The 144,179-nt window shown below is 37.2% G+C and overlaps 1 protein-coding gene across 1 annotated transcript; it reads right to left on the bottom strand.

Moving 5' to 3' along the window:
• Window positions 1-55,537: 55,537 nt before the first annotated feature.
• TBC1D32 (TBC1 domain family member 32) lies at window positions 55,538-141,457 on the bottom strand. Its single transcript, XM_086461259.1, has 33 exons — window positions 141,303-141,457; window positions 137,626-137,787; window positions 134,611-134,788; window positions 133,897-133,968; window positions 132,564-132,689; window positions 131,568-131,646; window positions 131,322-131,422; window positions 131,174-131,235; window positions 130,531-130,675; window positions 129,750-129,809; window positions 128,211-128,310; window positions 127,798-127,935; window positions 126,295-126,387; window positions 125,873-126,015; window positions 121,508-121,635; window positions 120,253-120,454; window positions 117,195-117,277; window positions 115,401-115,539; window positions 114,604-114,691; window positions 112,949-113,067; window positions 112,221-112,337; window positions 107,635-107,723; window positions 95,514-95,636; window positions 94,196-94,304; window positions 93,318-93,411; window positions 81,977-82,102; window positions 73,860-73,943; window positions 64,191-64,260; window positions 63,269-63,384; window positions 62,173-62,327; window positions 60,303-60,443; window positions 58,591-58,779; window positions 55,538-55,657 (listed from the first exon to the last, which is right to left on the bottom strand). Exons 1-33 carry the CDS (start codon window positions 141,455-141,457, stop codon window positions 55,538-55,540), a joined length of 3,906 nt encoding a protein of 1,301 aa, XP_086317385.1.
• Between the last annotated feature and the right edge of the window lie 2,722 nt (window positions 141,458-144,179).

Genomic DNA, 144,179 nt, shown 5'->3' with positions numbered 1-144,179 from the left:
GAGGATCATCTCCCTTTTATAGAATTGATTTTAATCATGTTAGCTGCGCATTTCATGCTCTTTGGCCCCCTCCCCTGGGGTTCTGAGTCTCTTCGAAACGGCAAAAGAAGACAGCTGCGTCTTCCATTCAGATTTTATTCTGTTGCTAGTCTATTTCTTTAAAAGTTCTTTTCTTCTTGAGATTTTATGAGGCAGGCATTTCAAAGTCCTTCATGAATGAGTTAGATGAAAAGAAATACAGTATCTATGGAAGAAAATGGATCAAGTAAATACAGAATAATAGTTGGCATGCACAGCTTTCCATGTTAGCTTTTAAGTTTTTCAAAGCACTGCGTGAGGTTGTTGCCACACAGGTTCTGTAAGTAAAGCTCTGCATGACTGATAGAAAATACTGAGCTGCTACTGAATGAGGAAAGGCATACCGCTTAGGTCTAAGTATCACCTTTAATTTTTTTGCCTTGTTTTCTCAAGAGGTCATATTTCATCTAAACATCCAGAAGATGTTGAAAATAGGAACATCTAGTCTGAAGTTTCAAACTTGGCTTCCAAAAACATAACTAGATTTCTGAAAACTGGTCCATGATTTTCAATTCACTAGTGACATTCTATAACTGTAAATATTAACACTGTTGTTTCCTAGAGATATTACATTGCTGTACACCAGATAGTAAGGAAAAATGTTGCCTGTAGCAAGGCATTGTTCAGCATGCTTAGACCCAAATGTCTATCAGACATTTGCATTAATAAACCTGCCTTACAGATGGAATGAATGTGCTCACTCTTACTAGCTCAGTGTAGCCCACTGCATGGTAAGACAATTCTTATTGCAATCTTAAGCGATCTGGTCAAACATAACATAGAAAGCTCATTATTTTTTCTCTCTGATCAGCCAAGACAAAAAAGTGATTCAAGTCTGTGCTGCTCTTTGAGAATCCAAACCCTTTTTTTTCAAAGCCCAAAGGCCTATAATGCCTTTGAACCATTTTAGCGATAAATTGTGTCATCTACCACCCTTCCCGTGACAATAAATGTCACTCCTACTTCATTTGGTGTGAACAAAGTTGATTTAATTGATCTTAATCCTGAACCAACCTGAAAAAAGAAATTAGATTTTCAAGAGGTGTTGGACTGAAGAGAAGACATACCAGAAGTATCATTTTAGAGGCTTCATTGTCATCATCCTGTTATCTTTATCCATGAATTAATTTCAAGTTGGTTTCTGCTTTAAAATAATGGCATACTCCTCCGCAATGTTGGATAAAATAGTTGGCAGTAGGTTCCTTTGACCTAGCTTTAGTCTTTCATCAAAGATCTTGAAGAGGTTTAGTTTCGTAACATGTTCCTCAGTAACTAATGATTTCTTACAATTGTCTTCCAAAATTTCTTAGCTTCAGAACACTACACTTCATTGAAGAAGATCTCCCTGGGCAATAATACATTGTAAATGCAAACAAATGTGTTTTCAGCATCAGAGTATCAAAGCCTATATTGAGAAACAGCTGGTTATGTTTAATGTTAAATGTAGTAAGTTATTCGCTAATGTATTTAGCACACCAGACTACATGTGTTTGGACTGAGGAAACCATAATGAATGACTGTTCTCTGTGAGATTCATGTACTTTGAGGACACTGGTTAACTGCAGAGTCAAGTCCAAGCAAATATGTACACTTGCACTTGTCTACCTGTTCAAACTCTGAAAGATTATTTTGGTTCAGTAGCACAACTTTCTTGATTGTTGTCTCCCCAGCCATAGACTGGACAGCTTTTTTATGTTTACTGTTAATATGTTTTTACATATTTGTTTATATGTTCCATGAATTTTTCAAAGAGTAACACTCAAGGTTCAAAGCAGTTCATTTGGTTATTGCAACCTGAGTGATAATGAACTGCCTCTTCCAAATTGTTCTTGGTTGGAGTAGAATCAGTACTAATTCCTGTAAGTGGTTTGTTGCTGTGACAATGTATAAAATTAGATTTTTGTTGTTAATTGCTTGTTTTCAAACACGTATGAAGATTTTGTTGAGTTTACAATATGGGGGGATGCAATCCTCCGGCCATGAATGCTGCAGTAAGAAGTGGTTTTCAGATAATGTAGTGTAAAGAAAGTGGTGGGCTTTGACTCACAGAAAAAAGGTGGAGCTCATTGCTAGAACTGCAAATTACAGCAACTGCCAAATAGCTTTTGTAAAACTTGACTTCAGGTTAGGTGATAAAACAAAGTTCTAAGGGGTATGGCACCTTGCTTTTTTAACTTTGCTCCTTTAAAATCCCTTATTTACTCCATCATTTGCTATTCATTTGTTTTTACTCCCTAATATATTGTCTTGTCTGGGAGAGAAGTGGTACATTGGTGCTGTGTGGCCAGAACGGAAAAGATGTTTTTTCTAAGAACCTCACTTTTGAGCTTCTTTCAATAGAGAAGACAGATACATTTCTCCTTCAACAATCTCTCCTGCCCTTGGCTTCTTTTTTTTTTCTTTTTTCTTTTTTTTTTTTCATATGTTATTTGAAGAGATCATCTTCTCATGTATCTCCAAGGACTGATATTTTTAAAGGGCACAATTGTTCTCTGAGGATAGGGCTTATAGCTTAAAAATAATGGCCTAGGAGAAATTCCAGAGGCTGTTGGTGTTTTTGTTGTGTAATTTCAGCTAGGCTTGTTGGCATGTGTAAGTATGATTCTGAACACTCAAATTAGTGATCAATGAGCTTGATATATGGATAGCTTGCACAGACAAGCATAATCTTGTGACAGACTAATCGAGCATTAATGTTCTTAATTAAAGCAATTTTTTAGAAGTGGACAAGCCCATTGAGGGTATCCAACAACATGAGATCTGTACTCTTAATTCCTGATCTCAACTGCATTTCTCCCTGTTCTATGACAGATGGACAAGTGAACAGGTGCAGAGAAGCAAAGATAGATTATATGCTCTCTGTTCATAAATGAGTGGATGTGTTTCATCCTTGTTTTGATTGATAGAAGCTTTATTCCAGGAAAGGTTATTCTCAATTGATTATTCATACCTTGTGGATGATCAGAGTAGCCTAGAAAAGACTTTACCAAATGAGCTTACTTTTCTATCAGAGCCTGTGTGAGTGAACTTGTAGGCTTTAAAAGAAGAAAAGGGAAAGTGAGACAATAGTCTAACACAGAGGATGTTCTCAGCAGCATGTATTTAACCAGGAGCCAATGCTTTCTGCATGAACACACCTTCACAGGACACAGATGAACTGCTGTTTTTCTGCCCTATGTTTCAGACCTTGGTTTAAGCTTTGAATCCATTCTTGACTGCAGCCTATACACAGATTCAGAGGTTTACAGCTCCCCATCTGTCAGCTTTGATGAAATGAGAAAGTAAAATACAAAAAAAATAAGTAGATCCATTGTGTATGTTATTGTATAGTAGTAAATTAAAACTTAGGACTCTGAAAATTAGATATTTAACTTTTTCTGAAGTTAAGGAGGTTTTTTTATTGTTATTCATTATTTCTCTTATTGGCTTTTTTGGTTTTTTTTTCTGAATACGGACTAGGTCAATTACTACAGTGAAAACATTCACTTTTGAAACTCAGTAGGACCATATGTTTTTTAAAATGTTTTTGACACTGTAGTAAAATTACATTTTGTGGGCTTTATGAGATGAAACTGCTACTATTTTTATAGACTAAAAATCAAACTTGTTCAAAGTGTTGCCAGTTTATTTTGCAGTCATTTTGAGCTTGCCTGGACAAAACATATCATACCTTTTCAGCTTCAGGCAAAAATTGTCAAAGCTGTGATACAGTTAGATTTCCTCATCAGTCATTTCTGAAGTTTCTTTTCATTTCTGGTTCGTTTGTTTCTTTCTTTTCTGCAGCTTATAGACCACTACATCCAGTATTTTTCAGGCACCAGTGGCCAGGGTGGTCTCCAAGGCCAGACAGATCTGGAAGGATTTGGGGCAGGCTAGAGGGCAGCCAACGGATGGCAACAGCCCACTGTGTGCCGGAACACGGTGCCTTGCTCAAACACACCTGAGGGCAGTAGCCGCTGGGGTAGGAGACACAGGGTGATGCAAACCAAAGGAAATATAGCCAGGGACGTGCTCTTGGAAGGAGATGCTCTGTGCTGGGGAAGGTATGTCTCTGAGAGGCTGCAGCCACAGGCAGCCCTTATCAGGGCAAGGACACTCCTGAGGGACTGCAGCCTGTTACCTGCTTTGCTCCTGACTCTGTAGCACTATTCAATTTGGTTTTGCTTGTAAAGTTTTGAATTCTAGATTACTCCAACAGGTATGAACTCTGAAATATCTTTTCAGTTAACTGCTTTTTAAGCTGCCTTTTAGAGTATAGTCCCCATCTTATTCAGGTCACACTAATTTTAAAAAAAAAAAAGTGAGAACAGCACATTTTCAGACAGTTACACATGGCAAATGACATTCATACAATACGATCAGTCTTTGCAGAATGTTATGAAAGGTTCACAGAATCACAGACTGGTAGGGGTTGGAAGGGACCTCTGGAGATCATCTAGTCCAACTTCCCCGCCAAAGCAGCTTAGCCTAGAGCAGGTCACACAGGAATTTTTTAAGGGTTTTTAAAGTACACTTCTTAACTTTAGCATAAGTAAAGAAAGAAACAGATCCATATAGTCCTGTATCTCCTAATATAAGTCACATTCAAACTTAGCCATTTTTACAGTTGTCAGGATGTCTTAGACCTTCCTAAACCTTCTGCTAAACTGTGGAGCATCTTTCTTCCCCCACTCCGTCTGTGCCAACTCTACATGAGTAGCAAACCTATTATCTAATACCAAAAACAGTCCCTGCAAGTATGAGGCAATAATTGTATACGCTTACTACAGGTAATGAAGGAGGGCATTCAGTAAATTCACTACACTTCCATTGCGGTATTTTAGGGTTTCATCACCTCCCACCCTCCAATGTCACTTTACTGGTCCAATCTTGTGTTAGTTCACACAGTCCTTCTATCATTCACTCTCAAAACTTAAAAGCAGCGAGGAAAATGCTTTTCTCATGAGTGGAAGGAACCAAAGCAAGCCGTCTCTTCTGACAAAGAAGGATGCTCCCTTCTGCATCAGATTTTGAGTGTAATAACTTTTTTCCTCAAGATTTATTTTCAGTCATATGTGTTCAGTGAGTCAGTTCAAAGCATAGCCTCACAAATGATTGTGTAATTAAAGTGAAAGAGGCATCACTGTGTGCAGGGGAAGGAGCTCAGAATTCCTGTTACTGCTGCTGGAGACCCTGAATCATGGAGCTGCCACCTTGCTGTATAATTGCTTTCTTTTAACTGGTGTTTATCTCCATATGGAAAAGCAGAAGGAAGTGGCTGAAGGGGTAAGAAATACAGAAGCCATAGAAAGTAACAGTTCTACTTAGCAGCTTTGTAGTTCAAGTACAATTTGCAAAAACACGAAACCTCAAATGTTTAGTCTCGTACTATATCATATAACATCTCTTGAAGGCTTTTTCTGTGTTTCTCTTTTGCCTTTATCTAACTGTTCAGGCACTCACTTTCAAGTCAGGTGCTCAAGCTGGCATTTTCACTTTCCTGTTTGTCATTTGAACAGCTGAAGTTCATGTTGGGGAGACACTGTTTTTCCAGCAGGAGCACTCTGGCAGTCTGGAATTCCCACTTATGCCTGGCTGGCTGCCTTACCAGCTGCAGTTTGATAGTTACTGCAATTAATTTACGCATAAAATAAGGCTTCACTGTGCACTGCTGGGGCATTTTACACCTAGCTGGCAGAACAGGCACCTTTCTAATTACAATGCCATTCTTGCACTGCTGTGTCTGACCTTGCTGATAAATCTGATTCAGACAAGTGTACAGGAACCTGTAATTCAGAAACTGTCACCATTCCCAAAACACTGGAACCGGAATTGAAACCTTAATTGATTTGAAAGGGAAAATTCTTCTTCTTAATGACTCAAATGTAGCCGTTGTTAAAAAGAAAAGAATAACATGGGGAAAATCAGCACTTAAAGACATCATTTCATGTGGAAGAATGCATTAGTTTGTTGTCTTCTAAGTATTGGTATTGGTTTAGCTAACAATAGGTTTATAAATAATGACTTGATCCTGAATTCAGATGTACATCCCTATAAACTGCGATCTACACAGTCATATTTAAATCAATCTAACTTGCTTTCTTCTGATGTATATCTTCTGGATTTGGAAGAAAAAAAAATGCTGCATACAATCACCTGGCGTCCTAGAATATATTTAGCCCAGATTCAAAAAGAAACTTTTGTGTGATTATATGGACTTGTAGGTGCTTGGCTGATACAAAAGTTCAGCAGCAGTATTATAAGCAGGTTGCCAGAGCATTTGGATAAGTTGTAGACCCATATTTACCAGCATTTGACCACTATGCAAAAATGTGCAAACCTGGAAATGAAAGAAGCAGCAACAGCTGGATGCCTGCCTCTAATCTGTTTGTTAGGACACTTGCTTAAGATATTTTTCCTTTGCTTGTATGCTTCTAGGTTAACTCTCACCCTCCAGCCCCCCAGCCCCCTCCTGCATTCTGCGGCTTTTTAATGGAAAAAGGATTGAGGATATCCTGGAGTTATTCCTCAGCGTATGCCCATTGGATGCCCCTCACAGATCAGGATGCCAAGTTTGTGACTCTCAAATGGCTTAGGTATGGCTTGAGGGCTGTCCCATCTCAGCCTTGGATGAACAGAGGATATGCAGTATTGAACTTCAGGGTGCGTGCCACTGAACTTTTTAGACATTTGGAGATTCCTGAGTCAAGATCTTTAATTGCATCGGGCCACTGCTTTCAAAACTGAAATGATAGGCATCTTGAGAGGGTGGTTTGACCCACATATGATCTGCATTGCTGTCTAGTTCCTATCTCTTACTGATGTGAAAGACCCTGATCTTCTCATTTGCCTAAATCTCTAACTTCTGTGAAATCTCTCAGTGTTATACATTTAATCCTGCATTTGGTTTTCCCCACGATGTGCTGTCAGAAACCTTGGAGGCATAAATTGTTCAAGCATCAATTTGACACTACTGGAAGAGGAGTTAGGTCTGACCAACTAGAACTAGCTTTCAGGTTCTTTTGAGAAAAGGGCATTTTCAGCAGTTGTTTGATTGTTACCTAACAGAAGTCCTGATGTTGGCAGGGGTTTCTAGATCACTTGTAAGAGACCAAATGTTATTGAAACCCGTAAAGACATCACTAACTGGAGATGCATAATTCTATTCTCAGGATCAAAAGTCTGGAAAAGCACTTGTCTGGATTTCACATATTGTGAGATACTGCTTTGCTATGTTGAATCTTTAATAGCTGACTTTAAAACAAAAGATATGAATTGATGTAAACTGCGAATAGAGTATAAAAGCTACCCAAAAATGCATAAAAACCCCACCAAAAAATCTGCATACAAAAAAATGCATTACAATTTAAAATAACATTAAGTATTCAATATGTTTCTGATGAGGGAAATGATCCCAATTTATTCCAATAAATTTCTAAAATAAATTTTATTTTTAAAATGGTAATAATGAGGAGGGAGGCTATTCTTGGTGTAAGAGCAAGATATTCTGAAAATGGTATAAGAGAAAAAGTGTCTGCTTTTAAATTGCAATGCCACTTTTCATTTTAAGTGTCTTATTATAATTATAAAATAGTAAATTTTTTTCACAGCAAAATTGATTGCAATTTCATAAATTTAATTTTCCATCAAAACAATTCAAGTATTTCCCTGTTCTACCAGTAATCTTAAGCCATGACACTATTATTTCACTCATTTGTCTAGTGGATGAATAAATTAACTCTGTAGAAAAATTTTAAGTTTTGAAATATATGCAAGAGAATACCCAAATGACTGAGGTAGGAAGAAATACGATGATGTAAGGAAAGGTTCTGGAAGGCAGGTAACCCAGGAACAGTGATGTTTGAAACAATAAAGATCAAACAGATTCTGTATAACTGAAGAAAGTTTTTCTTTGCAGTCCTGGTCACCATGTCTTCAAATAGGAAGACAAATGTGGCTGCGAAGTTATACAGATTTTTATCCTGAGCATTTGTTCATTTAACATGTTATTTTAGCAGGAGTAGGAGAGGATTTGTTTTAGGATTATTTCTTATACCTAAGGCAGTGAAAAAAAAAAAGTCTGAACAAAAGTGGAACAGAAGTAAATATGGAATAAAAATGTAAAAATACAATAACTTAGTCAGAATTAGTTGGTGGTGAGACTTTTAAATTTTCAGAATGCTTTAGGAGACTTTTTTTCTTTTCAAGTGTATGAATTCTTATGATCTTATTCTGACACAGAATTTAGAAGGGGAAATAATTGGTTCCAGAGGTAAGTTCAGTGTCTTCTATCTGTAAGGACCTCAGGAGCTTCGTGTGGTTCGTTTATAATGTAAGCGTATCTCAATGGACAAAGATCAGTGTGTCCTTCAGTATTCGCAAAGTATATACATGTGTATTCCCTATGTGTGAAAATAACAAGAAGAATATGAAGAAACTATGTAAAATGAACAGGAAAAGAGCCTAGCTAGTGGGACTCACACTGGCTACTGGAATTATAAGGTTCAAAGAGATCCTATCTTACAGTAATTACATACTTACCGATGAGTTATTTTTGAGGTATACCACACTTCATTAATCTCAGGGTTTTTCTTTCCTTTTAATCCCTTTCACTGTGATTTCAGGTACTGAACTTTCCATGTTAAGAGATGGTTTTAAGAAATAATTTTGCTGAAAGTGCTCCACGCAGTTCTAAAATGTTACGAAATCAGCATCTGCGTAGCATATAAGAATGCATAACACCTCGATGCGGCATGATCTTTTTACCAGCATACTGGTAGGCTTTACTGGACACTAAAAAACTGAGCCTCAAAACCAGCCTTGGTATATAATGTGGCCATCTGAAATTCAGGTATGTTGACTGCTTATATATCACAGTAGTGTGCAATTTATTTGGGGAAGAACATCTCTTACATATGAACATAGATGTGTGTGTTGTGTACACATTGGGTATTTCAACCTAACATTGTAGAAGCATAGATCTTCCAATGTTCTTATTTTTAATTTTTTGTCTAATTTTCATTCTCATAATTTTCCTTCTCTGAGACGTGTCAAGGTGATACATCTGAGATTCTTTCTTTTTTTTCTTCAAATTCTTTCTCCTAGGTACCTTGTTCATTTTTCTATGCAATTTTTCTTCTAAGTCATCATTTTGACTTTTCTCCTTCCTTCACCTCTTCTCTCTCTGCTGACTTCTTTCTAGTGCACAAGCTGCTACTGCTGCTGATTGGTGCCATATTGCTTTGCCTCAAGCTATTTGAATAACATGGAAATCACAGAACTGTTAGTTTGTCCTGCTACTAATTTAATTTCATAAAACTGGCTTTTAAAAGAAAACTTCTTGTAAGGTTCAGTAGTCAAGCCCTTAAACATGATAGACAACTTATTCTAATTGTCCCACTGTCACATGAATCTGTGGTCACCAGTAGAATCTAGCATTTGCAAAACAGACCACCATGTAGAAATGTTACAGAGCTCTGAATCCTCAGTAAAATATTATAGGGATATCGTTTTCTATTAACTTCTAGAGGATGACGTCTTTCCCTCACATGCACAGCCTCCTTGACTCGTGTTTTTAGTTAATTATTGAAAATCTTTTTCCAACATTTACTGAAGAAAAACATTTGCTTTTCCTCATGCATCTTATTGTATGGTGTCTGCCATGTCATTTTCCCATGCTGTACAGTAACAATGCACATTGTATTTCTTAGTCTCAGATTGCCAGTTCAACTGAAGCTGTGAGTGTGTGTCAGCCAACAGCTACTTATCTGTCTTTCAAATCACCTGCCTAAGGTCCCATCCAGTAATCACCTCCCTCAACTTGTTTTACAGAAGCTATGGACAAGCTATCAGATACTGAAATGTGGGTTTTGCCTTTTCCTTTGTTTTGACCTGAACTAGTAACGTGAGCTCTGTGTACATGAAAGCACCACATCTATTCTGTCAGAGTATTCAAAGTGCTTCTAATGGAGTAAAGAACTCCCAGACTTCAGTAAGGTATCTACCAAGTATCCACTGGATGGTGAAAATACGTATTTATTAATGAAGAGAGGTTTGTTTCCTGTGTTTTTTCTCTTCAGTGCTTTTGATCTAAATAAAAGCAGTAGGTGATGGCTTTCTGATCAACTTTTGCCGTTAATCCCAAGGCAGGAACCTGTATTGCAACCTGATAAACTTCTCCTGACTACATCTCTAATCTGCAGAGAAAGCATAAATTTCTCCATGCAAATGGTGAGGGAACCCCATCTGACCCACATTATGCTCCTGTACAAGTACTGTTATGAGTTGTACAGAGTCTCAGTGTGATGGTGCTCAGACACACAGTAGTGACACTATAGATATATATAGACTAACATTACAAGATCCTGCACCTAGGTCAGGGCAATGCCTGGTATTAATACAGGTTGGGGGATGAAGGGATTGAGAGCAGCTCTGCAGAGAAGGACTAGGGGGTACTCATGAAAGAAAAGCTGGACATGAACTGGCAACGTGCGCTCACAGCCCAGAAGGCCAACCATACCCTGGGCTGCATCAAAAGAAGCGTGGCCAGCAGGTTGAGGGAGGTGATTGTCCCCCTCTAATCCACTCATGAGATCCCACCTGTAGTGCTGTGTTCAGCTCTGGGGCCCTCAGCACAAGAAAGACACAGACCTGCTCAAGCAGGTCCAGAGGAGGCCATGAAAATGATCACAGGGGTGGAACACCTCTCCTGAGGACAGGCTGAGAGAATTGGGGTTGTTCAGCCTGGAGAAGAGAAGGTGCTGGGGAGACCTTACAGCAGCCTTCCAGTGCTTAAAGGGAGCAAAGATGGGGGGCAAACTTTTTAGCAGGGCTTGTAGCAATAGGACAAGGAGTAATGGGTTTAAACTAAAGGAGGGCAGATTTAGACCAGACACAAGGAAGAAATTTTTTACCATGAGGGTGGTGAAACACTGGCACAGGCTGTTCAGAGAGGTGGTAGAAGCCCCATCCCTGGAAACATTCAAGGTCAGGTTGGACGTGGCTCTGAGAAACCTGATCTCATTGAAGATGTCCCTGCTCACTGCAGGAGGGTTGGACTAGATGTCCTTTAAAGGTCCCTTCAAGTCCAAACTGTTCTATGATTTTCAAACTTGTCTGTTTCAGTTTTCACATTTAAATTCAATATAGTCGTATGATTAATGCATGAATATTGAGCTTTTCTGATGCTACTGGAGAGGATGGAATCCAAGTTTAGTGGTGCATGGATGGCTGCTAAAGTTGTAGATATTCCTTCTATGCACCTCACATCTATTTTTCTCTGGCATTTATGGCTCAAGTTTTTTGATGGAAGTGATATATATTCTCTGCCACAAGTGATGGTTTAAATTCTGGCACAGTTGCCAAATAAGAGTGATTCCACAGAACTCTTCTTCATTATGTTGACTTCAATAGCTTTTTGTCACTTCTGGAAATAAAGCTACTTACAGTAAGAACTTAAGTATGAATTTAAATGTCTGCATGTAAAGAAACTTAATTTTGAATCTAAATGCTTAATTATAGATCCACGTATTTGAAAGCATTAAGGATCACTTCTGCTTTCATCTTTGTTGTTGAACATACAATTGACAGTCTCCAGGAGATAACACAGTTTATGCAACATCAGATGTATCAGAGAGCAGGAGGACCACTTTTCTGATCCTGCACCTGCTTTTTCCCTTGTTTTATACAACTAGAAAAGGTAGAAAGAATAAATTGATCAGTCTTAAGTGCACAGATTTTAATTATGAACATCTTAACTGAATCTCCATTAATTTGTCTGTATCATCACCATCTAATGCTCATAGTTAGAATCTCCTGGCATATGTAAAATTTGCATGGTAAAAAATTTTCTGCAGACATTTGGAGATATATCAGGAGGTAACTCTGCCATAAAGGTTGCATTAAGCTTTTCAATTAAAACAGACATAAATTTCTCTATTTCACACTTTAATGATCAAATGTAATCTTCAAAGTTTCTAATAGCCGTTAAATTTCTCTAGGACGTTTATAAGCTAAAACAAACCAATCCATTAGAAGCAGAACTAATGAAACTTGCTTTCCTATTGTCATCAGTCCTTGCACACCAGCCCACGTTTGTATATTTTGTTATGCAACCATCACAGCAGGCAGTGTAGTTTGTCTGAAGCTGTACACCTTCTTAATGGAAAAAAGATTTTTTCTTTTTTTTTTTTTTTTTCCTGTGTGCTGGCTGCTGCCAGAATTGGACTGAGCAATTTCTGATGTTCCATTACTAAGGGGACAAATAACATCTTTCTCTTCTCCCTAGAAGTAAATTTCTACCAGGGAAGGAAAAAAAAAACAACAAACAAACAAAAAAAAACCAGCACCAAAAAAAAACCTTACTATCCTTAAAACCTTGTCCCCTTTCACACTTTCACATGTGAATGAAATCAAACTGTTGAGGGGACAGTGACAGACAATATAATCACCTGAGTTTTATTTTTTAGGAAAGCTCACTAAATTCTCATATGCTCTAGAAAATAAATTAATTAAGAAGGCACCTGGTTTTGAAATGCAGATTCAAGGGCATCACTTTACTTTAAACATAGGCTAAGAATTCCTAAGGTAAAATCCTAGCAGAATGGAAGTTGGTGTAAGATTTGTGTTCATTATCAAGTGGAGAGAATTGGATGCTTTAGGATGAAGTTCAGTTCAGCTGTTTTTAACGTTGCTGAACATTTGCTTTGGGAATTAACTCTGACTAGCTCTCTTCTGACTCAAAAGGGGGTCTCTGATGAATGATTCAAATACTGACATTTAGTCAAACAAATCCATTCACAGACATCTATCATCTGCTGTTGGTTTTAAAAAAAAATTAAAATCCCACCCACCCTCATCTCCTTAGGCTCAATCCAGAAAGTTTTGTGTAACAAATCTGTTCCGGTTAAGGCCAAAGATGAGTTCTGATTTTAGAATATGTAATTGGGGCATTGTTTGAGAATGGATCTGTGAGTGACGTTTTGTCCCTTTTTAAGCTGATGGTATTTTACCATAGACATTTTCATAAGGAGGAATTCATGTGGAACAGGTAGTGCAGCTGTGAGCTCTTTGACTGAGTTAGGGTTGCGTGATGCTTGGCAGTCCTTTCTAGCTCAGGTTGATGAGGCAGCATTGGAGGTTAGTCTGCCTTACCTGTTTTTAGGTAGAAATTTAAAGATCCTTTTACTGTGTTTGTAATGATCCTTTTACTTCTCTAATTGTCTAATTCAGTTTTCTTTCTTGTGCTTTCAAACACTCTGAAAGGTGAGAAGAGACTTTACAGTATCTGTTGTCCCTTATTTCCTGCTGCTTAGAGAGCCCACGCTGAAATATCAAGATTAAGGAATTGTGTAAGGGATTTCTGCTTGAAAGAGTCCAGCACAGAGCCACAAAGATGGTTAAGGGGGTGGAACATCTCCCTTATGATGAAAGGCTGAGGGACCTGGGTCTCTTTAGCTTGGAGAAGAGGAGGCTGAGGGGTGACCTCATCAATGTTTATAAATACATAAAGGGCGAGTGTCAGGATGATGGAGCTGGGCTCTTCCCAGTGATGGCCAATGACAGGACAAGGGGCAACGGGTGCAAGCTGGAGCACAGGAGATTCCACATTAACATAAGAAAAAACTTTTTCACTGTGAAGGTGACAGAGGACTGGAACAGGCTGCCCAGAGATGCTGTGGAGTCTCCTCTGGAGACATTCAAAACCCACCTGGACATGTTCCTGTGTGACCTGCTCTAGGTGGTCCTGCTCTGGCAGGGAGGTTGGACTAGATGATCTTTCAAGGTCCCTTCCAACCCTTGACATTCTGTGATTCTGTGATTTTGTGTAATTTTGAAATTTCCACTTGACTGTTTAGGTCTGTGTTTTTACAGAATGAAATTATATGATAGAACCAGTTATAAAAAAAGAGACATAAAATCCCATTTTCTGTGACATTTGAAGCAAACTAGAGATGTCTTTGACCTGAAGGGGTTATTTTTAATTCACAGTTCAGTTCTAGTTTCTTGATTCGAAAACGCAGGATTTAAAATTAAATAGGTTGTAAAATTACAGTGATATTTCACTTTTTATGGGGATAATAATCATTCACAGTGATAACATTATTTACAAATTAAAAAGATGCTAACACTCTGCCTTTCTTCTAATCAGTGTGATCTCCCAGAGCGGTAACTTGAGGGGTTTTTTGTTTTTTGGTTTGGTCATGTGTCTGTGTCCTGTCCTGTCCCCTGTCATGTCATGTCCCAATTCCCTCCACCCTGGTTTTACTCATAACTGAACAGAAGTTTATCCCAGTTGCTTGTAGAAGCCACAGGTGAGAGAGCCGTTGCGGTCTGAACCAAAGGATGGGAGGGCAGCTACTGCACCTGGTGTCTGGCAGCACACCCAGAACCAAGCCTCACTGCCTGAAGCAGTAACTCTTCTAATTCAGATAACAGTTTGTGCTGCAGTAGATACTTAAAAGCAACAGTCATTACATGTGAAGTAAACTGATAAGAAAACCAAAGATTCAAAAGCCAGAAGGATGAAAGAATTAGTTTTTCCTGAAGCATCTGCACTGTGAAATATGAGTGCTGGAACAACTGTCTCAGGCTTGTTGCAATTAGCTTCCAACAATTTCTAGATACGCAGTGCTATGTAGGCAGTTGCTATTTTTCCTTTGAGTTTTTGTTCCTTGAAACAATACAGCAATTAACACTGGTATTGCTGGGGGGTTCGCGGTTTTGTTTAACAAAAAAACATCCTGTTTTACTCTGACAGGTGTATGAGCCATTTTGTCAAAAAGATTTCTTTGAATCAGTGCGTTCTGTTGCTTTGCAGAAAACCACCATGATTTGGAAGATAAAAGCAATTACAAACAAAAGGCCTTCATTTACATTCAGGCATCATTGCTCACACAAGTATATGAAAGAAATCCTGGTTTTAATATGTGTTTCAAAACTGAGGGAAGAAAAGCAATCCTACCCATGCATTTAAAATGTGCTCTTGTTAGTGTTGAAGAAAAGAGTACTTTAAAATTATGAGGAAGTTTTAAATTCTCTTAAACCTCGTTTGCTGGTGCAATCTCTCATGACAGTCCTCAGATTGGAAGCTGAGATTTTAAAACTGCAGGGAGACTAGAACACGAAACCTCGTTCTTCTGAAGAACAACTGTCGGTCCCAAGAGATACAACCAAGATTGGAGATCTACAGCTTGAGAGTAATAAAATGCTTGAGCAGAAGACATTCCAGACTCTGGAATGAGATAGAGTTAGGGAGTGATTTTGACTTAGATACCACTCTCAGACAAAAATACACAATGTGATTTTGAGATTTAGGACTGAGTGTGGTTAAAGAACAGGAACAGGATTTTCTTTCAGCACTTGCTAGAAGGCAAAGGTTTTGAAGTTAGATGATGACTGGCTTTTGTTTTGATGTGGTGATAGTGTTCTGAGGTGGTAGTGAATTTTAATAGATTGGTTTTTTCCTTGTCAGAAGGCTTGAGAGGAAAGGAAGGAGCTATGACACAGCTGGTGACTATGATACTACTCCAGTTATTGACATACCAATTTCAAGTGTTTATTTTGAAATAACAGTTTCCTATGCTCATTAATATTCTGCTTGGATGTTTTAATGAACTTCTTTCAGTGTTAGAAACTAATAACAATTGTAATAAAAAAAAAATCCTGTTGTATTTTAAACGTTCTATCATTTTAGCATTGTTCAATTGTTAGCAATGTTTGCATTTTATTAGAATGCCACTTAAGAACACACTGTGAATTTCTGGGCACAGTTGGAAAAGGTGCCTATTTCCTTTTAATTTGTGGAAGGATCTAAGCCTCACTTCTGGTTTTTTCCTTCAGTCGTAGACTTTTAAGATATTGTGGTTTAAGTAGTCTTTTCTACACTGCTATTTTGAAATGAGACGTTAAAAATACCGCAATGACTGGGAAAATACCACATTCTTACAAAAAGAAACAGAATTTCAATCATCTTGATTGCTTCTTAATTCCTGGGCTTTTCAGGTTGAACTAGTTGCTGCCACCTTACAGATCCTTGCTGGATGTTACTGGCCTGTAACTCAAGGATCTGTTTATCCCTCTTTCATTTCCATGCATATATCCAATGTTTCAGTGATAATTCTAATCCAAATTGCAAGATGAGTTATTTTTCAGCTTTTCCTTGACGTCAATGTGAATTTTGATATCTACCTTTGAGGTAATTGTTATCAGGTCATGTGTAAGGAAATCTGCAGTGCTAACCAGATAATATTAACAGGTGGCTGGATCTTTTTAACTTTTCATTTTACACAAGACTAATATATCTATCTTATGCAGGAAGACCTGTATTTATAAAACTAAATTTTTAATCCTCATTTCCTCTTCCTGTTTTTGAGGAGTACAAGGTATCTCATAACAAATCTCTGTGATATCTAAAAAGTTAGTTAATGAAATGAGCTAGTGAATGTACTGGCTTTAAAACGTGTAAGCATTGATATTCAGCACCTTTATTAGTATTCCTTTGCAATTCTTAATCCATTTCTCCTGAAGTCATAGAAAAAGAATATATCTCCCTAGAGGTAATCTAATATCTGTGAGCTCCCATAACTGTTAACTGATGAAGAAGTATCCTACTGGCTAACGTAACACTACTGTATATTTATAAGGCTGTGATTTCAAATTCTACTGTGATTGTCTTAATCTAAAATAAGTAAATGATTATTTTGTCACATATTTTGTAACCAGTTTATATGTGTAAAATACTTTCCATGTAAAAGATCTTAAGCATTGCAATAATTCATCGTGCTACAGAATCAATTTTCTGTATTTTATTTTTGATTGAAAAATTTACTTCCCAGCCACACTAAGTTTCTCCTTTTGAAAAAGGCAGAAGAGGAAATTCTCTGAGGTGACCTCTTCTTCGGCTAGAATGGATCTGTGCTTTTGAGTCTCTTGGTTCATGCTTCTCTTAGTGGAAGGTGTACTGTAGATTCATTAGGTGTGAATTAACATTATTTTTCTGCTTTAAAGAAATTTCAAAAGTGCTTGCGCTGTACATGAATGTGATATTCTTTATTTGTTGTGTTAAAACAAGACAAATAATCTAAACAATTTTAAACTTCTGCATGTTGTAATTAAGGGAACACATTTCCTTTAATTAATAGCCAGACTTTCTCTTGTGGTATCTAATATACTAGATACAAAGAAATTTCAGTTTTCCATCCAATATTTTAAAAAGTTCCATTTTGTAGCTGAAACAGATATGCAATATTTCTGTGTTTTTATTTCTGTACAAAACTGCAGATTATCATGCCCAAATGTGTAATTCTTTTGAGCCTCTGTGTAATAATTCACAAGCCTCTGTATATTCTTGGCCTGTGTTCAAATTGATTAAAAGTTGCATCCTTGAAGAAATTTGATACCTGCAGCCAACGTTTCTCCATTCCAGAAACTCTTAATAGAATAACAAATATGTGTAGAGCTTTCTATCTCAAAAAATACTAACAGAAGGATTTCAGTCTGTGTTTTGTGTTGGGTTGGTGTCTGGCAGGGTTTTGTTGGTGGTGGAGGGGGCTACAGAGGCAGCTCCTGTAAGAGGCTTCTAGAAGCACCTCCCAATTCAGACCTCCAATCCTAGAAACACCCCTCCAATTTTGGACCCGCCTCTGGCCAAAGCCAGGCCATTTGGTGCCTCCACGAATAACTCTATTTAAGAGTGAAAGAACGTGTTGAGAGAGTTCTTTGTTTGTGAGTCTTTGTTGGTGAGTGGAGAAGAGGAGGGGGATGTGAGAGAAACAGCCCTGTGGACATCCAGGTCAGTGAGGAAGGAGAGGGGGAGGTGTGCTGAAGCAGAGATTCCCCTGCAGCCCATGGAGGAATGGCACGCTGAGCCCTTGCAGCCCTTGGAGATCAGCAGTGGAGCACCTGCAGCCTGTAGAGGACCCCAGGCCAGAGCAGGGACCGGGCCCGAAGCAGCCGCAACTCTGAGGCAGCCCGTGCTGGAGCCGCCCATAGCTGGGAGGGTGGCAGCCCTGGGAGAGACCTGCTCTGGGGCAGTTCAGGGGAGCTGCAGCCCCGCAGGAAGGACTCACATTGGAGCAGTTGATGGGGGAATGTCGGCCATGAGAGGGACCCTGCGGTGGGGCAGGGAAGGGCTGTGAGGACCTCTCTCCCTGAGGAGACATCTTGTGATGGACAGACTGTAATCCCCATTCCCTGTCCCCCTACGCTGCTAGAGGGGAGGAGGTAATGGAGCTGAGCCCAGGAAGAAGGCAGGGGTGGAGGAAAGGTTTTTTTAGGACCTGGTTGTATTTCTCATTATCCTTGGTGGTGGTGGTTGTTTATTAAATTGATGTTCTTATCCCCAAGATGAGTCTGTCCTTCGCCTATGACCATAACTGGTGAGTGAGCCCTCCCTGTCCTTGTCTCGATCCTTGACCTTTTGGTTGTATTTTCTCCTCCTCATCCCTCAGGGGACGAGGTAGGAGTAAGCGAATGGCTGCCTGGTGCTTTTGGAGCCAGCTGGATAGGCTCAAACCACGACAGTTTGAAGAATGAACTTTTGAAATTCTTTTCCATCCTTATTTATTGTGATCTTACAGAACACATTGTAGTTGACTAAAATATGTAGTGGGTTCTACCTAAGCACTGTGAATATGTAGTTCTACATAGACTCAAGGTAACAGCATAGGACTATCTTTAGTGAGAAACCGTTGCAACATATAAGAAGGCTGACCACCAGCATCACTAGAGGCTGGGTTTATATGACTGAACCAGGCCTAACATATCACAAATTCCCATTCAAAGACTGACAATCACAACTTACACACCTGGCAAGTTCTTATTACCAAGCATGGTGTTTGTTCATGACCTCACTTCACTGTCACACCTGGAATTTCTGTTAACTTGCTGCAGTATTCATCCCTGGCAAGGGTTTCCAAGATGCAGCCTAAGCTCTGGCACAGCCTAAGCACAGACTTTCCTTGTGGCCTTGTCACACTCTCTGGCCTCATGATGTAGCATAATGAGGAGTATCATCAACAGACCAAGAATAAAGCTGGGTAATCTGTAACTGTCACTGCACCCACTGTTTGCCTGAAGTTCCTCCTCACCCTTCTGTTGCCTTGGGTCACTGCAAACCAGAGGACAACTGGAAGACCAGGGAATGCTGTCCAGGCTTAAACCACCAAGATACTGCTACCAAGTGTCCAAGTTCCTTCCACTGAGCATGGAATACAGCTATTTATTGTATGGGTATGGAACAATAAATGCTGTGCTGCATCACAGGTTGATCAATAGACGCAATTATTTCTTTGGGTGCCAAACCAGCCAAGTTAAATATGACAAGTGGAAACATCTGGAAAAGGAAATGAGCTTGGGAAGTATAAGCTCTTTAAATGGTAGTAATAGACACACACTTATTGCTGAGTTAATCCTCTTTTCTCATGTCTGCTAGGGGTCAGAAATATAAATGTTGGAACTGAGTGGCAGGGAATTTCCCTATACTTGAAAAACATAGTAATCAGTGTGTATATGACCAAGCAAAAAGCAAGTTTTAGTTAAAAGTTATATTAAGATGTAGATATTCTAGGGGAAACCATGGGTTACTGTCCTTACCAGAGGTAAGAAAACCGTTTAATAATTTTTAAATTATTTTTGTCCTGCTGTAATTTTTCTTCTGACTGAATTATACCCCAATAGATACAATTTGCGTATCTTAACATGGTAGCAGTTTTGAGCGTCTTGATGATGCTTAAGATTTTTTTATACCTTTGGAGGAAGAGTAGGATCTAGTTTTATGTTCTCTCCAATCAACCTACAAAAAATCCAAAATCAGTTGAATACTTTCATGACTTCTTTTTTGTGGTCCCTTCCAACCCCTAACATTCTGTGATTCTGTAAGAGAAAGGATCCTTTTTCTGTGTAAACTTAGTTTAGCTGCAATTTCCAAATATATGTCTAAGGGGTTGAAATCTTTCTTAAATCTATAATTTGTCACTGATTCTCTCCAACTCCTCTCACTTTTTGCCCTCCTTACATCTGCAGTATGCAGAGCAGACATCTTTGTTTCAGGACTTATTTAAGGTGCCATCCTATTAGGAAACCACAAATTTTAGAAATTCTTCTCTTCAGTCAAAGGTAAAAAAAGCAAAGGCATTCAACTACAGAAACAGTCAGAAAAGTTATGCAGCGATACATCTTTTTATGCAAGCATGTAACAGCTAGAATATGTGGTTCTGGGTATTTATAGTAATGCAACATTTTTCCAAACATATTTAACTTGTTGACCCGCTCACTGGGTAGCCAAGTAGTAGAAAATGTCAGTTAAATTTAGCCAATATTGCTTCTTTCGTCCATTACCAGTAGAACAGAGTAATCAAGACTATGCTTTTATGTGTCACAGCTGAAAAAACCCACTGCTTCCGAGTGTATTTAACAATAAACAACTATTTCTGAAGCAAACAATAAACTCCTTGATATGCTCATTCTGTTTGTATTGCATGTACATTAATCTTCCTGCTTTTGCAATGTCAGTTCTGAGTGTTACATAACATTGAGAATGTGAACTCAAAAAAATGTGTGAGAAAGGCAATATGGAAATGTATGTAACAGATAAAATAAATAACACACTGTGTTTGGACATTTATAAAGCAAATATTAGTAAGTATGTCATTTTTGTATTCTATTTGTTAACATTACAAATTATTTTTAACATACATAGAAGAGTCCACCTCCAACCTATGAATAACCTATTCTAAGCAGAGCTAGTGTGCTATGACACTTGTCACTACAGTGCTGTTTTGACAAACGTTTATGGAAGTCTTTTAAAATAGCCACAACATAAAATGATGAAGTGACCTTGGTGCACATGTTCCTTTACTGGGAGTCTCTACAGAAGAAGAATGTGGCTTCGCTAGTCTATTGGTTTAGACAACCAGACATCCTCTCTGTGGAGATACAGCCTATTAGCTAAGCAGGTAAATATATTCCATAGCTGTTTTGATTTTGATTTTTTTCTTATTCAGTTCTCAGTATTGACAAAGTATTTTAAGTATCTTGAAGCACATGGCACCCTCCAATTGTTATGAATGTTGCTTGAATGAATGATCTCCAGATTCCTCTTAGGTAGGATGCTTAGTTGCATGAGAGAGACAGCTTTATGTACACCTATATATCTAAAACATGAAGAGACTTTCTTATCTCACAAAGAACCAAATGGCACAGCTGATATTACTGTGCAGACTACATCTCTCTCTCTTCTCTCTCTTTTAAGCATCAACCCCCAAGAGGGTTTGGATAAAGTTGCTGGAATCTTTCCTCTTGTTAAGTGTTTCTCTTAATGTAAACTTAATTTTGTTCAGACTGGAAGCACATGTTTGCTCTTCGAAGACGTGGAAACTAAATCACTTTTCAAAGTGAGTACTACAACTCTAATGTCTGTCAAATGAGTCATGTTCCATTGTCTGAAAGCTGCTGCCACATATTCATGAAGCTCAAGAGCTGTGTCTCTACCTTCCTCAAACAGATTGTAATGTTCAAGAGGTTCTAAAGTTAAGTAAAGTTCAGAAGTGCGGCTGACAGACTCATGGGACAGATGTAAAGCATAGAAGATTTGGAGAACTGCAGAGGCAAAAGTAATTTTCCGTGACCTTTTGAAGCAGTGCGTGGAAACACGACTTCATTAATAACTAGGGAAGGGCTGTACAGAACAAGACAGTGCTTGTAGGTCTGAGATCAGCTCCTTGGCCAGATCTGAAGCCCTTCAGCAGAATGGAACATCTATTATTTTGTTTTCCTTTCTAAACTGTTTTACTAGTCAAGGACAGAACAGTCATATAAATATAAAAATAACAATGTGTACATGTCCCAGAGGACTTTCAGCAATTCTCATAAATTACCAAATATCTTGTAGAAAACTCTGTGTTGCCATTATGATAGATAAAGCTTTGAATGAAACTGAGCCTTTTTAAAATTTATTTTAAGAAATGCAGATTTTTACCACTTTGTCTTAATATTTGGAGTAGATTGAATCGAACACTGTTCTTAAAATAACTTACCAGGACATAGTAACATGTATTGAATTTTACAGACTGGTGTAATCTGACTCTAAACCACTGAATATTAAAACCTTTACTCTCCAAAGTACAATGTGCTTGAACTTTAAGAAGTATACCAAATGGTGCAAAACTGTATTGTTCCTAGAAGACTTTCTCACTGGCTTTAAGACTCTGCTTTTTTCTAAACTTCAGTGCTTCACTGTTAACAATGAAAGGTAAGTCAGACTTTCAGAAAGGATAACTAAATACAGTTTATATTTTTGTGTACACAGAAGAAGATTCAAACATGGACCCTGAAAGTAAGCCTTAAACCCATTTTTTTTGGACATCTAAAGTTAGAACTTCAAACATAAGTGATAATGAGATTCATGGTGTGCAACATCAGACAACAGGATCCTGTTTGTTCATCCATGCATGACAGGTCATTGACTGACAGAAAATCACTAAGCTCAGTAACCAGTGTTTGATAGGCATGTTTGATTAAGAAGGCACAAATTATTGATGTGAAGATGTTAAGAATTCCACATTTACCACTTCTTGTTTCAAGCACTATCTATCTTCTGATTTTAAATATGCTTATTTCTTCATTGGAATACTTTGGTATGTTCTTCCAGACAACATTGAATGCTCAGAGCAAAGGAAATAAAGGATAATCTTTCTCAAAGTCATCACTAGAAAAAAAAAGAGTAGGATTTTTGGATGGAGATGGGAAAATTTGGGTCTGGGACTGCATGGGTGTTAACAAATCTTTACGGCAGAACAGGGCATCAAAACTTGACCCCAAATTCTGGCACTGAAACCATGTGCAAGTACACAATCCTGTTGTTTTCTGAAGGAGTTTATAAATGTTCTTATGCAATGTTTGGAAGATACCACACTGGAAATCCTGTTTCTTTTAATGTAGATACACCTTTTTTTGTGTGGACTAAGAAATATTTTGCCTCTCATTCTAACAGAATATTGCATTAACATTAATAAAATCATTGGAAACGTCTGATCTCCCAAAGAAGTAACCGTTCTATTTGAAAATCTGGCTGAGAGTTTAACCTGGTAAGTTGTTTCTTTTTCTTCTTTTGAGACTTTCATTTTTATTACATTATGGTTTCTGTCTATCTTGTCTTCTAACTGATGCAGAACCTCTGAAACAACAAAAAAAAAAACAGCCCACAACACTGTTCGTATGAAAATATTTTTTTTGTTCAGTTTGATTTTCCTTAGTGGCTTACTGTCCTTTAGTTTTCATGATGATAACACATAACGTAGGAGAGGGAACAACTGATTTCATCTGGTTAAACCTATCTGTATGACACATACAGATATACGCATTTGAAATGGAGGCACAAGTGCGCAACCAATAAAAAAAAAAAAAAAGAAATGTAATTAGTGTGTGTTGGAACCGGGCTTCATTAAAAGTTCTGAGCAGAAAAGGTCTTTTTCTTTTATAGATGCTGTGGAAGTTAGACGGGAGAGGTCTGAATTGTAACACGGATCGGCAGAGGAGATGATCTGTGCTGGAGTGAATCAAAGTTTGAAAGTGTGCAACTAGTGTTACCATTTTTCCCAGCCCATACTTAGCATGTGCTCTGCTATTGTCAGAAAATTCTTACTAGTACTTAATATTTTAGAGATTTGACAAACCATCTATTCATAATCCATGGGAGAAGTCAGATCACCCTTCACAAGAAATGTAAACCCCAATGTTTTACTTGATGAACAGTCAAATACGAAGTGTTACAAGGTGTTTTATTTATAGAACCCATATTTATACCGTGTACTAATATAATTTTGTTGATACAGGAATCACGATCAAGAAAAACATACCATTGCTCATTTTCTATGTTATATACTTCCTGTTCTAGATTTTCTACCTCCTGCATACAAATGGACATATTTGTGTATCGTAAGTATATAGCCTGGAACAAGTTTCATTTGGCGCTGTGTGAGTTTATTGACACACATTTTTGCTCTAATGTTGTGTTGGATTTACAAAAAATTGTGTAACACAATTGACAATGAGCTAATATTATGAGCTAGCAGTGGGGTAACTAGGGAAATACAAGGAGTTAAAAACTTGAAAGTTAGATTTACTTACAGCAGTACTGGAAATGTCCCTTGTTATATTGCCTTATTGTTTAGGCTAGCAAAGAGTACACTGAAGTTTTGCTGTGAAATAACAAGCCAGATGATTAATCCAGAATCAATTCTTCATAGCTAACTTCTTTTTTTTTTTCACTAATATCAAGTTGAATATGTGTGCCTCCAGGACATTTTTTGTATGGTCCCGAAGGACTCTTTTAGTGCAGTGAATCCAAAAATAACCTACCCCCACTTTTAAGAGTCCGAGCATGCAGCAGTTTTGGAGAAGTATCTGCAAATGGTTTTCAAGTAGATCTTCTCCTGTTTCCTAGAAGGCTATGATCCAGAAAAGTTCACAGAAGTTGTGTAAGTCATCATTATAGCTGATACAATAAAGAACAAAGTAAAATAAAAGTGTATATATAAGTAAAAAATGACAGTAAGTAGTAACATTCTACCCTCTGTTAAAACGGAAACATTATTTGGTATTTACATTTTGTTGTATGTGCTTGTGAATGTGTATATGCATCTATATAGCTCCATTTGTTTTACACTTAGTGTTTGAATTGAGGACTAGTTGTTGGCAGGATTCTTGTAGGCCTTGGTCTACTCCCCTATACAGAACCCTAACCTGTCTGTGGCCTGACATACTCAGGGCAATGATGATAAACAAAGTCTGCAGTTCTGCTGCTGTTCATTTGCCAGCTGAACTATATCTCTTGGAAGTCCTTGTGGTGCCATACTCCTGTATTCCCAGCATGTTACTTAAGATTTTCCAAAGGGACAAGGCTGATATAGGAGAGTTAATCCATTATGCTCACACTGGTAAGGCATTTACATTTCTGAAGCCAGCTTTGTAAAGGAAATGTGCCTCACCAACCTGAAAATCAAGGTGCTTGTTTCCACCCAGGTGAGTGGAGTGGTCATTTGAAACAAGACTAGAGCCTTGTGGTTGTGCGTCCGGATCAATACATGAAGCACGCTGCTATCAAGACTTCGTTTTTCACCCAAAATGAAATGTGTTGCTAAGCTCTTGGTGAGTAAAGGAGATTAGGGTAGCTGTTCTGTAAGGTTGAGCTCAGATGTAGTTGTGGCAAAGACCAAGATTCTATCTCAGAATTTCTCCTTGTGTTTTAATAGTCCCTCTTAAAAATGAACAACAGGTATTTGCCACCTATGGGGTCCATGTGAATGAGGGAAGGGATTACACCTGGACCTCAAAATGTAAGCTGTTCCCTACCTAACTGCAGTTCCTAGGCTCGTATTATTTTACTACAATGTTCTGCAAATAAGCAGCTAAACCCTGACTGACAAGTAAAACCGTGTAATTCCTAATAGGTGCAGCTGTAAAGCAAACAGTATTGAGCAGGGCAGCAGGTATTCCTTAGTAACAGCGCCTCTGCCCACTTTGTTTTGTGTGACCCTAGGCTAGTCATTTTACCTTTCTGTCACTGCATCCATGCTCAGAATAAGAATAATATATGACATACTTGCTTTCTTAATATTGTCGCTTGGAGAAGTAATTTTCCAGGGTGTACACAGAGTTCTGAAGATGTAAAATTTTGCATGAATCCGCAGATGGCATTTGATTCTTAATCTAGAGAGACAGCTGTGTTTCTTAGTATGCTACTTTGTTAATTATTATCATCACTTTGACACCACGAGTTCTATATTAGGAAGTGTTTAGGTAATACCAAAGGTACTGTTATAAGAGAAAAAGGCAAAAATGGCTAGATCACTAGTTGGAAAGGACTTGATAAATTACTACAAATAATAGAAAATGTTAATCTACAAATTACAAAAAACCAAGGTACGGACTATTGCTCAGGTGCACTTCATTTTTTAATTTGTTCTAATTTAGTGACAGATTTTTGAGTCTAATGTGTTAGACAACTGCATGTCCTGCCTTCACTTTTTTGAAACAGAATGTTCTTCTCATGCATTCAAGCTATAAAATTGCCCTCTGTATAGCATAGGTTAAGCAGTTTCATGGTTTTAGGGGTTCTATAAATCTTATAAGCTAAGGTGCTGATGAGGTAAGTGTCCTTACACAATTGTTTTAAAGTGACTGCCTGTTGCTAGCTGTAGTTCTTCCATTACACTGGAAGGAAGCTTGTTTAAAGGATTCTTATTGCTGTCTTTTAGCACACAGAGTACTAATTTGCCATTGTAAAAAAGATTAAAAAGCACATTGATTCTTCATCATCTTGGGATCTGCAGTGAAATTAACTCTTGTGAGAAGAGCAAGGGGTTTAAGGACACATCCAGAAGAGATGTAAAAGTATAAGATGGGTCATAAAGCAATCAACAGTGGCAGCTATATACATGAGACTTTCTGAGCACTGTAAAGAGGGATGAGAATAATCTATTATTTTCACATGTAGCATCAGGAGTTATTAATAATGAAATGGTGCCTTAACTCCCCAAAGATGCATCAGTGAAAGAAAATAGCTGGAAAAGAGGCCTGACACATCTTGCTGGCTGAAGGTCAATACTTTTCTAAGGAAATCTGTTTTTTCACAAGCTGAGTAATTTCAGACAAAGTAGCAATGTGTGCCCTCGCACTAGTTTCCCTGGCCGGCTACAGCTTCTTTGCTGAGAGGTTACAGAGGGGCCCTTGTCAGCTTTTTGTCTAGACTTCTTTCCCCGGCTCTGCTCCTTGCCAGAGGCTTAGAGCTGAGAAGATCTCTATTCTCAGGTTCTGTGGTTCTCATATACCACTTCAGGAGGTAGCTTGATGTTTTATATTACTCTTCTGAATAACACAAGTAAAAGCTTCGTTACATTTATGATGATTATAGTTTTCAAAGTTTAAATCAAAGGCAGCAAGCAAGACACCTTTAGAACTATTCTGGAATTTTTAAAATTTAACTCTTGCATTTCCCATCCTTGAACCTTTACTGACAATGTGATCTGGTCTTTCGCCTGCCTTCAGCACAAAAGCTAGTCAAGAATACAGGAAGTTGTTGTGTTACTCAGGTAACTGATTCCTCAGATCAGTGCAGCTGAACTGCAGGAATTTTTGGCTGTATATTTTTTCTACTGGAATTTTCTGGATTTCCTTTGGAATAGCCTAGTTTCTATTAAATTAAACAGAGCTCTAACACTACATTTTGTTTCTAATTTTTTTCTCTCCATATTTGGCATCTGTTGATGATGATGATGAACGTGTTCTTCAGTTTCATCAGAAGGTGTTCTAAGAAACTTTCGCTTCTTTTTAAGGTTTTCTGAATGACTTGCAAATTAATTAGGCAGTGTAATTTCTCCTTGTGTATCGCAACCCCTGATTATTATTTTGACAGCTTTTTACAGAACCTATGTGGTTCTTCAAGTACCTTTGAAGAAAAGCATAGAATAATTTTGGTTAGACATTCAGGGCAGGTTATCTAAACCAGAGGAAATATGGCTTATAGACATCTTGCCCGTCTTTTTCTCCCAGAAGGCTTTTCTTTTTTATTTAGCCCTAAGATGTGATTTAAGTTGGACAGCTGAAATGCTTTAAATCAGCTCCCTCATTTAAATGCCATACTCTGGAAATTCTGACAATATCCAAAAGACAGAGCCTTTTTGGCCTGAAAGTTATCACATAGTATTTTATTTGTTGGCCCAGTAAAAGGTATTGCATTATCTACCTTGACAGTAGAGCCTGACATTTATAGTGCTTGGCCCTTACCTTGGGACACATAAAAATCTCTTGATAAATTACTTATGAAAAGGCTGGGTAGACAACAGGCACTATGACAGCAGCATACCTCTCTTCTCTACCTCAGTCGAACAGGAGAGACAGTTTAGTTTTTCCAGTATGGGATGTTTCAGAACAATTACAGTAATTGAACCTGGTAGTAGACACATAAGTGGCTTTGCAGAACCATAGCAATGTTGGAAAACACCATTCGCTGTTTTTTATTTTTTCTGTCTTCTGTAATGGCCCCCTCCTCTTCCCACCAAGAAGAATACCAAGTGAGGTAATAGCTTTTATATCTGTTAAGGAGTTAGTCCTTAAAATGCCCATCAGATCAGCTTTTTTGTGTGCGTACTGGCTTCCCACAAAATGTCAAGACAAAGTCAGGGATTCAGTATCATCTAGACTGCTTTCAAAGCCATTCCTTGTCACCTGGAGTTTCAAGATGGAAACCTGTAGCTCAAGAGAAACAGGTTTCTACAGGAGAGGGGAGCTTGGTCATAAGGAAGACAGAGATCACTGGCTGCTGGGCCAATGCAGGGCAGGAACATTCTGAACTGGTAATGGGCAGGACTTAATGTTCAGCACCATTCACTACGGAAAACCCAAATCCAGGCCCCACTAAAATAAGACATCGTGCAGCCATTCATCTGGAAAGTGGATGAAAGGGTAGACACTGTTTAAGCAGCTGATGGTCTATAAATTCAGGCACTGTGAAAAATGCTTGGATGCTGCAGTGAACTGTATTTCTACAGATCTATGGAGGAGATGTAGTTTCAGTATAGTCTTAAGAATCTATGCAGATTAGAACTGACATACAGAACTACTCCGTCCTCATCCCTGAAGATTTACACCCTAGCCAGCAAAGTATGATGGTGTAGAATGGTATGAAAAAAAATTCATTAGCTGTTGAGAAACCATGTGTTTCAATAGGTTGCAGAGAATAGATCTCCTAGGGAAAAAAAACCTCTTACCTTTTAAATCGCTCAGGTTTTTAAGCATGGGTATGTATGACAAACTTGCTTTTCGGAAGTCACTAATATTCTAGGTGAAATATTTATGACCTTGTGGGGTTTTTTTTTCTGAAGAGGCTTTTGTTCATATTTTCCCCTCTACATATTTTAATCAAACAAGTGAAAATTATGTAGAACACCTTTAAAACTATTCTTGTGTCCACAGAGATTAGCTGAATAGGAATGTTGTGGGCTTTCTTGGAAATGCAAAAAAGATATTATTCTTTTAGTATCCAAATGTTCATCTAAATTACATGATTCAGCCTATAAAATAAGGCAAGAGCTGTATAAACAATTCGTACATGCTGAAGTTCTGGAGTATTGAGCTTTAAGAAGAAGTTTTTATAAGGGATCTTGGGGTTGAAAGAAATGGGAATTAATGAAAAGTGGTACTCAGACAACACGACAGAGTGTATTCATATAACTATGATGTGAAATACTTTGACCTTTCAAAGAATCTCTGGTCTAATTCAGCTTTGTAGGTTGGAAAGTGATGCTCCATAAAAAGGGTACCTGTAATCTACGAGGGAAACAATTTGAGTGCAAAGTGAATGCTGTATTCAGATTGTGACTTTCCTTTCATCTTCTCTTTCTGGTCTTTCAGGCCTTGCCCAATAACTATGCAAGGATACAGAATGAGTTAGAACACAGTAATTTATATTTCATTTGAACACAGGTAGCATGTTCTGTACTAGAGCCTCGAACTTACCTCTTACAATGGAAGATGACTTTGGGACTACTGCACAGATAGTCCAAGCTTGTAGTAAGTAAAGGTTACAAAATACTCTTCTGCTTGCCTCTTATTTCTTCAGCCCAACTGGCTGTCTATCTGCTCTCCACTTCTTGCAAATGGAGAGGAAGGTCTCATCTGACCTCTAAGAGAGAAGTAAATTATTAACTATTACTCCTGTTTCCTTGGTACAAGAAATGTTCTAGGGAGAATTCCTATATGTTTTTTTAATAGACTAAAATGTTAAGGAGGAATGTTTTCCAAGGAAAATAGCTTTTCCCATTAATCATCAATTTACCTATGTCTAGGTTTGTTCAGAGCATTTATGTTGTCCTTTTTGGAATGCTCCCAGTCGAGCATTTACATCTTAATTCCCTCAAAATTATCTGTCCATCTCATTAGCACATTTGAAGGCAGGAGTGTATTCTATTTCTCTCTAGATGGATTTGGGACGGATTTGGAATGGAATTGCATGGCTCTTTGACTATGAAGCAGTTTGTTTTTTGGGGCAGAGAGGAGGCAAAGCCCCCACAGAGCTGTAAAGAGACAAGTAAACAGTTGCCTGAATGTCCAGAACCAGTGTATCTTCCCTGATCAGATGTTTGCTGTCAGGGTATTTGATGTCACATCTACTGCTTTGATCTTGGGTAAAAGTAAGCAGACCTTTTCTTACTGTACATATTAACTTTTGTGGCCAGACGTCAAAGCAAATGTATCATACTCCAGCTCTTTTCTATCACCATGGAATAGAATGGGAACATTGTGGATGGTGGGACTGTGTAATCACTATGTAGAGCATATGGACTTACAAGTGATGCTAACACAGGAGCTGCTGTCCTCTTATTCCACATTTTGTCTGTAGAGATACAGATACAGATACAGATACAGATACAGATAGAAATGTTGATACATGTCTGTCAGTGACTAAACAGGACAAGACCATACCCTTTGACTGATGTATTTATTATTCAACTGCAACAATACAAATGGAGGCCAGGTGGCTGCCGACAGAAAGTTTTCTGTTCAAGTAGGTTTGTGTCATACCCAGTACCTAGGGTTTCATCTTAGCAAGGACATTGCCACATTTCTGTACACAAACCAGTATGTGTCTGTCTGTCAATGGAGTCAGCAGGGGCCTGGCAGCTCACAGATTAAGTGACAGCTAAAAGACATGGTCTCTATCATCATTTAATTTAGCTCCTGATTGATGAGATTTGGCTAGTTTTCCTTTCATTCCAAGATGAAAATCTTTTAACAGCACTTCAAATAGAAGAAAGCTACTCACTTTGTTTCTGACAGAAAACCCAGCAGGGAAGAATAATTTTTGAAGTGGTAAGAGCATAACAGCCTGTGCCGTGTTTGCTCACCCTTGTAAGATTAATTTCTTGCAGACCTATGCATTACACATCCAGAGGCTGAGTATCAGTTCCAAAGGAAACCAGAAGCAACGAGAAAGTCGGCTTCACTTCTTTACAGTGCTAGCAACATTTGGGTTTATAGTGCCCTTGTTAGCTAAATCAGAAATGTCACATAAGTCTAAAGTTATGACATCTAGTCCCCTAAAAACAGGCAGAAATCACTTGCTTTTATAATGAAATATCATTTGCCACATGGGCTGTGCTTTCTAGATATGGCCTGAAACAATTTTCATAGTGGTTAAAATCTCCTATATTTATTGAGTGTAAGGGAACTAGAGGCCAAATGCACTACATCTTTTCAGCTGAATTTAGTTTGTTATTCTAGAATGGAGACTAGGTTTTTATTAATAAAGCTTGTAGTGAGGCTAAGAGTAGAAAAGATAAGCCCTTTGCTCTTTTTGCTACTCATTTCTGGGACTGAAATGTAAAGTCTGAACTTTTGCAAAGGTGCAGAATAGCACTTTAGGATTCCTTGAATAGGCTATTCCTCTTAATGGGCTTTTAAAAATCCTGTTCGGAGTGTTTTTCAAATTGTAGCCTATTTCAGCTTTTATCTAGCACTTCCAGCTTCACTCTGCACTACCTCTCATTGTGATAGCCAGAGACTGTTTGCATTATACTTTTCAGGGGAAGGCAGATGGAATTTTTGTTTTGCTTTATTATTTACCTAAGGCTTCACATCTTTTATTAGAATACCAAGGAATTTAATTGCTTATGTATGTTTACATTGCTTATTGCTAAAAACAGCGTTCAAGTTTAATCCTCATTGCAGTCCTAGGAGCAGATCCTTGTATGGGTTAATTTTTGTAGTTGTCAGAAATTTTGATGAAACACTGACCACTTTACGTCAACAGAGCATTGTCTCTGCTCAGATTTAATGTTCCATCCATCTTGCTGGGAGTTTTCTCATCTCTTCTTGAAGGAAAAATGGAGTTATAGGAAAGAGACAATATCTTTCGTAACTGTAAATCATTGTAGGATTGATTTTGGAGGGAGGAGGAGATGGGGAGACAAAGGTATAATGGTTTATAAGAGTCGAGATATTTGGCCATAATAGGCAGACGAAATAGGGTTTCATTGCAGTGCAGTACCATATATTCCTTCTTTCAAGAAGAACTTTCTCACCCAAAGGTGGCATCTATATGAGTTTGTAATGTGTCCAGCCTGCATGCACTGCAGTGGGTGAGGAAACCGTGGGGAGGAATTGCACTTATCCCTACATGCCGTCTGTATTCTGCCCACAAATTTGGCCCCATGAGGACAGTGGGAGCTCAATGCACTAGAAAACAGGAATGAGCTGAATTAAAGTCAGGAAAAGGCAGTTTCCTCATCAAAGTGCGCTAGCCTGAACAAAAAGGCATCAGTATTCAGTATGAGCTGATAACAGGTTTAAAAGATGTAGTATAACCACTACTGCCAGGAGACAGCATAGACGAATCATTCCTTGTCTGCTGCTGTAGATGGAAACTATGTTTTCCCAAAAGGCTGTATGGAAATAGAACTTTGTATCTGTGCTTTGTGCTTTACAAAAAGTTGTGATACTTGGAGATTGCTGAACCAAAAGTTTCTTTTAGTTTCTTTCTTTTTTATTCATATTTATCTGAGGAAGTGAGAGAAATTTTAGTATTGTGATATTTGCTAACAGGAGTTGTTGAAGGTGTCAGCATACTGTAATGTCTAGAACAGGAAGCAACAACTTGAACAGCCTCAGGGAAGGCTTTTAAATGGGCTCCAGGATACCCAGCAGGCTCTGTTTTGATGGTTGCTCTTGATTTTACTGAACTTAAAGAAAGAAAAGAATGAAAGGAAATATTTTGCCAGTAAAGGTCTTTCTGAGTTGACCTTATAAATGTTTTACTCTCCAGTCTCTGCTGAATGAATAACGAGGGGACCAACGCTGTCAGCTGTGATGCATGCAGAAATAAATAACAAAACGTGACAGAGAAACAGTTTTCTGTAGTTTAGTTGAGAATCATGAAAGTTACAGCATTACGTGAGGCATGTAGAAATCTTTCTTGGAAGGAGAAGAATGGGCTGGGAGCCTATTTCATTAGGTCCATTTTTACCTCTGACTAGGTTTTAAGAGTACAGCAGGCTAGCATTTGAAACCCACAGTCACCTCATAATGGTGTGCTGCTGTGAAATACCACTTTTGCATAGGTGATATAGACTGAGGTGAGCATTGCTCACAGGCAAAAGTCAGGAAAGGTCTCAGCTGTGAAATTTGGATCCTGAAATAGTGATTCATAAAGATTTTTAAAGGTCTGGGAGTCTTTCTAGTTTTGCATGGAATTAGCTCTTATATATAAAGAGATAAACATAGAGCCATAATTTAACTTCATTGTTATTAAAAAAAATAAATTAATCAGAATTTACTTAACAATAATGGAAAAAGGCATGATTTCTTATTCTTCCTAAGATGCTAAAAATGTATAGAAATTTTCACTTTTAACTTCTATTAGAATTGAGGAGGGGAAATTTTTAGATTTTTGAGACTTTTGTCCATGTATTGTAAAGGTTTCTGCATGCACTGATGATGTTCAGAATCTTAACTTTTATTTACAGAAATGTAATTTTTCTATATATTTGGTAAAGACCAGTTTGATTTTAAGTGAGGATAAGGAGGGCTCATCTCATGAGAGTCAGTTGTGTTCACAGCCAGACAACTTGTAAATGAAAGCTTCCTGGAGGGTGACATCAGTTCTTACGTGGACTGGGAAAGCAATGTGAACAGTTCCTTATTTTCCTCATCTGCCTTTTTAGCTGTCTGTGTTGGTTTTGCAATACGAAATCAATTCATCAGCAGTGGCATTCTGTGCGAAAAGTCTCACTGACAATCAGCCATGCACAAAAACTTTATTGTTCCAAGACCACAGTGTCAGGCACAATGGACATATTCTATTTAACTCCTATCTCAAAGGCTGAGCTTCTGATGATGACTCTTAAAAGGGATTATGTTTCAGATATTTCTGAGAGCACATCTCAGAGAGGCTAAGGCACCAAGTCACTCTCTATCAGTTCAAGAATGATCAATTCTTGTAATCAACAGGAACCAAATGTCAATTTTCCCTGACACACTTCACATCCAACATTGATTTATTTCTCATGAAGTCCTTCTTTTTCACTGCTGCTATTAGATCACCAGGCATCCTCACAGAAAAGTAGGCCATTTTATTCCACATCATGGTGTGTAGTAAACTCAGGTGGGATGACATTAAAAAGTGGGGACAAACTAACTATCTGGGACCTTCAAAAATCCAACCCTTGGCAGAGCTGACCTTGGTTTGGGTGCAGGTACGGCATGCTAGTGTCTGCTTCAGAGTTTAGGACAGAAGTAGAGCTAATTGTTGCAGGCAGCTTTACAAGGCAGAGAGGACAGTGACATTCAAATAAAGCAAAAGAAATCTGTGCTAAATAAGGAAGGATTGAATGAGTGGCTCTTTTTTTGTTATTTTCTAATGAAAAAATTGGTTTTGTGACTGACCTATTGCTAAACCCAGTAGCATTAAAGTGGAAGTAGAATGTTAATAAACTAAGTATTTCTTTTTGGTGATTCAGGCTTAATGCGCCTTTAATTAAATTTATTGGAATAAGCGCTTTGCTTTTCTTGGAACGGTGAAAAAATATTTATAATGATCCACTGCTACTTTAGGGATTGCATTTTTGTAGTAATCAATACAATTAGTGAAAGTTGCTTGATAGTTTGAAGCAAAATGTAATGTTAGAGCTTTGAAATGTTTCCTGTAATGTTTTTTACATGTGTAACTCTTAGCAGGATGCTAAAATAGGATAGTGATAATGGTAAGATGATTATTGCTTTTTGTTAATTTTCTCAGTGCTTTCCCTGAAGCAAGTACTGTCAGGAGTATTTAAAAAAAAAAAAAAAAAAAAAAAGAAAGAAAAAAAAAACCTGTTCACAAAGGGAAACCAAAAGCATCTTTATTCTTTCCACTTTATTGCTGAGCATGTGAATGAGGTGCCACGAAATCTTACCTTTTACATACAAATAAAGGTGGAAAAACAAAAAGTGAATTATCGATGCTGTTGAAGTTGATGGGAAAACTACCCTGACTTTATCAGAGGCCAGTGTGAACTCAGAATGAACCCTAAATGTCTGAAAGTTCAGTTCTGGCAGTAGATACTGAAAGCATGGCTGGCTGGCTGATACACCTCAGCATCTCACTAGTGCCTGTTCACTTGCCTGTAACTTGCAGTCACTGCTTAGATAACACTGGTGGCAGGGTAATGAGCTTACGTAGGATCTGCTCCAGAGGAGGTCTATCCCCCTCATTTGCTGTTTGTGTGGGGACAGTAGAGAAGGGAAAGTAGAAGAAAAAAGGGAGGACTTGAAAACTTCTTCTGAATTATCTTTTTCTAAGGGGGAAGTAGGTATTCAGTGCTTAATGGGCAATGGTGGACTCCTTATGGGGTCTAATGGAAGAGCCTGTCTGTTTCTATTCAAGAACACAACTGGGGAAGTTTTTCCACTGCTCTGATAGCTGTGGGAAAAGAGAAAAAATTGCTAGGAATATTGCTAATGCAAAAGAGCTTCTGTTCTCATTAAAGTCCCCCCCATGCTGGCATATAGCGTCATTTGCTGCTACTCGGTGTTATTTCAATACCTGACACTATGCATCAACAGGGAAAGAATCCTCCTGAACCGTAATCACTGGGCTATGGCAACGGATGGTGGTAATGACTCCCCTGGAGCTGTGTTTGTAGACAGCATTAAGGTCTGCTGTGGTGTACTCAGTATTGCTTTCCTTAAGACAGAACAGTTTGTACCAGTAAGACACCTTTAAAACAGAAGAATTGATATCCAATAAGACACTATTTTTAAGACACTTCTGTTTTTTCCAAACCAGTGTGGTGGGTTGACCGTGGCTGGATGCCAGGTGTCCACCAAAGCCGCTCTGCCACTTCCCTCCTCAGCTGCACAGGGGAGAGAAAATATAATGAAAGGCTCGTGGGTCAGGATAAGAACAGGGAGAGATCACACCCCAACTGCTGTCACAGGCAAAACAGACTCGACTTGGGGAAATCAGTTTAATTAATCAGAGTAGGAAAATAAAGTCTTAAAACACCTTCCCCTCACCCCTCCCTTCTTCCTGGTCTTAACTTTATTCACAGTTTTCTCTACCTCCTCCCCCGAGTGGTGCAGGGGGACAGGGAATGGGGGTTGTGGTCAGTTCATCACACATCTCTGCCACTTCTTCCTCCTCAGAAGGAGGACTCCTCACACTCTTCCCCTGCTCCAGTGAGGGGTCCCTCCCATGGGCGACAATCCTCCATGAGTCCTTCCCACAGGCTACAGTCCTTCACAAACTGCTCCAGCGTGGGTCCCCCTCAGGGTCACAGCCTCATTCAGGTACCCACCTGCTCCGACGTGGGGTCCTCCATGGGGTTCAGGCAGATATCTGCTCCACCATGGACCTGCAGGGGCTACAGGGGGACAGCCTGCCCCGCTATGGTCTTCACCAGGGGCTGCCGGGGAATCTCTGCTCTGGTGACTGGAGCACCTCCTTTCCCCTCTTCTTCACTGTCCTTGATGTCTGCAGAAATGTTTCTCTCGCATATTCTCACTCCTTTCTCCCAGACGCGGTTCTGCAGGTTTTCTGTGCCCCTCCTCTTCTTAAATATGTTATCCCAGAGGCACTACCACCATCACTGATGGGTTTGGCCTTGGCCAGTGGAGGGTCCATCTTAGAGTTGTCTGGCGTTGGCTCCATTGGACATAGGGGAAGTTTCCAGAAGCTTCTCAGAGAAGCCACCTCTGTGCCCCCCTACTACCAAAACCTTGCTGCACAAACCCAACACAATCAGGTATTAGTGCCAACCCACCTCAGTGGGAGGGCGCACCCACCTCTCAGATTAAACTTTGTTACTTGGTGGGTGTTTTGTGAAACAGAAATATCAATGGCACCTCTGCTTTCCAGGTACTCTTTGGTCAGGGACATCAAACGTTGCTAAATGTCCTTAACTGCTCATAGGCTGGGAAAGTTTGTAGTTTGGAAATCTACATTCTTCCATGAAAATGTAAATGGTAATAAATACATGGTTAGTACTGATAGATGTTATAGTGAACTATTTATCTGTTTTTAAAGATGCATAAAGGAAAGCAACCTCCAGAATGTGTGAATAAACCCTGTAACTTCCTATTTACAGCCATGCATGGTCAGAAGGAGAGGACTTGGGCTGGAGGCAAAAGTACACTGAAGTGTACTCTGTTGATGTAGCAACAAACATTGCTAACCTAGTTATACCTGTCCAAACGGTAGAGTACACATGTATGGACAGGCATTTCAGGAAGAGAGGAATGTTATAACCAGAAAAGAACCAAATCCTAACACATGCTAATAAAGTTGACATGGATATTTTTAATGAGTAGTTGAGGAAATATTACATATACAGATTCTTTTAATGAATCACAGCTGTACAGAATTAATTGTCAGCTGCCCTGTAACAAGCATGTGTACCAGTCATCAACGTGTGCTGAAGTTGTCAGAAACCATCTCAGAGGAAACGTAATTTAGAATCACTAAGGACGTCAAATTACAATCCTGGGATGATAACACAAGCCTTGAAAGTACAGGCATAGGACCACAGAGAGGTCCTCAGACTGTAAACATAGATGACTACTTATTGATCAGTCTGGATACAACCTGGAGAGAAACTGGTTTTACAGCATAATAAAAACCATATTGTTTGGCTTACCTGTGCTGATTGAAGGCACTAGTGAGGCTGAGGTGTGTATCCTGAAGTGTTGAAAACAGGAATCTCCTGCTGGAAGAAACTGTATTGAGAAAAATGGTAAGGCAAACAGCAGATTTTTGTTAAATCTTTTTCCAAGCACCATATGCAGGGTTCGGGTAGCTTAATCACAAATAGAACTGTGTATCAGCCCGTGAAAATTGACTATAACTCATTATATAGGTAGAGGTGTGTTTAGATTGGTTTTGGAAGTCTGCAAGACGTATCGCTGTGTTCGCTGTTATCATACTTCAGCAATGAACATGCAGAATTGATCAGTCAGATATCCTCTACTGTACTAATATACATGCAAGTATCATCTTATCAGTAAAAAAAATTCTGTCTGGGTATGCGGTTAAGGTTTCATTGATTATGTTTTGGTCAATTAGTTTCGTTACATGTCTTTGAGGACTGGATATTAAATCTGAACTTGACAGGGCTTTGGGAAGCACTTCAGGGTTCAAAATTTCAGTCTGTATACACTGTTACAGACTCTTTTTTCTCTCTAGGTTTGGAAGTAATGCTTTCTTAATATAGCCACTGTGGCAAATCCTGACAGTTATCTGTTTAGCTGTATCACAATTTGGTTTATCCTTTCAAGTGTGATAGAACAAATGAGATTTTCCACTAAATTTCCATTTTAAATTCTTGTAAACTGAACATGGCTATAGTTTGTCCATCAACCATGCCTTAAAAATGGTGAAAGTTCCATCCCACTGTCAATCAGTATGCCAGGAAAGTAACCCTCTGAAAGTATGGGAATGAGGTAAATGTTACTTGTTTTTAAAAACCAGTGACATTATTTACTCAGTGTTATAAAAACGGGGAAAATAGCAGAAATGGTTGTTCATTTTCCTGGGTGGAAGAAAAGCAAAGCTCTAACAGTTAAAGACAAAGTTAGTATCTTTTTTCCTCCTAATGCATGGGGAAAGGGTGATTAGCAATATCAGAAAAAAACACATTGTGGTGGGTTGACGCTGGCCAATGGCAACCCCCACCCAACCAATCTCCCACTCCCCCTCCTCAACAGGACAGGGAGAGAAAATATGATGAAAAAGCTTGTGGGTGAAGATAAAGGCAGGGAGATCACTCACCAATTATTGTCACAAGCAAAACAGACTTGACTTAAGGAAAATTAATTTAATTTATTAACAGTTAAAAATAGAGTAGGATGGTGAGAAACAAAGACAAAACTAAAACACACCCCCCCCCCTCCCCGCCCCTTCTTCCCTGGCTCAACTTCACTTCTTTGTTCCTGACTCCTCTACCTCCTCACACCACGAGTGATGAGTTTTCCCTCACTCATTGCTCCTGGGCAGTGTTTTGCCCTTCCTTACACAGGCTTTCCCCAAGGCACCACCATTGTGGCTGAGGGCTCGGCCATGCCCTGTGGTGGCTCAGTCGGAGGCAGCTGGAACCATCAGTGTCCAGCACGGGGCAGCCCCAGCCACCCCTCACAGAGGCCACCCCGCAGCTCTCACCAGTGCCTGGGTGCCCACACCCGTATACACATGTTGGGATATTGAAAGGAACAAAAAAAAAAAATGAAAACAAGAACTTTTAGCATATGCTGTAGAAGAGGGGAGGAAAAAGTGGGCAGAAAGAAAATATAGTATTCATTTATACAGACATCTGGAAGGGACGGCAAAATATTCTCACTGCTTTATTCTTGATGTGGTTTCCACGGCAGGCTGCTGAAGCGCCTTCTGTGCTGCTTTCCAATTTTTAAAATATTAGCTTTGAATGCAAAATGCCAAGTTCAGTTTTGGCAAAGGTTCAGAAAGACATTTTATTAAAAAAAAAACTAAGGACTTTTATGTTTCAAATGATCTGCTGGAAACTTAGCAGGGTTGAACCCATGTTGGAAGCAGCACATGCAGTCATGGAGCCCTGTGCAAAATGGGGCCTCACACAGCCTGCAGCCCTGCACACTCCTGCTGACTCCTGGAGATTAAGCAGGAAAAGAATGAGTAGAAATGCTACTCAAATAAGTGTTTATCTAAGTGCTAATATAATTTGGGGTGGGTCATTAGTTATAAAGCTTATGTCAGAGAACTCTGGCCTGTAATGACTTAACCTCTACTGCTTTAACCTGCAGGCATTCATGAGCCTACTGCAGCCCTGGTGTTATGAGCAAACTGAGCTTGAGGAAAACTGAAGCAATACAAACAAGGATCAGTGTCATGTACACAAACAGCATGGAAAAAAGGTAAAGTTGAAAAAATAATCAGGAAGAGTGTTATCAGTGGCCTTGGGTATGCGTTCTTAGAGTTTTTTTAGAAATGTTATATATGTAGGGGTAGTAGCTGGTATAAATTTGTTTTACTGACCCCTTTTGTGCACAGGCAGGCGGACTGAGATTACACCCAAGAGATTCTTTTAGTATTGTGGGAAATGGCCTGTATTATAATATCAGCACAATCTTTAAGTTTAAATACCTTTCTCCTTTTGGCATTAGACTAAAGTGCAGAACAGAAACTTAAAGTCATACCAGAAGAGAATAGGAAAAAATCACTATCTATCCCCATTTTTATTTATTCTTGGTGGTTTGAGGCCTTTTTTGCTTGGTTGGTTTGGTTTTTTTTCTTTCACTCCTTCGCTCTCCAATAAACTTTTGGTGTTCACGGGGAAATTTGAGAAACCAAGGTAATTTGTAATTAATTCCTCTGTAATTCCTCTTTTCCAAACATCTTCTGTATATCAGGTTCTAAGACTGGCGATTTGCTTTCAGTATAACATATAGCAAGGAAAATGTTCCTATCAAATTGGTCATGGGCTCAATCCCTACTTTTTTGTGGGTGAAGGGGGTTGATTTTTTTTTCCAGTCTGAATTCCTTCTCTTTGGTGAATGGCCTATGCTACTTAAGAGCTTTTGTACCTTTAATCTTTAGACCAGGTGGAGTGCTGCATTGCTGCATTTCAGAACAGATTTTCTCTAACAGTGTTTCCTATTCTCAATGAAATAAATGGCTCTTGCAGACTCACAGCAAAGCAGGGTGGGGAGACGGGGTTAGTCACAGTTTGAAAACAGTCAGAAAGAAAGCAGTCTCCTGAAATAAAGCTTTCCTACTGTATGTGGCTAATTAAAATCCATTACTGCTTTCTGCTTTGCAAAAAGGAGTTGAGATAGATTGATTATTGGTGCATTGTGGGTAAAGCCTGACAAAGATCAAACTGAAAAGCAGTGAACTATTTGCAGCTAGATATTTGACAGTGATGTATCAGTGATGTATCAGTGATGTATATCTGAGACCGACTGTGAATAATCAAAATATTTAAAAGAAACTGAGCAAATTCTTAGGACACACATCCATAGTTGGCTGTGGAACATCCGAACACCGGTTTTAAAGCTTAGAACCTTCTAAAGATGTGAAAAACATCTTTAGAAGAATCTAAGTTCATACGGCAATTTGAATGCCTATACGGAGAACTGTATGTCAAGTACTAAGTGCCCCAAACTTTGAAACAAGTATGTTTCTTTAAGCTAGTTTCCAGGCATTGTTATCTGTTGTAGTGCTGCTGGAACACCTTTACCTAAACAAATGTGTAGAGCTGGGACTCCCAGTGGATATTTTTTAGTTGCTTTTTGATTCAAAAACCTGGAACTATTTAAGCACTTCCATATAATAGGAAGGTACTTAGAGCTTGCAGTTTCTCAGTGAGATTAGAATTGACTAGGCTGACGTGGAGATGTGCAGTTGTGCGCTAACTCAAAGCTGATCACTCTTGCCTGGAAGTTGTATGGACATAGCACGGGCACATGTGCATTCGTGTCTCTAAAAGGCTTCCCAACCTGGACTGGGCTGTGCCTTGTTAGCTTACAGCCTGGGCAACTTGTCTGGTCCACAAGACGAGTCCTTTCTTGTTTGCTTCTGACGAGGTTGTCAGCAGTCTCAGAGCAGCCAGGTTGGGAGGGTGGGAAGAGCTTGATCTCAGTTAAGCCAAAGAGGGTTTTTAAACTACCTGCCGTGGGTTTATGGAAAACTCTTCACTGTAAGATATTTCAAAAGAGCTGCCTGAGGCCAATGCACTGGCAGTTTTAACAAAATGGTTCTGACCAGAAACTGTCGGCTGTGTAAACACAGGACAGCATGGCACAGAAGACACCATTCTACAGTAGGGTGAGAGCTCTGTTAATTTCATATACCCCTTGGGGCTGATTTTTGTTGCAAGCGGATGATACTTTCACATCCATTGGAACTGCAATTTTAAATTCAGATGGTCTCTGTGTGCTCTGATTATTTTATGAAGGGTCTTGCTTTCCAACTCCATGCTGGCATACTAATTTGATAGTTATTTCTTTTCTAATTTCTTAGTCTCAGACCTAATGTTTACACTCCTTCTAATTGGTTTTTATTATTACATTTACTGTTTTAAATTCTGGTTTCTCTCTGTACCTTAGGTGGCTTGCTGCCAGTGCAGCATCTTTGCTACACCACTGTGCACCCAGTATTCACTGTCTGCATTTGCATAATGAGCTAATCTTTGTTGGCTGATTACTTTGTGGAAAGAATTGAACATTTAACTGATAATAATTGCAATCTATCAAACTGCAGAGTCACCTCACAAATGATCACAGTATGTTTGCTAAAACTTCTGCTGAATTTTACGAGCTCTCACTCTCCATTTTGATACCTGAGTAGAAACTACCTAACATTTAGCTCTATCAGAAGAAAGCCTGGGATCTTATCACATCAGTTGCTCTGGAACTGATGAAAGCAAGAGATTTCTCAAAAAAAACCCTCTTCTTTTTTAAAGGTAATGATGTATCTTAATATAATGTTATTTTGAGGCCGACAGAAAAGTGTGTACTTTTCCAAGATACTGTTTTAAAACGACCGCCCTTCCTTGTTGTTCACTGAGTTTATAATTCTAACATTTTCTTTGCAAGCAGAACACCTAAAGCTTTGATTTCTTTGGCCAGATTATATAACTCTAAAGTTACATATTAACTTGACCATCACATCTAGCCTAAACTCCTCAATATACCTTTTCACAGAAAAGATGTAGTAAGTGTTAGCATGGCTTTCTGTATCCACAGGTGAAACTTTCGAAGTTGAATTTACAAATAGCCTAATGTAATCTCAATGAAATTACCAGCGGGATTAAATAAAACAAAGATATGTCAACATAGGCCTCTACTACATGGCAGAGTGGCACGTTTTTCTAAAGTGATAAAGTGCAGCTAGGTCCCTTGGCCCTTGTGAGCAGCACATTCTTTTTGTGACTTTGACTTTTTCATAAACAGGAGCCATGAGACTGCTACTGTAATTCAGGGAATTCTTCATACTGTCCTGTCCCATGTCCTGAAATGTTTTGAAATTGCAATAGAAACTGGTAGTACAAATACTAAGGAGGAGGCTCTTTCCTGAAGATCTCACAGGAGCTGAGGTGGAGAGGGACAAAGTATTAATCTCCTTGTTGTACAGTTGTGGGTGTGCAGCATGGGGAACCTGTGATTTGCATACCATTGCCCATGAGAAAGGATGTGGAGCCAAGAACTAAGCATAACTCTGTCTCAAGTGTCTGCTGACAAGAGACCTTTGAAGACGTGTATGTGGAATTTCCCATATTGCTCATACTTTTAAGTAACACTCAATTAGAGACTATATTGAGAGCATTCACTTTGGGAGGAGCTTCCAGACAGTTTTCTGTTAGGAGCTGCGACAACTTTTAAGCAAAGGCTGAGTAAAGAGTTGTGCAAGGAGCCTATGGCTGCAGTCAGGAAAGCTGGAGAAAGGCTAAACCTGGATGATCCACAATACAAGTTGTGAGACCCCAAAACCATCATGAGCTGACTGTTTTGTCATCAAATTTGGAATTTGCAAATAATGGTTCAAGTACCCTTTTACAGTTACTGGTCTGGGTGCACCATTCTGCTTGAAGATCACAAATCCTTTAAAATTAATTCCTTATCTCATACTATTGCAGTCATTGTAAAACTTTGTGAAGTAAGTAGTGGGTGTACAAGGGCCTTAGTGATAGACACTGGCAACTGTGGTGGATAGTGGAGGAAAAGGACAGTTCAATTAGCAAACTGAAGTAAAAACTGTATGCTGAAGAAAACTCACTGTGGGTCTCAGCTGGGATTTTCCAAAAGGAAAACATTTGCTGCGTTGTAGGTGCCACTTTTTTTTTTTCTTGGTTAGAATAGGAAAGAACATTTGGCTTTTTCTAGTTTATTGCCCATTTATATCTTCTGAAAGGCTCATTTGAAAGATCAGATTTTGACACTTACCTCCTCTGCTCTTTAAAGTCGAGTCAAACTGGCTGCTTACAATCCAGACCATGATATATGTATTTCTTTAATGTAATTTAGTTATGTTTTAGTAGTTTAGTATTTTAGTATTATATAAACATATATATAAATGAAATTTCGTAATTTAGTTAATGTATTGCTTTAAATCTTTCAAACTTCTTCAGTAGCTGAAACTTATAGTAGGAATACGTTTGTGTGGGGGGAAAACAAACTATTCTTACATTGGAGTTTTGACAATTTCATCTTCTCTGCTGTAACAAATGACAGTTTAACTGGGCATGACACAAGTGGAGGAGACATTATTTTATGTGTGCACTATTACTTATGTTACAGGTTCAGCTTGCAACCCTGATGGGGCTCCCACTCCCCATCCAAGCACCTAGAAAACAACTCCCACAAAATAAGAAGATGCCTTTCTGATGTTTTAATGATATAAACGAGCTAGTGGAAGTATCTGGTGAGAATCAGAGTGGTGCAAGCAGTGGGTGTATTTAACATAGGAGCAGGGATTATCATAGAATCATAGAATAATAGAATAGTTTGGACTTGAAGGGATCTTTAAAGGTCATCTAGTCCAACCCCTCTGCAGTGAGCAGGGACATCTTTAGCGGGATCAGCTTGCTCAGAGCCTCGTCCAACCTGGCCTTGAATATTTCCAGGGGGAAATAGTTGAGGCTTCTACCTTCAGAGGTGGGGCTTCTACAACCTCTCTGGGCAGCCTGTTCCAGTGTTTCACCACCCCTATTGTAAAAAATTGCTTCCTTCTATCTAGTCAAAATCTGCCCTCTTTTAGATTAAAACCATTACCCCTTGTCCTATCACAACAGGCCCTGCTAGAAAGATTGCACCCACCTTTCCTGCAGGCCCCCTTTAAGCACTGGAAGTCCGCTATAAGGAGCCTTCTCTTCTGCCCGGAGCCTTCTCTTCTCCAGGCTGAACAACTCCAACTCTCCCAGCCTGTCCTCACAGGAGAGACGCTCCACCCCTGTGACCATCTTTGTGACCCTCCTCTGGACTCTCTCGAGCAGGTCTGTGTGTTTCTTGTGCTGGGGGCCCCAGAGCTGGATGCAGCACTGCAGGTGGGGTCTGACCAGAGTGGAGTAGAGGGGGACAATCACCTCCCTCGACCTGCTGGCCACGCTTCTTTTGATGCAGCCCAGGGTACGGTTGGCCTTCTAGGCTGTGTGTGCACATTGCCAGCTCATGTCCAGCTTTTCATCCACCCACACCCCCCCAAGTCCTTCTGTGCAGGGCTGCTCTCAATCCCTTCATCCCCCAGCCTGTATTGATACTGAAGATTGCCCAGATCCAGGTGCAGGACCTTGCACGTGGCCCTGTTGAACCTCATGATGTTCACACAGGCCTGCTTCTCAAGATTTCCAGATACTTCTGGATGGCAAACTGTAGCAGGTAGCACGATGTTAGATTGTTTTAGCTGCATGTAAGAGCATGTCCTGGGAGTTCTTTATTACTCTCTCCGAGGAGTATTATGTTTTAAATAACTCCTTGATATTTTGGGGGCCAGTGATGATGGAGATGGGGCTATTTTTATGGGAGACATTTAAGAGGGTTTCCCTCTCTGAAAAGAATCACTGTTCTTTTGGAAGATATTTGATGATATCTGATGTAAAAATTTAGTTGCAGCAAACAATTCCATTATTATTCACAACAGAGAATGAGCTAGCAGCTTGCAGGTGGAAGATAATACTGTTTTGCTCAGCATAGCATGTTAGTGTTGCATGATGTTGTCAATTGGTGTTTGAAACTCTAGCCTCACAGATGAAAAGCAGCTGGCACTAAGAATACCCATAGTAGTAGTCTGCAGCAGCATTGCAGAATAAATCCAGAACAGTGCTTGTTAAGCGCTACCCTGAGATTCTGCCACTCCTGTAGTTCAGGATGTTTTGGAAGCTTCAAGTCTACTGCATGTTAAAGGTGAAGGCAATTATTCAGGGTATAAAGTTAGTTTCCCTAAATGAGAAAGCTGTCTAGCTCCCAGTGACTTGGGAGTCTGAAAGGGTTGGGGTAACTAGAGGCTGTGGTTTCCCCTCACCTCCAGGATCTGTATAAAATTAATTTCCTATGAGTATCTGAATAACTCCAAAGTGATTTAGACAGATGGTCTAACTGGCTTCATGGGTCTATAATTTCCCTCAGAAGGAATTCCTTGCCAAAATCATATTTGCTCCAAACCTCGGTTTCATATTTTATAGCAGGAGGCTTTTCTTTGTTGATTTAGAGGTGGAGAAAAATAACATTATAACTAAACACCATCCTGAATCAAAATTGGTAATAAGTACTTTTGGACCTGAAAGCTTTACCTAGAAGGTCCATGACACAAATTGTGATGGTATACCGCATTGTTCACAACAGTAGGTTTTACAAACCAAGAAAAGGTTGATCTGAAAAAAATACTTGTAATTTGCCTTTTAAGTGAAAATTGTGTTGCAGGAGGTAATCTTGATAACTCCAGAAGATGTACCTTACTTAAACCATCAAGAATCTGGAGGAGAGGGAATTTCAAATAGATGAACGCAAATATGATGATGTAAAATGGGCATCACTGTTACTGCTTTGCTTGAAATTTCATCTTCTGCTCTAGAGAACAGCTGATAAATGGATTTTGTTATGAGTCTTCTTCCCCTTTCAATTAATGTTCATTTTATCTACATGATGAGACCCTCAGCCTCCTGGTTTGATTAAGAATATTGCTTTCTTTCAGCAGTGACCTTACCTGCAGCCATGGTGCAAAGGAATGCTGCAGTTTAAATGGATGGTTCTGTTGGCTTATGAATTTCTGTATTAATTTAATGCATCATTTTAAAAGTTTAGTCCATTTTAAAAGCAGCTAATTCCCACATCATGGATAAATCTGATACCAAGATAGGCTTTGAGTTAGAGCACAGGAAATACCAAAGGCAGATTAAATCTTTTGCGAGAGTAAACATTGATTTCTTTCAAATGGTTAATTTCCCTTGGAGTTTTTATTTTTGTTGTGTATTTTTCTTTAAAAACCCACCACAAAAAGCCTGCTTTGCTATTCATCATTCTAAGGGAATTTCTTGTATTCTCCTTGTCTCATTCTATTTCTGAGCAGGAAACTGACCTGAAGAAATATTAGTCAAGCGTCAGTTACCAGTTTAACCCCATCTAAACCAATTTTTCAAACCACGTTGACATCTCCCTATGCATCACTGCGTTTGTATGTTAAGTTTTAAGAGTCTTTTTTTTTTTTTGTGATGAAATAGAATCAAACAACATTATGCTCTGGAGCTGTGGGGCTTTTTTAATTTACTGGTGGCTTGGTATCAGAGGAATAGGGAAGGTGGTTTTTTTCCCTGATACTCTGCTGAGTATATAAAACTTTTTGAATCAGTTCTTATTAGGTGAAGTAATAAAACTGGTACCTCATTCACTATCTGAAATTAAAAGATTTGTTTTGCTTTAGCTTAGATGTTGAAAAAAAGTGAAATCTGAAAGGACATGGTCTGTGTATCTGGAAATAGCATTTTTAATGATTGGAAACTACGTTGAATAATCTAGCTTTGAAGTAAGAGTCATACTTCTGTCTCCTTATGTGTGATCAATTAATAAACAAAATGCCAGAAGAGGTGTCATGAATATACTCCACTGATTTGCAGAAACGGGACAAACATTGTAGCTCTCCAAATGACTTCCTTACAGGAAATAAATGCTAGTTACTTCCTCTGACACAAATATAATGTTGTGTTTCAAACAAGTTTTGTTTTCCATATCTGCTCAAACTAGTTACAATTGTATCTTCAGTTCTAGTCCAATGTGGTATATACATATATACTGTAATTTGAAAGGGAAAATATGTGCTATCGTTACCATCTATTCTTAAATTCATTATATAACTTTTTTGCAGTTCTACCTCAGATTTGTTCATCTCTTAACTCCTTGTGTTTGTTTTGTTTGGGATTTTTTTGGTTACGATTTGCCTAAAATGCATGAAAGCGAACTAGAAGAGATCACACGTCATTAATATTAACTGATTTTTTTTTTTTTTAAATATATTTTAGGGACAGAAAAGTCAGATATCACAGAGTTAGCTCACTGGAATAAATTATCTATTTTAGAATGGCATGTGTTCTAGAATAGCGTTTATCTCAAAAAATCAAATCATGACTTAAAATAATGATCTAATGATTTATTACCTTAAAAGTAACTTTATGCTACTCTTCCTGTCTGTTTCCATAGCTCCTCGTCCCTAGATCTCACATGTTCTTGTTTGTGATGTGCTTTTCTTATTTGTGGGGTCGGACGTGGAGGGAAGATGTTTGGCTAAATTAAAAAGAGGTTACCAGAAATCTCCTCATAGGCAATCACAGACAGTAAGCAAATCATCTTCTAACAATCTAACCTCACATCTTCTCTTGAATGGACTGATTAGACTATGCTCATAGGTCCTCAACTGTACAACAGCTATTTAGTATGACATTTATTGTAGCTCTTTTCTTAGACTTCTAATTTTTACACATGCTTCCTGGAAGTGTTTGGAATGGAATAGAACATTATTTCTTCAGGAATCCCTGATGTTATAGAGGAAAATAGTCTCTTCATGTACAAATCAGGATTTCTTTCTTAGCCACAACTCATCCAGTTCTGTATTGCCACAGTATGGGATGCTTTTGGATAGCAAACTTGTCTTTGTCACTATCCTTTCATAACAAAGTCCTTCATATAAAGATGATGTTTGGCCACTCTTGGGACCTGGCAGCTGGCTGTGTTAAATGCATGCATTCTGATTAGCCTGCTTCACCAACTGACACAGATCAATCATCTCCTTCACTTACTTATTTCAGTCTTTATTTACCTCTCCATCAGTTTTGCTGTCATCTGGAAATGTTCTGACAGAGGGTGTTAGAACTTCTCCCACATCACTGGTTTTGTTGCAGTTTCTGCTGGTGCCAGTCCTGTTAGATGTCCTTGCCCTGGTGTGTGGATAAGCCTGATGAACCTGCCTGTTTCCTTAGGAAATGCAGTGGTTGGTTTTCAGTAACGATGGCCAATAATGTAGCTTTTCTCTCAAACATTGACAGACTCCCAGTTTCCTTCCCTGGGAAGCTGGTGCTGTAACTCACCAGTGAGCAAGGGACCTGCTGTAATCTGAGCATTTACTCTTAGCAGGGACAGAGAACACATGTATCCTGAAACTCTACCGCTGCTAACTCCACTCTTCTTGCCAAATTTCTTGCCATCCTTGAAGATCATCCCTGCATCAAAAATGCGATGATTGAACCAAGTCCATTTTCACCACTACTACCTGGGCAAGGAATGAAGGATTATTCTTATGCTAGAGGTGATGAAATGCAAAGAGATTGGCACTAAAGCTCTGTGTCACTACTATGCATTAGACGACATCACAGTTTTGCTTGTAGCCTGGCATTTTCTAACTCCTTTCTGAATGTCAACTCAGCAGTGCTTCCGTTTTTATTCTGCATTGTGATCTCTTGTCATTAATGACGACATATTATACTGAAATTCAGCCTATTTACTGGGATCCTTTAATGCTACTCAAACTTAGCTGCTTCTGAAACCTATGGAATATTGCTGTGGATTAGTTAGAAGTTACTTTAAGACCTCACAAAATGGTTTAGAGAAACTGAAACTGTATCTGTTGACCTAGTGATTGTTTGAGTTGGACATCTTAAAACAGTGGGAAACAGTTTAGAGCGTAACTATTTAACTTGGATCGAATTTTTTCCTACCAGATCTAAAGGATTTTTTTTAACCTTCATGTTGCTTCCACTGCCAGTATTTCTCTTGTTGCATGAACACTATATATGGTAATGGGGAAACTCTTTCCACCTGTAGAACTGTCATTTTTACAAAAGCAAGTGAGCATTACTTGTAATTTTTTTTTTGATAGGTACTCACAAGTTTTCAGAAGTAAAATAACTTGGCAAAAGGCAACATGGCAGATATGAAAAGGTGAAAAATGTTTTCATAGATTACTGATTTTGTCCCAAAAGGCTGAGTCATGCTGCAGAGGCTGCTGAAGGAGGTAGCCTGGAAACTGCATTTGTTTTAGGGATAACACAGACGTTTCTATTCAGCATGGCATCTGGGTGATGGTTAGAGGGATGTGACAGACAAGCTGAGCCGGCAGTGCTTAGCTCCCTCCCGTAGGAGACTGGATCAGGCCTGCTCACAGCTTACCGGGGGCGTCCTGTCTTCCTAAAACTGCCTTCTCAATTTTTCCAAGTTGGGGTTTTAGCCAGCGTTTAATTCTTTTTTGCCCCATTACATTTATTTTAAATCATGTTTAGTTTTAGGTAAAAGCAAGGAAACACTTCCTATCCTTTAGTGCTTCAACTGTCACTGGGGATTGGGAACAATGAGACAGCTGAAAAAAAAAAAAAAAGAGAAGAAGCCTAAAAGAGGTAAATACAATCAAGATGGAAAGCAGGGAAAAAGAATCTTGAAGAGGCAACCAGAAAAATACATTTAGAGATAGAAAATGTCTACATCTCAGTAGACTTTAGTTCCTTGAAAGAAAATGGGGAGCTGAGTGAAGGGAGAAATTCATATATAAGCCAGCAAAGCTGGATGAGGGAGTCTTCAAGCTAGAGGTAATATAGCATGTGAGTATGTTTTCAGGTATTTATTGTTAAAATGGTCATTTGTTTTCAGACTGTTGTTGATCCAAAGAGGATGCTGTTGACTTCCCTGACTACCATTACTTCAAGCTCTGTTTCAGTCTACTTGTAACATGTCAATGTCCTGTTTCTGTCATATGGAATTTTAGATTATTATCAGGTATTAAGATTCAGCACTTACATAGAATTTTCATGCACTAAATGTTTACAAATATTCTCTAATTAATCATCTCAGCACCTATATGGACTGTATGAAATTGTAGCTGTTTTGCAGATGGGGAAAGTGCAGCTGACTGGATCGCTGGAGGCAATGCCAGAATTGCTTTTGTCAGCAACAGCACTTGGTACTCAGGCTGTTTGCGTTATATTTGTATTCGACTCATCTTCCTGATTACTGTGTACTGTACCTCTTTGCATTGATTTGATGCAATATCGATGAAAGTCGTTGATATTAAGGGTCAGCTCTTCAGTGCCTCTCTCTTCTTCGTTGCGGGACGAGGAATATGAAGTGGCAGCTATTTAGACAGCAAGAATCCCTGGGTTACTGAAATGCCTAGCACAACAGCTAATTTTCCTGACAAATATCTGCTGCTGATAAAGAAACTGATGACTTCATAATTGGTAGCTTAATCAACCATGGTCTTTTTTAAAATGTTAGAATTTCTAGAAACACATATATGTTAGTGTTCTAGTGTTATTCACCATCTGAATGTTTGTCATTTGGTTATTTTGAGATATATGCCCCAAAAGTTATTTTAAAAAAAGAAACTGTTATTGAGGTTAAAAGAACAGATTTTGATGGGAGTTTTAGCATTCTTTGACCCGGGTGTCAGGCAAATACTCGGTTCCATCAGTTGTTGTCATCATAATTCTTTCCTCATACTTGCCAGCCTCTTTTATTAATGTAGGTGAGCCAACACAGTTCACAAAGTCCAAAAATATTTAAAACATTTTATTTTCTAGCCAGGGAAAAAAGCTAAACCCATGAACTTATGAAATGCACAGTCAGGAAAACAGAAATTAGTGGCAAAGCCTTTGTCAGTGTTCACTCTTAGGTTGCATATAATTACAGAAATTTCACTGCAGGTTCTAATGTATTTTATAATTTGCATTTGTGTATGTGCTCACACATTCATTTCATCCAGTGAAGTTGTTCTTCCATAACTTTGCAGTAATGTTTAGTTTGTCTCACAGGAATGTGGCAATGATATTGAATAAGTCTAAATTCAACATTTGTGGTTTCTGTTGGACTTCTAAAACATTTATTACATCACAAATTCTAATCAAAATATTTTGAGATTCCAGACATTCTGTAAAGAAAATGTTATTGCAGGTGTCAATAAAATGCCGTATTTTGCCTACTTCTTTAACCAAATAAAGAACTACTTAATGCTTAACTTTCACTAAGTAACATCATGTGGTAACGTTGCCTACATAACCAGGATGCATTTGGGGAATTTATACCGCTTAGTTACCGAACTAGCTACAGCAGGGACCTGACCAATTATGCTGGCTACTTACACTTCACAGTATAAAGACTTCTTCCTGTAAGAAAAAAGATAAGTAACTTTTTGCTACAGAAGCTGAATCTTGTTTCATTTGATAAAGAACCAATGTTATGGGAAACATCAAGGTACTAAGGGTCTGATATTATCAGCTACAGTGCAATTTACCTTTCTATGCAAAATAATTACCAAGACCAAAAATCTCTTTAAAGGTAATTGCAGGAACAGGGCATTTCACTTTAAATTGAAGTAGTGCAACTAATTACTTTGGCTGAAAAGAAACTGAAATTGTAAGAAAGGACAGATATCCTAATAAAAAGATATCCAGTAATCGCCTTTTAGAAACTCTGTGTGGTTAAAGGAGGAAGCATGAACTTTTAGAAACTTCAGAATTATTGATGCAAATTTACTCCAGAAAACTTACTACTTCAGGGTGAGAACAGGTTTATTGTCCAAGACTAAGCCAAAAATAATCCTGTTTTCAAAAAGCTCTTTAGAAAATTGATACCGATGACACTAGAATATCTCTTATACTCTCAAAGTTCTTAATAACCTAGTATTTTCTCATTTCTACGGACCAGAATTTTACTTCATCCAATTGCAAAGCCTATTTAGATACCATCACTGAACATGTCATTAGTGAGAGACACTAGGTTGCAACACAGGATCTTAAGACCTTAAACGAAAATTAAGGCAGTTTTGTAGAAAGATTTTGTAACTCCAGCTGCTGGGTAAATATTGATCAAGGCTGGGCTAGATGAAAGCATGGTTGCATTAAGTCTGAGTTTTTGAAAGATCTTTTTTTCAAAGAACACGGTTTGAAAAAATGCGTTAATAAAGGGCATGTGTAGGGCAGAGAAGAAGGGGAGGGTGTATAGAGATGAAGCCTTCTAAGCAAAATCTCCACTAAAGCCATTACTTCCTTTCTTCCATTGTCACCTTTCATCTAAAATTTGCCTACTGACTACAATACTTCTGAAAACCAACTGCTTCCCACCTCTAAGACAGGAAGAAAAAATTACAGTCACGGTCTAAGCAGCTGCTAGTGAGCCAGCTCACAATACAGGAGTAGCATTCCTTGGTAAGTTTCTTCACAGCACATGAAAGGAGCTATGCACCAGTTTTAGAATGTACTCAGAGGTCTCTTGGGCCTTTAAATGTAAAACGTCATCATGCACCATAAAATTCTTAATAGATAACCTAGAAAAAGACAACATCTGTGAAATAATTACAAAAAGACAAACCTAAGTCAGAGATCATCAGTCAAAATTATCTGTATGGATGACTGAATATAATAAAACATCAGCACTGCTACTCTGAGGGGAAGGCTGTGGGCCGGCACACAACAAATGCCAGTTCTGCACCTGCTCTAGCATAGGTGAAAAAACAGGCAAGTGTGTTTCACTTCATGGATGGATGCTACTGCTCGAAATGCTCCCAAAAGTTTTGCTCCAAGCCAGTCTCTGAGCCTCGTAGGCTGAGCTAATCCCCGTCTGAACTCTTTCAACCTTCTTAATACTCAGACAGTGAACTTGGGCAACTCACGAGACAGAGCTTCAAACCATAAAGTTCTACTGGTGAGGCAGTATATCAGAAACAGATGAAAGTCCATATCACTGTAATGCCTTTTGTAGCAGAGAATGAAAAAATAGGGTAGAATAGAGGTTGTGAGATATGGCAATTGGTGCATCTACTGAAAGAATACCTTTAAGCACAGATGAAAAGCCCTGAACAGAAGAGGCCAACAAAACACAGAAGTGAGAAAAAAAATCTTGTAAAATGAAAAGAACAAGCAACCTACAAATACTATGGCGATGTGTGAGGGAGACAGGAGAGGAAGCTTGGCTGGTCTTGAGTACGATGTACCGAACAGACAACACTATTTCTCCTCCACCATTTCAAGATACTAGAATAACAAACTTCAGAGTAAATTTTAATAACTGTTCTAATTTTAATTTTCTTTCCATGTGACACTGAATTTCTGCAGTTAGCAAGGTATCATCTTCAGTGTCTACTTTTCATCTAACCTCGTATGGACATTATAAAAGTTACATTTCTACTTGATATTTTCTTTTCTGGAAATTTTGATGCAGATTTGATTGACTGTGTGAAAAACAGTAAATGGCCACAGGATAATACCTTGTCATTTTCCATCTACATCCTTTGATTACTCATAAATACTGAAGGAAGCCCTCCTGCTTGCCAATAATACCATTTTATTGGCCATAAATTCAATCAAATAATTAATTCTTGACAAGCCAACTGTAGTAACCATTTTAGGAATACGTTGTCATCTAATTATTATTTATTGACTCAACATCACACCCCGTGCTTTGAAATTTATATTCAGAAAACAGCTATTAATTGGTGCACAAATATATATTGATTTCTTAAATAATGTTTAACAATGATATAATATGGAAAAGAGAGCCACTAGAATGTTTCTTCAGCTGCCTACTGACTGTTACTTAAAACCCATCCTTACAGCAAACGGGATGCAGCACTCCTCAAGAAAACCTTGTTTCTTTTAAAACTGGGAATTTGAAAATATTCACCACTGTTGAAATTTTACTTACACTGCACTGGTGTTAGAAAATACCTAGCAGCCTTAATTCTTGCTTTTCATTGATGGTGAAAGGCAAGCAAAGAGGAAGCTTCTTATTAGTTTTCCTGTCTGAAGGAAACCATAATCTTTTAAAATGGTCATTTTCCAGAGATATGAAAAGCAGGCCGCTCAAGGACTTCTCATTTACTTATGCAGACAGAGAGTGTATGCTACAAATAGATGTTTTATGACATAAAATGATTTATTTTATTGAAAAAGAAAAAAGACAGGAATATCAGTCTTTTTTCGTCACATGTATTTGAATACCCCATTTTCTCAGCCTTATCCACAAAGTCAGGACAGCCGTGTACAGGGAATTTATTTTTCATTTGTTGACTTTTAATGCACAGGAATACACACTAGCAGTTGTTCCTAAGAAAAATCACTTTGTCAGACCCTAGCAAAATATGAAGGTTTTAGGACTGTGCTACAAGGAGATGACAATAATGCAATGAGCTGGGAACAGGTTCAAGGCTTTATAAGGATGACTTATGTTCTAAGGAAGGCAGCTGAGTATCCTGCAGGCAGGTTCTGAAGCTGCCTTCTGCTAACTGAAAATGAGGCTGTGCATAGAGCCTGTCTGGGGAACCATGGTATTTTAGGTCATCAAACTTAGATTAATGCCTTTTGCAAAAACTATATTCTGAAAACCCTCCTTATTTATTTTACTTTACAGTATGTACATTTACACAGTCTGACTTATTTCAGGTGAGATTGATGTATCAACCAGCATCCTCTTAAAGGATATAACCACAACTGGAAAATAAAGGGCTTGTTTGCTTCATCTATGTATTCTGCACTCTTATGTTCCTCATGTCTTTCAGCAGCATAGGTCTGTAGATCGCCTCCAAGCTTTCCATGTATTCTAAATAATCACTCACTCGAAATCCATGGAGTGCTTCTTCCTGCACAAATACATACAGAAAACACTTATTAGCTAGGAAAAAAAAAGATGCACAACTCAAATTTAATGAATTCCAAGCTTCTAAAGATAGATCATTTTATTCTGCTTGTCACAGCCTGGGTGTTTAAAATACACACATTTTATTACATTCATTTAGAAATAAATAATTGTTAATATCGGCTTCCAGAGTTCTTTATAATTACAGTCTTGGCAACAAATAGTTTTTTCAGGTGGACGTTGTTCATCTCATTTTTTGAGAACATGGCATATGAAGATTTTTAAGGAAAACTAAGCTTTAAGAAGGCAAAGCCAGGCACTAAAATATTCTTTTAAAACATTTCTATACCAGCATGTGGCATGCTAAAAGTTTGTTTATGTGGCTTTTATATCCAACTAGATTCTCAATAAAACCAGGAAAGTAACAGTAGGTACTTATTTTTAAATTTAATGATAAAGAAAGATCTTTATGAAGTGCTTAAATGAGAACAGAATAAACGCTGCTGCATCAACACAAATCATTAATTCTTATTAATTCAAAAAAAATAGAGTAAAAGAATGTGCCCTCAGGAAAAAGAAACAAACAGGCCACACCACAGAAAGCAGGATCCTGAAGAACAGTCTAGATTAAACGGGTGAACTTGTTGCTGCTTTAAACTGCAACAACGTCTGTGCCCAACCTCTACTAAGCAGTAATACCACTGCTGGCAACATCTGCTGCAGAAAGCTCTCTGGATTAAACAGTCCTTGTAGACACGTTGTATCTGTCGGTGTACTGACTGTGCATCTCTGCTAAGTAGAATTCTCCTGAGAACATCTACTCGGGCTTGGAAGGCTGCACTTTGGCATCTGAACAGGAATTCAAGATGGTCTTTATATGTCTCTTCCCCTACTAACAAGTGAAAGTAAAGGCACAATTTTACCTTCCAAGTTGCTCTTCATGCACTGTGAGAAGGCTGGCTACAGTGGAAAACTGAGTCCAATAGAGAACTGTTGTAGGTATTTATCTCTTTTTCCTTTTTTTTTTTTTTTTTTTTTTTAAGCAGCGAAAACCTATCTTGATTAAATGTATGCACATAATAAAGCACTAGTCAGCAACTTAGCTGTCAATAATATGTCCCATACTCACAGAAAATAAAGTGAAGAGTAGCTAAACTACTCCTAGACAAGACTGACACACTGGCCTACACGTGCTATTACAAGTCACAAACCCTGTAACCCCAGTTTGCTATTTTATACAAATGAAACCAGCAAAACCAAGACAGTCAAGACTGGTTTACTGAGGTGGCAGGTTACAGTATTCTTGGTTCACATATGGAAATTACAAAGCTATGCACCTTCACCCTTCCATGCAAAGACTCATAAAAGACCAACCAATAAATTTAGAATTCAGTTAATGCTGAAACTTCAAGGTTAATGCTGAAACTTCAAGATTCCTTGAAGGGATCATAACTGCTAGTTACCCATCTCAGCCAACAGAAAAAAAAAAGAAAAAGGGAAAAAATGTTCATGGACAATTCAGTCCTTCTACTTTCCTCTTGGCACAGGGGAAAGGCAAATTATAGAGTAATAAGAAACATTACCTCTTTCACAGATATGACATTACATTAAAAAAAATATATAAAATTAGTATTTAAAGGTTGTAGGTGTGTTGTTTTTTTTTTTTTATCTTGGATTATGCTCTCCGAGCAGTTTATACTTCTACTTTTAACAGAACTGCTTCACTACAGTAATCCAAATTTGTGAATGTTGACTGTTGTGCTGAGAAATAGGCTAAAACTTGAAACTGAATTTGGTTATTTCAATAAAAGGGCAGCTGGCTAATGGCTCTGCAAGTATTAAACTCAAGTAACCCCACATGAAGCCTACAACATAGCTGAAATTGAATGAGTACAATTACAGAACATTTTTTTTTCTTTAGATAAATTAAGAACTATCAAAATCAAGAGTACAGTTTAAGTATATTAACTCCACTTTTTCTGCAGTAGTTACTCAATGAATTGTAAATACTCCAGTAGTGCATCAATATACAGTATTTCTCATTAATTTAACAGTACCATGTCAAATCTTTGGCCTGTTTATACTGTAGGTGACAATATACAAATTGTCTCTTCTATAATTTACATAAACTATCCCAACAATGCCATCAAGATGAAGCAGTTTTTAAGCCACATTGACCAAAACCAGGTCAAACAAAATAATTCACTCATTATAATTTGTACCAAATATTTTCAGGGGAAATGACTGAGCTGACGTATTATTCATATTTAAGAAGTTGGATGAAAACTAGTCAGAAAACTATTGTCAGGCCAGACTAAGATGCAGAAATACAGCTCTTAAAAGAACTATGACTGGAGGAAAAAAAAAAAAAAAGAGCAGAGAAAAAAGCAAAAATGTCTCTGTGAAGAATAATTAAGTATTTGTATCTATTCATGACTGCATCTATAGCTAAGGAGTACCCTGCAAAAACAATCAAATAACCAAATAGAATTTATAATCTGGCAAAGAATGAGAAATTGTGAGGCTGGTTGTATAGTAACTGACATCTGTTCAAAATAACAGCTCACTGAGCTTTGTGCCACATCCCTTCAAGCTTCAGTAGGAGACCACTGTGTAAATCCACCTCTCTGGAGAACAACTAGTTTGATGAGATTGGGGCCACAGAGAGAACTGAATCAAATGCCCTCATGACTTAATGTGGCTATTCACTTTGCTTACAAAGCAAACTGATCAGGACAAAATGCAGGAAAACTATTCTCTGGAAAATACTATACTACAATTTCCTGCCAGGAAGTAAATAACATTAAAGTATCATTTCACTCACTTAAAATCAGTAAGTGAAAATTGATATGAGCTTCAGATTAAGTAACATACATACTTTCATTATTGACAGCTTTGCTTCCCTTCAGCAATTGAAAAATTTAAAAGAAACCTTACTTTAAGAAAAACCTGGAGATCTTGGGCTTCAGTGTGCTTCAGGATGTCTTGCTGTAGGTGTCTGAACACAGAAATACACATATATATTTGATAATCGGGACCAAGGAAAATACATATAGCAATGTAGTGACAGATCTCACTCCAGTCCATGTAATTCCAGAAACACTGAGTTATCCATTGCAGACAAATCTAGATGAGAATGAAATGATACATAATTAAATTGCTGCAGACATTCACTCATAATTGATCACCTTAACTTATCTCTTAACTTTTCTATGCTACAGACCCTTTCCCTATAACACTACCCTACTCAAGAAAATAAAAGGGATAAAACATAAAAGAAGCCAAGAATCACCATTTTTTAAATCACAGCCTCTGAACAGACTTCCAGTGAGTTCTGCTGAACATAACACCCTGCATCCATGTATCTCGCTTATCTGAGTATATTCTGGTAACTCCTGAGGTTGAGACATAAAACTCAACGTCCATGAAAGCAAAGTTGATTTTTTTCAAGATTTTTTAAATGTGGCCTAAAGAGTAATGAAGGTGATGAAGGTGTGTTTAATGTGGATTTTCCTTTAAATTAAAGTAGTTCTTTGCCTTATAAATGAATGTTAGGCCCTTCCCTAAGACACATTTTCATTTAACGAAGTGGGTAGGGAACACACTTAGCGCCTCCTTTTTCCAGTTCTAAATCACTGTATTGAGATGTGTAGAGCAGTTTTCATTTAGTTCTAGACAAATCTCCTGCTAATCAGTCCTTAAAGTGTTTAAAAATATGCAGCAGCAGAAGTACCAAGACACTAATTAGATGACAGCAGCCATACTCTGGCACTAAATCCATTTTCAGGTATTTACTGATGCACACAAGCACTTAAACACATCAGAATTGTTTTCACAGTTCAGGGTTTGTTTCTTTGTTTTTAATCCTATAGAACTGCAAAATCACAGAGAAGATACAGTGGCACCCACCAATGGCATTTCAGTAACACATTAAATAAATTAAAAAAAACCCAACCCAAACAGAAAACCTTGTCATCAGTTTAGAACAATAACTAGTCTATTATTAATTGAGTGCAAACAACTAAAAAAAAGCATACAGCGTATTGCATGAAGCTGTTTACGCTTCATCATGGCTGTGGTCTTCACAAGCAATGTTCCATACATAGCATTCCGTATTACCAAAGAATTGTAGTAACTAGGTAAAATGAAAGCTAACATTATGGGTAAACATTCTTCTTTAGTAACATCTCTTTAATATAGAATAATAATGTGTTACCTGATTGTAATAGTTATATAGTACCTCATATAAAATTAACTTTGCTCTAATATCACCTGAACTGCTTCCTATTATACACCTATCCCAAATCACTCATTTTCCTCCTATGGAAAATTCAGAAAATTATTCCAGGGAATAAGGTATACTATTTATTTTTCATGATAAATCTGAGGTTTTGGTATACATTATTTTTATCAAGTTTTCTTCATGAACACGTAATAGAAGGTCATCAGCCACAGTACACCGTCATTATTCTACCAAAGTCAGTTGCTTTCTATTTTCAGATGCTCTAAGTCACTATGCATTCAGTACTGCCTCGTACTCCCAGTTCCATAACCTCCACACCAGTGCTATGTAGAAAGATCAGAGCAGCTCCTGAACATCTTTGATTTTGTGGATATAAGTTAAAAAGGATGATATTTTCATCAGTTACCTGGGACGGAGCGAAACCAGACATGTGGAAGGCTGAAAAGACAAGTGGCAACTCAGCTTTCAGCAACATTTCAATGTGGTGAGCACTGCAAAAATAGACTGGATGGATGCCAGATTCCACTGTGGTAATAGGCAGGTGCATCTGATTAACAACAACATCATCATCAACAGCGACAAAATTGAGGAAAAGGATTACAGACTACAAAAATGTGTTATTTTAAAATACCTTGCTAAGAACAACATTGAAAATATACACATTTACTTGTAAGATAAGTCATCCCAGTTATTTTAGAGGCAGGAAACAGGATAAACAAAGAAGCTGGTACTACCATCAGGAAAAACATGTAGTTAGACTAAAGAAAACTGAAAGTTAGAAACTGTCATTAAATATATCCTGACTATTCCTTTGCATTAGCAATCTAGTTCTTTATTGCATGTCAGCTTTAACTGTCAAAGCAGGGATAGAGAAACAGCTGTTTAAACAAAAGAACAGAAGGAGGGAAAAAAAGACTAATTTCTGTTGGGTTTTTTTTTTTTTTGCATTTACTGGTGGATAGAGGGGAACTTCGATGGTATTTGAAGTTGTTTTCTGTGTGCACGTTTCTTTGCAGTAAGTGTGGCTGGTATGAGTGAAATACTTTTTTGTGCAGCAAAGGAACAGAGGTTTTTTATCAGTATAGAAAGCTCTGGATATCAGTGCCTGGTTTCAAAAATATAAATCCTTGGCTTTGTGCTAGAAGGTCAAGGTACATCCTTTGCAATTTTCCTCCTTCCTGAGGTAGGCAGCATCACAATCCAATGGCTGGGTAATTCCTCATTCATGTTTTGACATTTTATTTCAGTTTACATTGTGGTAGTTATGCAAATAGTTAATTATTGAATTTTCTCTTTGTGTTTTCAAGATATATTATGAAAAAGAAATCATTTAGGTACTGAAAATGAACATTAGCACTGCAGCAACCTGCCTGCAAGGCTGGCTCGTTCTTGTATGGAAGACAACTAAAGTTCTCAGCACTGATGGTGTTCAGCACAGCTATATGCACATGATGGGCTGAAATTTCATTATTCTGGAACAACCTCAGGGCTGCATTCAGTGCTGTGAGTGGACCAATATGGTCACTTCTGGTGACAAGACAGAGCAATTCATATCAATACAGAAGCTCGCATGAAGAGGTACAGAATCTAATCGGTGCTTCTATTACCCCAGAGTTCTCTAGTAAAGACTACAGTTCTTTAATAGTTTAGGTTCAAAACATTCGAGACAACATGACAATGCACAAAGTCAAACTGGAAGGGTTTTATTTTAAATAGATGGAATCACCCCTAAGGAAAGATGGAAATTATATTTCCTATACTATAAACTTGATCCAAAACAACTAACTTAAAATTGTCGAGCATTCAGTATTTGGGCAGTAATATTTTTTAAAATTTACTAAATACATTCTATTGTATTTAGTAAATTTTAAAACTGGTAGTTTTGCTAAAAAAAAAAAAATCAAAAGGATGGACTTGCACACTGTAATAATAATAATAATAATGATAATTTAAAAAAGGTCATTCAACAATATCACAGCCTTCACACAGAACTTAATGACACTAACAAAGTTTATTTTGCTGCCAGCTTTAAAATTCAACAACATTGCCTTTACTATCAGTCCACCTGTTATTTCACTACTTTTAAACAACCATTTGAGCAAATGTCAATTCTATATTTTTTGGAGTGAATTTTTCAGGGTCACGTATTCCATTAGAGGGCCCTAATGAAAACTTAATGCATTAAAAAATCCACCCAAAACTAAGGAAATTGATAAAGTCTCCTTTAGAAACTTTCTAAGTAGCCTTTCAGAAAGAAACATCTTTTAAATTCTTACAGATAGATGCAGTCTCGGTAGCCAGAGAAATGCTGAAACAAGAAGACGTGAAAATCGCTGAAGAAACGTCAGTGTCTTCTCCCCATCCCCTGACATCATGAGGAAGACAGAAGAGGCAAACCAGTCATAGCCAGCACAGCGCTCCTGCAAGCAGCCTGCGTGAGAAGGTTAAGGAACTCAGGCAGACATCCCCTCCCCACTGCAGCCCTCCTCCTCCCCAGGCCTACGCATGCAGAGGCAAGAGCTGGTTTGTTAGAGGTGGGACAAGGGGAACAGAGCTGCACAGCAGGCAGCTTCTTGGGGCACAGCTGCCTCTCAAACCGAACTGAGAAACAGTTTAAGCTATTTTCCCTATACACTACTTTTTTTCCAGTCCATAAGTAGTCAAGCCAAATCAACACAAGTAAATAAAAAACAAGTAAATGCAAAAAAACCCGCATCAAACAAGTGTGCTTGTAGTACAAGAAATGGTGGAGGAGGAAAACAGGAGTTGTGAAGATTATGGACAAAAACCAAAGAAAAATAAAAGCTTTAAAAAAATAGATTAAGCGTATTCTGACTAATTCACCTGAAGTGTATTTTATAGCGATATGTAGGTCTACTACCTGAAGAATTTAGCAAAGCTTGTTGGAAAGGGGTATCTGTTTTATTTTTTAAAAAAGTTCCACAGTAGATCTAAAAGAGTCAGAAGTCAAAACATTCCTGTTGATCAGGGTACAGCCACGTATCGTCACATGGGCAATACCATTAACACTATTGGTATTGTGGGAGTATCACAAATACTCATTAATGCTCAAAGGTGCATTGCTGCAGATGCTTTATCACATACAGAAAGATGTGATCCTACTCCTGTTTATGACAAAAAATGAATGAGATTTACAATTTTAACGAAGTATGGGAACAAAAGGGTGAAGATTTTCTTGAGAGCATTGGTTGTGCATTTCAACTTCACAAAATTTCAAAGTAAATGTGCTGTAGGTTTTTTTTTCTTTCAGTACATATTAGATATCCACACCACCATCAACAGCCCAAACTGAGAGTTCAAACTCCACTGGAATTTTTAGGCAATACTATTTATGCCATCAAGAAAGGATACAAAGTGAGGATTCCACAGTTCTTTGCTGTTGTTTCAGAAATTTCTCACAATTCATTAACACAAAGCACAGCCCATTTTCAGCATGTTCTTTTAGCAAGTTTAGATATTTTCCATATCTAGCACAAAAAGTTGAAAATGAAAACTGTTTAAAGGTTAAATACTTTTTTTAATTCCTAAAAAGCAAGAACTCACATTTAATACACCTGTGAAAGTGAAGCCATCATAGGATTGTTCATCACAAACACTATTTTGTAGAAATATACATAAATGGTTTAATAAAACCTCTTATGCTTTACCTAGGAAGGACACACACCAAACATCTGCTACTCAGTGTTACAATTCCTCACCTAAGTTTTAGTTGTTTTAGAGAATGTGGTGGGGAGGAGCAAGTACTCTTACACACAGGACTCATTTTCTTCACATACAATATTTAGAATTCCATCTAAGTATATTGTATGTGTAATTATTAGCATTAGAATTCAAATATTAATGATAAAGGAAACAATCTGTGGAAGTACAGACACATTAGCTTTTCCTTCATCACAACTCTGCAAATTACCAGCCAAATAAAATGTTTAAATGGCACATAGCTAAGCTTAGCTAAACAGAACCATTTAGAGAAGTAGTATGAGGAAAAAAAGACACATAACTCAGGATAATGTAATTTTATGGTAAAGCTTACTAACAAGTTGCAATTAGCCTTTAGAACAATAAAGGATAACAACCTATATAATCTGTAAAGATAATTTAATTATGTACCAATACCTTTTTCATTTTCAAAGTCAGAATTCGTTTTCTTAAAGATGTTTAGATTTAAATGGTATAAAGTATTGAGTTGATGGATTAAGTATCATTAAAGTCATTCCATGAAAATCAAGCAAATCCTAGAAATACACTAGGGAAATATTTTAATACCATGTACCTGACTGTCATTTCAACACCAAGCTGCTGCACTGATGAAAGGCTTTCATTCTTCACATCTGCATCCATGGCTAAAACAATAGGAAAAATATAATACAGAATTATGATAAATATGATTTTAACTGAAAGCTAATGTAAAGCTTCTTTTATGTATGAATACCAACTCTGGAGAACCGTTTCTTATTCGAAATGAGTTTAGTAGTGTTTGCAAAGGATGCGTCAAGAACCTGCATTCTTCATATATATATTTTTTTTAATGAAAATCACCTTCTTTATAAGGAAATCTTCACTGTTAGTACGGATATCATTAGCTTTACAGCACAATGTAAACAAACAACACCTTTTTCAGCTTCATTTCTTAGTAGAGATTTATCCTTTTTGGCCAAGAAATCAGACAAAGCAGCATTTTCTGATCTACTTTCTTCCATTCCAGCGGCCTGAAAGTCTCCTAGCTGTAAAACCAACTTTATTAACAAAGATTCCACTTTGATACAAATCACAGAAAATGTTATAACTGATGGATTTTAAAATTCCTGTATTTTTATGCATTGTTCTTTCACACAGTAATATATACCCCATTTTCTGCATTTATTTACAATAAAAATCCAAGTTAGACAAATTAATAAATCATGAGTTAAAGCAATGTCTATTGTAGCATTTTCTCAAAATTTTAAATTCTAAATGCAATTAAACATTGGGCATTGTTTCTCTTGTTTACATATATTATCTAAATGTAATTAAACATTGGGCATTGTTTCTCTTGTTTACATATATTATCTAAGATAACTATACCTCAGTAAAAAATTACAGTCCAATAATATCATGAGTTACAAAGCTGAGGGCTTAAACCTTTAATATACTTTAAAAATAACAACAAACAAAACAAATTAAAAAAACCCTAACTGACATAATTTGTTAAAAATGTAAGTAACAGATATGGCAGCATAAGTTAAAATATATTCATATAAGTGATAAATATAAAAATCTGATTAAGCAGATCACATAGTAAGTTGGTATGTACTTTTTCCATATCCTTCTCAGACAGACAGAGAAATCAAAGTGAAGGATTCCCTGGCTACCCATTCAGGTAAACACCTTATATTCCTGGTAAGCAAACAGGGACTAAGGTAATAAAGATGAAATATTTACAGGTTAAGGGATGAAATGCCTCTGGTTAGGAAGAGAATTTAAAGAAAGAAAATTAAGCAGCACTCTGCTCAGATGAAATGAAGTAGGTTGAAATTTTCATGAAGAACACAATACAGCAAAATTACACTCCATAATGAAGCAATAAAATTCAGCAGAAGTATGATAAGAAAAAAAACCCGCTCTGTATTATAAATTTAATAGAGGGCAATGATCTAAGAGTTAGGATCCTAAAAAATTAAACAAATACATTTATACATAAGAAAATACAACTGGTCTTTGAGTGAAATGAATTTACTCAGTAATCTGACAGGACTGAAATAGCAAACCCACATCAGAGAGGGTTTTTTTCACTCAAAGAACAGAAGTTCAAATATCTTCTGCATAGCAGCATACCAGCAATACAATATTTGGAAGAATACATATAAAATCACAGTGCATTTCAGTTAAAAACCTGCAGAGATGAGTGAAACAGTTCATATCTTTTTACAGTTCCTCTTCCAAGTTACCTGTTTACTCAGGCCACAATTACCATTCTAAGTCAATTCATTTTCAGGTTCCTGTGTGCAACTGTGAAGGCAAGAGGCATACTTATATCCTAGAACCCAGAGGGAATTTGAGTTGGCTATGACTAATGGCTAATTCAGCTCTGACACGACCATATTTAGTGGCAGGAGAGAGGCAGGCAGTGTAACAACCTCTAAGCCACAAGGAAGCCCTGCTTCCATTTTGTGGTGGATCCTTCTGTGAGTGGCCATGCAAGAGCCGATATCCCAGTCCAGGGAGGGTGTAACGAGGTACAGCTGTGCCACAGCCCACAATCTGAGCCCAGTTTCCATTCTGTATCAGTTTATAGCAAGTACTGAATGCTTATTTCCCATTAACATTGAAAGAACACAACTGATTTCACTGATTCTCATTGTCTTTTCTTCTCTGTTGTAATAATTCCTTAGTTGCTGAAAAGGGTTTTCTCTCTCTCAGTTTTTTCTGATGTTTTCCCCTTATATGAGGGGGAAGGCCAACAAGGCAGATATCCTGTTATAGACCACCCAACCAGGAGGAAGAGGCAGATGAGGCATTCTCTAAGTGACTGGCAGAAGTCTCTCAACTGTTAGCCCCTGTCCTCGTGGGGGACTTCAACTTAGCAGACATCTGCTGGAAATACAACACAGCACAGAGGAAATGGTCCAGGAGGTTCCTGGGGTGTGTGGAAGATAACTTCCTGACACAGCTGGTAAGGGAGCCAACCAGGGGAGGTGCCTCACTGGACCTACTGTTTACAAACAGAAAAGGACAGGTGGGAAATATGGTGGTCAGAGGCCGACTTGGGCTGAGTGACCACGAAACGATAGAATTCTATATTCTTGGTCAAGTTAGGAGGACAGTCAGCCAAACCACAACCATGGACTTCCCGAGGGCTAACTTTGGGCTGTTTATGACACTGGTCAAGACAGTCCCTTGGGAGGCAGTCCTGAAGGGCAAGGGCATCCAGGAAGGTTGGACATTCTTCAAGGAGGAAGTCTTAAGGGTGCAGGAGCAGGCTGTCCCTGTGTGCTGGAAGAAGAACTGTCAGGGAAGACAACTGGCCTGGTTGAACAGGGATCCTTTGCTGGAACTCAGGGAAAAAAGGAAGGTTTACCGCTCTTGGAAGAAGGAGTAGGTAGCTCAAGGAGAGTACAGGGAGCTTGTTAGCTCATGCAGAGGGAAAACTAGAGAGGCAAAAGCCCAACTAGAAATCAGGCTGGCCACTGCTGTGAATGACAACAAAACATGTTTCTACAAATACATTAACAACAAAAAGAAAACCAAGGAGAATCTCCATCCTCTACTGGATGTGGAGTGGAACATTGTCACCAAGGATGAGGAAAAGGCTGAGGTACTTGATGGCTTCTTTGCCTCAGTCTTTAATAGTCAGACAAGCAATCCGCAAGGTAATCAGCCCCTTGAACTGGAAGATGGGGACTGAGAGCAGAATAAACTCCCTGTAATTCAGGAGGAAGCAGTTAAAAGACCTGCTTTGCCACCTGGACATCCAGAAGTCTACGGCACTGGATGGGTTCCACCCGAGAGTACTGAAGGAGCTGGCAGAGGAGCTGGCCAAACCACTCTCCATCATTTATCAGAAGTCCTGGTCAACAGGGGACGTCCCAGATGACTGGAGGCTTGCTAATGTGATGCCCATCTACAACAAGGGCCAGAAGGAGGATCCAGGGAACTACAGGCCTGTCAGCCTAACTTCAGTGCCAGTGAAGGTTATGGAATGGTTCATCTTGAGGGCACTCACATGGCAGGTGCAGGACAACCAGGGACTCAGGCCCAGCCAGCATGGGTTCATGAAGGTCAGGTCCTGCTTAACCAACCTGATCTCCTTCTATGACCAGATGACCCGCCTAGTCGATGAAGGGAAGGCTGTGGATGTCATCTACCTGGACTTTAGTAAAGCCTTTGACACCGTCTGCCACAGCATTCTCCTAGGAAAGCTGTCAGCTCATGGCCTAGACAGGTGCACTCTTCGCTGGTTAAAAACTTGCTGGATGGCTGAGCACAGAGAGTGGTGGTGAACGGAGTGAAATCCAGCCGGCGGCCGGTCACAAGCGGTGTCCGCCAGCGCTCAGCATTGGGACTGGTCTTGTTTAACATTTTTACTGGTGATCTGGATGAAGAGATTGAGTGCTCCCTCAGTAAGTTTGCAGATGACATTAAATTGGGTGGAGTGTTGATCGGCTCGAGGGTAGCAAGGCTCTGAGGTGGGGGTTCGCCTCTTCTCCAAGTAACAAGTGATAGGACAAGAGGAAATGGCCTCAAGTTGTGCCAGGGGAGGTTTAGATTGGATACTAGGAAAAATTTCTTTATCAATAGAGTGGACAAACACTGGAACAGGCTGCTCAGGGAAGTGGTGGAGTCACCGTCCCTGCAGGTATTCAAAAAAATGTGTAAATGTGGCACTTTGGGACATGGTTTATTGGGCATGGTGGTATTACGTTGATGATTTGGCTTGATGATCTCAGAAGTCTATGCCAACCTAATGATTCTATGATTATGAAAGAAGATAAAATTAACATAGAGTTTGGACTGAATAACAATTCTATATTACACAGTGCCTCATCAAGTCAAAAACTCTTGCTTCTGTACACCAGTGTATGATAGCTCCATATACTAGGCAGTGAAGTTGCTGACAATCCAGAACTCACAATGGGAACACACAAACTGTGTGGTTCTTTGTCCTGGGTCAGAATATTTGATTTTTCATTTTCTTTACCAATCAACAGACTGGGAAGAACAGGCTTTAGAAAACTATGAAGTCACTTAGAATACACAAAGGACACTTCCCACTGATTAAAAACTGAAGCTAGAAACCTTAAATGCTCCATGAAGGTTAGAAAATTGTTATTAAGTGGAATATTGAAATACTGCACATTGCAATCCATGGATAAAACCTTGACTATTAAGCTTGCAGAAGTATGTTGTGACTGTACTATAGTAATGCTCATACCTCTGATAGTAATGATGCTCATACCTCTGATTTAATACAATGAAATTAATTTTCAACAAAACTAATTTGACAGATATTTATCAAAACACCTGATATAACTGTCTTGAAACACAATGGGATTCACAACAAAAGGCATCAACAGGTCAATTTTCTAAATGAGAATGCCATTTATCCTCAAAGGGTAGAACACCTCTCTGAACCACGAGTTAGATAACAACATGATACAGCTCTGTGGTTATTATTAAACAGAATGAACAACATGCTTTGGCAGCTTTTTATTTATATAATACATGAAAAAAAAAAAATCTGTGTTGAACAGGTGATTTTACACTTCCTTCTTTAAAAATGTAAACCACAGTAAAATAGAATTTAAGCCAAAATTAAACTAATGACTTGAAGAATTTTCTAGGAGCTGATTTACAAGTTTTTTAAAAATCATTATAATAGAAAGCTGACTTTATCTCTCATTCTAAAATGCATTAAAAAAGAATGCCACAGCAGTAAGTATGGACCGTTTTTACATGTAAATGATACTTTTTTTAGCCCTGCAACTGCTTTTTTTTATTAGCAACCTACAACACACTTCAGATAAGCTAATCATAAGAAATATTGTATTTATGCATGTTCTCAAATCTTTTTTTAAATCCACTCTTTAACACAATCTTGTTCATTCAAAAGAGAAAATGCTTCCTTTGAAACACCGAGGACTGTAAACTATTGTCAGTGATAACTTTAAAAAACAAACAAAAACCACTACACATGAAAAATCCCAATTTGGGGTTATAGACCTGTATTCCCCATTTGCTACTCCTGATCAGCTCTCCAGTGATAGCTTCCCGTCTGTGTTTTTTAAAATTTCTCAGTTCACTACCCGATCCACCTGACACTTAGAAGATTAAGCGCTCATTAAATGGTAGAAAGTTCCTATGAGATTTTGTTCAGCCAGAGAACTAAGCCTCATGTAGAGAAGGAACACACCATGACATTTGAGTTTTATGGCCAAGACCTGAAATCCCTGAGGTTCTGTCCCTTTGGCACTACCTGGTAGAGCTGTTTCAGAGACAAAGTCTGGTGGAAACAGAGAAGTCAACCGCAAGGTCATCTGCACAACCAGAGCTACCAAAATACCCAGATGGTCCTGAAAGGTTGTAGCAGTCCCAGTCTGCAACACATGGCAGAGATCAGTTAAGAACTCCAGATGCCAACATACGAGATGACTCTGCAAGTGGGACTCTTTAAGAAGTGGGTTTGTTGGAACCTAGAGAAAACTAATATATTTCCATAAAGCATTTATATAGCAATGAACTGGAATTTGCTAACAGGATGAGCAAGTGGCTGTTTTAGGAACTTCATATCCCTAATGCATAATGCCTATTTTACTACTATAGTAAATTTCAGTTTCTTGCCATCCTATTGGCTATTACAGCTAGACATCAATGATTTGGTTTTCAGTACTTTTCAGGGTTTTTTAAGAAGAAAGAAAAAACAAAAGCAAACTAGAATTAATTCTGGGAAAGGGGACAGACAGCATTCATTAACATTTAATGTACATATTGTATGCTATTTTACTCATCTAAATCCACATCACAGCAGTATCATTGCTGCTAGCAGAAAGTAAACTTCAAGTAAGATTTGTGTTGCTGTTTATAATTAAACACTGCAACTGCATAGCGGTTTATCAGATATTTTTCCTTCTCTCATCTTGAACATGATAACAACCCAAACTAATTTGATTTTTCCATATTTGCAAATTTTATAATAGACTGAAATCCTGAGGGATTCCACAGCAGATGGATGACTGTGTTATTCTAATTACAACTACCTACAGGTTTAGAAAGCTGTCATTTTTTAAGATAATCAATTTCTCATTTCAAGAAACATGACAAACACTGAATATCTATGCATTGTACTGAATTCACTTTCATGAAAATTGTGGCTTCTCTTCATGAAAATTAAACAAGTATTAGAAACTGGTTTTAAGTTCTTCAGACCCAAATCTATTCAAGAGAATGGTGGACACACAATTGCCAAGTGCATGTCTGGCTTACTTAGATGTGCTGCTAGAAAGATGCATCTGGAATACAGTTTACCTTCTAACAACTGACTAGGTTTACCTAATTCAGAAAAATGTCTCTGCAGTAACAGCTGTTTTAGAATTTAGCTTAGATAGCACTTACACATACATATATGGAAAAGATATCATGAAGTAACATGGCATTCGATAATTAATTCTTCTCCCTGGAGAAATTCCAACCCTCCACACACATTAGCAGAAAACCCTGGGAAATGTATACAAATCTGATCAATCATTATTCAATCAATGAGAAACCTAATTTTAAGTAAATAAGGCCTTGTGAAGATTTGAGCGTATTTTGTTTGCCCCTTCTGTACAAACACTGGAAGCGTAATACAGACTTGGATCTGTAGCACTTTCCCTGTCTTCATAGGAATGCCATACTGTATGTTTTATGATGTAAAAAAGAACCTGAAATGAGTGTAAAATTAGCTATACAACTGATTCCTACAATCAAGTCCTTTTACTGTTCCTGAGTGGAGCACAATCATAGATTCAATTTTAGAGCCAGATTTTTGTTTCACTTTCATGTCAATCAGTATGAATTTATTGGTCTCAGCTAGTTTCCCTGGACAATACTCATTGCTACACCTGTCTGAAAAAGGTGGTATGAAATTTTAGTAACTATTTTCCTATAAAACTTAAAAGAAACCCTTGAAACATATGGTGCTTGCCAGGGCAACACTCTTTCCTGGACTGGAGAACTCTTCCCAAAAAGCATCTGTGGTAATGATGTCACTGACAGGGAAAGAAAGCATTAAGACTACACCAGCCCTTCGCCTACATTTCACACCAGTTTCTTGCCGCCAGAATACTGACTATCCTCAAGAAGGCTTCTCACTCTCCCATTTCCAAGCTTGTCTTTATTAAAGCACATGGAATATCAAAAACATTTGCAAATGAAAATTGTTCATCAGCCAACCCTTTAAATTTTGGAACTTTTATTTGAGAACTGAACAGGCAAACATGCAGAATTAATGTCCAATAGTGCCTGTATAAGACTGAATGAAAAAAAAAAAAATTCAGAAAATATAAAAAGGAGTGTCATACAGATCGGGTTTATTATGCAAAGAAAATCTGTCAAGCTCAAAAAAATCAAGAATTGAGGCTTTTACTATGTTATTTCTGTACCTATTCTTTGGGATTTTCTGTTCGAAAAAGTAATTTAATGTACGCAATTGTCACAGTATTAAAACCTGGTGTTTCTTCAAAGTTGGCACTACATTTTAGATAAATCATGTAGTGTTGTTGCCAACTCCACCTAACCAATGGTTCATGGTGAAATCACTTATCAATGAAGTAGAAGATCCAGGTTCAACCCTCCTGAACTTGTTCTAAATCCTAGCTTTGAACAAAAGGTTGAGAAGAGTGGATTGAAACTCAGGTACTCAACATCTAAGTGAACAGTATGGACTACTGCTTCCCTTCATTAGAGTTCTTCCACACGGGATGGAAGCACTTAGCTGTTATGATTAAGAAACAGCAGGATGCTGTCTTTGCTGGGCAAGACATCCACTTGGAGGCTGTACAGTTAGATTTCTGTTCCTCCTCTAGTTACTTTTTGCCTTATTCAAACCAAGTGGGTTTTCCTGGTTTTCTAACAAGAAACACTAAGATAACCTTGAAAATTTAGGTCTGCAGACTATACTATTCTCCAAAGAAATGTGAGATAGACATTCGCCAAGACAGAAAAGAAAACTACACCTGGGGCTTTCATATCATTAGAAAATGTGTAATACTTTGAACTGCAACCTAAAAAGACAGATGTACAGAGAAGGAGCAAGAGGGGCAGTCTAGATTTCAAATAAGTAATTTAGAACATGAAGACATTAAGTAGGCTTATAAAGGAACCATAAAAATCATAATTTTAATTGGGAAGTGTCAGAAATAGTAAATAGCAAGTCTTACGAGTCCATGAAAAGATTCTTTTGCTCATTATGCCTCTGGATAAGTTGAAAAGTAAATGACAAACTAATGCAGGACAACAAAAAACAGTTTAAGGATCTTTTAAGGAAAAATAAAATAGTGACAGAAAGAACTGTCACTTCAGCAACTCTCTTCATTAAGAGAGTAATTCTCAAGTAAAATTAAGAGTATTTCGTTAGCAAGCTTTCAGAAGGTAAAGACCACTACATAAAAGAGAGAGATCCTCTAAATAACTAAAGGGGTTTTATGCTTCGAAACTTCAAAGGCAAGTCTGAAGTCTCCAAGGACACTATATTTGCATCCTATGGATATGAGAATAAAATACTAGTATAAATAACAGAATGCCCCCAAGGCAGGCTTGGTTCTCCAGTTGAACTACAATCTAAGAGAAAAGTCTTGTACAGTCAGTAAAGAATGAAAGTGCATTTTCTGTCAGATATTAACAATGCTTCTAAATCTTCTAATTTTGCAAGTGCATCAAATTATTAAAATGTATTATTTTACACTCAGAATAAATTAACTTTATCATTCATCCTTTATTCTTGGCTATAAGCACGACATCTGTACAAAACTAACACTTGGATCACTCTGCCAACAATGCCAGTTCTTTAATACATATTCTTTAATGCAATATAACTGGCATGCCTTTGGACTGATTATACATTACAAGGCTTTCAAAAGGTGAGCCAGATTGGTTACACCATCTTAAATGTTTATGCCACCAGCTTTGCAAATCATTCTGTAATAGGCATCTACAAATACTTTTAAACATACCCTCACCTGTTCTGCATGTCCATCTCTCCATTACACACACAGAAGTGTGAAAGCCCATCACTAATAATTATCTGTACTGTTTACTCAAGCGCATCATCTTTTGCTCCAAAGTGAGGTATTTCCCATCAGCTACAGAATGAATTTCTGAATTCTTAAAGAACATAATAAACAACCCCCAAAATGCTAAAGATACATTTAAAAGGAAAGTAATTTAAATATGAAGAGGCTGCATGGCAACAAATTATTAGGAAGCTGACCTTTATAGTTTCCCGTGCTGAAATAACAATCCGATCGGCTTTCAGAAAGATGTGACACGAACTTTTCAATTACTCCTGCCAAAACTACAAAAAGTAAAAACCCATTAAAACATTACAGGCAATAAACAAAATGTGGAACTACATCACCTAACAAAATGACAATATGTGAGAAACTGAAGCTATTTGAATTCCTGCATGTTTATTCATGTTTTTATGGGGGAACAATTCAAAGCATGCATTGTGCTTTTGCGCACCATTCTTAAATTAAATTTTAATAGCTTTACTGAGAATACATTCAATGCAAAGTGAAACCTGTATTATCCTTACATCCTCCAAGGATTAGTTCAGAAGTTGTTACATGGCTTCAATATGAAATGAAAATTAACTATAATTAAACTCAAAATCTTACCATATTTCTCTGGGTATGTAGACAGGAAATAAAAAAAAAAAAAAAAAAGAAAAAAAACCCAACCACCACCCTCACGCAACAAAAAACTCACACGACCCCAAAATGATGCTAACAAAAGTAAATGAAGTTTTAAGGGCTGTTTCAAAAAAACACGATATAAAAACCACTTATGCCATCTCAAGATAAAAATTACTCACTTAAAATTAAGCAATAGGAGCATTTCCTATAGGAAATTCTGTATTTTATGATTAGGAGTGTTTCCTTTCGGAAAGTCTGTATTTTACGATGACCACAATGTTCTTATTCAGTTCTTGCCATGGACCTTTGAGTCTGCAGGTACTGCATAGATAAACCAGATGCTGGTATCTGGTCACTCTGTACGAAATGGTACCTCCCACCTTAACAGGACGTCAGCGAGAACTCTCAATGACAAAGCATCAGCAAAACCTGTTGCTGATTTCCCTGTTCTGCAAGTTTGAGGCTACTGCAAATGAGCACACTACCTCCTTTACAGCTTTAAACCAAGGATACAAGGAAGCTTTCACACAAACTGCATGGAGGAAGCCCAGATTGAGATGAGCCGTATTAAGAAATTAAGATAACAACAATGAACATTTTTTACAAGTGAATAATATCCCAAAACAGCTCCTGCCGTCATGACAATCAGGATTTAAAAAATAGTGATATAACATTCTTTTCACACTAATGCGAAGCAAGGGAGTGTACTTAGAGAGTAAGGAGTGCTGCTACCTGTGGGATTTCCTGCTGTAAGACTGCGTGTTACCATTTCCTTCACGGCAGCTCAGTTTAATAGTGCTGAAGCTTCAGCCCCTACTCACCCATTCTTGCACATAACTCCATGCACCCACAGGTGGTTTTGCTGGTTTCAGACTGAATAATTCCACTAAACCATTTTAGCAGATAGCTGCATGAACAGTTGTAGAAGCAGAAGTAAGACATAATAAGCTGTGGTGGAGGTGGCAATGGAGAAAGTTAGAAAAGTCTTGAACTAGCCTTGCTGACAGGAAAACTAACACAGGAGACTGCAGTGCAAGCTCTGTCGTGTGTGAGGAGGAGGAAGAAGATGACAGAACCTCCACCCACAGTCTGATGTTTGCTATGCCAGAAAAATGCTGAAGAAAAAGATATCGTAAAGACAATTAACTCTTCTTCCAATCATTTTGAGCTAAGATACTGACATAAAAACATGATTTACTTTTTTTTTCTTGATTAGCTGTTTTAAGCATTTACAGAAATTAATTTAGACTGAATGAGTGCAGGAAAAGTTTTTAAAAGGTTGAGTTTTGGTAATACTATGTTGATGAGTAGGGCAAAGGAGAAAAGAAGTTTCACTGCAACAGCTAAACATGGATTTACAGTTAGAGTAGCTAGCTCCAACAGTAACAAAATCAATTTTGCATTGCAAAGGACTACTAAATCAAAACAAAAAAAATTATACGAGTAATTTATATTCTTATGCATTTTTATGGAGAGAAGAAACTGCTAAACATAACATAGCTATTTTTAATCATGGTTAATAAACCACATGGGACTAGCAAAAGGCAATTTATTTTATAAAGGAGTAACAGTTTGTTTATTTTGGGAGAATAAACAATCTCAATGATCTTCAGTAATATGCTTAGTGGAATTTGGTCCACGAACAATTTAACAAATATTTCTGTAAAATGAGAAAAGGTGTCTGTACCTGGAATTATAGATAGCAAAAAGCAGAAATTAAACTTAAAATTTGTATCCAGCTAGATGTTTACTGTATGACTACTAGTATTGTGATTACTGAAGTATGCCATACAATAATAGCAAACAGGAACGATGTTAAGAAAACCTAAAATACCACAAAATTCAGAAAATTTAAACCCAAGTCGGAACATTGTACATTTCTTCCCTTTATGTGGGAAGGCATCCACATGCTTGACCTAGCAGTCAAATATTTCAGTTCAGTGCTTGAGTTAATGGGAGAAGTGACAGCTCAACTGCTAAGCAATTTTTTGAAACTCAAGCACTAAATTGATTTCCACCATTTGAAAGCATTTATCTAAGTGCCTATCAGGATCTTTGAAAAGCTTTTAATCAAGTTTGAGAGAGGAAGACACACATAAGAGTTTATCAAAACAAATTTGGTTAATACACAAATAGAGGGTTTTCACAGGACATCGTCTCTTCCAAAAGAATATCCGTGTAAAATGACAAGTAGTGATTTAGATGTTTGTCTGTTAAAACTAAATCATTTAGCTGCCATGTGGACACTCCCCGAAAATCTTTATAAAGGTGGAAAATGGTTCGGTGACTTTTCATTTAAGTAGAAAAGTAGACAAAAGAAATTTAGGCAAGTTCACTGTATAGTACAGACAGTATTGTTGTAAAAGCCCACAATCTCATGCAGAGGTTATATTCAGAGATAGAGATTAGAGTTGTGGCCTGCCAACTCAGTAAAAATGTTGATTTTCTTAAATTATGGTAGCTTGCCTGTATTAACAGTGAAGTTTTTAAGAGACTGGCAATTACCTCATGCAAATTTAATCCACAGATCTAAAATTAAGAGAATTTTAATTTAGGAGTGTGTAATCACATACAAAATAAATGAAAGGGGTTTAAAATTCCCTAAATGACTGCAGTATGCTCATAAAACAGCTGAATTCCTGGAGGATGTGGGTTTTTTTTCCCCTTGAAGAACCAATGTACAAAAGGAAGGTAATCAAAATGGCTTCTAAACTGCACAAGAACACTGATTTTTAAAAAATCGTGTGATTAAAACTGTTTTAATATGTAACCATCATGAGAGGTTATCTAATTCCTACTTCGGTTTAAGCCAAAAAGGTCAAACATTGAAAAGCATCAGATTTTTTTTAGATCCTCTAATGTAACTAGTGTTACTGGATCATATTCTATATCAACTCACAGATGCTTCAGAGGAGTTTAACAGAAAAAGAACTTTCTTAAGAATTAACAGTAGTCCTGCTTGACTTGTGCTAGAGGTTAAAAATTCAAGAGTGAAAACCTTGGATAGCTGACTTCTTCGTAAGAGTAGTGTCAGAAATCTTCAAATCTATCAGCCACACTTCAGTTTAATAAATCTATGACAAACACAGTTGACAATTCTCTTCCTAATGCCAACAATAAGGAAAACTTTTTTGAATTCCTAAGATAACAGGATAGACTTTCAATTATTGTACAATTAAGTGGCAAAGGAACAACCTGCATTTTCTTCAAAGAGAAGAAAACAAGATAATAAAAATTCTGACAGTACTTCCATCAGAGATGAAGGTTGTGTATCTTACACCGATACACACGTATCTTCTGTATTCATGCCTTTCAAATCCTAATCAAATGTTTAACCTTCACACACATGCATGCACATTCTCATGCACTCACACTGCTTACAGGATATTCTTCGGGAAGTTGCTCCAAACTGGTTTGGGGGACAGATGGAAGAAGTTTTGATCTGCAATTGTTCTTCCTGCATAACATGAAAGACCCACTGTTCCACTCTAATTCTGAGATAAGCCTCCTCAAAAAATCCAGTAAGACATAAAAATGTAAACATTTGTAATACAAATCTTTGTATTATTCTAAAAACCTTTTTTGCAAAAGCAGTATTTTTAAATGGGCCATACTAAAAAATGAGAGCAGCCCATGTGCAGAATCTAGATCTGAGTGATCTTCAAGGCAGAAGATTTGGTCCATATTTAAAAAGATCAATTTGAGATGATGCAGAGCTCACAAAGCATTAATGGATTGCAGAACACCAGGCTGATCATAACCACTCTGCATTCATCAACCATTCTGCTTGTAAAATATGAAGAAAAATCCTGTGTTTTCCAGTAAGATCTCATATGCAATTTCCAAAGCTGCTATGTTTGTCATATCTTTGAAGTCATCAATAATTGCTGAGACTAAAAGAGTAACTGCCTGAAGATGAAAATTACCTTAAAAAAGAAATATGCCTCCCACATGTATTTGTTTATTTGTTTGTTTAAGAAAGAACATTTTGGAGGTTAATTAATAGATCCTAAAAACCATTGGTAATCTAAGTCCTGATTCCTGAGGGAGATGCCATGGAAACTGAATGACTCCATGGAGCAAGTCACTTTAGCAGAGTTTACTATCCCTATCCATATCCACATACAGATATAAAGCTTGAGGAGAATGATTAAGATTTGGGGACTGATTACCTCTCAATTATGAAGGGAACAACGTTAGCATATAATTATGTGATCTCTGCAACACCCTCAATTTCTGTTACTTAAAGAGTCTAAAGTCTCCTAAGAGAGGAGAGGATTAAAGGTGTTGTATCTGCCCAGACAGGAAAGAGATCAGCTGCTGACACAACAGTAACTATGAGCAGATAAAAAAACGAGTTGCTGAGGCTGAAAACAGAAATGCCTTCTACAAAACCTGAAAGATGAGAAGGGGGAGACAACTGAAAAAGGCACGGAAGAAACAGTCAAACCAAGATCACTGGTTCAAAAAAAAAATACCTCCCAATCATGCAAACTATTTGAACATGCAATACGCCAAGACTAGATTCACAAAGCCAAACAATTTTCTACATAAATCTAAGCTATTTCTCAGAGGAGCTGATTTTCCTGTTTCTCCTCCTGCCAAAGCCTAGGTGCCAAGACACAGAAAGCTCTTATCTAGATGCACTAAAGATGCTTCAGGGAGGCCACAAGCATTGTGAAGAGTAGTCCAAAAGAGGCCAAGACTTAGCCTGACCAAGGGTTCTATCAGTAGTTCTCCGGCTGACCCTAAGTGACCCAAAGACACATGCAAAGATGCTCAACAACCAGCTATATCCCTAGCATCCACAGTTCTGTGGCACCTTTGTAGAAGGAATGACTAAAAGAATGCCTTTCTGTTAGCTTACTGTGCTTAGAATAACAGAATGAAGAAGCTGGTTGTCTACAACATGATTTGCTTTTAGATGATCAAGAAAAATCCCACACTTTCAGTCCAGCCCCACTGAAAGACATGTAAGCCTGAGGAAGCTTTATATCTCATTTTACTGGTTCAATAAAGCCATTCAAAACTGGATCTTGATGTTTGACCACAGAAATTACTTAAAAGCTACAGTCAGAGGTGATGCTTTAGTAGAGAAAACGCCCATCTAGGGACATTCCCAGAAGTAGTGTGATGCCATAGCATTTAGCACAAAGACATTGACCTAGTCAACGTGATGGTAATCAACACCAGAAGAGTGAATTAGAGCTATCGATACCATACAGTTTGCTCTCAAGAATTTTCTGACGGAGTTCAAGCAGGTTCTATAGATTCAACGTCTGGTAATCCTGACACCAGACCACAAAATATTTTTAAAAATTAATATACGCTACACTATACTGTCATTGAATCCAGTGTTGCCTTTGTTGACTATGTTCTGGTTCAACCGCTGTTAATGTTAGTCTCCCTTAGAAAGGGCCGAGTACAGGAAACATAAGTACTACATCTTTGTTCCAAAATCCCTGGAGTTTTCTCTATATGTAACTAAAGAGCAACTTTTGATTTCTTGGGATCTGGACACAAGCCTCTCAGTCTTCTGAAACTTGGGAGAGCTTCACATGCTGCAAAAGACACATAGCAGCAAAGCTCTCTCTCATAAAATAGTTTCAATGAACATAACGGTGTCTCAAACCACACAGCTAGCTGATATTTTGCTGCTTCTGAAATACCTCCAAGCAGATATGCATCATTTGAACAGCTTTGCATCCACCTTAAAATACCAGTACTCACACTTAGTTTATATTACTATTCTTTTGTAGCTTGTTTTATTTATTTCTTCAGTGTTTCATTATGCTATTCTGGTTCTATTTTCATACTTTATTTTTTTGTGTGTGTGGTTTGTGAAAGCACTTGCAGAAGTCCCTGTGAGGCTTAACAACAATTCCACAGATATTTTCTTGCTGACTTTTGCTCTCAGTTCCATCTCAGCTGGAAACGGTTATTCATTACTTTTTGCTTCAGGTTAGCAAATCTTAATGACTCCAGAATTCCTCATTCTAGCTTCTGGTACCTCCAACAAAGTTACAGAAAACAACCTACACAGTTTTTGAACCTGCATATGGAGCTACAGAGCACAAAAGGGAAGATTTCCTTTTTCTTTGTAAGCCACCTACTTTAAATGTATGTTCTGGTTTTTGTAAAAATATGGTTTTTCAACAAAAAACTCCTCTTTGATGCACGAAAACAGATTAACAATTTTCAACCAAAAATTCACATAATCCAAGAAGTGATCAGTGCAGAAAATATGCTGCATTCAAATAAAATTGATTTTACAAAGACGAAATTATTTGTGCTTCACAATATATAACATCAAAAAAACCTTCACTGAACTACTAGATCAGTCATGCAAGAAAAGTAAACATACCATTTTGCTAGAAAAATCTAGGGGTTTTATAATTGCTACTCTTCAATTTATTTTTCTTATACTAGCAGAAGCTCATACAAAATACATTAAATTTTTTGAAAGGTTATTCTGTTTGTTCACCTGTTTCACAAAGCTATCAATACACGTGGACGTGTACCATATAATGTGCATTGTAAGTGCATATTCGCATTATATACAAATAAATATGTATTCTGTCTACACACACATTCTTCCAAATGGAACGTGAAAGCTCTAATTTACAATCACCTAAGACTACAGACTCAAGCTTGTTTCATACAAGCAGTAAGAACAGAAAGCTCTGAGAATTTAGAAACATTCAATAATTATTGACTTTAACCACATCATACAAATGACAAATTTCTTATTAACTGTTTTAATATTAAATCAGTTCCTGTATAAATTACTTCCTTAAGGCTTCTGAAACCACCTTGTAACTCCTACATTGCTATATAATTTATCATAAAATTCGGGTCTCATGTAGAACACACATACTGGGTTACTTTCATCCCATATAGAAGGTATTTCATCTGTCTTCACTGCCAACTGTATTAATTGCTTATCTAAAAAATTTGAAGGGAAACCTCTGGCATCTGTAAAAAAAAGTTAAACTGTGTTCTGACCATCTGACCATAATCACAATTCTTACAGAAATGAAAGCCAGCAATTTCTGCAAATGCTTCTTTATTGCTTTACTGCTACACAAATTTATATACTAGAAGTGAATTATTACATCTGATTTCTGACTATTTATGTCATATGGGTGATTGCTGACTTTGTTTGTTTTAACTGATCTATACCAACGTTCCTGCATGAGCACACTCTTCACTGGAAAATACATATGAAAATGAAGAAACACCTGAATGAGGGGGTTCTTTGATGTTTAGTATGGCTTAATTCTGAACATTTTTACTGAAATTGGCCATTAATGTAATTGTCCAACCTGCCTTAAAGTCATGCACTGATCTCTGGGAAACATCTATTTTCTCTCAGGCTCTCTTTTCCATTTTCTCAGCACCTCAATAATAAACCCTTCCGAGATCTGAAACAAAGACTTGTATTTCAGCTCTTTCTGTGTCAAATTTCACTGAAAACAGCCAATGCAGGGGGATGATGGCCATAAAGAGAAAAAAATAGGACATGAGGCATAAGCCTTGTTTTCTCAGGAAAATCCCACTGAAATATTTTTCGTTATCAACACAAAATTATTGACTACTTGTGCAATGCAATCCTCAATGAAACTTTAAAGAACGGTTGCTTACTAGTGGCCTTCTGTTTGCTTGCTTTAACTCATTAAGTCATACTCACTTGTTCCACTGATGACATCCGGTCTGGCTTTCATGACTTTGCAGAACTGTTTTCTACAGATTTCTGTCCAACCAGTTTGCTTCTCTGGACTTTTTAAGAGAGATAAGAGCTTGTCAAGATCTTTATCTAGAAGAAATGAAAACTTACTGTTATTCTGTAATGATAATCTTGTCTCTTTGTTGTTGTTTTTTTTTGTTTGTTTCTTTCTTTTAAACTTACTGTGTAAGTAATAAGAAGTTATTAGTTACAGAGCACCACAGAGACAAGTAGATGCATTCAGAAACTAGAAACCACTTCAACGAAGAACAGGAAAGTCAGATGCAGCTGAAAGCCCTGTCATTGCCCAGTATTTTTGGCAGACCTCATACCTTAGGAAGAAAAGACCAAATAAATATCCCTTATCCTATGACAATTAAACTGGAGAAGCAGTCCTAAAGGTGATGACATTCTGCCTTATACAGAACAGAAATATTCATTCTACTTACTGCTGGGTTTTGAACATTTTAGACATTACTGAGGCACATTTTGTAACGCCCCTACAATTATTACTCCCTTATCCTGAAATTGTAAGAATTGGAAAGACAGTTTAAAGGAAGTAGTTTGATATTTCCATGTAATTCCACCACTCCAAGAAACTAAAATAGAAAACATAGGCAAAGATCTTGCACCAAACATCACTGGTTTAATAATAAAACAATGAGGTGGCAGCACTATTTTGTACAGCATGAAATAAAGCATGGTAAGACAGTAATAAAACAGTGTTCCATAGGAAATTTCTGCTTCTTTCTGTAAGCAAGATTCCTTCAGACGCTTCTACTATGGACACATATTATGCCATGTATGTGTACACCTTCAGGTTGCCACGCATACCTACCAGGTAAATTTTGCAAAAATATACATTGGCTGCCCATGCTATGAGAATTCTTATAATAGCTTTGCCGATAATCTCCAGTGTCTCCCAACTTTAGCACAAGGACTTACAATTGGGAAAAAGGTTACATTAAAAGCATACTCTTGCTGTCACTGAAATGTCACCTTGCAAGTTTTGCATTAATATTTAGAGAAACTTGGAATTTTAAATTGAGTTTTCTGAAGAATCTAGATGCACCCATGCTTCAGCCCAGGGCCACAGGCTCTTTGTTGGTGCTGTCAGAGGTTACAACAATATAATTCAGGCTTTTTCTAACTTCTGAATGCTTGACTTTTTACCTAAGCACTACACAGTCTTTTGGTACAATTGTTATATATGAGGCACAGCGTATCAGATAATGTTTTTCATTATATGTTCAGCTTGCTTACAAAACAAATTTGTGCAAGTTTACAAAAAGATCTTTAAGAAAGATTCCTTTTAAATGCAAAGAAAGAATTTCAAAGATTGTTCCTTACTGTTACTTCTACCTTGTTATTAAAGACCCATTCTCCCTTTATAATACAGAGACATGCCTTCAAAATTAAAATTGCCATTGATGCAATGACAAAAGGACAGTAAGTTGTTCTCTTCTCTCTTGGCTAAAGTGATTTCTTTTTCCCTCTATTTTCTACTAAGTTACAGGAAACTACATATTACTTTACCAGTTTTCTAGAATAAAATATCACGGGCTGAGGCAGTAAGTTTCACAACTAGTTGAGTCTCACAGAGGTTTGAAAACAGAAGAACCATAGCGAGAAATGTAGAACCAGCATGTGTAATCATACATGAAAATGTTACGTTGGCTTTCAACTATATGATGCCTGTACTTAAAGCCTTAAGATTTTTTTCTTTAAATCAAACGTCTTCTGCAACCAAAATGTCTATCTTGGAATTCACACTGAACAAAGAACATTAGCAAGCTACCGTGATGCATCATAACACAGCAAATTGAATAATATATGCAAGGTAGCAATTAAAAGAATGCATACATATGCTTTGGCAAATCAAATAGGAAACGGTTTCTTCCCATATGCAAGATCTGTCAAAAAATGCTAACATACTGGGAAGGGATGACTGTTCAAATTCTATTTTTCTAAAGGCAGAACAAATTTCAAGTTCAAATGCCAAGTTGTTTATTATAAAGTAATTTTATAGAAAACTGATCCAACTCAGTTTTCTAACAGGAAATCCTGACCCTACGAAACGGGAACGATCAATTAGACTGCCTCTCCTCAGGCAACTTGGTTCCCAAAGTTCTCGATGCTGCTATGAAATATTTTCTGGTCAGCTTCAGGGGAAAAATAAAGGTGGTATCCATAACAAGGTAAATGCATATGCACTCACTCCAGCTGTGAACAATCCCTTTGCCATGGGACCATGCAGCTCCCATTGTTATGAAAAGATTGTAGCCTATACTACTGTGACTATTAACAATTCACTAAGTTGAATAGTTCAGAAGGAACAGGCAAGGAAGGAGGGGCAGAGGCATTGCCCTCTACATCAAGAAATGGATAGAGTATGAAGAGCTGTCTGAAAAATAGCCACAAGCAGGTTGAAAGGACTTGGGGGTACTGGTGGGTGAAAATCTGGACATGAGCCAGTAATGTGCACTCACAGCCCAGAAGGCCAACCATACCCTGGGCTGCATCAAGAGAAGTGTGGCCAGTAGGACGAGGGAGAAGATCCTTTCCCTCTACTCTGCTCTGGTGAGACCCCACCTGGAGTACTATGTCCAGCTCTGAGGCCCCCAGCACAAGAAACAGTTGCTCAAGCGAGTCTAGAGGAAGGCCACAAAGATGATCAGGGGGCTGGAGTACCTCTCCTGTAAGGAAAGGCTGAGAGAGTTGGGGTTGTTCAGCCTGAAGAAGAGAAGGCTCTGGGGACACCTTATTGTGGCCTTTCAGTACTTAAGGGAAGCCCGTAAGAATGATGGGGACAAACTTTTTAGCAGGGCCTGTTGTGATAAGACAAGGGGTAATGATTTTAAACTAAAAGAGGCTAGATTTAGACTAAATATAAGGAAGACGTTTTTTACAACGAGGGTGGTGAAACACTGGCACAGGCTGCCCAGAGAGGTGGCAGAAGCCCCATCCCTGGCAACATTCAAGGTCAGGTTGGATGGGGCTCTGAGCAACCTGATCTAGCTAAAGGTGTCCCTACTCACTGCAGGGGGGTTGGACTAGGTGGCCTCTAAAGGTCCCTTCCAACCCAAAATATTCTATGATTCTATGACGTTTCTGTGATTAAGATTCTTCATACCTTGCAAACTCTACTTTGCTCTGTTTCTATGGAAAAAACCCACTATAGAAATTAATTCTGTCATGAAAAGTCTTCTGATTGAAGATTCAAAAACTGTTTGAGCCAGTGTATAGCTCAGTATTTCGAATACTGTTACTTTTACTTCTTTAGAATATTTCAGTATTCAGTTTTCCAATAAAATTTGACTGTTTCCACAAACAAAATACTTATTTTCAAATTATCTTATTCTTTTAATAAGATTATATTTTCAACAGAATTACGATATTGCATATAATTAATTTTAAGCTGGTCTAAAGACCTTAATCATTTATAATCAGTAAACTGTATCCTTGTCACTGGAATTTATTATATGATATGTAGTACTTGAAGAAAAGCTGATTATAGTAATTTAATTATTATAATTAACAATTATTCCAAATTAATTAACATGAAATTCCTTTGTCATCCTCAAATAACTAAATCCTCAGTTAGTATCTTTCCAAATAACATGCATTGATGCTTAGAACAGCTTACGTGAGTATGAAAATTTAATGTGAAGAACAATTTATTCTTATAGTATTATCAGTATAATTTCTAATTCTTTCTCTGCCCTTTTCTGCTATTTCTATAAACAGGTGAAGACTGAAGAAAATCTTAGAACTGCTAAGCAGTGCTCCTATACAAGCTAAATAGTTATTTTACTTCCTAAAGGATTGTAGTAATCCAGTTTGGCAGATGAGGATCAGAGACTACAAGCTGAGATTAATCAGTCAACTTACCAAACAGAGACCAGGGTGAAATTTTGATTCCTCTGAAAGAAATAAAACTACTAAAAAAAAAAATCCCCCAGTAATTTCAAGAAAGGAGGACTTCAAGACCATGGCCTATCTATCTCTGTTCCCTCCTCCTGGTTTCTTGTTTTGACACCCACTTTTCTTTGCACAGTTTGTCTCTCTAATATTTTTCCTCTCCTGCAGGTTTTACTATTTTGCGATTGCTGAAATCAGCACATGCTGGTATCTAGCAGCGTCAATGCATCCAAAATTGTACTGTTTAAACATGTAACCTTTTACAATGGTCATTTATGCTCCAACAATAGGATAACGAAATAAAAGATTATGGCATTACAGTCTTTTCCAAAATTTTGCTAAAGACCATGGACCACAGTATTTGCCTTAAGGTTCCTCTAGGAAGGTAGTCTTTAATTAAAAAAGAATTTAAGCAACATCAAATATGTACCAAATATAACTAACACAGATACGTATACGCAAGTCTTCAAAAGGTCTAGAGTTGAGAAAAAAATCCAAGAGTAAATACTCTCAGCAGAATATGAACTACCTACTTATTAACTTAATATTAACTACCCACAACTGCCAAGTCAAGACTTTATGTCCATTTCTGTCATCTAAATAGAGATACAAAAGCAACCTACCGAAAATAGGAACTCGTTTTTGTATAACCAGTAGATTTTTTTCTTCCTTCATTCAAGAATGATACAAGACAGGATCCTCAGAGAGCTCATAGGAATGTTCTAACTCTAATAACAGAGAAATAAGCTTAAGATCCTGTCCTGGTTTGGGCTAAACCAGAACTAATTCTGTTTTAGTGCTTTAACTTTTCAGTTAAGTCTCCTCTAACTAATGGCACTTTCTGAAACAGCAGCATGTTTTTCCAGACCGTGACTGCTCCCAGCAGTGACAAGGCCTGATGTTCACAGTTCGTACCAAGGAATGGGATGCAGAGAGGCCCTGGCTTATAGTTGTTCTTGTAGCGACCAAGGTCACTGCTGAATCTTGTACTCCGTGTTGGGGTGCCGGGAGTGAAAAGGGTCGCAAGCACGAAAAAGGTCACACCTGCAGGGAGGGGCAAACAGGACAGGTGACCCAAACCTGACCAACAGAGTGTTCCATCTCATAGACGTCATATTCAGTATAAAGCTGAGAGATCACGAGGGTCAATCTCTCTCCTTCGATGGCCGACATCTGAGGAGGACTCTGTCTGTTCTTCTGTCGTCAATCCCGACCCGTGCATCCCTGAATCCAGTGCCTGAGTCCAGCTACTGCATCCCGTCCCTGTCTGCTGCCGAGTCCAGCCTGGGACTGCCCCAGTGCCAGCCCTGCAGCGTGGTGGTGAGGTATTGTCATCAGGGTGGGGGGAGTTGGGTTCGGTATTGGTTTTGTATCTATTTATACATATTGTATATATTTCATTATTTCCTTATTCTTATTATTATCTTTTCTTTTATTGTTATTGCTTCATTAAAGCTGTTTTAGTTTTCTTTTCCAAACCATAAAGTCTCTCTCTCCCTTGTTCTCTCTTCATTTCCCTTTTGGGAGGGGAGAGGAGTTAATAGAGAGTGTCATTTGGTAGTGGCCAGTCCAGCCTCAAACAGTGAAGATCCATGCAACCAAGTTACTGTAGCACAATCACGTATTTAATATATCCATTATATACTGTAACTTGTATCATAATTTTCTTCCAGCTAAACCATTCACTTCTCTTAACACCTTGTCATTAAACATAGACTATCACCTCCTTCAGCAGATCATCACAGTACAAAAAAAGGAGAACCTTGGGGGGGAGGGGGGGGCGGGTTTTGAATGAAAATTGTTTCCAAAAAACTCATGATACCAAATAAATGCCAGCTCCCCTCCACGAGTTAATAGGCAACTCTAACTTGCCCAACAGTACTACCATGTAGCTGGAACTCCAACTACCACACAATCCTGGGCTATGCATATTGCTTGTTACTGAGGATGGGCTTTCACACTGTCACTAGAGGTGTTCTAAACTCATGCCAACGCCAAAGCAGATTAGTCTCGCTCTTCTTTCTTCTCTTTTCTGGTACATCACTAAACGGGTTCACTATTTATCCTAGATTAATGACTCAAATTATTTTTTTTTCTGGAAGAAATGACAGAATTGCTGAAGGAGGTGAAGGACCGTTAATGAGGGAACAGAGGAACTAAAAAAGAAAAAAAACAGCAATAGAAAGAAAAATGAGGAAGGAAATGAGTAAGATGGTAGTGAGCTTTTAAATATGCTCAACCATAACAAGAAATCATACTCTAACAGTATGACTGAAAAGAAGCTTGTGTCAATTTAATTAATCCGCTGCAGTCCTGCCTTCTTCCTCCTGTGTAGTTATATTTTGCCATCCCATCCCTTCCTTTGTGCTAGCGCTGGTTGTTTTGTGTAGCCTTGTAAAAAACAAACAAACAACAAAACAAAACAAACAACAAAAACCAATACCCAACCACGTTTACTAGTTTATGAAGTTATGGAACTGCGCTATAAATAACCTACAGTTACCTGCATGTATGAAACCTGAATGACCACACCATAACTTTCTGCAAGTTTCAAATGATCTCATTGCCTAAAAGATGATGCTTTATAATTCTTCAAATAATTCTTTAGCTAGCTTTTGTGTCTAAAGTGGGTAAGACCTAGGAAAATTCATAAATATTTTAGAAAACATCAGGAACGCCACAAGGCCTTCCTCATCTGATTGTTTTTTGCGATAAAAGTGTTTTTCTGTCACTAGGAAACTGAGATCTGTAAATCCATGTGTATCTTACTCAAAAATTAAATTTAGAGAAAATTAATAACCTGACCATATTATATTTGACTACTGCATGAAAACAAATCCATTGAAGGTTATATATTTCAGGAAAGCCCATTTACATTTCTGATAGACCTGTCCACGTACTTCTATTTCATCCTTCATTAATTGAGTGGACTTTCAAGAGTGGAAGACAACGGGCTCATACATTAATACTGAGCCAAAAATAAAAAACAGTACAAGTCAAAGAAGTGCAGGTGATGAAGACATTTATATGAAATTATAAGGGATAACAGGAAAGGTAATATAGCTGGTTCTTTGCTAGAGAAAGTTAAAAAAGAATTTAAAAAAAGAGTTTCAGGCAGATAGCTAAAAAAACCATGGCTGAAAAGAAATCTGAATAAAAATCAAAACAATAAAAACCCCACAGAACAGAAACATGGCAGCACACTCCCATTCAAGTATAAAGCAAAGAACTCAGAACAGTGGCTGAGATAAAACATCAAAAGACTTTAAAAACATTATCACAGAAGATTTTTTTGGTAGTAATTCTGGACTGTACAAGTCAGGAGGATATTAAGACTGATGAATGATGCGGTGCCTATGTAAACGGAAAGGCTAAGCACTGAATGCGTCATTGTGGGACAATTATGGACACAATCCCTCAGTCACACTCATCACTGTCACAACTCCAGAGTTAGGAGAAAAAAAGGAAAACAAATCTATGCAAATAGAAGAGTGAATATGACCGTTTAATGTAGTTCTAAAAAGTTTAATTTTCAATTGCTACAGTGTAGTTCATATTACAAGTAAAAAAATAATTCTTTCTAATAGTTGTATCCTGAATAACAAAGGACTATATCACTCTTTGAAAACCACTTAATAGTTTTTCCTCAAATTATGCTACTGAAATAATAATTGAACAATTAAGACAAAAGAAAAGCAACAGGGTATCTTGCTGCAGTGTAAACAGGTGGAAACGGCATAATTAATTTCCACATGTAAATAATGATCCACATAAATCATTTGAAGCTTCACTATAAATTATCTTTGACAGAAGTGAACCATTAATATAGTGCTATCCAGTAGTTTTCCAACTCTAAATACCAGCTGAAATAATTAATGCATATTAATACACAACCCAGCAGGTTTATTTCTCCATATATCCTTTCCTACAGACACATATACCACACAGGCAATTGCCTAACACCTGCAAAACCAAGGCAGGTATTTGTAAAGAGGGATGCACTAGATTTTCCTCAAACACAAATATACTTTTTGGGTGAGTCTACCCATTCAAAGGGTCATCATGAAATGGAGGAATTATTCCACTACTCCAATGTAATTACTAATTTTACCAGCATAATTTACAGTAGCCGCATTTTTGATCCAGCAAGGCAAAATATCCAGTTGCTACTGTTTGTAAGCACTACATCAGCACTGAATAACAGCAAGAGTGTTAAAAAAAAAATTCTCTAAGATGCAGTCTTAAGGCCTTGGTGCTGGGAAACACATTCCAGACACTGCAGAGTCAGCACTGTTCTGCTTTTTCTTACAGCTAATTAGTCCTCCTCCCTTTCCCCTCAAATTGAACAACCAAAAAGGTGCCAGTGCTGCATGTTTACCACTGTCCTACAAAAGAATTTAGAGAGGGAAGAAAAAAACTATTTCTTGGTTTTTCTTCGTAGAAAACAGTGTGAACAAGCCATTTTCAGTGACTACCCCTCATATGCTACTTTATCTATGGTTTCCATTATACTAAATACAGTCACATGAGGTCTACGGCTGTGAAAATGAAGTTTCCTGTTCCCTGACCTCAGTAGTACATAATCTTGTCAGAGAGAAACAGCCACACTAGTTCCAAAATATTCAGTGAGTGATTTCAGCTTGCACTCAGAAAGGCAACTTCCATTAGTTGAGAGACACCCCTAGGAAAAAAAGGTTCTGTTATTGCATCTGTCCTTCAACTCCACCTGACAGGAGGTCAGAAAAGGAACATGGTTAAAGAGAGCAATATCGTAACCAAGTGCATATCTGTAACCCCTTTTTTCTTCCCTCCCTCGCAGCCATCTCCAGTATCTGTTCTACAGATACATTTAAAAAAAAAAAAAAAAAAAATCAACTCAGGTTATGTTTTCACAGATGACATCACAGTTACATAATGGACACGCAACCAATTTTTAAAGAAGAAAGAAAAGGTAAGCTTCTCTTCAGGTGCCCATGTCACCTGGGTAAAAAGAAAGGAAGTAAATAAGAGGACAGGACAGACAGAATAAAACCTACAGCTACAGCCTTTTCAGCCAAAGAAACAGTACGCTCTTTAACTAGTACTAACGATCTAGTTTTCTTAATTATTCATGTAATAGAAACACCCCAAAGAGAGGACAGGAATGACACTGCACAGGTTACATAATGAAACATCGCAGCATGAAATCTGAACAGAGACAGCTTCAGGCAATCACAGAAACATTGTGCTGGCCTTCAATCCTTGATGTCAGATACAACAAAACTGTCAGGCATTCCCACTCATACGACGTAAAAGTGCATGGCTGCAGAACTGTTGCCATTCAGAAGTGTGTGTGAACCCAGTTCACCTCCTTGCACTGAAGTATTTGTCTAAACTCTTTTTAAAATGTCAGAGCAAGTTGTGTAACACACAACATGAGTTCTGAATATTCACAACAACAAAGAAGTAGTTCTTAAAACCTCCAATGATGATTTCACAACTTCCAGATGTATACTACTTGAATGTTTATTTACTAATTTGCAACAAATCTTTATTGCCAAGTAAGCCAACCATTCCTTATTCTGCACAGGGACATCGACACAAACAATCTGCCCTCATAACTGCCTTTAACATGCTAAGAGACTTGCATGACCTCTGTCATTTCAGCATCGGCCAGTTCCAATTATGTCAATCTATCCTCATGCGCCACATTTCAAAGTCAGGACCTGCAGCTGCGCTCTAGACTCCCTCAAATGTATCCATTTTCCTCAGACTGCAGTGCCCATGCTAGAGGTACACAGCACCCAAGGACTCGCCACCTTCGACTGACAGAGATCATCTTCTGTCTTGTGTAAATTTACCCAAAGATCAGTTCAGCTATTCCCCATCTTCTACTCATGCTCTTCGTTTCTTTTTTTTTTTTCAAGCACTGGAAATAGCAACTTATGAATTTCATTATTTTCATTTTTGATCTATTTATTCTGATACTTTCTTTCAAAATAACTTACACATCCTGAAAGCTTCAGTCTGGCAAATCAGGTATTCACAGTTTCATGGAAAAATCAATTTTTTTTTTTTTTTAATGAGAACTGAAATAGAACACTTTCAATGTTTTGTTTTCCTTCTTTTTCAAATAGCAAACACAAAATATTTTGTTTGACTAGGAAACTAAATGTTCTGTTCCTTTTTCAGTTACCTTTAATATCAAAAATGCCATTTCAAATTAAAATATTTCAGTATTTCATCAAACACATTTGCAAACCTTTGAAACCTCATTTCAGCAAACTTACTGTTAGTCAAAATTTTTACCCAAGCCTTCCTAGCTGGTTGTCATCCACAAAAGTGACAACTACAATCTCTATGCCATTATCCCACCAGTTAATGATGAGTGACAGACTTGCTCTGAACAAGAGAACAGATTGGTTCTGTGGGAAACAATAAAATATGCTTTTCCAATCCAAAAGAACAATACCTGCCTCCTTGAAGATGTATTTAAAACAATTGGGCACCCCCACTCTAAGGTGAGTTGATTGTTGTCTTATGAAAGTTGCCTTGGGAAGCCTGGAACAGTATTATTAAAGTTAAGACACAGAAAACTCCCTTCTTTTATAACTACATGGTCTTTCCTCTTGTGAGAGAAGGGAATCACCTTTTTTAATTTTTTTTCTAGATATTTATAAACAGACTATTTTGTATTCTACAGTTAATGTAGAATTTCTACCACTTCTGAAAATCTGTAACTGCTAAGGAAATTCACAAATAATTTTGAATAAGTACACCTCAAGGATACAGTAAACAAGAACAAATACAAAGAATGCTTTATTTACTATAAGCCGTTCATCAGATTCTTTTGCATTGTCTGTGCAAATTAAAACCTTAAAACTCTTTCTCTGTACGAATTAAACTGCTTTGCCTAGATAGCTCTTCAAAGGATTCTTCAGCCTGCCCACATTCCAAATTGATGTTCGATGTGTAAACCAACTATCCTAAACGCTGTCTATTTCACACACCACCAAGCTTTGTAAACACAGGGATCTGAATCATGAAAATAGTGTACAAAAAATGCGTAGCATAACCATACTGTCTTGCTTCAGTTACTAGAGAGATGATATAAATGTATCTCATGAGTCACCCACCTGAGACGAGCCAAAAGGTTAATCTTGAAGTTTGCATAAGAATTAGATTACTAAACAGAGCTTTGCAGATTGACAGTTGCACAAAGCCAGACAAGCAAAACCAAACAAACTTATTTAGCTACAAATGCAGTGAACAATAAAAAAATCCTTAAGTATCTATGAGATTATAATCTGGGGGAATGGGGGGCGGGGAGGGGGAGAAAGAGATTAAAAAATTTCACAGAGATGCTTGTTTTGACATCCGTACTGCTTGCATGCTTTGTATCTACCTTGCCTGCATTCGGCTTTCCTAGGAACTTCTGCCAGATAGCACTTTGGCAAAGGGAATGACGAAAACATTGGCCAAGGATATGGATCACTGCCCTAGAAACAGGACCAGAAAGAAATTAATTTATGCAAAAAATTAATAGCATTTGCTCAATTAACACACAGGTAAAATTCCTAGAATTATTGCCCATGCACCACAATCATGCTTGATCCTACCATTTGCAATGAGATATCCCATAAGTGAAAAATAATTTAAAAAAAAAAAAATGCAGTTTTTATTAAAAAAAACCAAAACAAAACAAAAGAATCCACACAAAACTGTATTTCCAATTTTATACATTGATGTAACTGTCTTTGCTTTGCCAATAGTAATTTGCATTTCATCTTTATGAGACTGACAGCCAGTGAGAAGCAGAACATTTAAAGGAGCTGCTTACAAACACTAATGTATTGTTAGAACGTTAATGAAAACTCAAGGTATTAGGTACTGTAGATGAAAAACCAAGCATGGAAAAAATATCAAGTAAAAGGAAGATGCAAGAAACGGAAAGCTAATAAAGAAAACACAGAAATATAAAAGTAAAAAAAAATACAAATTGCATTCACTTTTACAGTAGTAAAAGTAACATTAAGATTGAGCAATATAAACATTTCATCTGAACATGATACGTCCTACGCACATACCAATCCCCAGATAGTGGGAACAACGTATTTTTTCCAAGTATTGCTTCTTAAAAATTTTAGCCCTTTATAAAGCTAAAGGTGCCCTGGTATTTCTTAATGTTAAATAATTTTCCACATGCTGAATTATCAGCAAAACTATTCAAGTAATGAAAACAGGAGTTATGGAAAGAGAAACTGTTAAACTTTAGATTCTAACCTTATCTAGCACTCTCAAGGGTAAAATCCTTTCCTGTGGTCCTCCAATTAGATTTATCCTTACAAGAACATGGTTTCTCTCCACTGAAAGACCATCAATTATAAAATCTCTGGGGAAAACAAACAAACAAACCCCAAAAAATTCAAAAAATCAGAACCACTTTGATTTATTTACTGTTTAATTCAGAAAACTTTATGAGCAAGAATACCTCGAGAGTCATACTGAAGTTAAAACACAACCTGGTAAACACATAGGCATAAAGAAATACACCAGAAACTAAGTATTTTGAGATGTCTGCAAGCATTATCCTAACTTCGTACTTCCCTACCTACTGGTGACTGGACACATCTGAGCAATTACTGGACAAAGTAGAAATCTTTACAGCCTTTGTTATGCCCACATGCTCAGTAATTAGGGCACAGACAGCTAATGGACCATCAAAATTTGCTCCTTATTTGGCCTAGCAGCAAATTTCTGCTGTCACAAATCAGCAGCGTTGTTCACAACTTAACACACAGCCAACTTGCTGTCTGAAGTAACCGTGTAGCCCAAGGTACAAAATTTTTTAAAGGAATAAAAATCAGTTTTTATACAACAAGTTTCTTACAACTTTTTCCTTAATAATGAAATAGTAGGTTTCATCCTCAAATGGTAAATAGCAATCATCTGTATCTGCTGAGATTTCACCCATACTGCTTGATTTAAACTCTGTACTGGTCCCAGGTAGCAAACGGTAAGAGGAGAGTTCTTAAAATTCAGGATGCTGAGATAAAGAAATGTCTGTGACTAAATGACTGTCCACTTCTGTCCCCAAAAATACACTTTTTCTTTTGAAAGGATGCATTGTGCAATTTTATTTAGAAGTCAGCAATAGAAAGTCATAGAAGTTGGAGAGTCAACTAAGCTATAAACGAATTAAAAAATAGAACAAAACATAAACATAAAACAATACCTTAATCTGATATTATATCCATAACATAAAATAACTATACAAAACAAAAAGGCATATTTACATCCACAAAGTGCACTCTTTTTTTTTTTCAGAAATAACTTAAGATTAATACAAATAAAAATGATAAAAATATTTGATTTTTTATTTCTTACACTTTTGAGGTGGCCATGGGAAAAAGCAGAAGACTGCTGTATCTTTTCATAATTTAAGATTGATTACAAACCTGCATACAAGTAATCTTACGCACATTAGAAGCCAACTTCAGTGAGAGCATTTCTATGTCTTAAACCACTAAGGTGTTCATATATTTTTTCTCAGGAGAAAAGTTTGATAGTTAAAAGTAACTTTACATCAGTCACTTCTTACCCTGGTCCTTCTGAAGTTTCTATGACATTTTCCTCCTGAGCAGTTAGTAAAACTTGTGACACTTTATACTGAGTCTCCAGGAGTAAAAGTGTATTGAGCTCGCAGCATAGCACATTTAACAACCTGCAGAAGGACACATTGAAATGATAGCACATCAGTCAGGAATCCAGTAATGCCGAGTAAGACAAAAGCTATCATGTTTATGAGATCTCAAAATCGGGGGGAAAAAAAAACTCCAAAACACACCACCTTGAAATGAAAAATACCTAGACACAACCAGGTCAGGAACACTCTTTTATATCCTTTTCAGCCACTCAAGTGGCACAGCCTTGCACAAACAGGGAATGGTTCCCAATAGATTTTTCGTGTGCACTGAACAACCAGAGAAAATATTCACTGGTCAGCACAGTCTGCTTTTGAGCTTGTATCACAGAATAACAAAAGTGACACAGACTTAAGACACTTCATGTGAAATGTGAAGAAATTATATAGTAATAAGCTGGTAAGACAACTCAGATTCAGGTTTTCTGAAGTGGGGGGAAGGGAGGGAGATAAAAATACATCGTTCCTTTAGAAAACAGGCTTTTAAGCACTTCTGTATAATCAAATTTAACACAGTTCAAAAGCAATAGAAGATTTAACATGTACCAAAACCAACAAATCTGCTGTGGTGGTTTTTTTTATTATTTTAGAGAAATACAAAACAATGGTAAATGAAATTAATAAACAAGAGCACATGGCAGCACATTATATACAATTTTCTTTTATAACTTCAGGACGAATTAACAGTGAAAGTACTCCAATATATTTCATGTAAATCTGACATGGGGCAATCCAAATCATATGACTTTTTTTAAAAAAACTAATCTATTCACTAACACAGCAACAGAATAATTTCATTGAATGCTTCCTGTTCATGGAAAATAATATGACTAAACATTCTTGTTGCTATTTTTATTTTCTGTTTTATCACAGTCATAAAACAGAACATAATTTAAGTCTGATCAGCATTATATTTTGCATTCACATAAGACTTGATATGAACTAGAGAATACATATTGTTTGAAATTTGTAGTCTGTTAGTCAATGCTTATTTTCTTCCATATAATTCCCAATATGCTGCTACTGACAATAGCAAAAATTCGCAAGCCATTCTCTGGATAATTTAACACCTGCAAATTCACACAACTGTGGCTAAAGATTAAATAGTCAAGACAATAATATGTCTTTTTCTTTTTTTTTTTTCCCTGTTGCTTTGTTATTATAACTTGATTCATTCATTTTCAGTCCTGTTGGAGTTTTATTTATTTTACGTTAACTATTTCCTGACATTGGCTTGTTCTCAGTACTTTTCTATGTCACAGAAGAAGAAAAGACAGTTCAACTACAATTTTATTATTATATAGAAGAAAAATCCACAAAACCAGCACTGAAACCATCATGAAGCAGGATCATTTCTTCTGTTAAGTGTGATGACTTTAAATGGCAAAGAACCCGTTTCCAGTAGTTAAAAACCACTCGGGAGAAGACTGATGGCTGAGAATGCTCATAACATCCCTTTTGGTACACAAGGCAGAGCAAAAAATTAAAACAAACCATAAGCAAACAAAATTAGGTAGAAGGGACAGTGGTAGGATAAATTACAAAATAGAAGAGATCTAATATGAGCAGTCTCTCCTGGGGCATCCAAATGAAATTTTCATCTACATGGAAAAATCCAGTTAAAAATGCCATCACTGAAGCACAGATATTTGGTTAAAAGTAATATTCCATTGCTTTACCTTCCAAGTCACAAATATATAGACTAAAGTTTGAAACTAAAAAATAAATAAATAAATAAATAAAATCACATTTTATAGTGTGTATATTTGTGAGCATGCTTGAATATAGCTGTGGAGCTTTTCTTTTTTGTTTGCTTTTAATTGCATTTGGAACATAAGAATTGGATCAGACCACCCAGCTCAATATCCTATCTATAAGGAGTGCATGCTTATGAAAAGGTATAAAACCTTGACAGACACAATACAATGAAATCGAAGCGTATCCTTTTGAGATATATTTTAAAATTTTGTTTTTAAAGAAGAAAACACAATTACCAACCTAAATGTTGCTGAAAATTGGAAGATACGCTTTTATGCAAGGTCTTGTACCTAGGAAGGACTAACCCCAATACAGTCTGGGGACTGACCAGTTAGAAAGCAGCTCTGCAGACAAGGAAGGACCTGTGGGTCCTGGTGGACAAGGGGTTGAACGTGAGACAGCAACACACCCTTGAAGGCCAACAGCATCCTGGGCTGTTTAGGGAAGAGCACTGACAGAAGTTCATGTGAGAGAGGCGACCTTTTCCCTCTATCAGTACTGGTGAGGTCATACCTGGAGTGCTGGGTCCAATTCTGGGCTCTCCAGTAAAAGCATGACATGGACACACTGGAGCAGGTCCAGCAGAAGGCCACAAAGATGATTAAGGGCTTGGACCACCTGACATGGGGAAAGAAGCTGAGAGAGGTGGGACTGCTCAGCCTGGGATCTCCCCAATGTGTACAAATACCTGACAAGAGAGTTTAATGATGTAGCCAGACTCTTCTCAGCGATATCCAGTGAAAGGACGAGAGGCAATGGGCACCCATTGAAACACAAGAAATTCCATTTTAACATACTGTGATGGTGGTGAACCACTGGAACAAATTGCCCAGAGACGCTGCAGCATCACCAGCCTTGGAGATATTCCAAACCAGACTGGACACAGCCCTGAGTAATACTCTCTAGTTGAATCCACTTTGAGCAAAGCACTTGGACTACAGAGTCTTCAATCTCCCTTTCAATCCCAATTCTATAATTCTATGAGAATGACTAATAAGATATGCCATATTCCCAGGAATAAACTGCAATACAGATAAAATTACAGGTTATCTGAAGGCAGTCCTTTATAGAACACTAATTTTAAAGATGTTCAGAACAATCAAAATACATATCATAGTTGTGAACATATGGTAGTAATAAGTAATTTTGTTTCTGAATTCTGTATTTTCTGTCCTACGTCAAACCCTGTCTTTCCTGAAGGGTGCTCCCTGGATTCTCTCCCTTCAACTATAATTTCACAACTAGTACTTCACTGTAGACATCTCTAGTCTGAAAGAAGGCATGCTAACTAGTACTTGTGTGCATATGTAAACTGATTATCTCCTTGGTTTTGGTAGCTGGAAGCATAATGACTTCTTTAATTACAGCAGAACAGAAGGTCCTTCATGGGATATAAAACGGCTAGTAAATAATTCCAGCTGCTATAAAAAACTTGTTAATTTTTATGTTGCCTCTCTAATTTTTTTCACCTGAAAACAATATAATTAAATCACCTATGAATTTCTCTGAGTTGCTAAAAACACACATTATGAGGATAGCTTATTATCATACTTCTCAATATTTTTTCTATGAGCTCCTTTTAAGAACACAAAAAATCTTTTTCTTTTTCCCAACTTCAAATCACACCTCTCTCAAACACCTTTATTATGGTAAACTCAATCCTAGTTTTCTGCAGTTCCGACTACACATAGACTATTCTTCCTTACTTTCATAACATGTGTTCTTTCCAAAGCCAATCTGATGCTCTGTCCTCACTTCAGGGACACCTGCAAATGCTCAGCTGGCAGTGAAAGATGCAAGACACCGACCTTGGATACAGGAATTTTAATAGTCTGTGGCAGGTTGACACCAGCCAGCAACTAAGCACCCACCCAGTTGCCCACTCACTCCCCACCTCCCACAAAGAGACCAATGACTAGGCAGTCTCGGAGCAAGGACTACCTGCAAGACCAACCCCTCCACCCCCAAAGTTTTTACTGCTGAGTGAGATGTTATATGGTACAGAACATCCGTCTGGTCAACTCAGGCCAGTTGTCCCTGCTGCATTCATTCCCACCCTCCTGCACTCCCTGGGGTGTGGGGACAAAAAGAAAGCCCTGTTGCTGAGCAGCACTTGCACAGTGTCAGCCAAAACACAGGTGTGTTTTCAACACTGTTTTAGTCACAAATCCAAAACACAGCACCATGTGGGCTGCTATGAAGAAAATGAACTCTGTGGCAGCCAGTACATAGTCCCAGCAAAAGAAGATAACATTTCGTGCTATAAGCAGAAGTCTGTCCACCATAGGGAAAAAAGAAACTGGCACATCCAAAGTAAACCATACTGCCGTCTCAGTAATACGTGTGTTCAGGCAGCGTGCAACAGCTAACCAAACCTGCAATGCCTGTGTCTATGCTGTCTATAAGGTGTCCCAGCAACGTGATCCCGAAATAGAGGACTAAACTTGTCTTTAGTAAAAGATTTCCTTTCAGCTTGCAGTTACTGCCTTCCATAGATACAGGCACAGCTGATTCTACATTTGTAGAGAGCTCAGCTATGGGAAAAGTAAGGTCTTTCTCTCTCTCACAGGAATCAATATCAAAAACAAAGCGGAAAAACCAAGGACTGAAACCTCTTTGCAGTAGTGGGATGTCCTTCTTGCTAAATGAGTATGTGTCCCAACAGAGAAACCTAAAGCAAAATTTTCATTAAATAATTCCAGTGTTGTCATCACAGGGGACAGCCTCAAAACATTTAACATCAGAGCCTACATTATCAATTTGATCTATTCTTTATTATGTTTTGAGAAATGGCCTGAGCTCCAATGAGAACACTGATCCAAACAGCAAGAAACAATTACTATCAAGTATGCCAAACCAGTAGACAAAGGCAAACGGCTATCAAAAAAAAAAAAAAAGCTACCTAGTCAGCATTAGAACCCAAAGGGCGCTTGGAAGCTTCAGCCAGGCAAAGTTTTGCACACAGCCTTTGCAGACTGAACAAAGGGCATTAGTAACGAGCAGAGAGAACATGCCTCTGCATGTGGTCTTGCTAAGGAATCAAAGCTTTTAATTGTCCCACTGAAGGCAATGCTCATAGTCATTTTGAAAAATATGAGATCTTATGGATACAGAGTATTTATCAATACCCTGAGTTAAAACTTCTGATGCCTGGTGCACTGGAAGCTACTACCTCAGGGCAGTCATGTTTCTCCCAGTAAGAAAACTCAGGGACTGATGTATTCCTTACGATGTTTTCCACATGAAAAGATTTTCAAGAGAGCACCTTCAGCACTTTAGCTACCCCCATGTACTTACAAATCACATGTAATGTGATTGCTAATGGTAAAAGAGTTTCCCCAGCTAAAAAAATGCTTTTCATGAGCACCAATTGCCAGCCTAGAGGATTCAGAAGTGAAGCAGATTTTAAATTGCAGGAAGTGAAATGTTTTAATTTCCCTCAGTGAAGTAAAGAAAAAGAAAAAAACATCAAGAAGTGACCTAATCTTTTCACAGAAAATGCTGTTCCTATTCTATTAATTATAAATTGTTTTAAATTAATAAACCTAACAAACTTCTATTAACATATAAACTAACAAAAAAAATTAACTGTATAACTATAAGATGTGGAAGCATGCCAACATAATCCTGTTGCAAATCCCCATCAGTGCTAGTGTAGACTCTGTCCTCTTTTACCTTTGGATTATTAAACAGGGGTCAAAGATTTAGAGGACACGTGCACTCTCCAGCGATCACTACTGCAGGAAGTCTTTTCCCTCACACACATCCAGCATGCACACTCAGAAGGAAGAGGTTTGTTTCTGAAGAACTGTTTATCATTTACTAAACAGAAAACACATTTAAAATAAAAGAAAATGGGTCATTAATTAATTATTAACTCAATCAATTCTCCTTATTTATTTCAAAAAGGTTTGGTAGAAAATAACTGGAGGACTACATATGTCTTTCATGCTTCCATCATAAGAATTCAAATCCGGTAAATTTGGAGGAAGAAGTAAACACTGTCAGGCTCAATCCCTCCCCTCTCTCACTATGCTCCTCCCTCGCCTCGAGACAAGGAATTCTATGAACAAGGATTTCTTCCATCCACAAAGACATAAGGATGATGAATGCCACATAACAAGGCATGAGAAGGGTTTCTTCAGTACATCCAGCCAATAGCACCAGCAATGTTGCAAGAGTAGATGTACCAGCCAGTCATTCAAATGTTAATGATCAAAAAGATTCATTAGTGGTGTTAGACAACAGTGTTCATGGGCTATGACAGTGTAATTAAAACAAAGATATGTGAAAAGGAACAGGTACAGCCTTGTTTCTGGCTCTGCAAGGAAGATGGAAAAGAAAACATGAAACTAGTAAAAGAATGATATGTTTTCTAAAGGGAACACTGAATTTGTTTAAAACCAGTTTTAAATAAAAAGTCTTGCTTCAATTCATAATGAATGAGATTTTGAAGAATTACCTACGAACATTTTCAAAAAGCTTCTGCTATTAATAATGCTTTTTAATAAAGTGAAAGAGGGGATAAATCTAAATAGCATGTTGACTTGAGGAAAAAGAATGATCAGGATTCATATCTTCTACCTTTAGAAAACAAGATAATTAATGCTCCTTCCATTGTGTTGCAATCATTAAAATTACACATTCTCTTAATTAACAATACACATAACGTAAGTACAATTAAGGGAACAAATTATTTCATATGCTGAAGCTACCTCATTATTAAAATGTAATTATATATAACAGGGTGTGTTTACAATGCAGATGAAAAAACACAATGGAAAAGGATGCATGGGTGTTTATTATCTGTACTTCCTAAACCCACAAAGTTGTCTCTTGCCTATCACACGCTTGTTCTTCTCCCAGCTCCTGGATTTCACTGGAGTGCTCTAGATGAGATTTTGAGTAATACATACTGCTTTGAGGCAAATTTCAAGATGGTGACTGATTTTTATATCAATATAATTTAAACTTAAATTCTATTTAAATTCTATTTCCTAAACCTTTCTCTTAATAGTTTTGTAGGCCAACAGAAATAAATACAATGAGTTTTTATCACCTTCTGCCCCCATTCAGCAAGTAAGAAAATGAGTATTATAAGAAAAAAAAATATTCACCATGATATTTTATATGAAAAAAGTGACTTAACAATGTCAACACATTTATTATACAAATCTGAGAATAATAGGACAATATTCTTCTTCTATCTGTAGCTCTACAATCCTGAGGCTGATACTGATGAAGGTGTGACTTAGACTAATATTTACAATTTTCTATAATTCCACAGAAACATAAATGTATTTAGAAGATTCACACAGAGCACTATAATAAATACTCCTTTTTCAGCCTTACCTTACACAGGTGTAAAATAAATCTATTTTTCATTGCAGTTCAAATTATGACTCTACAAAATAGGTTATCTTCAGACATGTCTGATGCTAAGCAAGCACATTCCGTCTTTAAAGTTAAACAGTCCCAATTTGCATATCTGAAGGAAAAGTATTTTACTTTCAGAGTTTTCCAGGTATTTTCCTGCAGAAAGCCAAACTCTTGAACAGAGTGCTGTCCTTGTTGCTTGACGCCCACTAGCGTGAAGCGTTTCAGTGAACAAGTGTGAGGCTAATGAAGATTCTTCTGATTCAGAATACAGATACAAAAGATCTGTTGACCTCCCACTATTTAGGAGTTTTAGTGACTTATGACCAAAATAAGGCACTGTGAGGAAAAAGGAAAAAAAAAAGAAAAATTGGTAGTGGCATATGTATATAAGATATAGCTGAAGAAAGAAAGGGGATTTTCTTCTTTGAAGTATTCAGGTGCCTACTAGTGCCATATTATCATATATCCACCGAAAAAAAAAAAAGGCGGAGGGACAGGATGGGACATTTTTCTAGGAACAGTATACGTTATAAGTGTATTCTGTTAAATGAGGGGAATTTTTGCAAAGCTGCCTGTAGACCAACTCTGATCCCCTCCCACTGCCTACAGTCTATGCCTATTCCCAGTAACGCTGTCCTGCCTTTTGTTTTTTTACGCAAGTCAACACTGACTATCTTTGAATTCATTTTGGAGTACTGATACTCTTTAGGGATGGGGGGTTGGTTATTGAAGATAAAAATTTGGCACTGTGACACACTTTAATCCAACTAACAACTTAGCGTCACTGACATTCACAGAAAACCCAGTTTCTGAATAGAGGGAACACCAATACGCAAATGCCTGAATAATGCCTTAGGCAGAGGCTTTGAAAATATGTATTATGCATGTGTTTCATCGGCAGGCTGTGAAATACTAAGTTGCCTTGATACCATATAATTCATTAGTCTGAAAGAAAAAAGTATGTTACCACTGTTTACCTAGTTCCTTTGTTAATATAAGTTACAGAGATTCCAAGAGCTTGGCCTTGAAATGGAGGTGATTAAGATCTCTAGTGTCATACCCTTACGAAAATTGTTCTTTCTCACATCCAGTAACTTATAAGATCAACGGGTACACTTGTATCAAAGAAATAAAGTGGATCATTAAATTAAGAAAATTCTCCATGTTTAGTATGTTAAAAATTTATTACTTTAATTACTGCTGTGAATTTCCTTTCTCTAGGATTTGTGCTCTGACAGCAATTTAAGCTCAGAATCTTCCTAAAACAGAAAGACTATTGAGAATTTTTGCATTAGCTCCTGTGCATCCAGATTTTCAGCCTGTACAAACAAGTGGCTGAGACAGCCTTCAGTGTTCTTTTATCAACCAACATCGGCTGATTGAGATACTTCCTGTTTCTAAATAAGTACAAATTTGCTTTGAAGTTGAAAGTTGAACTGACAGTTTGAAAATCTTTCTATACACAAATTAGGAAGTGTCTATATACTTTCATTTTTCTATTCTTATCTCCAACTTCTTACCTAAAGTTTCCCTTTAACAATTAATCATCATCATCATCATCACTTTTTTAAATGAGTTTAAAAGGACATTCAAGTGAATCAATCTTGCCCTAGAAGCATGCAATAGCTGCAATTAAAGGAATACTAGATCAGTGTTTGTGAAACTACTGACAAAGAATCCTAGGCCAAGATACTTCCAAGTTAAGAATTACAAAAAAATAAGATTCGCACTAGGCTGTAGCTTGCTGTGGATCTGAGTATTCTAAATTGACCACACGAGACCTACTCTGTACGAAGGCACTCTAGGGAGCATTCTTTATAGACTAAGATATACTGGCTATGCAAAACGCTATCTAGCTTCCCTACATCTTCTCTTTGATTTCTACTGCACACACATCACTTTTCAGAAAGGGCAAGCTTGAAAAGGAAAGTTGGCAGAAAAGCTTCTGCAGGACTGTCCGTAAAAACAGTAATTCACAATTCATACTTATTCAAAACGAAAACAATCATCCACCAGAAAATGCAATATCAACATTAAAAATATAAATAGATGCATTTTGGATTAACAGAATATGGAAATAACTGTATTTTTTTATCTGTAGTTACACAACTAGTAACCAAAATACTGCGCCCAACAGAAGACTGTTTAAGTCACTGAAGGACAATATCCACATAAAGAAAAATGCAGTCCTAAATTGCAGAAGTTGCTTAACATTCAAGTAAACAAACTAACTCTTGAACAATAAAAGTGGGTTACAGGACCCCAGAGTATAACCTGTAAGTTAAACAGAACCGAAGTTCAGCACTCAGCTCTGAGTGAGCCACATGTACAAATAACAAAGTACATGGTTGTGTAGATCTGTGAACAATTAAAAGAATGTGCGTTTGGCTGTAGTATTGGTATTAAGTCTAGCAGAAAGCAATGTTTCCAGACAAACGTTTCACCAAAATCATTCATTCACAAAACTGTCTGCTTTTGCAATGTTGCAGTTATTATAAACACTTAAATATTTTATTTCTACATAGCAGCAAAGAGAAATGTAGATCTTTTTGCTCTTTCTAATTAACATTCTAAACTTTCAGATCTGTTAAGTGTCTGATATTATTTGATCTAACCGCTGCTGAGCTTGGTATGCTTGATGGAATTTGGTTGAGGAGAAAACCAACTACACAAGGCAAGGTTCACTTTACATTATACAGATGTCTGCAGTCAGCAGCACTCACCGAAAAGCTCATGGAACCTGGTTTCTAAAGGTATTTAAAATTAACTGTGTACATCTCATATTTAGATAATATAGCCTAGGGTTTCTTGTAAGTCTTAATACTGTAAACAATACAGTAGGCATGACAAATTCCAGAATCATCCAGAGTTCTGGTATCATTTTAATAGGGAAGTTTGAATAACTATGTAAGAATAAAAATTCTCTTTGTGCAGGCAGTTGAATTAGTCATAATAAAAGGCTTTCCTGTGCCAATTCTCTATTATTTGCAAAAAAACATTTGTACAGCAAGCCCCACATGCTCATAAAAAGCCATTTAATCAATAAGAAAACACACTCTGATGTTATCTGTGGTATACACAGGCCCATATTAAATTCCCTAGAATTGTGTATTCCTTTCTTTTATAGGAAAGGCAAAGAAAGGCGAGGGGAAGGGAACAGGGCTTTTGAACAATAAAACCAAGAAGGACGGAATCTGTTAAAAATGAAGTTAAATACGAGGTCCTAGATACCACGGAGATTCCAAAAGTCCCTGCAGAACACGAAGCCTCTACTGAAAAAAATATTTGAATGTTTTTAAAATCTTTCCTTTATCTGATTACTACTTAATTATTACAATATCTACCACTTTGATGAGTAGATTTCCACACTGAAAATACTACCTAATCGCTTCTTGCAATCTGGCAGTTTGACTGGATTTTCATGTGGTTTTTCACTTTGTCAGTGTCCAGCAGAAAATGTCATTACTACAGTGAACTCTAAAGCTCATCTGTGCAACAATATAGCAGCTTTCACATGATGGCAGATGAGCTTGTTACATTGCTCATACCGGTACTTACAGGTAGTTCTATTGCTTCACAGGCTTTAGGCCTTGTCAAAAATACTGTAAACATTCAACACAACTTCAACACATGATCTATGTATTTGTGTACCAGTTTCTGTCTTATAGCATGGGAGTCAATGGCTTACGCAGTTAAGATTCATTTTTGCCTATACCTTATGAGGGTTCCTAATATCATTGTAGCAGAAATCTGTTCTTTTACCTTATAAGAAGCAAACTATTCTTTTAAACTGTAACACATCTCACCTTCCCTTATCCCTAATCAAATCAAAGGGAGTTCTGTCAAGCTTTTTATGGAGTCAGTATAATCCTAAATTAAGAGTAACATCTTATTTTTCAAATTTCATCTTAGGACGTCTCATTCCTATCCAACTAGTAATTTCCTCCAAAGCAGCATTTATAACTCCTGATTTATACGACAAAATCAAGTATCTCCCAACGCCAAATTCTGCCACTGTTCATCTCCTCCATGCTCATCCTTATCAGCAAATTATACTGTATCTTATGGTTATTCATACACAGTATGAAATAATTTTACTGTGATATCACAGTACAAATACAGCTGCAGAAAGCTAACGTTGCAGTACTTAATCAGTTGGGCTATGTCTTGCCCAAGCAAGGTTATCAAAGTTTTCCATACTACGAAGTACAATCCAGCAGAACTTTTATTTCAATTGCACAAAATACGTTAATTACAAAAATGTTAGTTCAAGGATTTACATACTCAACTTTGGAAAAGAGAAATATGCAGAAACTAATTTCTAGGTTAAAATATTAAAAAGCATTTAATATTACAAAACATTAGCAACAGAGTGTGAGCATATTTTAAGTGTTCTTTCAGGTTCTAAAAATATTTGGGATCAAATGGTACCCTCCTCAAAATAAGTTTTCGGTGAAATTGGTGATAATTAAATGAATAATTTTAAAAATAATTTTAAGTACAGGGAGACTAGATAAACCAAACTCTGCTATAAACATGGTAAAAAATACTTTGTTTATTTTGGTATGATTTTTGTTTTATGCCCTACAATGGATGTACCACATGTTCTTTTCAATCAACTAGGCAAAATAACAACATGCAACTTCTATTACTGCTTACCATATTACAATATATCCACATACAGGTAATAAAATTAGACTCATCACTATTTTAATTTTGAAGGCCATTTTTCATTTAATCTTATACATGAAAAAAAAGGGGAAATTTCACCTTCATGCATAATAAAAACCAAACAATGTAATCTTATCAGAAGCAACACATCCAAACATGTTATAACCCATTTAGTTAACGTTACTAGAGAATAAAAAAATTAGTATCTTACCTCAGACCAAAGACATGTGATTGCTCATAACTGAATAAGGAATGAATTTTAGCTTCTGAATTCAAAATTATAAGCCTGTCAATGATATCCTGACAAAGGAAGACAAATGTAAAAAACTCTTGCATGATTTTATATTTTATGCATGTAACAGTTTCACAGGGATGTTTACTATAAAATGAAACCTATTATTAACACACACATTGAAATTATTTCTGTAAGAGGTGCTTTCCACCATAAAAGTCAACGGTAAAAAGAAACCATACAGAAAGTTAGGGAAAAAAAAAAAAATCACTAAACACACAAAAAGATCCTAGCGTATCAAGTATCCTAGTTTTTATTTAGTATTAAATTAAACCACAACAAAAACGTTAAACTTTTTTCTTGTATGTTTGAAATGTGTATATATCTATTTTAATGAAAAGAACAGCAAATCCTTCAGTGTAATACCCTTTCTAACATCGGTTAGTACTACACGATTCAAAACACGGCCATTTATTCTCAGTGTAGCAAGGCTTGGCTTAGATGTTGAGGCTTACATCTTTCATCCTACAGCATCTCATGTAATAGATAATGACCTGTGGCTGCATGCCACCTCTTCCACAAATCCAAACTAATTACCTTCCCCTCTGGTTCACTGCACATCCAAACTGTTTCTGAAGAAATAATTCCATTAAAAGACTAAGAAATGCATAAAAACATTCACTAATGTTATCATCTCAGAGACATTACTGTGCTATGGTCAGAAGAAACAAACTACAAAGTCCTTATTGGCTTTATTTAAGCTGTTTTAAATCCAAACTTTTATTTTCTCCACATTTAAGAAATACAGTTTCAGAGACAGCAGAGGGAGTTGTTATTCATTTCAGTATCATGTGAGAGAAAGGTTAGGATCTGTACTTTCATGAAGTCAACCAAAGCTCTGATTTTCAACAGAAAGAAAAGAAAACACAAGTAAAACTCCCAGAAGTAGGAAAAAAAAAAAAAAAAGTAGGACTTGTCAAAGTAAACTGTCTTCATAAAATGCATTCTTTTTTAAAATACAGTGAAACCGTATTTTCCCTATTAGATTTTTTTTGGGCAGTAGGGCAGACAGCTGTGAAGAACGCACTTTTTCCAGATAGTATGTTCACAATAAAATAAACAATAAAACCATTCGACTTGGACCTGAAGGCTGAGGTAAAATCAGTAATGTAAGTAATAATCAATTGGAATCATAGAATCGTTTAGGTTGGAAAAGACGTTTAAGATCAAGTCCAACTATTAACCCAGCACTGCCAAGCCCACCACTAAACCATGTCCCTAAGCACCACATTTACACCTCTTTTAAATACCTCCAGGAATGGTGACTCAATCACTTTCCTGGACAGCCTGTTCCAGTGCTTGACAACCCTTTTCGTGAAGAATTTTTTCCCAATGTCCAATCTAAACTTCCCCTGGTGTAACTTGAGGCCTTTTCCTCTTGTCCTATCACTTGTTACTTGGGAGAAAAGACTGACAATTGTTTGGAGTTTAAGGCTTTTTAGGTATTTACACGTACAAAAAGTTAAGTGCTGAGGGCTATTTCTCTGGCAACAACCCCCTCCTCTCATCTATACATCAAAGCTTGGAGCTTGCAAAAGAGTAGAAAGAGCAGGCATAGAGAGAGGACTATTGGGAAAGTAGACCAAGCTCTGATTTGGGATATCAGGAAGGAAGACAACGACCACGGTCCAACACAAGGTCCAATCAGAAAAATGTGCTGATAGATCTGCACCGCTCAACTGCAGAGCATAGCTTAAATATTACAGGTAGGATGTCATCTACTTTGAATACCTAAGATACACCATCTAAATACAAGATTCTCTGTAATCACTACCAAAAAAAAAAAAACCACCTGGTTTTTCAAAGCTACACATCTGGAGGGTACCTTCCAAGCCAGATTCCCTTGCATAAGTGTACTGTAGAACCTCTCAAAGAAGAGTGGAGGAAGGCAGAAGGACCCCAATTCATCTGCTCCATTCTCTAAAATCTTTTTATACGACAACCAGAGTGAAAAAAAAAAAAAAATCTGGCATGTATCAAGAAAAATTTTACTAAAAGCACAAAATAAAAACCTGATTAGTCAACAGTTAGACGTAGTAAGACCTCAACTGACAATTTGTTCAATGTTGCAATTAGTTAGCCAAAAATACAAAGGAGGAAAAATTGTTTAAATCCTATGTATTTAAGAAATAAAGGGCATACAAAGATGATTAAGTTCTGTGCATTATCAAATATAGTTCAGCATAAATATTGCAAGTCAGATTGTGTGGCATTGTGACGGGATTCAGAAATACAGAAAAAAAGCTGAAAAAGCAATTAGGTGTTCTAATCAAATCTTCTAGGGCACCAAAATTGCTTTCACTTTGCTTTGTAACCACAGTTACATCTGGTCAAATCTTTTATCTTTAGCTTTCTGCAGCCATTGCCCAAAAATGTAGTTATAACAAATCTATATGCCAACTTAACCCCAGAAGTTTTCCGAGTACTTAGACTTAGTCATTATATGTTAAATTAACATTAGATGAACTATTTTCCTTCTGTTAATTACATAATCTTGGATGTCTAGTTTACTCACTGTTGCACAGTAGTTAAGTGAGAAAAACCCCACCAAAGCCATCTGTAACTTTGAACAATTGTATCAGTATTGCTATTCCTGGAAATCTAGGGAATTCCATCAAAACGCTCAAGGGCCTCAAAGACCAAAACAACATAGGCTTTCAAAAGTCACAAAACTCATTACTACCCCAATCTGAAAGCTCTCAAATACGTATCACTTGCAACATAAATCTATCTCACCTTCTGCCAGTGCCTCAGAAAATCTGATGACTGAAAAGAACTATCCACCAGTGGACACACCAACATTGAGTGGACTGGTAGGAAGACTCTGCAGAGGGATACGGACAGGCTGGATTGATGGGCCGAGGCCAATGCTACGAGGTTTAACAAGGTCAATTGCCGGGTCCTGCACTTGGGTCACAACAACCCCGTGCAGCGCTACAGGCTTGGGGATGAGTGGCTGGAGAGCTGCCTAGCGGAAAAGGACCTGGGGGGGTGCTGATTGACAGCTGGCTGAACATGAGCCCTCCGTGTGCCCAGGTGGCCAAGAAGGCCAACAGCATCCTGGCTTGTATCAGAAAAAGTGTGGCCAGCAGGAGTAGAGAAGTGATCATGCCCCTGTACTCGGCACTGGTGAGGCCGCACCTCAAATACTGTGTGCAGTTTCGGGGCCCTGACTACAAGAAAGACACTGAGGTGCTGAGCGTGTCCAGAGAAGGGCAACAAAGCTGGTGAGGGGTCTGGAGAACAGGTCTTATGAGGAGCGGCTGAGGGAACTGGGGTTGTTTAGTCTGGAGAAGAGGAGGCTGAGGGGAGACCTTATTGCTCTCTACAACTACCTGAAAGGAGGCTGTAGTGAGGTAGGGGTTGGTCTCTTCTCCCAAGTAACAAGTGATAGGACGAGAGGAAATGGCCTCAAGTTGTGCCAGAGGAGGTTTAGATTGGACATTAGGAAAAATTTCTTTACCAATAGAGTGGTCAAACATTGGAACAAGCTGCCCAGGGAAGTGGTGGAGTCACCATCCCTGGAGGTGTTCAAAAAACGTGTAGATGTGGCACTTCAGGACACGGTTTAGTGGGCATGGTGGTATTAGGTCAATGGTTGGACTTGATGATCTCAGAGGTCTATTCAAACCTTATGATTCTATAATTCTATGATTACCTCCTGAAAACATCAAAACAGTACTACTAAAAAGAACTGCAAAAATCCCTTCCAAACATAACACACACTATTACGATATACTCTGTCAAAACAACTGAAACTACCACTAATCCAGAGCTCATGCTAAACAAACACTTTAACACAACAGCAAGTTAAAGTGCTAGCTCATTAGGAAACACTCAGATTTCAACTGTCGCTCAAGGTCACAGATTAAATTTGCTTGTGCTTTGTAGATGAGAAGAAAAAAACTAATTGATTGGATGAACTAATACAAAATAATACTAAATACTGAAACGGTGATACTGTATTTCTTAGGACTGAAATATGTCTTAATCAGTAACTTTCCAATTAGTGATTTTTCCTGTGTGTGAAAATCCACTAATTTCCAATTAGTGATTTTTCCTGTGTGTGAATACTCTGTGCTTTAAGAAAGCTTGAGTTTGGGTTGCATTTTGTTTAGATCCACAGATATTTTACATAAATTTTATCATACTATAAGTATAGGTATTTTCCAGTATGTAATTGCATGCACATACAGAGGGGTTTATGCATGTCACTTCTTTTTCCCATGGAAAAACAGAATTATGATACAGGCCAGGATAGATGATCTTTAAATCAGGCATCAAATTTTATATTATCCTTAGGATTTCAAAATGAAAATTTAGGTTACCATGAAGTGATATGTGCACATACTGCCCTCATGCTGTATGTAATACAAAATGCAGAAAATTTCAAAATCTTTCGGCAAGAAGAAAAAATTATTCTATTACTACAGTAACATTTTCCTCAGGAAAAATCACCTTCACCGAGGTATTTATTTTTCTTTCAAAATAAAAACTCTACTTACAATAATATCTGTAGGTACTTCACGGAGTGAATACATTGGTTTATTTGGTATATCTTGTTTACTCAGGAGCTCAAAAACTGCAGGGTAAGTGAGCAAGTTTATCAGAGACAGAAAAGACTAGAGAATGAAAAAAAGAAATGTTAATCGGTTAAGTATAACTGAGCAAATGCTAACAATTATTCAGCATTTACTTTAAGTTTGTTCTTATCCTTCTTTCTAGGCTGAACTTGGCATAAATAGAGCTGCCCAAAATAAGACTGCAAACCCTGGCAGGTGTCTATACAATCTAAAAGGGCAGCAGTGCCTGTGATGTATATATTATGTATCAAACTGTACAAGCAATTTCAAAAATTATAATATTTTCATCACCACATAATTCTAAAAGCTAGAGACACAGCATACTCTAAAACACATCACTCTCACTGATCTTACTACAGTAATCAGAGACATGAACTGATGGCCAGTATTTTAATGCTTTAACTTTCATCATGATTGCTATGTATTATTTTATATTGACTTTCATGGATCCTTAGCATTGTGACCTGCCATGCAACACAAGAATCCTTTCAATCAGTCATCATTTGACTAGTGTATTACCCTAATTTTGCCCCACATGCCAAGAAGCAGGTACAGTTGCAACAACAATTTACAGAAAGGTATGTATCATCCTATTCGAAATACAGCACTGTTTTTCCCAGGACAATACAGAAGATTAAGTAATTTCTCACCTTCTGACAGCTTTGGTCAATAGGGTCAACTGGAGTAGATCTGGGTTGGGTTATCCTCAAATCATCTTTTCCACACTCCAAAACAGCCCACAATTCAGTTACAAGTGCCTTTATAAAGCCTAAAACAAATGTTTAATGTTTTAATTTATTTTTATTTTAATGCTTTTAATCTAATGATGAGAATGGCAAGAATACTAGAAAAACAATTTTCATATTAAATATCATTTCACACCACAATTCTAACTCAGATTCTCAAAATTCTCTAATCATTGACTAAAACTTCACAAGACAGACTGCCTGAAGGTTACTCTCCCTGCTATTCTCAATCCTTTCGTCAAACTACCTTTCTACAGCAGTCCAGAGCAACAGTTCGCAAAGACTATTATACTGGAGTAGAATGATATTTATATCTCTTCCATGTTAATGAGCTGCCAACTTTCTTTAACAAGTTAACTGCTACAGATCAAGGCTTAGCTAGTATTGTCTCTGTGGTTTTAAAAAACACAGATTTACTATACTCATTAATAAATGAAAACGTACCACAATAAAAAGTTAAGGACTGAAAAAATCTTTTCAAGAGAAGCACTACTAGCTGAATTTAAAATGTTAAATATTAAAACAGAAGAGGAAGGATAGCCATCTAAGTCTGAAATCTCCAAATCTAAGTTAAAGCTTAATACAAACTTTGCATACGTTACACAATCTCCTCTTGGGGTTGAAAAATTAATGCCGATGATTTTTGGTCTACCATTTTCTTTGACGCCAAGGGCCATAAGAAGCAACTTGGCTGAGAACCTTAAAGAGGACAGATGGGTTAATCCTCAAGTAGATCTGCTCCCTGCTTTCTGAAAGATCCCAGAGGCATAAATAATAAGTACCTAACAATCAGTTTCCTTGACTGGCAGAATTTGCCTGCCTTTCTGACAGTCTTTCAGTCAAATCATTTTAATAACACACCAGCCATTTCTACCTACTAAAAGAGAAAATTTGCAACTTTTGTACCTCGTAGACTTCCTTAGCAACTTAAGACAGTAGCTTTATTTTATTGATAATAATCTAGTTTTAACATAACAGCTAACTAGATCGCTGGGTGGTACAGCAACAGTTGAATTATGTGAGAATGAGTCTGAAGGGATGGGCTGACATGAGAAGAACTGTGGATTCAGACAATCTCAATTCCATCTCACTATCGTATAAAAACACCAATGACATACAGGCCGTTGCAGTTTCTCACTCTTTGAGCAGTCAGTAACCATGGAAAAGTACATACAAATTACAGAAACGAACAGTTCTTAATTCTGATCTGTAGATCACCAAGAAGCACTTGCAAATTGTTAGCAACTTATTTTTTAACAGATATAAATGTCTTCACACTCATACAAGAAATTTCGGGAAATCCAAACCAATGAAGTAAAGATTTTGCATAATTTAAGGGGCGGGGGGGAACCAAATCCCTGCATCAAGATAAGTGAATGACTTAAAAGTTAAAAAAATACATTTCCATTGCGAAGAAATCCATAGATATTTAAGCAGTCTTTGCTAATACCGCATAATCATTCCACTCAGTTGATCTTTTTTAACATCTTTCTCCCTGTCTTTTTCTAATATGAAAGACTGCAGCATGTAACTATTCATAATATCATTCCTCAATTTACCTGAACTCTGTAGAGCTACTGCACCTGTTGGTGTTGTTGCCATTTGTGTAACGATCACTCTATTATCAAACTCTTCATATTCATTTGTCTGTTAGTAACAAATATAAAAACAGTGTTAGTTATTCAGAAGGCATGAAAATCCCAAATGATCTATTAAATATTGATCTTTCCTACAATTTTTTACAGAATTTAATCCACTGTATGGTTGGACTTGAACATTTCATAGACACTATCCTCCACAGACTTACAAGTCAAATTCCAAACTAAACATCTATATCAAGTATCATCTCAAAATTTAAATGCAAAATACTATGGTTGAGACATGTAACATCAGTGAAGAATAAAAATCTTAGCATTATAACAGTTTTTGCACAGATTCAGTAGTATGTCTGTAACATTATGTTTTTTCTCCTAAAATGCATATTAACAAATTTTTGGTTACATTTCAAGTATTGTCTACCATATCTAGACTCCAACAACATCTACCAATGTGGTCTAGAAAAATTTGCACTTAGGAAAAAAAAAAAAAAAAAATATTTTTCCTGGCATTTCAAACTTCACAGCAAAAAGGTCAGAAAAACTAATTATGTCTGACTTTCTGAAGATGAGTAACATCCAACAAACTTAAATCAGTGTGGCAACAGTACCAGAGATAATAAGCTATATTTTAAATTCAATTTTGCAAAAATTAAGTGACAAAATGTTTTCTGAATTTATTTTCTAATTATTTTCTTTCTTCGTTGTTTTATTATAATCATTAAAACAAAGAAAAAGCATACAGACTCTGTAATGCTTACCTGGAGTTTTTTTGATAAACTGCTGAACATAAAGTTCGCACAGTCATTCATGGCACCTGTGCTATGAAGCAGAAAGAGTCCTTTGGGTGTAGCAGAAAAATTTAGCAAGGCATCTAACAAAGTCTCTTCCCATAACAAACTGCAAGAGTAGCAAAATAACAATTAAAAATTATATATAAAAAAGCACGGGGAAAAAAAGAAAACTACAACTTCTAACTTTGAAAACCAACAATATTTCATTCACTGGACTCTATGTGTACTCTACATGTTAGTTTAACAAAAGCATTTGGGAAAGTTGCAATACGTATTAGACTGTATTTTATACAAACATTCAAACTCATTCTGGCAAAACTAAGGTTAGGCAGGAACACAGAACAGCAAGATGATTTAACCCAAAAGACCTATGCCATCCTTAAATGTACTCATGACTTACTATCTCACTATAGACAAGTCTTAAGGTATTAATGTGGCAGTTACAAATTGGCAAAGCAGGCACAGAATTTCTCACCAATGTAAAAACACTATGAGGAACTAATAAAAACTCACTTTTGAAGAGATAAAGGCTCCTGCTAAAATTACTACAGAATTATGAAAACAAGGTGCTTATATACACAGTAGCAATAAATGGACAGTATCTTCTACACACATGGCAGGAAGAACAGCAATTGCAAGAACAAAGTATGATGTCCTACAAAATATTTGATGCCCTAAAAAGAAGAGTGAAGCAATTATATCACCTTTGACTAGGTACCATCCCTGCAGATATCACAAGACTCTTAAGATTCCGCTTCTCTAAAAGCATTTGCTCACTGGATTCTCATCTCTAGTTCTTATTTCCCATTTTTGACTATCACCAGCAAGCAGCACACAGCTTTTCTCGTAGCAGTCAACCATAACCCCAAAATTTAATCACTTCCTCTGCAGAATGCCTGCCATGTCAGGTTCAGAAGCAAAAGTTTCACCCAGAAAAACATCAGCATGTCTTGTTCCACAGTTAAATGAAAAAATACAGATGCACAGAGGAAATTGTAGTTTATGTCAATGGCAGTGATTAGTAACAGCCTCCTCAGTCAGAGATCTGCATCCCCCGATTTCTTTTTACCACTAGATTTGAAGGCTATAACCAGTTCACAGGCCACCACCACAGACTAGATTTATAACTGTTAAGGTATATTTGCAAATTATACATGAAATCAATGGTAAAGTATAAATAAGAATCTACTTAATTAACTAGGTTCTGCACTACCACCACCAACTCCCTGAATTTTCAGGCACACAAATATTTGTTTATTTCTCATCCTAATGCATACAAACATCTGTAATGGGGCATTAAGTTTTAGTATAAAAGGAAGGATGCCTGTCACTTCATATGTATTGGCTTTCAGCCAGAATGCTGTCTTGCTACACAATATTTTGGAGCTGTACATACCACTCAGCAGAACAACATTTTAAGTTAACACCATATCAAGGTCATAATACATTCTGACAGTTATTTTGTTTTATGCTTTCTAACTCACATTTTCCTCAAACCAATTTCTGCAGTCAGAGAGAACTGCAGACTAACATAAGTCAATTTTACATAGATTAGACACAAGTCTGTAAGCCAAGAAAGTCCTGAAAGGTCAAGAACAATTTTGTAACTCTACTGAGACCTATGCTAGGATGATTTCACTCCCTCTACCTTCCACTATGCTTTTGGCAAAGAGACACAGGGTTACAAGATGCCTCAATTGTGGATAAAGTAGCACTGTGTGTTCATATTTGTGCATGTCCATAAATTAAGCAACAACTTACATGTTTTTTGACTCTAAACTTATTGATGAAGTCGAGTCTGCACCAGTTACAGGTGTGGGTACTCTTTCTGAAAGCAAACTTGTCTGTGAAATAAAAAATAAACAAAAAACTCCTTACTATTTGTTTACACTGCCTTTAAATGCCGGATCTTGCTTGTTCTCTTGTTATATAGTAAAAAAAAAAAAAAAAAACACAAACCCAAAACCAAAAAGCACACCACCATGATCAGGTTGTAGTCTAGCCTTTGGCACAGAATACACTATTCCACTACATTTTTTTATTCCAGAAAAGACTATTTTTTATTTCTTCCTTGGGTATAAACCATTTTAAAAGCTAGTACATTTTGAAAATTTTAATCGAAATTCTTAAAATACAAAACTCTTTATTTTTTAACTGGAGACTCCCAAAGTAAAAATTGGCGTTATCAAAAAAGAAAAAGAAAAAGAAAAATCAGAAAGCAACTCTTTACTCCAGTTCTGTCACAGGTAATGGAAATAACAGCCTCTGGAGTCAACAACTCAATTTCAAATTTACTAAGTAATTCTGACAAATTTTATTTATTTATTTATAAATTATATAAATTTATCTATATTGGCATAGATATAATTAGAGCTACAGGCAGATATATACACATATTTTTATATTTGGTAGAGATTCTAATTAAAATTATATTTGAAAATAATTGGTGTGAAACACATTGTATATTTAAGATGAATTATTTAAATTGTTCTATGTTTCCAGGCATAAAAAGCAAATTGCACCATTCAAATGAAAGTGAGCAGTCATTAATATAATCTCTTATAAATGTGACCTAATAAAACCACAAAAGATTTCTCTATTAAACTAGTCAGTTATCCTGGTTCTGTTAAGTTCCCCTTTTATTATCATTTGTACAAATTCTGTCTCAGAATTCCAGCAGAATCTGCCAAGAAAAAAATTGTTCCTCCATCAGTCTTAAAACTCCAGGAGACATGTAAAATAGCAGGAAACAAATTACCAGTCTATCCATTAAAAAAATTGTCAATATTGCTTGGATAGAGGCCACCAAAGCCCACCATTTTTGCTACACTAAAATAGTAGAATACTTTACAAACTGCAGATATTTTAAAATTGAAAAATGATAGAAAATAATTTAAAAAGTAAACAAGATGGCAGAGTTGAAAACGTGACATTCCTATACTAATTTGTTGATTCCTGAAGTCCTGAATATGTAGATTCCACTTCAGTCTCAATCTGACCTCCAAAGTGAGGTGAAGAAATGACATTGTCAGTTACATGTTCCATGATTTTTTTTTAAATTCAACACATTCAGACTACTTATCTTGTATGTGTCAAAACTATTTGTCCAAATGATGTTCTATACCATAATAAAGGATTTTAATGTGCAAAGAAGTCTTTTGTGCATGTGTAAATGCTGTGGTGCTTTAGAGCAGGTAACTGGAAATGCCCATCAAAAGCATGTAAGTCTGCCTGTGATAAACATTAGAGTAAAAGGTTAGTTCAAGTAAGACTGACTAGTTACACAACAGGAAAGCAAAAAAGACAGACAGATTGCGGAGTCATATAAATTACAGAATGATTCAAATGAACTCCTTAACTCAATAAAATCCTAAAGTTCTCAATACAAGGAAGAACATTCAAAACCAACATTCTTTGGTGAGAAATAGTTTACTGTGATATAATTATGATTGTAAGTAATAACATATTTTATTTTCAATCAAAACGTATGCTTTCATAATAATATTCATATGTAAAAGCAGTGAGAAATACTCAGAAGCTAGTGATTTAAGTCTCTTTCCTATTCATGTTCTTTCTGGTATTTTCTGCCTCAGTTTACATTGTGACTCTATTTTTAAAATTCCTAATCATAATAAAAGCATACAGCAATTGACAGGAAGAACAGCTGTTCCATTCTCTTTCCCTTGCACTCAACCTCTCTCCCACTTCCTCACCTACAAAAAAAAAATATCCTTAAGTCTTTTAGCCAATTTTTTCTCCCTGCTTGGTCTAATCCTTCTCTAAGGAAATATTTTACATTACAGTCACTGGAGGGAAAAAAAGAGATGGTTCCATTTTTCAGTGTAAAGTGAAACAACACAGTTAAATTTTGGGTTTCCACTAAGAGTTCTAATATCTACAGTTTAAATATGCTTTCATTTTAGCTGGAAGCTAAAGTTGAAGCTTAGAGTGCTACCCTTACCTAAATGCTGCCAATGTTATTTTAATGATTCAAACAGGTTTTTGAATTTTACTCCACTGTGAACTTTTTGAAAACTGCTCTTGCAGCATCTGCTGTCATTTTTCCATATTTACTAAATTTTTATAACAGATAAGAATTTGCACACTACATATGGCTATCAGAACAATGAAAATAGAAAAGTCTACTGAATAAAGTGGAGATACCTTGTTTAGTAAATTTATAACAGAAAGCAGAACACACAGAACTGTTGGACCCAAGCTCTTTCATGCAGAAAAAGTATCAGACTAGCAACCAAACTGAAGTTGAAGTACAGAGTTTACACTTCATAAGATATCCAAGTACACAAGTAAGACAAGAACTCCTGACTGGCACTTCTCATTACTGTCCCTTGAGAATATTTCAATGACATCTAAGTATTTAAGTCAAATATTCAGAATCTCCTTTTTTTCTCCATATATCCCACCGAAACAAACTAGTTTAACCTAAAAATTACTAAGACCACATCTTAGTTGTCTTTCCTTTCAAGGTATCGCAAACAAGAGTGATGACAAAATCTGTGGTGGACACTGGCTAGCATGACATCAAGTACCTCTAGCATTAAGGACAATGAATGATGGGCGTATCAATGCATCTTGAAAGTTCCTAGGTTAATCTTGAGGCATAGAAGTCTCAAACTAAGCTTCTGCTAGGTTCACATACAGAAAAAAATCTGAAAAGTAGAACTTCATTTTTAGAACAATTCCAAGCATTATCTCACTACTTAAATATTTGACCTGAAGCAAAGAACGACTATTACATAAGCTGAATCTCTTACAGTATAATTTTTTCCCAATCTTCCAACTCCAAAACAAGATGTACCTTTTTCCAGGCCTCTCCGATAGATTCATGCAAGCCATAAGGTATAAGTATCTGCAGGCCTTCACAAGTTCTGTACATCTGACGACACACAAAAATGAAAGCTCCTTTAACAACTGGCAAAAGCTCAGTTCCAGATAAGAGAGAAATGTCGTCATGAAGAAGCTTCTTTGTAAACTGAACAATTGCATGAACAGCTGTAGGACTAGAAATAAAATAACACTTTTAGAATGTTGTTTTGTAGTCATTAATAAGACTTGAAACAGATCCTCCAACTAAACACTTAAATTTTTCTAGGAGAAAAGAAACTATGGAAAGAAACTATGACCCACTATGGAGGGGCCATCTATGTTATAACTTGTAACACCAGTCAGAAGACAAGAAACATACAGCAAGTGATTTTATTTTTGTTACAGGTCACCATAAAGCAAGAATGCACCTATTGTCTTCCATCCAGCCCACAGGGCCATGAACTACACAGACTGTGCATTTTATAGGGGTCCAGTTGGGAAGAGTAACAAGACAATCATTTTAGCTTCTGCTTAATCGGTGTTAAGGATATCTCTACAAGGCAAAATTCGTCCTTGTTCTTCCTTTTTCCTATCTGTGATATTCTTCTGAAGTCTACTAGGTTTGCAATGCAAAGGACAACTCTTTCTCCAAAATACTTTTATTTCCAGCCCCCCTTAAAAGTATATGCAAATTCTGAGATTTCTCTACTTAGAAGACATATATTTCAAACATTTACATGACCTGCAGCTTAGATATTTTTAATTTTTATTTTTAGTTTTAATTTTATGTCAGCTTCTGATACAAGATGTCTCTACTAGATGTATTGAAAAGTGAATGCTAAATTAAATCTATTCTTTCAATAAATTAGATTTTTTTTTGTTTGTTTTTAGAATAAATATTAAAAAACAAAGAAAGGCCTTTGGCCTGAACAGTAGCACTATGAACACAATCAAACTACATTCAGAGAAAGGAAAGCTCTCACATGAATAAGAAAAACAACTAAATCATAGAATTCTCCTTTAATAAAAATATGTCTTTAAATTGTGATTTCACCTGGTTATACATAGAAATGTCCCCCTAATACAGTCTCTAAAACACTTACTAATTTGATAATCAGATATTTTACTCCAAACATAAACAAAACATATCATGTTACAGACAAATGAAAAAAAGAGAAAACGAGTCTCATAAGACTAACGTAATTCATTAAAGTACTCAATAATGTCATTCATTAACGGACTCTTACCTGTCATCTTCGGCAGTTTTTTCATTTTCTCCATAAAGAAGAAGAGAAAGACCATCTTCTACAGCAGCAATCCTTGCCAAAATATCAGCTACATCAATTAAAGTGGTTTCAAGACAATTTATATACATCTATTTGGAAGAAAAAAGAAATACAAAAGTTTCAAATTCAATGCTTTTGTGAAAGCTTTTTATTCAAGTCTGGCTTATGTATGCAGAACCTGAAGGTCACCTTTCAGTGACTGCTTAATAACTTAAACAAAATAAGTGAAGAGCCTACATTCAAACACCATCACATAGAAATCTTCATCACAAACAGCAATAATCATCACTTCTAATGACTATGGCAGAAGTACAGTGACTGCACAGATATAGAGAATAGACATTTCTGAACTCATTTTTCTCTTTTCCCACCATGAATGTGGAAAGGATCTTGATATGCCACCTAAGGGGATAAGAACAATACCTGAATCAAGGTGAGAAACATACTAACTCCCTCATAGCCACATACTCATTGGCAACTCTTTGGCTAGAAATGGAATCCCAGTTCCTCCCAAGATCTGCTGCATCCACCTCACATCTAGGCTGCAGTAGGCCCACACAGCCATTTGCTTTGGAACCATGAGGAAAGTCTTCCCCATTGGAGCAAAGCAAAAGTCCTCTACCAATTTCTTGCTCACTTCAGAGCACTGTATAGCTCCAACCAGGCTGCAATCAAGCAGACTTTAACGTTTAACACTGGGATTCAGACTGTTCAGAATGGTACCATGACTAATGAATGTACTACGAATTAATGTTAAAACTGGCCATTGCTTATTAATAAGTGAAGTCAATATTCCAGCAGTAGACATAGAGAACATGGGTGCTCCATGAAGAACCTGTCAGGGAGCAGCAAGGGCAGGACATTGCAAGGGACGAGAAGTCACAAGCTGAGCATGATAATGAGGCAGGCAAAGGCAATGGCTCACCATCGGATGGGCTGGCAGTCCCACCATATCCAAGCAAGGTGAGCAGATGAGGTCCAGTGACAGCAACCAGGTTCACCTCCACAGTGATGAGGGAGGTCCAAGGTAAAGCCAGAAAGCCAAATGCATGAGTTGGGGTCAGCTCCAGACACAGTAACCAGGCTCAGACACAGCCCAATGATCACCATGCAACTGGATTTATAGTGACAAGGCAGGTCTGAGGTGAAGCAAACCCAAGAACTCATGTCTGTGGGTCGAGGCTCAGATCAATGGGACAGCAGGCTCCAATGCTGCTACAATATAGAACAGGCAGGGAATGAGGACAAGAATCTTGTCTTAAAAAACCCTCCTGAGTGGAAGAAGGAGTAAGTCCACACTGATGCTTATTAGCAGAGTCATCCCTGGGGGGATCTCTGCTAAGGCTTCCTAGCAGAGCTTTCTCAAATAGCTCTCTTCAGGGAAGAGGCAGTAGGAGGAAGATGTGCCAAGGGCCTGACAGTAGACAGTAGCTGTAATTCTGCTGGACATATGCAGAGCATCCTAAAGGTGCTCACCAAAACTCTGTTCCTGTCCATATGCCTCAATAATACAGTTACGAGATAGCCAGAGATTACCTTCTCAATCAGGGACTGAGAAACGCTCCAAATTCCTACAATTTATGCATAAATGTACTTACAAAGAAACAGGATGGTTTTCAAAGTGAGAAGTTCCCTTTTGTAGCTTTGCCCTATCCACACCCAAGACAGCAGAGTGGAGTCAACAGTGAGATGAACAATGAGCCATGGGGTGATTACTGTTCCCAGTAATACTTGTTAAATAGCTAGTATGTCAGAACAAGGAATACAGCACCACTCTCTAGAAGCTGAAGTCCACTGCTTAAATCTTTTCCACTCTTCTATATTCATCAAGGACAGTTGTACTCACAAGAAACCTTTTTTTTTTAAATGCTATGTAATCCAGCTCCTGCTTCTTCTCTTACAGGTAGCTTTACATTTTATATAGTGCACAGGCGGAAAATAGTCTTCCTACTTTTAAAAGTTAAGGAATTTACTATTAATACCAGTGGTCAAAGTAACCCAAGAGAAAAATACAATTTCAACTTGTTTTTTTTAGTTAAAATCTTCAGTGATAGAGGGTTAAAAATCTCCCTGACCTTTTGTTTAGGTTACTGGTATCACTGTTTCGGATTCTAAGAAAGGAACATACTGTGCTGTCACTGTTTCTTTGAGAGTGTTATTATTTTGCTTTCCCTGCGCAACACCAAAAAACTCCAAAAACATAATACTTCGTTTATTTAAAATACGAATACAATGTTCTGTGCCAGCTGTGCTTCAGCAGCAACTCAGAGGCTACAGAGCCCAAAAGGTCAATACTGCTGTTCACAAACTGATCCTTCTGATAACTCCTGCTCATTAGCCACCCAGTTTCTCCTCCCCTCTATACTACAGATACACTATACTACTTTGCATATAAGGCAAGTAAGTCTTGCACTTACCTGAGTGAATTCAGAGCTCAAGTGTAAAAAAACAGCATTGTGTTTGCTCATTAGGCCCACATTATAGCCAACAAGACCCATATGCAGCTCCAGTGCTACCCAATCCCCAACCCCAGCTGAAGAAAGACACATGCGTGGACACAGCCTTCCTTTTGAGGCAGGCATGATCCAGTATTAGGGTCCAGCATTGGGATTCCTGGGTGTTTAAGTAGTGCCAATGGTTTGGCTGGGAAGAAAACCAGTTTGAATTCTTGTAAAAGAGGAAGAGGGTCACTCTGACTTGGCCTACTTTTTCCTATTGGTTTGCCAGATGCAATACAGAAAATTTGCACCTTCGTTAGAACAAATATGACATATTCCAGATTCACAAGACATAACCAACCTAGTACAGCTACTGTGCATTAAATATTCCTGAACATGACCTGTTTTTTTTAAACAGAACAGTTACTAAGTCACAGGAGGGCTTAAAATTTGTTAAGAGTTCAGCTACCTACAAGAGACAGCTAAGCATGGCAGAAACAACCAAAACAAAAAAAGAAAGGGAGGAACTGTTAAATGGTGAGACAATTTCTTTTTTAACTACTAGTGTAGAATAAAGAATAGACAATTGTATACACTTTTGAATACCACGTGACCACACAGATTGCCTGTGGGATTACAGAGGCCTCCATCACAGCAAATCAAAGTACTGCCTTAGTACTGTTTCTAAATCAGTATTCAAAGCATATGCAGGCTCAGTCATTTTTTGTACTTGAAAAAAATGGCACTAAATTTTTGCAACGTACAGTAAAAACAAGACAACTTAAAGTATTAATCTAGCAAAAGCAGCCATAGTTAGCTTTATAATAAAACGTGTAAGTAATGCTACAGTACTCAGTACCGATACCCACAGAAGAGCTAAATTACTGACATGATCAAGTTTTTGCAGGACTATGCTTTTAAGCTTTACAGAAATACGTACTTTAAAATATTTACTTGGAAACTGATTGTTTACACTTTTGAAATAGCACTGGAATATTTTTGTATAGGCAAAAATATTTTCAGGAATGAATACTAAGTCTTTTCCGAAAAACAAACAAACCACACTGAAAAAAAAAAATTTCATGATTGACAAAATTCAACTTTAAGAACCTAGATGAGGTATTTAAATTAAGGACCCAGACTGCCTTTGCAAGCATGAGTCTCAGGAAGTAAACTCAAAACTTCTCAGCCATTAATTTCTCTCAAAGTCACTTTATGTAAGGGAGCTCAGGCTCCTCCATGGGCATTTCAGACCCACAGCCTCTCTGCCTTGAAACTTACAGCTACCTAGAGCATTTAAATCACCTCAGTCAAAACAAAAACAATAGGACAAGCTGGAACTATAACTAGACTTTCAAGTACCTAGAAGAAGATGTTTCCCAAGGCTTTTACAATTCTTACAGAAAGGTTTAAAAACAAATAAACACCCTCTTCATTTTACCAATTTAAAAATCATAATTTTCCAGGAAGAATTATATATTTTACCTATACTAATTAGTGAGAACACTAACTTCAAGTAGCCAGCTGAATTTAAAAAGGAATAAAAGCAGGTTGCCTTTTAAATAGCAGGTAGAGCAAATAAGCATCCAAGAAATAGCCAAAAGACGCACAAAAACATCATTATAAAAACAAACAAACAAACAAAAGCGACGTGATTTTCCCAAGGGAAGCTACAGCACCATTTTTGCTACTATTCACAAGCTTTCAAGAAAACCAAGTTTGTCAGACCAATCGTTAACGACAGCCTATACTATTTAAGGCATACTATAACAGCTGCTGTAGAAAATACTACAGAAGTCACCATGTGACTAAATAAATCTACATAGAAAATATAGAAAAATGATAATATACTATAGATTTAAAAATCATTCGGAAGATAACTACAAACCTCTGCGCCACTCAGTAAACTGTGAATAGGATGAAGTAGGGCATCTATCACTGCATCTGTATATAAACATTCAGCAGCACATCCTGTTTGATCACAAAAAACTTGCAGAATCTCCATAACAAGACTTGCTGGAGAGTAATTGTCTGGTGAACACAAGAAGTATTTATTTATATTTTAACACAAGAAGTATTTATTTATATTTTAACTTACTCAAACATATCTATATGGCTTATGTAGATGCTTCTGAATTATACTTTTGTTAAGCACTGATTTAAAACAGTTGGGAGGACGAAGGAAAGATAACGGAAGAAGTAAACAGAAAAATCTGCACAAGTAATAGATCCAAACTAAAAATTGCAGAAGTTACCACATGCCTCATTACAAATAAATATATTAGCACATATTAAAAAACAAATATTTACCTGTATGCGCTGCCAAAGCTGTCTTTGGGTAACTTGGAGAGTAATAAATAAGCTGAGTAAATAATACCAACAGATCAGTTATGGATACACTGTCTGTTAAAAAAAAAAAAAAAAAAAAAAAAAAGAGTACTTTGCAAACTGAAGCGCAATTTTAATTTTACAAATAAAATGGATGCATATGTAAACAATGCTTTGCTTTATTGAGGAAATCACACGTACAACTCATAAAGCCAAAGACATGCATGTCCCTGGGACTCTACCAAGGTATTTCATGATCAACTTATGACCCTTGATTTTCCTCCCAACTTAGCCAATTGCAATTTTACCATGTCTTCCAAATGGCAGCCAAAGTTTGAGACTGCTGAATAATCACAGCTGTAGGAAAAAGCACTACCTTGCTATTACATTAAGCGAAACAACTGGAAGAGAGACAAGCTGCCAGACAACTCTTCCTCAGGCCTGAAACAAAAACAACAAACATGCAGCTAAATGCAATTTGGGAACTATGGCTCCAAGTTTAATGTAATTAAGTTAATAAATCAGACAATTTGTGAGGAAAGAGTCGCTACCTATGAAGCTGAGAAGGACATTATTAAGAATACAGATGGTGAGATTGTTACTTTTGTAGGGGAGAGAAAAAAGCAACCATCACCAATGGATCGCTGCTTGAATGATGTTATACAGACAATACATAAATGACAAAAGCACTCCATAAATGACAAAAGCACTCTATTAGTAATGTTTCATCCTCACAACTGGTCTACATTGGATCTATTAAGTCCTGATCCTCAAACCAGAGGGACAAAACACCTTTAAAAGACGAGTCTCAGAATTAGTATCCAGTAATGTTTTGAATTCTACACTGAATTAATGAAGATGTTAATGTAATGGAACACTACAATCATTCTCACACACTTGCATTTGCCAGCCCTGTACAACGTATCACTATATGCAGATTTCTCTGGATGTCCAAGGGCTTTTCCATTTCATATCTTCTATCCTTATTAACACCTCTGTTCCAAAGGTACCAACCTTTTCCTCTATGATTCTTTTACCTTACTTATATTAATAGGTTAAGCTCAGAGCAATTCTTTTCAATTTACAGTTAGCTTGAAATACTGATTTTGTTTCACACCTGAAAAACAGTTTTGGTCCCTGCGCACGTCTCTCTTCCAACCAATTATATCAATTGGTTTGACAAAAGATATTACTTATATCTAGAAAGACTGAATCACTTACACACTGATCCAGCTCTCCTTCAACATGAAATTAATGTATTTAATGTAAGGACAAAAGAGATCTATTCAACCACATCCATCAAAGACTGAAAAACTGTGTTGATGCTCAAAATCACCTATACCATCTTTTAAGAAAGGTTTACAGGCACAGAATTGCTGAACAGAGTATTGTCCTACAACGTCCACAGTATTGCAGTGGAAACATATATCAAGTATGGATAAAGCATTGCTCAGCAGGTTCCATTTTCCTCAGCCCTCTCCTTACCTTTTTTATTTTTCAGCTGTACTGGAAAGAGATTTCGGCCTTGCTTATAGATCAACAATCTTCCTAAAAGGCACAGTGAATGGACAAAATAGACGTACTGCAATTCTGGTCCAGTGTAAGAAAAGTTCTCCTTATCACCTTTAACAATAAAACCAAAAATTAGAATTCGACTCTTTTCATTTACTTTACAGTACCTAGCTACTACCTGCAACATATGTCAATCTTTTTGTACATAAAGACAAAGAGCTTAAGTAACTAACCCTGTTATTAGTGTTCTCTCAAAAGATAGACATACAGTATCTTAGGAAGCAAAAGAATAGATAGAATGTATGCTACTCTTGAAGTAGCATGCTCAAAGACCTAGAGAATGTGGAGGTATGTGCATATAATGCAAAACATACAAACATACTCACTACAATGCTGCTGGGAGAAGTCATTGACTCTGGAATTTTTATTAACTGCTGCCTTGCAAAATTCAAAATAATCAAGACATTGCTGGACAGCTGCATTGAGCTGTGGAAAAAAAAGTACAAAATAATAAAACAGCTGGTATTTTACAATAAAGTCATTCCCTCTTGTATCCAAGTACCATCCTTTAACATAAGAATCTAAATATCTACCTCACTGCAACTACCTCATGTTTCAGTGCTTTGGATGGGTTAACCATCAGGAGGCAAAATTTTACAGGGCTGTTAAAATATATGATAATTATCATTACACTATCACACTAAATAGCTCTATAAGCATTAAAATAACCTATGAAAAAGAGTACAGAGAACACATAAATATTGCGAGAAGTTAATGGCAATGTGTGCCATACTGTCATTACTACAGAAGATTTTCATTTTCCACACATCAAAATCTTTATCTAGAACACACTTATTAAACTGTAAGTTTGGTTGTTGGGTGCTGTCAGTGCTATTACTGTTCTTTGCAAAAGTGTTGTATCATTATCATAGCATTATCATCAATGTATATAAAAGTTTAAAAATTATCAGTATGGATTTAGAAAGGAATCACAAATATAGCAGATGAACAAAGAAGTACATTTACATTAATTACAGTTTGGAGCTGCTAAGATTTATTCAGAAGTGTAAGTAAAATATACAGACATATGTAGTTAAAAATACTTAATCAGATGTTTACTCTATGCTTACAAATTAGATTAGACTGTGCTGATCGTGGACTTCCCATTAAAAACATTTTGTTGCATGGAACATGCTTTATCCTATGCATACAGATAAACAAGACAAACACCTTTTATAGTTGTCCGTATCCTTGTCTCCCATCTAAAGGTTTTATCAGTCAGATACATTTTACATTCTATTTCATTTGTGTCACAAGATTTTACAAAACATAGCCAAAGTCCTGTCCATATGAATGGATCTCACATCTATATTGGTCTTACGAAAACAATGAAACTTCCATCCCAGTGAAGAGATCTGCCCATACAGATAGGATTAACACCTACACTGCTAAAGATGTTTCCTCAGTTTGATTTATCTTGCTGACACTTTGAATCCTTCATGCTTCATATCACAACTTAAAGAACACAATGGTGGTTTTTTAGTCTCTTACCATCAAAAATACAAATTTTGCATAGTTTTTATGATATTTTTAAATTCACCATTTGCTACTGTTACACATCATCAGAAATAATTCTAAATATGAACACAACATAAGGAATTATTAAATAATAATCCTAATTAAACACCCGGTATAAAACATCCAAATTTCCCCTTACTCAGAGCTGGTCACACACCCTTCTTTGTATTTAACACTGATTCATTTAAGGAAAGAGAAATTTAAAAATAATTAAAATCCAAAAGGCTCATCTAGCTAAAGAACATGGAACAGCTCTGACAATAGGGAAAAAAGGAAAAAAGATGTTCTAACCACAATGTGCAAAGTAAGAACAAGTTCCAAGTAAATTTGCCTTGGGAAATACTTACCACAGATTTATACTTCTTTTCCAAAAGCCTAAGTACCACTGTTCTGCTGTAATACGCATGCTAAAATGACAAAGAAGACCTAACGTCAACTTCAAACATCTAAGTTCTATTTTTTAATTAAAAAGTAAAAATTATCTCTGATTCTGTTCTTTTAGGGATCCTGTGCATACTACATATTCAGTGTATTGAACTCCAGCTTCTGTAAACCAGTATTATACTCAAGTGAGCATGTGTGTCTGCAGCACATTTAAGATGACAAAAAAAAACTATGTCATTAGAAAAATGCATAGCAGAACATGCAGTAAAACAGAATAACAGTAACTACGCTGAAATGTTACTGTGTGTTTTGACATTGCCATGTAAATCCTAAATTGTAAATTTATAAACTGCAGGTAGGCTGCAAAAAACTCTGATGTCCACAGGAGGTTAGCAAGTTGAGTGCAGCATACCATATATGTAACTGTATTTTCATGCTCATCCCTTCTTCCAGAAAAATATTTGCATCTTTTGATGGCTGTCAGTCTTATTATGACAAAGGGACTGAAGTCACAAAGTGCAGTAGGTTCTCGGAAATTTTATGAAGACTAGTAACTGAAGAGAAACGGAGGGAGAGAGCAGTGTTAAAGGGCAATGCCTAAAAAAAACCACCCCAGACTTCCTTACAGTGCTCATTATAGGTTGTTATCAGGACGCAATAGGTCTGTGATAATAACAGTCATAAATTAAACATGTCAGACGTGAACAAGTTACAGGTTGTTGGGTTGCGTTTTTTTTTGCTTACCGTCCACTTTTTAAACCATACTGCTTTGATATCCAGCAGACCCAAGAAGTAGACTGGACTCAAAAAATCTGGAGAGGCAGGATGATTAGGCTCGTGTTCTACTGACAAAAGTGATAAGGTACTCTCCACTACTTCTTCCATGTACCTGATGACACAAATGGGAAAAAAGTAACAGAAAACAAAAATCACTTAAGTCTTTCCACCAGTAAGTAATATTCAGGAAAAAGTTTATTGCAAAACCTTGTTGTTCAGATAAATCATAAACATCAACAACATTAACTTGATCTTGTAAGGATATTACTACAAATAAAACTAACATACACGTGTATTCTTCTAAATTATTACATATTTTGTAAGTGCTAAATATTACACTTGTTACTTTGTAAAACATCGAAATTATTTTTGGTAAAAAGCAGTTAGAACGTTGCAAAAGCTAAGTAAGCAGCTTAATATGACCCATGACTGCTCCTATGCAACTTCCCTATTCCACTTTTCCCACCCTCTATTTTTATTTCTCCCCTTATCGCTGACCAGTCATCTGGGCATCCTGTAATCAACCCTTTCCTAAAATTTTATGCATCTAATTACATGTCACAAATCATTAAGATATGAAACAGTGACAGTTTTTTTGAAGGTGACATACTTTTCTGGATGACGAATCCAGGAAGACGGAGCTTCCTTTTGGTATTCATTTAAAAGGCGGACCTGAAAATATAATTATTGAAATTAAAAAATAAATAGTTCATGATGTTTGAGGAATGATAAAAAAGGTATGTAAAGTCCATTTATACCTTTTTAAGCAAACGATTTATCTCTGTGTTAGATACATCCAGACCAGACGAAATACGAAGAGAATATTCTCCAGAAAGAAAGTATAACTCCAAGTGCCTTGCTAAAAAACAAAGGAAAAAAAACCACCTCACCTCCATGACAATAGTGAGAAATTAGTTTATATTATACAGCTTCATTACAAAAATTAACTGATTTTCAGGAAGTACATGACTTATGAATTCTTAAATGTAATTAGATACACATACCTAAACTTGTATAGACTTCTCTTGTCATATTAAATGGAGAAGAAGAAAAGGTTTTTGCATAGAACCTAAGAATTTTATCCTAAGGGAAAAAAATCAAGCAATGTATTAGACATTCATGTAACTGTGTATTATTATTGTACAATAATCAATATGCAGTGGTATTATTCTTAAAATTATATACTGCTTAGATTATCTCAACAGATCTTAAGCATATTTTATACAAATATACATTTTGGGACCAGAGAAACCTACAGGCCAATGGAAATTTTATTCAAATACTGACAGCATCAATCAAAGCCTCATTGAGATACAAAGTAGATCAGTGAATATCACCGTACTTTTCCAGGAATGTTAATGTTTTTATGTTATTAAAGGTAACTAGTCTTTGTAATTAGCACTGTTTTAAAAGAAACTGCAGATCTTCTAAGCTGAAAGAGAAACACATGATAGCAGCTGGGACGACTTTCCTATTTATGTGGCAATTGCTTTAAAATTCAAAGAAAAAGAAAAAAAAAAGGCTTCATTGGCATAATAAAATAACCTAAAAGCAGTTTAAGGAGCTGCCATTTTTTTCCTCATCAGCACCTGTGTAATATAACTGCGTATCATTTTCTCATCATCATGGAGCACAGACCTGACTTAAATAGGAAATATCAACATGACATGTTTTACAGAAGAGTTTTGTCAATTTTTTTTTTTACATATCTGTTTAATAAACAGATATTCAAATCTCCTCATTCCCATTAAAAGTTATCAAATGAGTACTCTGGTCTTTAAAAATCCTGTTGAAATCCTGTTGTAATCCTTTAAATCAAGACCTCATGGAATCACATAGTTCCTTCACTTCAAAACGAATTTATGTGATACACACACAAATAATAAGCCTTGGGACCCTGCTGGACTACTCATAATACATATATAACTTCTTACTCCACCTCTTCAGTACTCTTTACCATGGCTACACATCTGATAACTAAAGACAGAACATTAGCTTACACTGAATGCTGCATCAGGATCCGACAGAGACACCGTTAGATGCTTACGCAGATTTGGCCAACTCTCAGAGTTCAGTATATCAGAGGGAGGGGCAAAGCACAGGGTCTGCAATGCTTCTTGGCGAACCTGAAATGGTTCAAAAAGATAAACACCACAAATGCGTTCACAGCAACCTCTCGAATACACAATCGACAATCCAATTTGGAGGAAGGAAGGAACAGGACCTGGCTGTAGAACAGACACGGAATTCCAGAACACTTATCTACTGCTTATTTTTATGGCAATTTAGACAAAACACTACTTCACTGAGAGGAAAAAAAAAAAGCATATATTTGAAGAAGAAACAAAATCATTTTATACAGGTTTTCAATGCTGGATGCAAGGATTATGTTCTACTTTCTGCTTGTAATCAAATATTTTGTTACCAGGGAATATAGGAAACTATCACCAAAAAATATAAAAGTGCCTAGCAGCTCTCCAAAATGTCAATGAACATAAGTGGAAACAGAGTTGTTATAGACGCTATGTTTTACTGCTGAATTTTCATCAGCATTATAATCTAAATAATTTCAAATAACTTCTATTTTTGTTGTTCTATTCACAGACAACCATGATCTCTAGTAATTTATTCCATATTACTGAAACAAACTGCAGCAAATTTGAACAATATTTAACAGCATCAGACTTTTTACCTGGTTTTCTAATAAAACTCGATCACAATGTTTGTACCACTTCCCACCTACCATGCCTTTTTCAACTACCAGACAATCCCAAACAAATCTTACTGAGACAGCACTCTCAAAATCATGTTTCTCCAAGCTTCAAAACTATCAGTAGCTGGTGCTGATTGGTGGGTAGAGACTCAAATTAGTACAGTCATTGACAGGAAGGCAAACCTATCTTGGGCTTTTTATATTCCATCTGGCAGCAGTTTGTCAGCAAATCAGCAGGCATCTCTCTCTTCTGATAGGGGTAACATGAATGACAACACTGAAGTTACTGAGAAGGGCAAGGGACATGTACACAGAAAAATAAGCTTCAATAACTTTATTTCTCACAGAACAATGAAAAATGCCCATCTATAGCACAAACTCCTAACAAAAACCAAAAACAAAAACAAAATACTTGCTGCAACACAAGCTTTTCAACCAGATAGTTATGAATAATGAAATACTGCACTGCAGAGCAGCTGCTGCACTGAAACCAAGGTATACGAACCAACGAAGACAAGATCCCACTTAGGTACATAAGAACTCTTATGCACATACGGTGTTTTCCAATATGCCCCAAACCTTCATCTGTATTAACATTTTATTTCTTCTTTTATACTTACTTCCTTAGGCTGAATAGGGTCAAGCCTTTCTACAAGCAGCTGCAATTGTTCTTGACTCATGAACGTGTAACTCTGTAATACACGTTATAAAATGATCATTAGTGTATTTTATTAAACTGAACAGCAGAAGATTAAAATCATCAGTCTTTCTGATATCTAATTTACTTTTAATAATTAGGACTTAAACATTTATACTAATTTAACATTAAAGTCAACATTCTAAATGTTTTCTGCTGTTTGCCCAAAGTTAAATTTACAGCAACAAAATTATCCTTACAAATTTTGCTTTGCCTAAAGTTTCCTGTATCTTCATAAAATCCCCAATGGTAATTCATTCAGTAAGTAATACAGCATACTGCAGTAGCCTAGAAATGAACTACACACTACCCAGCTCCTAAAGCAAAATCACAAAAAGTTAGATAAGGTACTGCTTTTACCATTATTTTATCTTTTCCTATGCAGTACTTGCATAGGTACTTTAGAGCATTTGGGCATCATATTAATCTTACCTAGCACATGCTGCCTAAAGGTTAGCTAGCTAGTATAAGCTTAGTACTTCAGAGTGAAAGAAAGGTAATTAATTCATTTCAGGATGGATCACAGATAGGAAGGATGAATCTTTTTCGAAGGCTGTTTTCAATCTCCACTGACAGAAACCTAAGAATTTTGCAGTACCATGCTTATTTCATAACAGAGAGAGAAAACACATTGTACTTGGTTGAACGAAGAGTCACTGTCAGAACAGTTGTCTGTGTAATAGCCACTCTGACGTTCTTTCTTTGTTTTACTATCCAGCTCCTTATTATGCATCCGATCTTCTTCAAACTTGTTAATCAAAGATTCTACCACAACCATCATGACATTCTTCAAGGCATGCATCATTTCTCTGTATCTTCAAAGTAAAAATTATTTTAATATTAAAAAGCATGAAAATTACTAATTAAAAAAAAATCACTAAATTGTGAGTAACTGAATACAGCATAATGCTACTTAGACCTGAACTCACTGAACTTAGAGAAATGAATTAAAAGCAAATGCAAAACCAAAATGAGCAACAAAACACATATGTACATTAAATGTTTCAGATAACTACCTTTTAAAGTTAAAATTCCTTTTTGCCTTTCTAAAACCATTCAATGACAGAGCACTAACATAATCCTGTTCTGAGAGGTTCTTAAGAAAGAACAATGTGAATCCACCAAAAGTGAGAATCTGTCCTTGAGAAAACAGGTCTCATCCTTGTTACTGGTTATGTTTCTTCAACATCCAATTTTTCTTCTGCTATAAGCCTCAAGCAGAACCAATAGAAGAGAACACATCATCCTGATACAAGATCTTGAGTACACATCATGCACACAAAAACGATTTTCTTTCAACAAAACCACGTTTTTTTCTAAGCCACATAAATTGACTAATAATATCCACAAGGAAACAATTCAAAATAAAAACTGTTTCAAGAAAAACATCCTATTGTAAAATGTTGATATTTTATTCCAAACTATTTTTTACTTTAAGGCTACTATTACTTACTTTACAGTCACCAGAGATACAAATTACCATATTGTGCTTTAATATCCTCCTAGCTCTCAAACTGAAAATACAAGATACAGACATATTTAGTTCATGGAACTTCTTCTACCAACTTTAATGAGCACAAGAACCCAAAGGTCCTGATCCTCAAAACAGAAAGACACAAACAGCACAATTTGAAAGGCAAGCATGCTAACATCTACTTTCTAGGTGAAAATAAAAGCCAAGTGTAGGTGACTAAGATCTTCTTTCTAACATAAATGACTGTACTATGAAAGTACATTATGAATGCATCATTAAGGAGTGAAATTCCTTAATACATTTTTCTCCATAAATACCTTTAAGCATACTACATATCACAGAAAATGAGTAATTGCAATGAACAAAACTGGAACCTTGAATGATCCTGAAATGATATCAAGACCATCACAGTGAGACCATCACAGTGAGATCAAATAATGCTCAGTCAGAGTTCAGAATGCTTGCAGACAGGTGACAAGAAAAGGACCCTATAAAAGCACGGTTCATAAAACATATTTCTGTGTACTTCTACATAAGAAACTTTCTGAAAACAAACAGAAAACGAAATCTTCTAGAACAGAAACATACACTATTTTTTAATTTCTTTCTTACTGAGGACACATTGTAAACAACAGGCATCTCAGCAAAATCCTAGTTCCACTAAAAGAAATGAAGTTAAGATTATACAATAAAAATGAGTGAAAAAACTAGTTCATCTGAAGTAGAGTATAGAATCATTTTAGTGGTTAAAATATAAAAGACAAAAATTGTCTTTTTTGTTTTCTTCCTCTGTAACACATAAAAGCGACCAGTGATGCTAAAACAAGAGGGGGATGGCTTGGTTGTTTTTCATTTTTCAACATTCACCATTTCAGGTGTTTAATTTCATTGTTTTCACATTATAATAGTTCAACCTCAGTAAAGGCCTCATCATGGCTCTCTACGACAATTAAAAATAAAGAGGTAAGGATCTGACTCACTATGATGACACAAGTATGTTGTTTTAATTAAAGAAACAATACTTTTAGAACTGCTTTAAGCATAATGATGTAGTTAGATTCTGTACAGGAGTTCCAAAACCAATGTAAGGCATAGACTAAACTTTTGAAGTTTTACATATTTTCTGGAAATAACAGCTGTATATACTAAAATCCATTTAGTAAGTACTACTGATCACTTCTTTAAAGAACCACACCAATTATCTGCTCATGCAAATTCAAAACCCGAAGCATGAAAATTCAGTAAGAGAGCAACCAGCCTCTAGTATTCCAAGGAAAAGTTATTTTAATGTCCTTCGAAAGGTGAATAAAGTTAGTAGGAAAAAGAAAAGAATGTAACTGTTACTCACAGAGGTTTTTCTACTTAAGGCTATTTTATTAAATACAGTGTTCAAAAGCCAATTAATCTGGACCACAAATCCTGTAATATGCTGACATGAGGTTTGGCACACGTACTGATTTCTGGCCATCTGACAGTCGGAGTCAGAAAATCTTGGGTAATTATACGGTTGGTCCACATCCCAATTCTACATTATATGGACAGGACTGCAGAAGTATCTTTGTGTGTACACTAAAACACAAGGCAAGATAGCTCAAACTTCAATTTTTAAACTAGGCAATGAAAGCAGACCTGATTGAACATACTACTCTCACAGGACACCTGTCTAGATCCCAAGGAAGCAGACTTTAAAAATATACTCATGTATTCTAATTTTACTTTATTTTATTTTATTTTTTTTAGAAAACAACATTGTCATACAGACTCTCCATTTGTATCTAAGGAAATTACCAAACTGTAATACCTGATAAAACCCATTTTTCCTTTAGGCCAACTTCTGTGTCAGAACTGAATTTAATTTGCAGCTAGTGAAACAGTATGAAGTCGTGATTCTTCTCTCAAATCTTACCCCTGCCCAACTCCAACCCTAAATACCTCAAAAACTTCACAGATTTGCTCCCGATCTTCTTATGCAATAGTTCATAATCTTAATTCCAGAGTGAGACAATTTCAATGTAGAGTGGGAATATCTGAATTGCTTAGCACTGATTTTTGAAAACAAAGAATCACTTCTGTTACCCATTGATTCAGAATTTATTTTTTCAAAACAAGTTCTGGAAAAGAGAAAGGAAAACAAAGACCAAGAAGAAACAAAAATGTGAATTCCATGTATATACTCACTCTTTTGATTCACGGGTCTTCTTAGTAACATGCTGGACAAGTGTGTCATAGCCAGATACTTCACCCTGATTTTGAGCAGAAGTACATTTTTCTGTTTCTTCTTCAATCACAGATCCCACAGTATTATTTATATATTGCCTAAGGTATTTCACAAACTCATAGCTGCAACAAACATAAAAAAATTAAACTGTGACAGACTTCCTTGAGCTCACCGTCAAACGTTTTCAACATTATATTAACATTAGCTACCTCCTCTCCCAGCAGAGTCTTTACTTTAAGGTAAGGGTTTATGACTTGCACAGAAATAAACTTCAACAGTGTAAAAAACACAATAAGGTTTGATGTTCTTCAATATGGTCATTACCAGCGTATTCCAGGAAGAAACAATACCAAATAGTTTCTAATTTCTTTTTGTGCTTCCTCGAAATGTAAAAATCTACTCAGACAAAAGGTTGATGTTTTGTAGACAAAAATCACAGAATATAAAGGAATCTCAAATTTAAAATTCCAAAAGAAACATTATTTGGAGCATCCTGAACATAACACTGTCTTATGGTATATCCAGCTGGTATTATTTATGCAGTACATATACAAAATGAGAAGAAACACAGAAAACACAATTTAGAAATTCTAGTGTATGAACATGTCTAAGGTTTATGAAAGTCTGTGTGTCATGACAGTATGCAGAAGATCTCAGTCAAAGTGACAAACTAGCTGACTGTGATTATATGACATGTTAAATGTAAGGAAATTGGCACTTTACACTCTTAGTATTACATACTCACAGAAGCTTGTTTAAACAAAAAAATAATCAGAGGAGGATTTCAAACAAAAGCCTCTCGCTGGGTCCTCAGATTCTGAAATTGCTAAAAAGTAGTGCTCAGAATATATAAACTTTTTTTTCGGTTAGTCTTCTGATTTGTATAAAGGATAAGGCAAACAAAACCACACAAAAAAGTAATCATACGCAAACAGCAGATGCATCATTATATTTTCATTATATCAAAAGCACAACTACATTGTATTAATTTGGATAAATACAGAGTGAGAAAATTTCAAATAAAAAAGTAAGCTCACCATGTAGGTACAGAGTCCAAAGCTATAAAATGCAAATAGTGCAAATGTAAACAAAAGCAACTGTTACAACAGGCAGCAGCTTTTGACTTTCTTGGATATTAAAAAAAAAAAAAAAAAGACTATATTCAAGATATATAAAAAAAAATAACCACAGAAAATTGTGCCATGTATCATGATTCGTAGTTCCTCACTGGATTGCCTACCTCAAGTTCCATCAGGTATAAGTTTCCCACACACACACTTATTTCCATCCCTACGCTTTTGTTCTCAATGGAAGTAGCAGAAATACATCTCAAAAAAAAGATGCAAATGTTTATTTGCATTTTCATTTGTCTTCAAGGCTGGCTTTCTACTTTTGCAATAACGAAACTGCACACGACTCTCCAGCGAATGAAAGTTTCCATAAAACTTTCCCCCATTTGTTTCACGACAGTTACATTTCCAGGGAATACATTTTGCAGTGACTGCTTTGCTCTGAAATACAGAGCAATCACATCTTTATTTATGCCACTAAGTTTTTGTCTGCCTGATGTCCTAGCCTTGATCTTCTGCATTATTCTTCCACCTTCTGTAACAAGTAAGCGTTTCAGCAATGATAGAACTACTTCCTCACATGCAGAATCAAGTCGGAATGTGATCTGGTTGGGCTTACAAAGGAAGCAACAGTGGAGGAGGGGAAAAAAAAAAAATGTTAAAAAAAATCTTAAGACAATTTCAGAAAAACATGGTACTTATATAGTTAAAAATGCTGATTTCTACAACTGCACATAACTTTTGAACTTGATCCAATTTTCATTTTCATTAGCTTTCTGAGCATCCTGTCTTTTCTACATCAAAGTGGGAACAAAGGATAAAGTAAGGCCTCAAAATCTGATAGAATTACTGAGGCAAAACAACCATGAGGCAGAAACAGTGCTCACCAAAATGCTGAGCTGAACTAGCGTATTGGACAATCCAAAAGCACACACTACTAATAAAGGTGCCTGGAGTCTCAATGGGTGGGGTAAGGGTCAAGGATAAAGTTTCTTTAACGGCCTCACTAATAAATCGCCATGTGATCTCCCCGAACTTCCATGAAAACCAACCTTATCTGCCATGGGTCATGAACAAGACTAGAATACCTCCAGAAATATTCCAGCACCAGAGAGTAATGTTCACATTCTGCATGTAAAGCATCACCTGATTTTCCATTAAATGTAAGTTAGGACTTTTCTCATTAAAACACAGTATCTTTTGGATCACCAATTTTTGTAATGTACCAGACAGAGTAATGGATGCCATGGTTTCACTGTCCTAAAGGGGAAGGCTACGTATGCATGTTTCCACCAGCTGTAGACTGGTACCCTCATCCTGGGTGTTCTCCTAATAAGCCCTCAGCAGAAATATTGACAGAAGTAATTTCATAGGTTTTTGGTTGTTTGTGTTCTTTTCCTGTATAGATCTTCCTTTAAATTTAAACATTTTTCTTTAGAAATTACATGTAATTTTCAACTTTGATATGTTTATAACCAACTTCTTCACTCTCACGCTTGTCACCCAGTAACCTGGTGCTTAACATTTGCAGACTGCCAACAAAAGTATTTTCTGATACTATTTGTAATACAATTTAAAATTGAGCTAAAACACATTTTAAAACATTTAGCATCTTCAGAAGATACAAAAGCATAATTTTTAAAATTCTAGTGAAATTTTAGATAAACCCTAGTTCTATTTATTTTACTTTTACCTAATTTTTACCACTTACAAATCAATGCTAAAAACTAGACAAATTTAAGAGAATGTAGGTAGTGCCACTTCTGAAAAAACTGGCAGGGTATCAGCTTTCTCAGGAGTCAGGTCACAGAACTCTGGTCCTTATTAAAATGTCTTCAAGGTCATTTTAGCTTGATATTCTCTTGACTTGTCATAAATGCATACTAAAAATCTCCCACATGGTAAAAAAATAAACAAGTTAGATTGCCAAGGAAAGGAAAAAGGAGTGTGGGCTTCTGAAATCCAGATCGCATGTAAATGAGGTCACACTGTCAAGTCTGATTCAACAGAAGTGTGGTAGGGATACATTTCTGCTTTATTCAAAACACACATTAAAAGAACCTGGTAAGATATACAACAGTTCAGTAATACAAGCCAGACAGAACAATAAAATATGCAAGCCAAGTAGCCCTCTGAAAATTTGCCTTATTTTGAAAAGCCAAATTATATTGTCTAGCAGGTGTCAAAAATACTGCCTGATAGCCTTCAGTGAGGATTTCTTCTAGCTTCTGTACACGTATGCATTTAGTATATTACATGTATACATGCAGAGTTGGCTAAATTAGGTAGTTCTGTAAGTTACTCTCTCACAAACAGCTCATCAAGTACTATTACAGTAAAAATATATTACCAAGAGTGAAAAAAAAAGGGAAAAAAACAAATCGGAAAAAAGGCAAAATTAATTTTATTCTCTAAATTAATATCTTTTGAGAGTTGACTAGTGACACGAATATCTGAACACACACATATTCACACAGTAATACAAATTGTAAACATTTCCCAGAAATAATATAGTTCAAAACACTTCACCTCCTTCAAAATACTAAAAATAGCAAAAATATTTTTACTTGTGAAAATTCTCATCTGTTTCCTCCAAATGCAAGAGAATCTCTTCTGCACATTCTGCTGATGGGGCTCCAGTGATTTTTTCCTTCACACTCTGCAGCAACTGTCTAAGCATAGCTTGTAACTGAGCTTCATCTTCACTTGTAAAGTGAGACATCTGTATAAAGCAAATATAAGAATAACAAGCTCTCATAGTTTTGGGTTTTTTCCTCCCCTCAAGATGCTAAGAAAAGCATAAACCCTTTAAATTGCCACTTTTTTCCTGTTATCAACAACATGAGATTTTCTACCAAAAGACACGATCACAGAGAGGGAATATTTTATAGAGTTTATCTCCAGACGAACTGGAAACAAAATATATCAAATCAGTTTTAATAAGCCTCCCGTTATCTTAGCACAATATTCTTAAACAAGATACTGCATTACAAAAAGCCTGAATATTCCTGTTTGTAGTTGCTTGAGGACTTGCCCATCAAATAGGCACAAGACTACACCATAATTTTAAAAAGGGGGTTTTACAGATGTAGTGACTGTATCTTGATGAGAAACCTCTACAAGTCTCTCAGCTGCTTCTCATGCACTATTACTATCCAGTTCTGATTTTTGGATCCCTCTGCTCAGGGCTGTTGCCCTGCCCGTGATGGAAGGTGGCCTGACAGTCTTGTCAATTTAACCCTACAGCTACCGGGAAAAACTGAGAGGAGCAGCAGCAGTGAGAAACTGGAAACATTGGTCAAGTCCAGAAGATGGCGTCTTACCAGTTTAATTTTCAAGGTTGCAAAAAAACCTAAAAGCTCCATTTCTATCTTGATTAATTAACCTAAATTCATGGCTCAAATTCCTTTATATGCCAAAGAATACTTTCAACCCCCAGTGGCACTTCTAGCTTGTATATTTCTAGTCTATTCAAAGACTCTCTAAGCACCTGTGAATAAACAACATGCACACTTGGAAGAGACAACATAATAAATCACTTCTTCAGATTTAGACACTATTAACTAACAAAAAAATCAAAGCCATATAGCAGCAGCTGGAAGAGTTACCCTTTATGAAAGGTAATGGTTCCCTGAGTTAGCAGTTCTCTGTGACAAGTAGCACAGCTGCTGAACAATTTACTTTGATCAAACACAACTCAACATTAACTCAATCACCTTACCAAATATAGCATTAAAATCAAATAAAAAACAACAACAAAAAAACCCACAAATGCCTTGCAACAATCTCAACTCCCTGATTTGCAGTCCTCTTAAGTCTCAAAATATTTAATCAAAGTCAATGCATTTTAGGTCTCTATAAACCACTCTCGTAAGTCTTATATTTTGACATTAACATTGGCTAATATCCTAATATTAGCCTAATATTATAATTAATAACTAAATAATAATCCTAAAATTAGTTTAATATCCACCTCTGCAAAGAACTTCCCTCAGTATTTTGGTATAAGTAGGCATTTCTAAAAGTGCCAGTGTCTGGATACTGGTTGGCAATCAGTGCGAAAGTCCCACTCAAATTTTCGTAAGGACAAATCATGAGAATATTGTATTTCACCTTCAGTTTGCTTTGAAAAGTCTGATTTGACGTATGTAATCACTAACAGAGATACTGAACTTAAAATTAATTTCTAAAGGTTTGTTTTATTTAGGGGTTTTGTAGCACCTTCCCCCCCCCCCAACAGCCATATCCCCCCATTCAGTTTCTGAGCAAAATTGAAAATCATCACTCTGTCCCTTAAAAACCTTACCCAAGCCCAGCTTGTGCAGTCTTTTCAAGTTCAAACTCCCGTTCCCGGCACTGTCCCACAACTGCAAACCCTGCCCCAAAACCCAGGGGGTGATTCAGAAGCGGCCTAGTGCAGCCACCATTTATCCTTACACAAGCCTTAGCTCGAGCAAGGCTTTGAAGAACAAAAAAGCGGCAATTTTAGCAACAAACCAACGACAGCGGTTAACAGAAACACGAGTAGTGCAAGAATTCCTGTGCCCTCTCGATTTTTATTGCCAGTCATTGAACTGCGCATCAGTTTGTGGCAGCGACCAGATTTCTAGTGACAACTCACGTGTGAAAGCCCCTTCTCTTTTCAAAAGCGGCAGGAGAAGAGGCTAAACCTGACCAGGTCCTTCCCTCACGCTACCACTAAAAGCATAAAGGGGCTTTGGCCCCCCAGCCGTCCCCGCCGCCCCCCGCCCAGGCAGGTCCCCGAGGCGCTCCCTCCCCTCCCCCGTCCCGCCCGGCCCCGGGGCTCCGCACTCCCAGTTCCGCCCAGGCTCAGGCTCCGGGGCCCCGGGGGCCGTCGCCGTGCTGTGTGCCCCCACCCCGCACAGAGGCCCCCGGGCCGGCGGGAATCACCTTGAGGCGGCGGCTGCCCTCCCCGGCGCGGCGGCCGCGCGTCTCCCCGGGCGGCGGCCCTTAGCAACCGGCGGCGCCCGCTGCCGAGTCTCGCCGGGCCCTTAGCAACATCGCGAGAGGCCGGCGGGAGGCGGGAGGGCCAGGCCGCCTCAGCCCACCGCCTGCTCCCCCCTGCACAGGTGGGGAAGCCGCTGTCGCTGTCCCAGCCCGCCCCGAGGAGGGGGGTCTCGGCCCTCGCTGGCCGCAGGCCCCGTCCCCGGCCGCCCGTCAGCGCCCTCCGTCGCAGCAGGCTTCCCCGGCCACGGGGACGACCAGCACGGAGGCGGGAAGGGCGGCCGGCCGGCAGCCCCAGAGGTCTCTGGCAACAGTTTAAGGTCGGCGAAGCTACGTAAAATGAAGGTGCTGACCTAAGAAAAGCACTGGCCTAGGAAAAGGCTGATCTGCAATTTCCCCTCTTTTCCAGCGCTGTGGTGAAGTACCCTGTGGCCAGGAGATGGCAAGGGAAAACCCATGGCTTGGGTAACTGGGACACA

The sequence above is a fragment of the Leptosomus discolor genome, chromosome 2 (assembly GCF_034619465.1).
Source record: "Leptosomus discolor isolate bLepDis1 chromosome 2, bLepDis1.hap2, whole genome shotgun sequence".
Taxonomy (NCBI): domain Eukaryota; kingdom Metazoa; phylum Chordata; class Aves; order Leptosomiformes; family Leptosomidae; genus Leptosomus; species Leptosomus discolor.
This window is presented reverse-complemented; position numbering and strand designations above follow the sequence as displayed.

Bases quoted from the DNA above. Each gene is read 5' to 3' on its own strand.
- TBC1D32 (XM_086461259.1), bottom strand. From the start codon at position 141,457: ATGTCTCACTTTACAAGTGAAGATGAAGCTCAGTTACAAGCTATGCTT. The intron at 115,540-117,194 runs GTAAGTTGTTGC...CTACTCTTGCAG, and splicing joins AGTTTAGAGTCAAAAAACAT to TTTGTTATGGGAAGAGACTT. The intron at 114,692-115,400 runs GTAAGCATTACA...TGTTACTAACAG, and splicing joins GTTTATCAAAAAAACTCCAG to ACAAATGAATATGAAGAGTT.